Source organism: Salvelinus alpinus, chromosome 26 (genome assembly GCF_045679555.1).
Source record: "Salvelinus alpinus chromosome 26, SLU_Salpinus.1, whole genome shotgun sequence".
Lineage (NCBI taxonomy): Eukaryota > Metazoa > Chordata > Actinopteri > Salmoniformes > Salmonidae > Salvelinus > Salvelinus alpinus.
In genome coordinates, this window is record NC_092111.1 from 14,717,538 (window position 1) to 14,861,716 (window position 144,179).

Below are 144,179 nucleotides of genomic sequence, written 5' to 3' on the forward strand. Positions count from 1 at the left end.
CTTCCAGAGGATGTCCTCCAACCAATCAGAGCTCCTGCAGCATGAACTGACCTGTTGACCATCTAATCAAAGGATCATAGAATGAATATAGTATTGAAATTATAAGCTACAGCTAGCTACCACTGCAGTGCATAAAGTGTGGTGAGTAGTTGACTCAAAGAGAGAGAAAGACAATAGTTGAACAGTTTTTAAATGCATTTCTTCAAAATTAAGGAGAAGCAGAGACAGAGAGAGAGAGAGCGAGCGAGAGAAAGATAGTTATATTTCGTTGTACTTTAGTTTACCTCTCATTTACTTAGCTAGCTAATGCAGCTAATTTGGCCTACTATTTAACAGAGAGGAATGCTATTTATGTTAGCTAGCTGGCTAAGGCTATCCAAAACTGCAACTCTTCCAAGTCAAGGTAAGCTTTAGGTTTTATAAATGTATTGCCACCGGGGCCCACCAGTGTAACTGCTAAACTGCTTGCTGTACTGCGTGATTGTACACATGGATTGGATTTGGGTTTACTAAGTAGTTTTGTTAACTCTGACATTAGCTAATATGATTACAATGATGTAGTCTGTGTAGCAGTTATGGTATAAAGGTTTGGCTTGGAGAGGTCTTTTTGGCCTGGTCACAGACAGCTGTTTTGTAGTGCACTGAACCACACAAGCAAAGGGAAAAGGTGAGAGGTAGAGAGCGCGCAGATACGAGAAGGAATTATACAACAAGCAAAGTGATGCTGCTGTATGAAAGTGAACTGTGTGTGGGGTTATCAGGGGTGGATTCATTCTGCTGATTGTTGCAAAACGCTTCTTTAACAAATGTGGTTTCTACTGGCAACTTAGATATACAAACTATGGCATAAGAGGATGACAAGTGGATACGAGTCAATCTGTGATTTTGATTAAGACATTGATGAGTGAGCTAGGACGGACATAGTCAATATAACAATTTGTTCAGCACTTTTGAAATGTACAGCGACAGAATTCAGAACATGGGCCGTTCTTACAGTGTCCTCCCTGTACACCAAGTCAGAACTGTAGGATAAATAAAGGGGGCAAATTAGCAGACAATGAAAGCTCTTACAATATTCGATGATTATATTTCTATTAAACAGGTTATAGTCTACATGTGCACCACCAAGTCTGAAAAAGTAGGCGAAATTAAGAGGGGAAAATAGACCAAATTATTTAGGTGAGGTACATTGGCTACTAACAGCTTACTACACAACATACACTTAGTATTACTTTCTTAGCTACAGTATACATATCTCCCTTGCTTTTTACATAATTTATGCAGCAGCAAACAAGGACTCACCTTGTTGTGCTGTGCTTACTTGAACAGGAATGTGGCGCGGCGGTCCTTCGTGGCCAAACTTTGTTATCAAACTTTGTCATCAAGGTCTGGCATTCTCTGGATTTATGGCGCTTTCAAGACAAAAAACAAGGTCAAATCATGACGACGTCAGTGATCTCCAGGTCGTAGTTCTAGAAAGAGGGCAGAGTTCCCGACTTACAATTCCGAGTTGGATGACTGTTTAAAACATATTTTCCCAGTCGGAGCTTGTTTTTTCCTGAGTTCCCAGTTGTCTTGAACTCACTGAAGTCAGATTTCCCAGTTCGGAGTTAAGTGGTTTTGAGCGCGGCAGAAATCATGCTGGATTGACAGAATGGCCAATGTTGAATGTTTATAATTTCAAGCTTCAAAAAGAGACCCTTAAACCCAGACTTGGGACCACACAGCCACGCCACTGAATAGCAGGCTAGGGTTAGCTTTGCAATGCTTGCAGTTAGCCATTAATTCCATCCAAACCACTCATTGTTGAATTTGCAATTGCCAACTTGTTGTGTAATGTTTATGTTTAATGGCCGATGAGCACCGATACGTTTCATCTATAATTTCTCTTCATTATTTCTCTTCATATGACAATGATTAAAATGCTAAGATTTTGAAAGTATGTTGTTGACATAATCAGTCCAATCAAAGCTGCTGTAGATATAACATTATTTGACGTAATTTTATCTGTGGCCAATGACCTTGAGCCTTCTTGGATGGGCATTTCTAATGTAACTCTATGGCAGCACCCAAGGGGCTTGAATATTTTAGCTCTACCCTTAGGATTTGGCAGTGACATAGTGTCCCCATGAGTGACAGAACACTGAGCCAATCACAGCGCAACTAGAGAACATTACCCAATCACGGCGCAACAAGAGAACATTACCAACCAATACACTCCGTATTTTCCGCTTGCTGCCCCACCACCACAGAAATCACTGAGCTAGGCTGAAACACCTCCATTTTGGAGCTGCCTTACTCAAGAAGCTGCCTTGCTCCCGAGTGGTGCAGCGGTCTAAGACACTGCATCTCAGTGCAGTCCCTAGTTCGAATCCAGGCTGTATCCCATCCGGTCATGATTGGGAGTCCCATAGGGTGGCGCACAATTGGCCCAGCTTCGTCCGGGTTTGGCCGGGGTAGGTCGTCATTGTAAATAGGAATTTGTTCTTAACTGACTTGACTAGTCAAATAAAAACAATTAAAAAGCAAAAAAAGACCATGTTTGTATGCGGCTTTATTAACTCAATGATTATTATATATATTTTTTACATTGTTTGCAAACTGATATGTGACACGTATTAATGCCAACACGTGTCACTAAGGGCATGAAAACACGAATGATTCATGGGGCCCAAGCCTGGTAGGGGCCCCTAATTGTTGAGAGAATTATTTATTTATCATTTAAAAAATGTTAGACAAAAAAATCTGTGCTGAAAATTAAAATGAATAACCATAATCAGATCAGGCATCTCTACCCAACCATCCTGTTTGTATCCCCCCCCCCCACAATGCACATGGTTTGGTCCATTATCCACAAGTAGCAAAAAAAATACCGCTGATCTGACAGATGCTCCAAAGTCAAGTTCTTGTTTAGTGTTTTACATATCGTAGACTTGTCAACAGAGATGTTAGCATGTTCCAGAGATTTCTGCAAGTATTTAACTGACACTAGGATTCTTCTTAACCTCATTGAGCATTCTGTGCTGTGCTCTTTCAGTCATCTTTGCAGGAAGGCCACCCCTAGGGAGAGTAGCAACAGTGCTGAACTTTCTCCATTTATAGACAATTGGTCTTACTGTGGACTGATGAACATCAAGGCTTTTAGAGGTACTTTTGTAACCCTTTCCAGCTTTATGCAAGTCAAGCATTCTTAAACTTAGGTCTTCTGAGATCTCTTTTGTTCGAGGCATTGTTCACATCAGGCAATGATTCTTGTGAACAGCAAACTCACATTTTGTGAGTGTTTTTTTATAGGGCAAGGCAGCTCTAACCAACATCTCCAATCTCGTCTCATTAATCGGACTCCAGGTTAGCTGACTCCTGACTTCAATTAGCTTTTGGAGTCATTAGCCTAGGGGTTCACATACATTTCCAACCTACACTGTGAATGCTTAAATGATCTATTCAATATAGATAAGAAAATGTAAATAATGTGTGTGTTATTAATTTCAGCACACTGTGTCAATTGTTGTGACTTAGATGAAGATCAGATTTATGGTAATTCCAAAGGGTTCACATATTTTCTTGCCACTGTGCATACATCTGGAATAACTGAATGAAGACATGTGCATAGTGTGAATATCAAATGAAAACATGTATAATTCCACTCACTGGATCATATGTTCATTGTACAATTTATATGACTATGTATAGTTCCCAGAAAAACAACACTTACTGTTGTAAGATTTCTGTGTATGTGAGATATTTTTGTGAGATAAATCCATTAATACTTTATTTAAATGTGACGATAGTCCGAATAAAATAGAAATATGATGGTAATTCAAATAATGTTGAAAATTACTACTATACATATTTAAGGCAGAATCAATGTCATCCTGTCTGGTACCAATTTGAAATCCTATTTCATGTTCATATTTATATACAGTACCAGTCAAAAGTTTGGACACACCTACTCATTCAAGAGTTTTTCTTTACTTTTATTATTTTCTACATTGTAGAATAATAAGGAAGACATCAAAACTATGAAATAATACATGAATTCATGTATAACCAAAAAAGTGTTAAACAAATCAAAATATATTTTATATTTCAGATTCTTCAAAGTAGCCACCCTTTGCCTTGATGACAGCTTTGCACACTCTTGGCATTCTCTCAACCATCTTCATGAGGAATGCTTTTCCAACAGTCTTGAAGGAGTTCCCACATATGCTGAGCACTTGTTGGCTGCTTTTCTTTCACTCTGCGATCCAACTCATCCCAAACCATCTCAGTTGTGTTGAGGTCGGGTGATTCTACAGTTCGGTTGAGGTCGGGTGATTGTGGAGGTGTTTGTTTGGTGTCTAACCATAAACAGTTAGATGCATCCTATTTTGTCATTCAGGCTACGGCCAACCCGATTCTCACAAATAGATATTATAAAATGTAGCACACGACACTGAGACGCGGCTTGGACCCAGACATCCCTCGGCTTGGACCCAAAACATAAGAGACCTTATTCAAAAAGCTCTGTGAAGGTCTGTCTGTTTTGTGAAAGATCTCTTATCCTCCTCATCCTCAATTTGGCAGAACTATTTGAGTCTGACCGGTTAACATTGATCAATGGGAGCCCAGCAGTGTCTCCAATAGTAGGGATTGGTTACCTTTTAACATGTGAAATATACTGTTGGACCTGTACATTAGCAGGAATTGGATAGCCTGCAAGTAGGAATTGGATAGCCTACAGCAGGAATTGGATAGCCTGCAAGTAGGAATTGGATAGCCTACAGCAGGAATTGGATAGCCTGCAAGTAGGAATTGTATAGCCTAAAAGTCAGATTTGTGTAGCCTACAACTAAATAAGTATTATAATATATATAATCGGTTTGAAAACACGAGAGAGAGTTACCAAGTCGTATGTGTGTGTATAATGGGTTACTAGAGATTTGTTGCAATAATACGGGACTTAGAAAGCAATTTTGAAATCATGGGTCATAAACCTACTACGTGTACCGCTGAAGGTACTGATCCAGTGGGGAAAATACAACTTGCACACCCACATGTACAGTACCAGTCAAAAGTTTGGACACACCAACTCATTCCAGGGTTTTTCTTAATTTTTTACTATTTTCTACATTGTATAATAATAGGGAAGACATCAAAACTATGAAATAACACATATGGAATCATGTAGTAACCAAAAAAGTGTTAAACAAATCAAAATATATTTTATATTTGAGATTCTTCAAAGTAGCCACCCTGTGCCTTGATGACAGCTTTGCACACTCTTAGCATTCTCTCAACCAGCTTCATGAGGTAGTCACCTGGAATGCATTTCAGTTAACAGTTGTGCCTTGTTAAAAGTTAATTTGTGGAATTTGTGGAATTTCTTTCCTTCTTAATGCGTTTGAGCCAATCAAATGTGTTGTGACAAGGTAGGGGTGGTATACAGAAAATATGAATTTTTGGTAAAAGACCAAGTCCATATTACTGCAAGAACAACTCAAATATGCAAAGAGAAACGACAGTCCATCATTACTTTAAGTCATGAAGGTTAGTAAATCCGGAAAATTTCAAGAAATTTGAACGTTTCTTCAAGTGCAGTCACAAAAACCATCAAGCACTATGATGAAACTGGCTATCATAAGGACCGCCACAGGAATGGAAGACCCAGAGTTACCTCTGCTGCAGAGGATAAGTTCATTAGAGTAACCAGCCTCAGAAATTGCAGACCAAATAAATGCTTCACAAAGTTCAAGCAACAGATACATCTCAACATCAACTGTTCAGATGAGACTGCGTGAATCAGGCCTTCATGGGCGAATTGCTGCAAAGGAACCACTACTAAAGGACACCAATAAGAAGATACTTGCTTGGGCCAAGAAACACGAGCAATGGACATTAGACAGTTGGAAGTCTGTTCTTTGGTCTGATGAGTCCAAATTTGAGATGTTTGGTTCCAACTGCTGTGTCATTGTGAGACGCAGAGTAGGTGAACGAATGATCTCCGCATGTATGTTTCCCACCGTGAAGCATGGAGGAGGTGGTGTGATAGTGTGGGGGTGGTTTGCTGGTGACACTGTCTGTGATTTATTTAGAATTCAAGGCACACTTAACCAGCATGGCTACAACAACATTCTGCAGCGATACGCCATCCCATCTGGTTTGCGCATCCTATCATTTGTTTTCCAACAGGACAATGACCCAACACACCTCCAGGCTGTGTAAGGACTATTTGACCAAGGAGAGTGATGGAGTGCTGCATCAGATATATTTTGATTTGTTTAACACTTTTTTGGTCACTACATTATTCCTTATGTGTTATTTCATAGTTTTGATGTCTTCACTATTGTTCTACAATGTAGAGAATAGTAAAAATAAAGAAAAACCCTTGAATGAGTAGGTGTGTGCAAACTTTTGACTGGTGCTGTAGCTGTAATGTAGTTCCACTTACTGAGGAAGTAGGTTAAGTATACACATTGTGATTCTTGAGTTGATAACGTATTCCCAACGACATGTTAGTGTGGAATGTTCCATTTCTCAACAGTAAAGGCAGGGTTATGTTATTGTAGACAGAAAGGTTATACTTACATTGACTTTCCCCCAACTGGAGACCGGTTCCATTTGCTATATTACACAAATAACCTGGGGGAGAGTAAGCCATGGTGACGGGTTGCTTGGGCAGAGAAGTGGGATTATTAAAATCAAATCTTCTGATATAAAACACCTTGTCCTCTACCCAATCAAACTCTGTGTCTGTAAGATTTACTGCTTTGGTCCACATCAATATTTCATAAGATCCGAGGGGTATAGCTAGTAATGGCATAGTCTCAGCACTGTCTGGTAACAATCCACAAACCCAACAATCTGATACATTCTGTAGTACAGAGACATTACTAGCTAATTGTAAGAAAGTGTTTGACCCAGGGGAAACCCATAATGTTCATGTCCTCTGCTTTCCACCAGACACTGGGAGGCAAATTCGCCTTTCAGCAGGACAATAACCGAAAATAAAAGGTCAAATATACATTGGAGTTTCTTATAAAGACGACATTCAATGTTCCTGAGTGGCCTAGTTAAATATTCTACTTAAATAGGCTTGAAAATCTATGGCAAGACTTGAAAATGGCTGTCTAGCAATGATAAATAATAAATTTAACAGAGCTTGAAGAATTTAAAAAAAATTGAATGTGCAAATATTGTACAATCCAGGTGTGCAAAGCTCTTAGAGACTTACCCAGAAAGACTCACAGCTGTAATCACTGCCAAAGGTGATTCTAACACGTATTGACTCAGAGGGTTGAATACTTATGTATTTCTTTTAACACATGTTAGAATTAGAAATCCATTTTAATCCCAACGTATAACACAACAAAATGTGGAAAAAGTCAAGGGGTGTGAATACTTTGTGAAAGCACTGCAGAAGCAGCAACTCTACTGTTCAGCTTCATTTACCTTCTCCTGGGACTGACAACCACTGTTGAGGGACATAAACCACTGTGTAGGCGGGTCAAACTAGTCCTCATTTAAGATATAGTTGTTATAATGTGTGGTTTATGATTTTTGTATTCTCAAATGTGATATACAGCAGGCCTACCTTTGGAAACCGCTGACTTCATTTATCTGTGTGTGTGCGCGTGCGCGGTGCGTGTATTTGCATAAAATACATAGCATAGCTGTCCTGCCTCATTGCTCCACATACTTTTAAAACCCCAGTGTTGATCAGTGACCGTTCACTCATTTCAGAGCCACTGACACGCAGCACAATGATGATGTCACTGATTCTACTGTTGGGGACACTGGGGCTCCTTGTTCAGGGTGAGAGACACTTCGACCAACTTTGATTCAGGATTTGGCTGATTTCGCTTCAGAATTAAACTTAATTTGTGAATATTGAAGATAATAATAAAAACAAATCATCTGGTTTTAACTCATCTGGTTTAAATGAATCATCTGGTTTTATCATGTTTCATGATAGAATGTGGAATATTTGCAATGTCTATTTGTTGTGATAACCTTATTAATCATTCCTTCTTCACTTTTGTTTTATCTTTCAGAATCATCAGCAGATATAATTCTGACTCAGTCTCCTAAATCTCAGTCTGTTAGTCCAGGAGAGTCTGTCTCTATCAGCTGTACAGCCAGTTCAAGTACTGGTAATAGTCTCCACTGGTACCTGCAGAAACCTGGAGAAGCTCCTAAACTCCTGGTTTATTCTGGTACAGCCCGTCAGTCTGGGATTCCAGGTCGTTTCAGTGGGAGTGGATCTGGTAGTTCATTAACTCATTACACTCTGACCATCAGTGGAGTCAAGGCTGAAGATGCAGCAGATTACTACTGTCAGCAGGGTGCCAGTTATCCATTCACACAGTGTTAGATCGTCGTACAAAAACCTTAAACTAAAGAGGAACTGCTCTGACTCAACAGCTGCAGAGCTACAGAGTCTCCTGTATTCTAAAGTATTCTAAACACCAATTCTTCACAATATGACTCTACAATACAATAATGTAGCTTATTGGCTAGACTTGTCTATAGACTATGATACTGTCCATACAGTATCTCTCAATATATTCTGAAAAAATCTTTGTAAACATACTGGGACCAGTAATAATACAGAACTGTAGAAAATGCTTTCTTTCAAAGGACATGTTGAACAAAATTCAGAAAAGGTTTATATATATATTTTTTTAATATATATTTTTTCTTATTATAAGGAGCACCCGTTTCAGTACACAACAGAATGAATGTGGAACCTGTCCAAACCCATCTTCCAAAATATTCATGCCCTGCTCAACTTCTATACCCCCCAACTCTGAAAGTGAATACAGTCATATCGATTCCATTCAAGAAGTACCACTTTGATATCATTATTCTACATATATGTCACAAATAAATGTAGTTTACATACTGTATACTGTATACACAGAGGGTTCTAAATGGAACCAAAAAAGGTTATCCAACGGGGACAGTTGAAGATTAATTTTGGAAAACTTTTTTTTAAGTGTAAAGTCTGCTTCCCCAGCCCATGTTCAGTTCTTTAGTCAGACACACAACTGCCACAGTCTTGAAAGTTTTTCCCAGAATAGAGCAGTACCATGGCCAGATGTTCACCTGTTAACAGAGAGTTCCATTGAGTTTTGAGCACATGGCTTCAGTATTGGTAACATCCAGAGCCGTATATTTAGAGAGTTAGCAGAAACCTCAATGTCTAACTCTCTAAATAAATGGCTCTGGTAACATCACAAAGACCAATGATTTTACAGCACATGGCTTCAGTAGTAGTACCATGATAAAGACCAGGGAGTTTAGAGCACATGGCTTCAGTATTAGTACCATGATAAAGACCAGGGAGTTTAGAGCACATGGCTTCAGTATTAGTACCATGATAAAGACCAGGGAGTTTAGAGCACATGGCTTCAGTATTAGTACCATGATAAAGACCAGGGAGTTTAGAGCACATGGCTTCAGTATTAGTACCATGATAAAGACCAGGGAGTTTAGAGCACATGGCTTCATTATTAGTACCATGATAAAGACCAGGGAGTTTAGAGCACATGGCTGTCAGTTATTAGTACCATGATAAAGACCAGGGAGTTTAGAGCACATGGCTTCATTATTAGTACCATGATAAAGACCAGGGAGTTTAGAGCACATGGCTTCATTATTAGTACCATGATAAAGACCAGTGAGTTTAGAGCACATGGCTTCATTATTAGTACCATGATAAAGACCAGTGAGTTTAGAGCACATGGCTTCATTATTAGTACCATGATAAAGACCAGTGAGTTTAGAGCACATGGCTTCATTATTAGTACCATGATAAAGACCAGTGAGTTTAGAGCACATGGCTTCATTATTAGTACCATGATAAAGACCAGGGAGTTTAGAGCACATGGCTTCAGTATTAGTACCATGATAAAGACCAGTGAGTTTAGAGCACATGGCTTCATTATTAGTACCATGATAAAGACCAGGGAGTTTAGAGCACATGGCTTCATTATTAGTACCATGATAAAGACCAGTGAGTTTAGAGCACATGGCTTCATTATTAGTACCATGATAAAGACCAGTGAGTTTAGAGCACATGGCTTCATTATTAGTACCATGATAAAGACCAGTGAGTTTAGAGCACATGGCTTCATTATTAGTACCATGATAAAGACCAGTGAGTTTAGAGCACATGGCTTCATTATTAGTACCATGATAAAGACCAGTGAGTTTAGAGCACATGGCTTCATTATTAGTACCATGATAAAGACCAGTGAGTTTAGAGCACATGGCTTCATTATTAGTACCATGATAAAGACCAGTGAGTTTAGAGCACATGGCTTCATTATTAGTACCATGATAAAGACCAGTGAGTTTAGAGCACATGGCTTCATTATTAGTACCATGATAAAGACCAGGGAGTTTAGAGCACATGGCTTCATTATTAGTACCAGTGATACAAGACCAGTGAGTTTAGAGCACATGGCTTCATTATTCAGTACCATGGATAACAGACCAGTCGCAGTTTAGAGCACATGGCTTCATTATCTAGTACCATGATAAAGACCAGTGCAGTTTAGAGCACATGGCTTCATTATTAGTACCATGATAAAGACCAGTGAGTTTAGAGCACATGGCTTCATTATTAGTCACCATGATAAAGACCAGTGAGTTCTAGAGCACATGGCTTCCATTATTAGTACCATGATAAAGCATCCAGGGAGTTTAGAGCACATGGCTTCATTATTAGTACCATGATAAAGACCAGTGAGTTTAGAGCACATGGCTTCATTATTAGTACCATGATAAAGACCAGTGAGTTTAGAGCACATGGCTTCATTATTAGTACCATGATAAAGACCAGTGAGTTTAGAGCACATCTGGCGTCATTATTAGTACCATGACTAAAGACCAGTGAGTTTAGAGCACATGGCTTCATTACTTAGTACCATGATCAAAGACCAATGAGTTTAGAGCACATGGCTTCATTATTAGTACCATGATAAAGACCAGTGAGTTTAGAGCACATGGCTTCATTATTAGTACCATGATAAAGACCAGTGAGTTTAGAGCACATGGCTTCATTATTAGTACCATGATAAAGACCAGTGAGTTTAGAGCACATGGCTTCATTATTAGTACCATGATAAAGACCAGGGAGTTTAGAGCACATGGCTTCATTATTAGTACCATGATAAAGACCAGTGAGTTTAGAGCACATGGCTTCATTATTAGTACCATGATAAAGACCAGGGAGTTTAGAGCACATGGCTTCATTATTAGTACCATGATAAATGCACCAGTGAGTTGTAGAGTCACATGGCTTCATTATTAGTACCATGATAAATGACCAGTGAGTTTAGAGCACATGGCTTCATTATTAGTACCATGATAAAGACCAGGGAGTTTAGAGCACATGGCTTCATTATTAGTACCATGATAAAGACCAATGAGTGGATAAAAACCGCAGACCCCGGATGCATTTATGCTTTCTGTAACCTAGCTCCAAAACATCTATCACTGACAAAGACATTGGCATTGATGTTCACAATGTTTTTCGGTCAGATCGCAAATCTAAGGGTGTGGTGTTGCTGTATGCATAAAATACATGTTTTTATCAACCATTCTGACTTCTGTTACCGAACCCAAGCAATTTGAATATCTGTCTTTGAATATAAATCTCTGCGCATCCTTGAATCCTGTAATTATAGACCCCCATCTGTTATTGCTGGCTCTCTGGATTGTTTTTTTAAAATTATTATCACAGAATGTCAAATTTGAACTTGTGCTTATGGGTAACCTGAACCTAGATTTGCTGACAACCAACTCTGATCAACTCAATAATCTATGTAATACCTACACTCTTACTCAGATTGTAAACAATGTAATAAGGTTGAATGCAAAGTGTCCTCTAAAATCCTCTTTGATCGATCTTATTTTAACTAACACTCCACATCGTTTTAATGCTTCTGGTGTTTTTGCAAATCATATAAGTGATTACTTGCCAAGTTAAATAAAGGTCAAAAATCAAATAAAACAATTTTTTAAATTACTGCGCTGTGGCCTGTGTAAGGGATGGTAAAATTCCTAAACAACATTATCTCCACGTATCACCATGAAAAGAAAATGGAAGCAGTTTGATACTCAGAGCTTGTTACATTATGTTTTTAACATTGCCTGGAATTGAGTTGAATTCCTCCCTGATGTTGAATTAGCTTTTCTTTACTTCCATAAAGCCTTCCAGGATGTGTGCAACAAGCATGCCCCTTTCAAACAATACAGAATTAAGGGCAGAGACAACTCTTGGTTCTCAAATGAACTAGCTGAAATCATAAGGATTGCTATGTAGGCTAAAGCAAGAAGGTCTGACTCAGTTGATTGTATGGCTTTTAAATGCCTTCAGATTCAGGGTGTGCCTATAACCTGAAAGCAGACCACTACCTCAAATCTACTGCTGATAATCAGAATAATCCTTCAAAAAAGGTTAAGAGTGCCCAAAAAATGCACAGCTCTCTAAACAACGGATGGTTGACTAACAGGTGGTAACTGAGAGAACCTCTATTCTGAACTCTTTTAATCAACATTTTCTTGATGCAGGCAGATTATTTGATAGGGTTAACGATCAACATGAGCCCCTGTGAAATTACCTGACACTCCCAAGCACTGTCTCAGAGGTGCGTAGAACCCTGAAAGCAATTGATTGAAAAAAAAGAAAATCCCCTGGCCCTGATAATCTAGACCCCCTACAATTAGCTGCTCCCCTCATTTAACATGCATCTTGAACCTCACTCTAGAATGTAATGAAATCTCCAGATTGTGAGAAATCATCATTTGTCCTACTTCTTTTGAAATGATGTGATCCCACTTTACTGAATAACTATCGGCCCATATCTAAATTGTCTATTCGGGCAAAGGTATTGGAGTCCCTAGTCAATAAGCAGCTTAAGGCCTATCTCCAGGAAAACAATGTTTTGAGTGGTGTGCAATCAGGTTTCAGGTCTGGCCACAGCACTGTCACAGCACATTTGAAGGTTTTGAATGATGTTCACTGTGCCCTGGATAGGAAGCTGCATTGCGTATTTGTATTCATACACTTGTCAAAGGCGTTTGACACTGTGGACCATACTGTCTTGGTGCAGAGATTTACGTGTGTTGGGATTACTGGTCATGCTCTTGAGTGGTCTGTGCTACCTGTCAAATCAAACCCAGTGTGTTAAGGCAGATGGTTGTAAGTCAGACACTGTAGAGTTGTGCTCGGGTGTGCCTCAAGGATCAATTTGAGGTCCTCTGTTGTTTATTATCTATATCAACAACACTGGGAGACATATTGAGACAGCTGATGTACATTTTTATGTGGATGATGCTGTTCTCTAGTCAAGTGGCAGCAGTTTGACTTTGGCTTTTGAAAAAGATCAAACAGCTTTAAACATCAACAGAATCTGTACAATTTGTTGGCCAGGCACATGTAACCTTTATTGATCTAGGTAAGTCAGTTAAGAACAGATTCTTATTTACAATAATGGCCTACCCCAGGCCAAACCCGGACGCCGCTGGACCAATTGTGCGCCGCCCTATGGGACTCCCAATCATGGCCAGATGTGATATAGCCTGGATTAGAACCAGGGACTGTAGTGATACATCTTGCAATGAGATGCAGTGCCTTAGACCGCTGCGCCACTCGGGAGCTCTTGAGAGAGTCCTTCCCCTGCCGCAGCTCCACACTGGAGGGGGGCAGGACTGTCAGGATTGGGCGAACGTCACCTAGAAGACAGGTTTTTAGATATTCAGCAAATGTATTAAATATTAAAAACAGAAATAGCTTGCTTACATAAGTATTCAGACCGTTTGCTATGAGACTCGAAATTGAGCTCAGGTGCATTCTGTTTCCATTGATCATCCTTGAGATGTTTCTACAACTTGATTGGAGTCCCCCTGTGGTGAATTTAAATGATTGGACATGATTTGGAAAGGTACACACCTGTCTATATAAAGTCTTACAGTTGACAGTTCATGTCAGAGCAAAAACCAAGCCATGAGGTTGAAGGAATTGTCCGTAGAGCTCCGAGACAGGACTGTGTCGAGGCACAGATCTGGGGAAAGGTACCCATAAAATTATGCAGCATTGAAGGTCCCCAAGAACACAGTGGCCTCCATCATTCTTAAATGGACAAAGTTTTGAAACACCAACACTCTTCCTTGAGCTGGCCACCCTGCCAAACTGAGCAATCAGGGGAGAAGGACCTTCCTCAAGGAGGTGACCAAGAACACGATGGTCACTCTGACAGAGCTCCAGAGTTCCTCTGTGGAGATAGGACAACCATCTCCGCAGCACTCCACCAATCAGGCCTTTATGGTAGAGTGGCCAGACGGAAGCCACTCCTCAGTAAAAAGCACATGACATCTAAAGGACTCTCAGACCATGAGAAACAAGATTCTCTGGTCTGATGAAACCAAGATTGAACTCTTTAGCCTGAATGCCAAGCGTCACGTCTGGAAGAAACCTGGCACCATCCCTACGGAGAAGCATGATTGTGGCAGCATCATGCAGTGGGGATCTTTTTCAGTGCCAGGGACTGGAAGACAAGTCAGGATCGAGGGGAAGATGAACGGAACAAAGTACAGAGAGATCCTTGATGAAAACCTGCTCCAGAGCACTCAGGACCTCAGACTGGGGACGAAGGTTCACCTTCCAAGAGGACAACGACCCTAAGCACACAGCCAAGTCAATGCAGGGGTGGCTTCGGGACAAGTGTCTGAATGTCCTTGTGTGACCCAGACAGAGCCCGGACTTGAACCCAATCAAACATCTCTGGAGAGACCTGAAAATAACTGTGCAGCGATGCTCCCCATCCAACCTGACAGCGCTTGAGAGGATCTGCAGAGAAGAATGGGAGAAACTCCCCAAATACAGGTGTGCCAAGCTTGTAGTGACATACCCAAGAAGACTCAAGGCTGTAATCGCTGCCAAAGGTGCTTCAACAAAGTACTGAGTAAAGTGTCTGAATACTTACGTAAATGTGATGTTTTTTTGTGTTTTTTTATACATTTGCAAAAATGTATAAAAACAGTTTTTGCTTTTTCAGTAGTGCGTAGATTGATGATAAAAAAAAAACAATTTAATACATTTTTGAATAAGGCTGTAACACAACAAAATGTGGAAAGAGTCAAGGGGTCTAAATACTTTCCGAATGCACTGTACTTCCAAGATCCAGCCTAGTGCCTCCACCAAAAGTATACCACAGTGATACAATGTCATTCAGCGGCCGTACAAAAACAACCTCTCACTGTAGAGACAGCTCTAGCTCTTTGAAAAGATACATTTAGCCAAACCACTCTGAGTTCAACAATAACCGTGTTTGAAATGAACGCACCGTTTGATATATTACATCTTTAATATACATTTGATTTTTAAGTGTACTATTCTAAAGGTAAATAAAGGCAACACAAATTCTCCAAAAATAAATGGAGCCTACATTTCGACTTTCTATTTGAGGGAGTTGTAATACCGTTAAGAAAATGAATTGTGACGTTGATATCAGAGGTCAAGATCTAGAACTGAATACTTACTGCCAACACTCAGTTTGGTCCCTCCACCGAAAGTCAACCACAGTGATAAAGTCTGATTGACTGGCTGCACAAGAACCTCCAGACAGACACAGAGGGGAATGATAACAGAGACATGGAACTGATACCCCCTACTGGTACACTCTGGAACTCCAGAAGATTGGACACATTCACATTCCCCATTGAACTATCAACAGTATGAAACAGTTAATATAGCAAATCATATTGTGTCATATAATCATACTATTTCATCATGGGGACCATAGCACATATAGTAACATCAGTTAAGACTTGGATAGATCAACTCATCAACTAGAGCTTAATACAGCAATGAGGGAATGTGTTAGCATAAATGCGTTTTTGCAAATAACTTTCAGACAACACATGGAAGTGGATTAAAGAACTTTTCTTAATGACAGTGTCATGCTTTGCCCAGGACAAATATTTCCATAGAGAGACATTTTGCATTGGCAGCACATGCTTTATCGTTCTGGGAGTGTTTACAGCCCTGTGAGCTGTCCATCCTGACCACAGAAACCCACGACAACAACGTCTTTGACCACCATCTTTCATGTGTTGTCTAAAAATCGTAACAAAAAACATATGTATACAGACAAGATGTATCTCTTTATGCAGAAAACGTCATAAGGACGTGGATTCCCTCCTTAAAGTATCACATGTAAGCTCCTGTTGATGATTTGATTTGCTCAAGTGAGTTGGAACTGATATTCATTGAATCGATATCGTTCCAAAATAAAATACAATATGTGACAGATATCAACATAGCACTTTCGTAATGTTGAAAGTTCAACAGCAAACATGAATGTGTCCAGTCTACTGGAGTTTCATACCAGCAGAGGGCATCAGTTGTAAAGCAGCATTCGGTGAGCTGTTATTGTTGAGATCTGACTGGTTTGGCTAAATGTAGCTTTTCAAAGAGCGAGAGTCGTGTCTCTATAGTGTTAGGGGGTTTTACGGCTGCTGAATGAGATTGTATCACTGTGTTACACTTTTGGTGGAGGCACCAGACTGGATTTTGGAAGTAAGATCATCCACATCTTATTTCTAATTGGATCATTTGTTCTGACCATTTTGACACTTTCAACCTTTTGGAATATCGATCATGAAGGTGTTCTTTCTAATTTTCTTGTTGATTGAAAGAGTTTCTGCGTTTGCAGATGCATCTATGATCTCGCAAGACAAGGGAAAAAATGCATTCTATAGTTTTTGGTTATACATGATTTTATATGTGTTATTTCATAGTTTTGATGTCTTCCTTATAATTCTACAATGTAGAAAATATTACAAATAAATAAAAACTCTGGAATGAGTAGGTGTTTCCAAACTTTTGACTGGTACTGTGTATATATATTTATACAGTTGAAGTCGGAAGTTTACATACACCTTAGCCAAATACATTTAATCTCAGGTTTTTTTAATCCTTGTAAAAATTCCCTGTCGTAGGTCAGTTAGTATCACCACTTTGTTTTAAGAATGTGAAATGACAGAATGATAGTAGGGATTGATTTCAGCTTTCATTTCTTTCATCACATTCCCAGTGGGTCAGAAGTTACAATACACTCAATTAGTATTTGGTAGCATTGCCTTTAAATTGTTTAACTTGGGTCAAACGTTTCTGGTAGCCTTCCACAAGCGTCCATAATAAGTTGGGTGAATTTTGGCCCATTCCTCCTGACAGAGCTGGTGTAACTGAGTCAGGTTTGTTGGCCCCCTTGCTCGCAAATGCTTTTTCAGTTCTGCCCACACATTTTCTATAGGATTGAGGTCAGGGCTTTGTGATGGCCACTCCAATACCTTGACTTTGTTGTCCTTAAGCCATTTTGCCACAACTTTGGAAGTATGCTTGGGGTCATTGTCCGTTTGGAAGACCCATTTGCGACCAAGCTTGAACTTCCTGACTGATGTCTTGAGATGTTGCTTCAATATATCCACATAATGTTCCTTCCTCGTGATACGATCTATTTTGTGAACTGCACCAGTCCCTCCTGCAGCAAAGCACCCCCACAACATAATGCTGCCACCCTCGTGCCTCACGGTTGGGATGGTGTTCTTCGGCTTGCAAGCATCCCCCTTTTTCCTCCAAACATAACGATGGTCTTCATGGCCATTATGGCCATTTATGTTTCATCAGATCAGAGAACATTTCTCCAAAAGGTACGAACTTTGTTCCCATGTTCAGTTGCAAACCGTAGTCTGGCTTTTAATGGCAGTTTTGGAGCAGTGGCTTCTTCCTTGCTGAGCAGCCTTTCAGGTTATATCAATATAGGACTTGTTTTACTGTGGATATAGATACTTTTGTACCTGTTTCCTCCAGCATCTTCACAAGGTCCTTTGCTGTTGTTCTGGGATTGATTTGCACTTCTCGCACCAAAGTACGTTCATCTCTAGGACAGAACGCATCTCCTTCCTGAGCAGTATGACGGCTGCATGGTCCCATGGTGTTTATACATGCGTACTATTGTTTGTACAGATGAACGTGGTACTTTCAGGCGTTTGGAAATTGCTCCTAAGGATGAACCAGACTTGTGGAGGTCTACAAAAAAGATATTTGCTCAAAATCTGAAATATTGGCTAATTTCTTTAGATTTTCTCATGATGTCAAGCAAAGAGGCACTGAGTTTGAAGGTAGGCCTTGAAATACATCCACAGGTACACCTCCAATTGACTCAAATGATGTCAATTAGCCTATCTAAACTCATGAAATCATTATCTGGAATTTTTCGAGCTGTTTAAAGGCACAGTCAACTTAGTGTATGTAAACTTCTGACCCACTGGAATTGTGATACAGTGAATTATTTGTGAAATAATCTGTCTGTAAACAATTGTTGGAAAAATTATTTGTGTGATGCACAAAGTAGATGTACTAACCAACTTGCAAAAACTACAGTTTGTTAACAAGACATTTGTGGAGTGGTTGAAAAACTAGTTTTAATGACTCCAACCTAAGTGTATGTAAACTTCCAACTTCAACTGTGTGTGTGTGTGTATATATATATATATATATGAACTCAGCTCAAAAATAAATATCCCTTTTTCAGGACCCTGTCTTTCAAAGATAATTTGTAAAAATCCAAATAACTTCACAGATCTTCATTGTAAAGAGTCTAACACTGTTTCCCATGCTTGTTCAATGAACCATAAACAATTAATGAACATGCACCTATGGAACGGTCGTTAAGACACTAACAGCTTACAGACGGTAGGCAATTAAAGGTCACAGTTATGAAAACTAAGGACACTAAAGAGGCCTTTCAACTGACTCTGAAAAACACCAAAAGAAAGATGCCCAGGGTCCCTGCTCATCTGCATGAACATGCCTTAGGCATGCTGCAAGGAGGCATGAGGACTGCAGATGTGGCCAGGGCAATAAATTGCAATGCCCGTACTGTGAGACGCCTAAGACAGCGCTACAGCGAGACAGGATGGACAGCTGATTGTCCTCGCAGTGGCAGACCACGTGTAACAACACCTGCACAGGATTGGTACATCCGAACATCACATCTGCGGGATAGGTACAGAATGGCAACAACAACTACCAGAGTTACACCAGGAATGCACAATCCCTCCATCAGCGCTCAGACTGTCCGCAATAGGCTGAGAGAGGCTGGACTGAGGGCTTGTAGGCCTGTTGTAAGGCAGGTCCTCACCAGACATCACCGGCAGCAACGTCACCTATGGGCACAAACCCACCATCACTGGACCAGACAGAACTGGCAAAAATTGCTCTTCACTGACGAGTAGCGGTTTTGTCTCACCAGGGGTGAGGGTCGGATTCGCGTTTATCGTTGAAGGAATAAGCGTTACACCGAGGCCTGTACTATGGAGCGGGATCGATTTGGAGGTGGAGGGTCCGTCATGGTCTGGGGCGGTGTGTCACAGCATCATCAGACTGAGCTTGTTGTCATTGCAGGCAATCTCAATGCTTTGAGTTACAGGGAAGACATCCTCCTCCCTCACGTGTACCCTTCCTGCAGGCTCATCCTGACATGACCCTCCAGCATGACATGCCACCAGCCATGCTGCTCATTCTGTGCGTGATTTCCTGCAAGACAGGAATGTCAGTATTCTGCCATGGTCAGCGAAGAGCCCGGATCTCAATCCCATTGAGCACATCTGGGACCTGTTGGATCGGAGGGTGAGGGTTAGGGCCATTCCCCCCAGAATTGTCCGGGAACTTGCAGGTGCCTCGGTGGAAGAGTGGGGTAACATCTCACAGCAAGAACTGGCAAATCTGGTGCAGTCCATGAGGAGGCCACACCAGATACTGACTGTTACTTTTGATTTTGACCCCCCCCCCCCTGTTCAGGGATACATTATTCAATTTCTGTTAGTCACATGTCTGTGGAACTTGTTCAGTGTGTCTCAGTTGTTGAATCTTGTTATGTTCATACAAATATTTACACATGTTAAGTTTGTTGAAAATAAATGCAGTTAAACCGTGAAGGGACGTTTCTTTTTTGCTGAGTTATATATAACTAATAATTAAACGTTTTAATTCTGAATTAAATCACATTCCAAAAGGGGAGAAATAAAATGTAGTTCAGTTTTGATGACAGTTGAATGTACAGTGCCTTGCAAAAGTATTCACCCCCTTGGCATTTTTCCTATTTTATTTCATTACAACCTGTAATTTAAATGGATTTTTATTTGGATGTCATGTAATGGACATACACAAAATAGTCCAAATTGGTGAAGTGAAATTAAAAACATTACATTAAAAAATATGTATGTGTATTCACCCCCTTTGCTATGAAGCCCCTAAATAAGATCTGGTGCAACCAATTACCTTCAGAAATCACATAATTATTTGAATAAAGTCCACCTGTGTGCAATCTAAGTGTCACATTATCTGTCACATGATCTCAGTGTATATATACACCTGCTCTGAAATGCCCCAGTGTCTGCAACACCACTAAGCAAGGGGCACCACCACTACTCTGGTCAGATAAGACTAAAATTGAGCTTTTTGGCCATCAAGGAAAACGCTATGTCTGGCGCAAACCCAACACCTCTCATTACCCCGAGAACAGCATCCCCACAGTGAAGCATGGTGGTGGCAGCAGCATCATGCTGTGGGGATGTTTTTCATCGGGTGGGACTGGGAAACTGGTCAGAATTGAAGGAATGATGGATGGCGCTAAATACAGGGCAATTCTTGAGGGAAACCTGTTTCAGTCTTCCAGAGATTTGAGACTGGGACGGAGGTTCATCTTCCAGCAGGACAATGATCCTAAGCATACTGCTAAAGTAACACTCGAGTGGTTTAAGGGGAAACATTTAAATGTCTTGGAATGGCCTAGTTAAAGCCCAGACCTCAATCCAATTGAGAATCTGTGGTATGACTAAAAGATTGCTGTACACCAGCAGAACCCATCCAACTTGAAGGATCTGGAGCAGTTTTGCCTTGAAGAACGGGCAAAAATCCCAGTGGCTAGATGTGCCAAGCTTATAGAGACATACCCCAAGAGACTTGCAGCTGTAATTGCTGCAAGAGGTGGCTCTACAAAGTATTGACTTTGGGGGGTGAATAGTTTAGTTTTTTTGTCTTATTTCTTGCTTGTTTCACACCCAAAAATATTTTGCACCTTCAAAGTGGTAGGCATGTTGTGTAAATCAAATGATACAAACCCCCCAAAAATCAAATTTAGTTCCAGGTTGTAAGGCAACAAAATATGAAAAATGCCAGGGGGGTGAATACTTTCGCATGCCACTGTATTTTCAGTCATCTAAAGGTGAAGTATGTCGTTATGCTTCAGTAACTACTCAAAGAGAGGTAAAACTGAAAGACTTCAGGTGAAACAAAGATAAACTGTTTGAGGAACAGAAACTTACTGATGGAATAAACCCTTCATTTACAGTTAAGATGTAAAACTGCTGCATCATTATTGTTGTATCAGTCAACTCCCCTCGCCCTAACTTCCCTTAATTTAGGTGAGATCTGTCCCACCCTGACAGTCCTGTCACCCTACAGTTCAGAGCTGCAGCAGGGGAAGGCCACTCTCATGACCAACATGGGCTTCCCCTCAGAGTGGAGGCTGAGCTGGAAGCTGAATGATAGCATCAGCAGCAGAAGCACCTCATCAGTGTCTCCGGATGATGTCATCAGAAACACTTATCTTCATCTATCTTTTTGAGTAGAAAACATAGAAACCTGTTGGGTTAGTGCTGGAAATGATGAATTTGATGTTGAAAAGGGTGGAATTTACCTTTAACAAGAAACTGAGGCAACAAAGTGCCAATTCTAAATGGAGTTACGGAGAATTTTGAGGTATTCCCCTTCAATATGAAGTCAAAGTGAACTCTAATAGGACCTTTCCCATCCCCCACCCACAGAGCTTTCCATTGTTGTCCAGGTTACAGCTCTTGCAGGGGTGATCAACCAGTTATGGGGCAAGACTTTCTTCTCTACTTGACATTCAAAAGTGATGGATCTGCATTTTGCACTAGGTGTGAGATCTGTATAGAGCCCCACAGTGGAGGTGTTATAATACCCATAAAACCTAGCGGTCAAACAGGGAAATGGTTCTAATCGTTTTTCCACCATTCATTTTTCCCATAGGGAATTTTAGAAACACTTAAAATAAGGGCTGTGTTTCGTGTAGGTTTACCCCGGCGGGACTTTTTGATAACCATGTAAATCTCTCTCAGACAAGGTGACTTTTATCAATATATTCGGCTCTATTCACTTTCAGATTCAAAAATACTAATTGTTAGAACACGATGCACGAAAAATACTAATAAAAGACATTAGCATTTGAAAACAGTGCCATGAAACTAAACCAATGCATGGCTTGCTGTCAATCACATCTTGTCCATAGATTGCTTACAGGGTAAGGACACCAATATGTAATTTTGTATTTTGGGTGAACTCTCTCTTTAAATGGATAGTTCACCCAAATTACAAAATAACATATTGGTTTCCTTACCCCGTAAGCTATGGAGAAGGTATGACATCAATTCATGCTTTGGTTAAGTTTGCCTGGCACTTTCCAAATGTTAAAGTTTTAGAATTTGTGGCAAAAATCCCATTCAAGTCCTGTTACCAATATTAGCATTTTTCATGCATCCATGTTCAAATAATCTATAATGACTTTGTTGAGCTTCACAATCAATTTCAAATACCTTTTGGACATGATGTGCGTAAAAATGCTAATATCAGTACCAGGATGAATGGGATTTTTGCCACAAATGCTAAAACGTCAGCTTTTGAAAACAATGCCAGAGAAATATCACCAAATATTTGTTTCTTTTATTTATTTAACCTTTATAAAGAATGGACTGCTGTCATACCCTGTCCATAGACTGCTTAAAGGATAAGGAAACCAAAGTGTCATTTTGTAATGTGTCATTTCCATTTCAGAATGAATAATGTTAGAACTAAATGACAGAGTATTTAACTCTTGATATGGTTGTTGTCTAAAAAACGAAAGTGAACTGAGAAAATATGACACTCACTTCTTCAGAGTTGTAACTTTGATACTAGCAGAACAGAGATCTGGGTCACAATCACCCAGATGATCCTTGAATAAATAAAGCCAGTGTGTGTCTGTTATAGAGTGACCTCCCTAATACAAGGTTTTTCAAATGTTATGAGCAGTATATAGTTCAACCGGCTGGTGCATGGGTTATAGCCTCTGGTCAACAAACAGCCAACAATCTCAAAGTACTTTATAACACTTTATAAACACTGTAAAAAACATTAGGGACACCTGCTCTTTCCATGACATAGACTGACCAGGTGAATCCAGGTGAAAGCAACGATCCCTTATTGATGTCACTTGTTAAATCCACTTCAATCAGTGTAGATGAAGGGGAGGAGACAGAATAAATAAGGATTTTTAAGCCTTGAGACAAGTATTGTGTATGTGTGCCATTCAGAGGGTGAATGGGCAAGACAAAATATGTAAGTGTCTTTGAACGTGGTATGGTAGTAGGTGCCAGGCACACCGGTTTGAGTGTGTCAAGAACTGAAACGCTGCAGGGTTTTTCAATCTCAACAGTTTCCTGTGTATCAAGAATGGTCCACCACCCAAAGGACATCCAGCCAATTTGACACAACAGTGGGAAGCATTGGAGTCAACATGGGCCAGCTGTCATAACCTCTAGGAGTACTGGGTGGAGGAGTCAGGCGCAGAGAGCAGGTTAGTTCAGAACGTGGATCTTTATTCCTGACGACAGTGAAAACGGTCATGCCCAACACACAGGCGCATGAAAAATACCAGTCCAAACAGACAGGACTAAACTGTCCGGAAAAATAGCATCCACCTAAATTCCAACACCAACGAACAGAAAAACAAGCCCGCACAAAAGCCGGCGGGCCTACTGCCCTTAAATAGCCTACCCACAAAACTAAACTCAAAACAGGTGTACCCAATCAGCCCAAACTAACAGAAACAAAAAGAAGGGAATCGATGGCAGCTAGTAGGCCGGTGACGACGACCGCCGAGCGCCGCCCGAACAGGAAGAGGCACCATCTTCGACGGGATTCGTGACACCAGCATTCCTGTGGAATGCTTTGGACACATTGTAGAGTCCTGTCCCGACAAATTGAGGCTGTTCTGAGGGCAAAAGGGGGTGCAACTCAATATTATGAAGGTGCTCCTAATGTTTTGTACACTCAGTGTATAAACACTGATTTATTAGTAAAAAGTAAGAACAGATGTAGAATCTTAATTTGAGCCAGTTTGCTACAGCAGGAAAAGAATCCTGCAACGACAGGAAATGTGAATTATGTGGATTATAATTAATAGACATTTTTATAGGCAATACTTTTTTCGTTATAACAAATCAAGTCTGAAATGTCAACATGGAAATTAAAAATTTAGAAGCATTTTTGCATTTCCTAGATATCTTAAGATGAATGCACTAACTTTACGTCGCTCTGGATAAGAGTGTGTGCTAAATGACTAAAATGTACAAATGTAAATGTATTGTGACAAGTCCTCAGGCTAGGAAAGTCATAAGAGGAGACAATAAAAAAAACATGAGGACATATTACTCCTTTGAGTGATGATCACTTCACTTCCCCCGGGTCCCTTTTTTCCATTCTTTACAAAGAGATTTGCCAATGAAAGCTTTTCCCTAAAGAACACTGTTCTGCATCCATGCAATCTTTCTTGTTCTCACAAAACTACCTTCCAGGGAAATGCATCTGGTTGGGCGATAAGGGGCTTTTGTTGGAGAGGAGCAACAGATCAAGTTTGGTTGATTACATCTTGTGTCCAGATTCCAGGCATGTGTGTGTCAAGGTTGGGCTCAGTTAAAATTGAATTGAGTGCCTCATACATTTTCATTACATTCATGAATTTGAATTGGAGTAGTAAACAGGATACAGAATTGCATTTCGAATATGAATGAAAGAAAATAGAATTGAATTCAGTGAAATTCAATGAAATTCAAATGCCTCTTCTATTCTAATTTAACCTGAACAAAAATAGAAGTGCAACATGTAAAGTGTTGGTCCCATTTTTCATCAGCTGAAATAAATTATCCCAGAAATGTTCCGTATGCACAAAAAGCTTATTTCTCTTAAATGTTGTGCACAAATTTGTTTACATCCATGTGAGTGAGCATTTCTCCTTTGCCAAGATAATCCATCCACCTGACAGGTGTGGCATATCAAGAAGCTGATTAAACAGCATGATCATTACACATATGCACCTTGTGCTGGGAACAATAAAAGGGCATTCTAAAATGTGCAGTTTTGTCACACAACACAATGCCACAGATCTCTGACGTTTTGAGAGAGTGTGCAATTGGCATGCTGACTGCAGGAATGTCCAACAGAGCTGTTGCCAGATAAATGTACTTATCTGGCAACAGAGAGGGTGCTGAGGAGTATTTCTGTCTGTAATAAAGCTCTTTTGTGGGTAAAAATTCATTCTGATTGGCTGGGCCTGGCTCCCCAGTGGGTGGACATGGCTCCCAAGTGGGTGGGCCTAGTCATATGAAATACATAGATTAGGGCCTAATGCATTCATTTCAGTTGACTGATTTCCTTCTCTTAACTGTAACTCAGTAAAATCATTGAAATTGTTGAATGTTGTGTTCATATTTTTGTTCAGCATAGATATACAAATATACATCTTATACATGAAACAATGGATTTTCAGGGCAAACTCTTAAACGAATTATAAGTTACTATATTTCATTAATCACTTACATTTTGTTCAATATGGGGAAAATACAACTTTTCCCAGAATGCATTAGCTTAACCCTCAAGTTGACCCTTAGTCCTTCAAAAAGAAGTCAAACAAATGATGTGGTTATTGGGAATATAAAGTACAACAATTGGCTATTCTAAGCACTAAGGTTAAAAGAGTATATGAACATTGTTTCCAGAGAAAAGTGATATATTCTTTGGTATATATTCTTTGGAAGTGTGAACTGTCAGATACAGTGAAACTCTCATGTTCTATGACTGAGTGGAATTTATTTGAATTGCACTGAATTCAATTCTACTTACTGTCACTCAAACTCAAATTCTACATCCTGTGGGGTGTGACCAATTCAATTCAACCCAACCCCGCTGTGTGTGTGTGTGTGTGTGTGTGTGTGTGTGTGTGTGTGCGTGCGTGCGTGCGTGCGTGCGTGCGTGCGTGCGTGCGTTGTGTGTGTGTGTGTGTGTGTGTGTGTGTGTGTGTGTGTGTGTGTGTGTGTGTGTGTGTGTGTGAGAGAGAGAGAGAGACAGACAGAGAAAGAAAGAAAGAAAGAGACAGAGATGTGATGGGGGTTGGAGCTACTGCCCCTCCCCCAATGAGGACCAGCTTCCTCCATGCATCTTCAAAAAGCCCTGAACTTCCATGTGGGCATCCGTTGAAAAAAAGTGAGACGTGAAAAAACAAGACCAAATGTATCTAAACGAATATGCAAACTGACATGTTACAAACCATTCAAAGAGTAACTACATTTCCTACATTGCTACTGATTATGTAGGAGTGATATCCAGATCTGTTGGGGAAAAAGTGAGAAAACAAAACTGAAAAATATATGGATACATGCACCTAAACTGATATACATTCATGACATGCTACAAACCATTAGAGTTACAACACTATCTACATACTACTGATATTGTAGTAGATACAGTAATGGACTCTCCATATGAGTCTCAATGTAGTGTCAGATATACAGCTGCAAAACTACGCTCTACAACAGGGACTTAGGGACGGGTGGGCGCGGGCCCACTCAATCAGATTGAGAGAAAAAAAACGGGACATTATTTGGGATATACATTCACCGACCAGTTTATTAGGTAAACTATCCCCTTCACTAAAATGGATCGCTCATGCAGACAGGGAAGCACGTGGCCGTGGCTTGTTATACAAAGCAGGCAGACAGGCATTGAAGCATTACGCTACTGTTCGATTGAACTTTAGAATGGCCAAATGAGTGACCTAAGCGACTTTGACCATGGTATGATCTTCCGTTCCAGGCGCAACGGATCCAGTATCTCAGAAATGGCTGCCCGACCAGGCTTTTTACGCACAACATTGTTTAGGGGTGCGACAAACAAAAAAACATTCAGTCAGTGGCAGTCCTGTGGGCGAAAACAGCTCATTGATGAGAGAGGTTTAAGGAGAATCGTGCAAGCTAACAGGCGGGCCACAAACAGACAAATAACGGCGAAGTACAGTGGTGTGCAGAAAGACATCTAGGAACACACAACTCATTGATCCTTGTCACTGATGGTCTATTGCAGCAGAGGACCACACCACACAGGGTTTCACTCCTATCAGCAATAACAAATTCAGCTTACAGCAGTGAATTAAGTTTACTTGAGTGGCCAGTACAGACCTTAACCCAATAGAGCATCTATGGGATTAAATGGAACAAGCTGTTTGCAGCATTACTATACAGCTGTCCAATCTGCAGCAACCGCGTGATACCATCGCATCAACATGGGCCAACATCCCTGTGGAACGTTTCCGGCACCTTCACATACCCCTAAGAAGTCAGACTGTTCTGGAGGCAAAGGAGGATCTGACCCAGTACTAGATGGGGGTACCTAATAAAGTGTAAATTGACAATAACAATAATCAATTTTATTTGTCAGATGCCTTTCAGGATACTCAAGGACATCTTACATAAAATATGGTGCTGAACATGAAATAAATGTCATTTAGGCCTATGTAATGAATTAGAATTATGCTTGATTATTTACTGGGGAAAAAAACAACAAAAACTAATTATAGCAAATTAACTTACCAATTTCAAAATAATGGGCGGGTTCTGGCATGTGTCCCTTTGCACTGATACCATATGCAGAAAACAGTAGCTATCGCTGTGTAGGCTAGGTTACACTGTGTAGTGCAGTTGCTATAGCTAAGACTCAATAGCCAACTTGGCTAGCAAAAACAAGTAAAATGCCAAAACAAAGCTAAATGTAAACAAAATTCAAGAGACCGTGTATAGAATAGGATGTTGGAGCATTTGCAAAGTAATTTCATAGAAGTGATTTTGCCAAGAAGGGCCTCCAGCCCCCCTCTATATCAATCACTGACTGCTTTTATCTAATTGAGGGCCTTAAATAAAGTTTCAATAGATTCAGAGACAATGATCAGCACTACAAGCACTTTTAGAAATCATGAAACACACTTCTCCACTTCGACTCACATTCTCTCCCTCCATCCGCTGAGACATGACCATCAACCCAGTGAAATGTCAATTTATGCTCCAATGTGCCTCGCAAGTAATAGGCTAAAACAAATGACCTATTACCAGTGTTATCATGTAGCTTAGCTTGAGACTCAAGTTTTGAAATATACTGTGAGATTCTACGTTCTTTATAATAAATCAGACCTGTCTTAATATACAGTGCCTTCAGAAAGTCTTCATACCCGTTGACTTATTACACATTCTGTTGTGTTACAGCCTGAGTTCAAAATGGATTAAATGTATTTTTTCTCTCACCCATCTACACACAATACCCCATAATGACAAAGTGAAAACGTGTTTTTAGACATTTTTGCACATTTATCTAAAATGAAATACATAAATATATAATTTACATAAATATTCACCCCTCGAGTCAATACTTTGTAGAAGCATATTTGGCAGTGATTGCAGGTGGGAGTCTTTCTGGGTAATTCTCTAAGAGCTTTCCACACCTGGATTGTGCAACATTTGCCCACTATTCTTTTCACAATTCTTCAAGCTCTGTCAAGTTGTTTGTTGATAATTCCTAGACAACCATTTTCAGGTCTTGCCATAGATTTTTAAGTAGATTTACAGTACCAGCCAAAAGTTTGGACATACCTACTCATTCCAGGGTTTGTCTTTATTTTTCTATTTTTCTACATTGTAGAATAATAGTGAAGACATCAAACCTATGAAATAACACATATGGAATAATGTTTTTGCAAATTTGTTTACATCCCTGTTAGTGAGCGTTTCTCCTTTGTCAAGATGATCCATCCACCTGACAGTTGTGGCATATCAATAAGCTGACTAACCAGCATGATCATTACACATGTGCACCTTGTGCTGGGGATAATAAAAGGCCACTAAAATGTGCAGTTTTGTCACACAACACAATGCCACAGATGTCTCAAGTTTTTAGGGAGTGTGCAATTGGCATGCTCACCAGAGCTGTAGCCAGATAAGTTCATGTTAATTTCTCTACCATAAGCCTCCTCCAACTTTAATTTAGAGAATTTGGAAGTTCGTTCAACCAGCCTCACAACCCCAGACCACGTGTATTGTCTTGTGGGCGAGCGGTTTGCTGATGTCAAAGTTGTGAACAGAGTGCCCAATGGTGGCGGTGGGGTTATGGTATGGGCTGCCATAAGCTACGAACAACGAACACAATTGCATTTTATCAATGGCAATTTAAATGCACAGAGGTAATGTTACGAGATCCTGAGGGCCATTGTTGTGCTGTTCATCCGCCGCCATCACCTCATGTCACCCATTGAGCATGTTGGTGAGACTCTGTATCGACGTGTACAACAGCATGTTCCAGTTCCCGTTAATATCCAGCAACTTCGCACAGCCTTTGAAGAGGAGTGGAACAACATTCCACAGGCCACAATCAACAACCTGATCAAATATATGCGAAGGAAATGTGTCACGCTGCATGAGGCAAATGATGGTCACACCAGATACTGACTGTTTTTTTAATCCACGCCCTACTTTTTTTTTTAAAGGTATCTGTTACCAACAGATGCATATCTGTATTCCAAGTCATGTGAAATTCATTGATTATGACCTAAATAATTTATTTCAGTTTTCTGATTTCCTTATATGATCTGTAACTGTGTAAGATCTTTGAAATTGTTACATGTTGCCTTTATATTTTTGTTCAGTATAAATAGCCTATAATTTTTACCAATTTAATTGAATTAGAAATATAACTTCTCTGCCCATGCACTATAATTCCTAATTTAATTAATATCATTCAATACATTGTAGGCACACTTGGTCTCTTGCGCCCAACAGAGAATTGCACTCACTTGCATTTTGACTCATGAAGTGATCTCGACTAACATTCTGACCAGACCGCGTGCATCCGTCATCGTGCGCATGTTGATTTTGTCCACCCACACCAGACGTGACAAACAGGTTGAAAAATCTAACCAAACTCTGAACCAACTATATTAATTTGGGGACAGGTCAAAAAGCATTAAACATTTATGGCAATTTAGCTAGCTAGCTTGCTGTTGCTAGCTAATTTGTCTTGGGATATAGACATTGGGTTGTTATTTTACCTGAAATGCGCAAGTTCCCCTACTTGAACAATGAATCCACAGATAACAGGGTAAACCAAGTTTGTTTCTAGTAATCTCTCCTCCTCAGGCTTCTTCTTCTTCTTTGGACTTTATATGGCGGTTAGCAACCAACTTTAAGGTGCATTACCACCACCAACTGGACTGGAGTGTGGACCTCAGTTCATCTTTCAATCACCCATGTGGGTATATGCTCCTAAAAAACTATGAGGAGATGGGAGAGGCAGGACTTGCAGGGCATCAAGCTTCACAAATTGAACCAAGTTCTATTTTAGCACCTGGCTACACAGACGCTCATTGACGCGTGTGAGCATTGTGGGTGCAATGATTGAATAACATGTATGTGTACATTTATTTTGCAACACTCGCGCACGCGACGTGAGTGGTGTGGTCAGCATGCTTCCCCAGGATGATCAGGGGGTTCTTCTCGTCATGTCCAAGTTTTGCTTCTATGTTGCGACCCCACATTCTCAGAAGGCCGTCTTTATCAATGAATGGATCTAAGGCTCTCAGAGAGCTTTCTTTGGGAAATGTTTCCTGGTTCCTGATGCACTCAAACTCTCTTGGATAGGTTTCCTCTTGGACTGTCCGTATGATTATATCCTTTGACTGAGAGAATCCATCTGGTGTGCATGCTGTCTGACAGTAGTGCCAGCCCTTACAGTTGCTGTTTTTTTCGTCACTGTAGTGTTGTTGAAGAGACAAGCGATGTGGACGAGGTGAGTGATGGCACGAGTCAGCGACTTCCACGTGGAGAACCTTGAAAAGCGTAAGGATCCAAGCTGCTTGGGTGAAGTTGTTGTCTTCAGTGTGGACACTAAGCTGGCGAACGTCAGCATCTGAGGAGGGGTTGATGAGCTCAAAAGCATCCCTTTCAAGGATGAATGTCGTCACATGATCTGCAGGGTTCTGATCTGTAGGTACATAGCTCCACTGTTCTGGATGAGTAGATCTCCTTATCCGATGGCCTCGATTGCTGACATAGACGTAGAAACGTCGGGTCTCGTTGTAGATGTAGCCTAACACCACCTTGCTGTCTGTGTGGAAGGTTGTATAATCAAGCTCGATGTCTATTTCTGAGGTGATGAGCTTGGCCAACTCGACTGCCAAGACTGCTGCGCAGAGTTCCAACCTTGGAAACGTGTGTTCTGGGCGTGGCGTCAGTTTTGCTTTACCCATAACAAAGCCCATGTGACTCAATCCTTTGACGTCTGTCACTTTGAGGTAGGCAACTGCAGCTACTGCCTTCGTGGATGCATCCGGGAATATGCATAGTTCTCTTCGTCCTTAGTGAGACCTTAGTGTAGGCCCTAGGGATATGCAGGTTACATAGCTCTTTCAAAGACTCTCCATGGCTCCTCCATTTCTGGAGGCAGGGGGTGTCACATTCTCCGTTGGCCATTGTGATCTCCCTGAGAATAGACTTGCCTTGAATGGTGACAGGGGCCACAAATCCCAATGGGTCATACAGACTGTTCACAGTTGATAGCACTCCTCGGCATGTGAAGGGCTTCTCATCTTCAGCTATCTTGAAGGTGAAAGTGTCAGTGCTGAGGTCCCAGTTGAGACCCAAGCTGTGCTGCATAGGCAGAGTGTCTGACCCTATGTTGAGATCTTTGAGGTCGTTTGCGCGATCTTGAGATGGAAATGCTTCCATTACCTCCTACTTGTTCGAGGCAATCTTGTGTAACCTCAGATTAGAGTTAGTGATAATCTCTTGTGTTCTCTTGAGCAGGGTGACTGCATCTTGGACTGCAGGAAATAACTTTAAGCCATCGTCGACATAGAAGTCACGTTCCACAAACTGTCTGACATCAGGATCGTAGTTTGTTTGTCCTTGTTGAACAGACTGTCTGAGGCCGTAGATGGCCACTGCTGGAGAGGGACTGTTGCCAAAGACATGGACCTTCATGTGGTAGTCGATGGTGTCTTTGGACAAGTTGTTGTCCTGGAACCACAGGAATCTCAGGAAGTTACTGTCTTCTTCCTTCACCAGGAAGCAGAGGAACATTTGTTGGATATCTGCTGTCACAGCGACAGATTCCTTACGGAAATGAGTAAGCACCCCAAGGAGTGTGCTGTTGAGGTCGGGCCCAGTCATGAGAACATCACTGAGGGATACTCCATCGTATTTGACACTAGAGTCAAAAACCACACGGATTGGACCAGGCTTCTTTGGGTGATAGACACCAAATGTAGGTAGGTATCACCGTTCTTCTTCTTCTTTCATGGGCTGAGTCCCTTCAGCATGACCATTCTCGAAAACCTTCTCCATGAAAGAGACAAAGTGGTCTTTCATCTCAGGCTTCCTAAGGAAGCTGCATCTAAGGGAGAAGAAGTGTTTCAGCGGTAGAGGTCTATTGTCGGGGAGACAACGTCTTGATGACTTGAATGGTAATGGTGCCACCCAGCTGTTGCTGTTGTCCTTCCTCATCCCTTCCTTCATTATTTTCAGAAAAGAGCTGTCTTCAACAGAGAAGGCCACTTTATTGTTGCCTCTTGTTTGCTGGAACACATTGCAGCCCAAGTGAACTTCCTCTTTGTCACAAGGAAGACTTTTGTAGCAGCATAATGCAGGTTGATCGGGAGCTTGGGCATTCTGGAATCTTTCTTTCACCAAGAAGAGGTTGAGACAAGGCTCGAAGAGAGTAGGGCGTCATTTCTCCAAAGTGTTTGTGTAAAAGGTACTCACTGAGAGAGGCTTGTGAACGCTCCCCAGGCAGAGCCGAGGTCCATATGCCGAGGTCAAGCTTCTGGGCATATGGTGAGTCATGGGGCCCATTAACTTGCTTGCGCACCTTATGGACATTATCGGAGCATTATGGGAGCCTTGGGTTCGAGTTCTGAGATGAGGTGAGCAAGGGGCTTCAGGTGAGCATGGTAGAGTGTTGCGTCTGGAGTTAGGATCTCAGATCGGTTGTTCGGGATCTCATTACACTCGACGAGAGTTGGCAGCGGAAGACTGACTTGCCCATCCATAGATTCTACCTTGTAGCCGTTGGCTCATCTTCCAACTGTCTCCATCACCCCGACGCAGGTCTTAAGAGTAGGGAGAGCTGGGGCCTTGTACCCTCAAGATATCGAAGAACTCAGAACGGACCAATGATCTGTTGCTTTGCTCGTAGAGGATGGTATAGAATTTCACTGCTCTATCTCGGTAGCCTGTTAGGTAGATTTAGACCAAGCAGATCTTAGAGCAAGACCTGTCGGTGATGTTCCCACCGCAGACTTGCGTACACTGAGACGTTACGTCGAAAGGAGGTGTGAGCTCTTCCTCCCCACCGTGCTCTGTAGAAAGGTCTGCTTTTTTGACCCAGGGGGGTGGTCCTGGATGAAGGGAGGTGTTATGACTCTCGCTCTCACATTCTGCGCAGCTAACGCTTGACTTGCAGTTCTTGGCAATGTGAAAGGAGGATGAACAACATCTAAAGCATATGCCATTCTCTTTCAGCCTTGCGTTGGTCCAGTGGTTTCTCGCAGAAGGCGCGGCACTTCCGTAAGGGGTGAGGCTACTTGTGGATAGGGCACTGCCGTTCGGAATTCTCGGCTTTCTTGATAGGCTTGTCTGATTAAGAGGAGGTAGTGGGGGATACCTCTGTTTTGTGAACTGAGACTTATCTCTGTCTGCTTTGCTTCCAGGGAACTTTGTCTGCTTTAGCAGGAACGTCGGCAACAAGGTTGAAACTGGGGTCATTCCTAATTCTGACTTGCTGGATGACGAAGTCAACAAAGAAGGAGGCAAAAGGAGGGAACGGAACATGATATTGTTGCTTGTAGTTGGAACCAATGGAGATCCATTTCTCTTGTAACCCGAAGGGCCGTTTCTGGACTATAGGGTTAACAACTCAAGCTGTATCGAGAAAAGCTAGACCACGGAGGTCTCCTTCGGCCTTGGCGGACTGAAGCTCCATAAGCAGGTCGCCCAACTCCCTCAGCTTTGGGTAGTCCTTGTTGGAGATCTTGGGGAAACTGTTGATTCGTTTGGTGAGCGCACTTTCTATAACCGTAGCATTCCTCAAGTCTATCCCAAACCATCCTCAGACCTTGTTCTGGATGGTTTACATAAACGGCTCGGATTTGTTTTATATGTTCAGCAGACTCTTTTCCAAGTCACTTAACTAGAAGATCCATTTCTTCACTGTAGGTTAAGTCTAAGCCTCTGATGGCGTTGTGAATGGAGCGCCGCCAAGCCCTGTAGCTCTCCGTTTTTGGGGTATTTTGGTATTTTATTAGGATCCCCATTAGCTATTGCAAAAGCAGCAGCTACTCTTCCTGGGGTCCGCACAAAACATAATACAGAATGACACAATACAGAACATGATTAGACAAGAACAGCTCAAGGACAGAACTACATACATTTTTAAAAAGGCACACGTAGCCTACATATCAATGTTTACACACAAACTATCTAGGTCAAATAGGGGAGAGGCGTTGTGCCGCAAGGTGTTGCTTTATCTGTTTTTTAAAACCAAGTTTGCTGTTTATTTGAGCAATATGAGATGGAAGAAAGTTCCATGCAATAAGGGCTCTATATAATACTGTACGTTTTCTTGAATTTGTTCTGGATTTGGGGACTTTGAAAAGACCTCTGGTGGCATGTCTGGTGGGATAAGTGTGTGTGTCAGAGCTGTGTGTAAGTTGACCATGCAAACAATTTGGGATTTTCAACACATGAATGTTTCTTATAAAAAGAAGAAGTGATGCAGTCAGTCTCTTCTCAACTCTTAGCCAAGAGAGACTGGCATGCATAGTATTTATATCAGCCCTCTGATTACAATTAAGAGCAAAATTTGCCGCTCTGTTCTGGGCCAGCTGCAGCTTAACTAGGTCTTTCCTTGCAGCACTGGACCACACGACTGGACAATAATCAAGGTTAGACAAAACTAGAGCCTGCAGAACTTTTGGAATGTGGTGTCTAAAAAGCAGAGCATCTCTTTATTACGGCTAGACGTCTCACCATCTTTGCAATCATTTAATCTGTATGTTTTGACCATGACAGTTTACAATCTAAGGTAACACCAAGTAATTTAGTCTCCTCAACTTGTTCAACAGCCACACCATTCATTACCAGATTCATGTCTAGCACTTAAGGAATAATTTGTACCAAATACAATGCTCCTAGTTTTAGAGACATTCAGGACCAGTTTATTACTGGCCAATCATTCCAAAACAGACCCCAACTCTTTGTTAAGGGTTTCAGTGACTTCATTAGCTGTGGTTGCCGATGCGTATATGGTTGAATCATCAGCATACATGGACACACATGCTTTGTTTAATGTCACTGGCAGGTCATTGGTAAAAATAGAAAAGAGTAGAGGGCCTAGAGGCCCTAGAGAACTGCCCTGCGGTACACCACACTTTACATGTTTGACATTAGAGAAGCTTCCATTAAAGAAAACCCTATGAGTTCTATTAGATAGATAGTTCTGAATGCACGATATGGCAGAGGTTGAAAAGCCATAGCACTTAATTACGTGTTTTCAACAAAAGGTTATGGTCAATAATATCAAAGGCTGCACTGAAATCTAACAGTACATCTCCCCCAATATTCTTATTATCAATTTCTTTAAACCAATCATCAATCATTTGTGTCAATGTTGAGTGCCCTTTTCTATAAGCATGCTGAAAGTCTGTTGTTAATTTGTTTACAGAGAAATAGCATTGTATTTGGTCAAACACCATTTTTTCCAACAGTTTGCTAAGAGCTGGCAGCAAGGTTGGTCATCAAATTGGAGTAGACCCGTGGTGATGAGCTCACGACGAGCGAAGTACCTCACAAAGTTGGTAATGTTTGGGTTCTCACTTTGGGGATCTTCCCATGTTCGCTTGTAATGTGGAGCGGGTGGATGACTTCCGTCATTGTGCATATCTCTTTGGGTCCAGCTGCTGTTCTGGCCTTCTTGAAGGGAACCGTGTATGCTAGGGGTGAGGTGAAACTTCGGGGCTGGCCTTGACTCCGGATTAGGGAAGCGGCGGTCTACAGCGGCAGTGGTGTCAACAGGAGGAGAACTGATCTCAGGCGTGAGATGTTGTAATAGGGTGTTACGTGCGGTCTCTGGCCTGATATATCCCTGTCTTGTCTCGTCATCTGAGGACGGCTGTACTCCTGTGATTGGCTTGGGAGTGTAGTAGGATTTAGCTTGCTCCATGAGAAACTCCTTAGTTCGCTGTGTGGGGTCGAGTTGGGTGGAGTCGAGCTTGAGTCTGCAGCTACTTTTCTGACTGCCAAAATGGGCCTCTAGAGCCTCAGCTTCAGCCACTGCTGCTGCCGCTTCCTTTTCCTCTTTCAGCACATCCATAGATGCTTCTAATTCTGCTTTTTCTATTTTCATTCTCCTTTCTTTCTCCACAAAGGAGAGGCAAGCTTTTGCAGGTTCTGCTTTGCCCTTGCTATAGCGTCTGTGGCTCCTGTAGGTGAGCTGTTTGAATGGTAGGATGAGGATGAGGCACGAGACCTGGTCTTGAAGGTGCATGCCTGCTCCTCGGCCATAGTGTGTTGGAAGTTGTCTGTACACTGTCATAATTATCGTAGGCCTCTCTTGGCGTTGTGATGGGTTAGCGGTGTCTGTTGCTTGATCCAACTTGTGGTCCTGCCCACTAGAGACCTGTCATTTCATGATAGGCCAATGTTTTATAATGTGTAGGTGTACTGTCCTCCATATGCGTTACTGTGCATATTTTGACAGCAAGATAAACGCCTTCACATCAATAATCCTCAAAGCACGATCTCCATGTTCACAAGATTTATTGAGTTGAAACAGCGTGAAATGACAAAGCTTCCTAGGACATACAATGTAAAGGATGGATGAAGATTGTAAGCGGATAACTAAAACAGAGCACTCTGAGTGTAACAGTATTGCTTCCGTCCCTCTCCTCGCCCCTATCTGGGCTCGAACCAGGGACCCTCTGCACACATCGACAACAGTCACCCTCGAAGCATCGTTACCCATCACTCCACAAAATCCGCGGCCCTTGCAGAGCAAGGGGAACAACTACTTCAAGGTCTCAGAGCGAGTGATGTCACCGATTGAAACGCTATTAGCGCGCACCCCGCTAACTAGCTAGCCATTTCACATCGGTTACATGAGCTCTACATGAGGCAACAATGACCAACTTCCTCCTAACAGGTCACATGACGGGTCATTTTCTAGCTAAAGGAAAATCTCCAGATCAACACTAGAGGGCGCCAAATTCAAGTTAAGTAATATAGGTAAGTATTAGAACTAAAACAGAACAGTAGGTCTATGTGAGTTGCATTTTAAATGTTATGTAGGCCTACAAGTCTATTTGGTCTGCAATGCAAAATCACATGTTAGATGGTTTCTTGTGTGTGATCGATTACAGTAGGGTAGGCTTTTATGTTAATTTAATAATAATTTGAGTCTCCAAATTTTTGCCCACATCTACATTTTTGCTGGCCCTGCCATCAACAGATTTCTGCGTATGTCACTGCCTACCTCTACCAAAACATGGTTACTTGGAAGCATATAAAGACATTTTATGGTATATTTGATGGTACGATAAAGTAATCGAAACCACTATTGATTACTATTGATTATGACCAATGTGTGATTCTTGTTTTGTTTGACCCTCTACATGGGACCATGGGTAACACTCCCAGCTATTTGCCCAGTGATTGGGGGGTGGCTGGTGGGGGAGAGATTATGTTTCTGTGGGGTAATTGGAGATTAGGGGATCGTGTGGCATGTCTTTTCAGACACACACACAAAACTGGAGCATTTGCTTAATGGTAGGGCGAGACAGCGGAGTAGGCTTTGTCCTGTTCAAGCGACAGCTGTTGCCCACATTGGTGAGATGATATACTCAAATCTGTACACTACCAACTGACATGGCAACCTCAGAAGGTTTCATGGACATTCTAGTTGTTGTGGTGTGTTACTTTCATTATTGGATTGTAACTTTGTATGTAACATAATAGCTTCATACTCACATAGACAATTTTATTGTTTCGTAAAATCTAAGTTGGAACCAAATATGTCAATTTTAATGAATACAAGTAATATTGGACCAGATGGGTGAATCTTATTGTCTTCTCCTTGTCCATTTCCACTGTTCAAATTGTCTTCTTTTGTGTTGGATTTTACATGCCAAGTGTTTGCCTCCTTTTACAAATTAATCTTAATAAAATAATATAATTCTACCTTGTGCTTTGTATTTATTTTCTAAACATTGAAATCAATGTTGCATCCGTGTTTGCACTTGTGACAATACAGTAGGTGAGAGAATTGGAGGCATTATTTGAGCAGCTAGTGGCAATAGCAGGGAGCCTACATTACATTTTTTATTTTACATTTTAGTCATTTAGCAGACGCTCTTATCCAGAACAATTTACAATAATGAGTGGATACAGATTAATTTCTTGAGCTGTATTATTGGGAAAGTTATGTCGGTTTATTAAATAATTACATTATATTGACACACTAGTTTGAAAAACATTTGGCTTGTATCGCCAACAATGGAAACCACCGAGTATTCTCCTGTGAAATTCCATTCAACCCACATAGGATTGCTGAGAGCTGTTATTAGGCTGCGTGAGTCAGGGTAGCTAGCCTACTTTATTACACATCCAAAACAGAGATAACGTAACTATCAGGCACTGTGTAGGTGGCGTCACGCAGACATCTTCACTTTGAAGTATGCCATCGATGCACAGTCATCTACTCTGCCCTTAGGTTGTTAATAAGATCAACATCGTACAGGTAAGAAGAGAACGATTATAGGCTAACATTACCTACATTTACAAGCGTTTTATAAATGGTGATGGGTTCGTGGGTTATTTTATATAATTATTTGTTTATTTATTGGCGGTGGATGTCCGTGTAGAGGCAGTGTGGAGGGATTATTTCAACAGCGCATTCCATTGAAGAAATTAGATAAAATCTAGCCTAATTTTGTCATAAAATGTTTTTATACCTAGGCTACAGAAACTACGGTCTGGTGGAAGCTTAGGGCGGAGCTTAGCTCCTACTTTTTTTGTTTTGATGCGTTTTTGTCTTGAAGCCTATTGCTTGTAACTGTTAAGTCTGTCGAGTACTAAGCCGATTCTATTTCAAGGGTAGCGAGTCGAAACGGGACATGGAGACCATGATTAAACGACCCGACTAAAATGTTGCACTTCGGACATATTGAGCGCAGTAAGAAATCACGCCAGGAATTCATCTGGGAGCAGTAGGCTATAAACATATAATTGGAGGATTAACCCCGCTAAAATAATTGGACAACTTTTAACGGATGTAGGCTACTGTCATTGTGTTTTTGTTTTTTATTCTAGTGTGTTAGGCTACTGGAGGACAGAACCAATTCGTTTAGCCCTTGATTATAGTCAGGTAAGGGACTTTTTTAACTTCAAAGATGGAAACAGACTCAAGTGATATTAGGTTATGCAACGAAAGTCCATATGCAAATATTTGCCATTGTTTTCATTATTGTTTTTCATGGTGTCCCCAAAACGGTTGAGCACAAGTGCATTGTTCTGAAGAGGAGGGGATAAACCGTCCTTCAATGGTTAATTAATTCACAGTGCACAACACTTGATGTTCAACAGGCAGTTTGGAAGGTTCTATAATATCTAGATCTATAATGTGTTTTGAAGACGACTTGATTAGAGACAGCGTTTCATGTTTGACTTGACTCCACAAGATAACGAAAACAGGCTAGGCCTACTCTGTCACACAATTGCTTATCCTTTTCACATATATTTCTGCCTCTTTACATTCATAAGGCAGACTATTGGTGCTATCATTGTCAGTGCACATACACAAACTTGTGTTTATGAATGGCCCTAACAAGAGACAAGGCGCCTATTGTACAAGATCAGCAGCAGATTACTAGAATTCCTTTTCTCTCCACTCGCTCAATGGCTTCTCAGTCTACTCCATCTGGACTGCCTAAAAACCCACACTGGCAACTTTAATATTTGAACGTCTTTGTCATTCTTCAACTGTTGCTGCTGTTTAACCTTCTCACCACAGTATGTTGGAGACCTATAACGAAGATATGCACAGTTTGGCTAAAGACAGTTAGACCATCTCCATATTGAGTTGTATTTCTGTATTGCAGCTAGGTATCCACACAGCATGCTGTAGAATGGTCAGCCAGGGCCAGAGACACTAAAACACCACTTTCAAATCGAAGTCGTGTGACTAGGGAGAATTTACAAAATCTTTGGTCACCCAAGTAACAATGGCTTGGATGACTTTCCTCCTGGATAGCCCTGCACTTTGAAAGAAAGCATAACAGTGTAGGCCTGATGCAGTGGACATAAAGCTTGACAAAATAGTATGTGGCATATAGTAATCGAATGATTAGAGGTCTGTAAAAGTAATGATGTGTGTGTATATAGATAGAGAAAGATGCCTGTAGATGGATCTGGATGGTTGAAAGACTGTCTGTCTTGTCTATCTCCAGGCCATCAGACTGTTAAACAGTCACCACAAGCCGGCCTCCGCCCAGTACCCTGCCCTGAACATAGTCACTGTTACTAATTGACTACCACCCTGTACTCTACCCTGCACCTTAGAGACTGATGCACTATGTACATAGTCATTGAACACGGGTCACTTTAGTAATGTTTACATACTGTTTTACCCACTTCATCTGTATATCCTGTATTCTAGTCAAAGCTAATCCTATATTAGTATATATTAATTATATATTAATCCTATATACTACTGCTGTACACACCTTTTCTATTCATATATTGTCCATAATGTCTATATACACCATCATGTATGTATGTGTGTATTTACATTTTTGGGATTTGTGTCTATTGTTAGGTATTGCTGCACTGTTGGAGCTAGAAACAAGTATTTCGCTGCACCTGCAGTATTGGCAAAATATGTGTACGTGACCAATAACATTTCATTTGATTTGACAGACATAAAGACAGACAGATATTTTTTGTACAGACAGATGCAGACAGACAGATATTGTAGGTAGACAGGCAGACGGATACATAGAGATAGATAGATGGAGATGGGTAGATAATTATTTAAATACCCCCCCCCCCATACACACACACCATCCCCCCGCGTGTGGCCAACATGTGGGAAGGTAATCCGCTGCTATTAGGGTAATCTTCTCAGCATGGCGATCAATCGGGAGTATGCTCAGCAACTATCAGGCAGGCAGAGTATTGCCGTCCCCAACAAAATTAGGGGCAAGGAAAAATGATTTAATCATACAGATTAAGTGGGAGAGACATGGCGGCGGGGCGGGGGTTTGGGTGGAGACATGGCGGAGGGAGGTTGTGTGTTGAGATTGTTCAGTGATAGGGTTTATCTTCTAAATGACTTAAATGTAAATGTAAAATCTTGAAAGAGTTGTTTTGAAATCATGTGGATAGGTAGGATCTTGAAATCATTGCAGTCGTGTACTATTACCATGATGGGGGTATTCATGACGCTTAGTGCTGCGGTCAATGTAAGGTACAGGACAACCTGCTTAAAAAAAGATAACCTCATATAATCAATAGCCTAATAGTAATGGTTAACCCCCATCTAAGTCATTGTTATTATGCTGAATAGAAGTAGGATCCAATCTACAGCATTGTAGAAATTTACTGCACTTTACTGTAAGGGCAGTTTTCTGAATAACAGGCACAGGGTACAGTAGTGGCATCATTAGTAGTATGCAAATTCTCTGCTGTGCCACTGTGGACCACTAACTGAAAAACACCATTCATAGTCAAGAATGACAGTGTAGCATAACATCGTTGACATGTTTCAAACTCAAACTGTGAGTGTGCTTTTGCTTAAAGTTCTTTGTGCAATAATGTGTGTAAAGGCTGTTGAGAAAATAAGAGGGGTTTTGGTATGTGTAAGTAGAAGTGTGTTTATTTAAATTTTTTACATGCTAATGACAGTGGGCAGTCAACATATACTGTAGGTGGGTGTGTGTGTGTGTGTGGAGAGAGCTCACTTGCGGCAGCTGTGTTTAGAACACACATGCTGGTGTCTGGTGAAGACCTTGGCTCTGGTCAGTTGGCAATGCCACAACTGAGAGCAATGTGGGCAGGGGACTTTGTTCTGGCATGGTGTGTTTTTTATTTGTTTGTGTGTGCTTGTGCATCCGTTAGTGTGTATGTGCATCAGAGAGATTTTGCTGAAGGTGCATCTTCTCTTTGGATGTTGGTACACAGAAGGATCGACTATCTAACCATAGAGGCTGTTCATGTGACTGTCTTGGCAGCATTCAGGATGCTTACTGTTCCTGTTTTTGGCTTTCTAATTTTGGGATAATTTGAGCATTACCATGCTTCAAATGAAGTCCTGGTACAAAGCTTTCAATCAGGTTAAACAAATAACCAGATGGGTTTGAACAAAATGTATATACAGTACACAATGGCACTTAAGGGCCAATATTAGGCATCTTTAATTTTTTTTAAATCACTAAGGTCTCCCACTTTATACAGATGGGGAACATGTTGCCTGATTAGTGAATGGATATAGGTGCCAACATTTGTTCTTCTACTTGTTATTCTGCGAATTAGGCCTAGTCAGTTAAGATAACTATATTGGGAGGTGTCATGTAGTTTTAAGCAATTTATTATTCACATGGTTTCATGCAAGTGGTTGCATTGTTACTTTTTAAATCTGCAAATTGCCTTGTGCTACTGCTAATACCAGGGGTGGGAAAACTACAGCCTATGGTTTTTTTTGTGGTAAATTATTATTTTGGGTAAAAAAAACACTCCAGGCCACACTTGAACGTCTACAACTAGATAGAAAGCATGTAGAAATTATAATGGAACAATATAGTTCCAAAATAACTGCCCCTTTTCTGCCCCTCATTGATTTTGACAAAAAAATCGGTCCCCCAAAAAATCTGTGCAGCCCTCTGTTTAAATTTCAAAATCCCGATGTGGCCCTCGAGCCAAAAGTTTGCCCACCCCTGACCTATACGGTACATTGTAGAGACTTTTGGGGCTCTATCCAATGTGTATTGCTGAAGCGTTACAGATTGCGCGATAGAAATGAAAGGTCATTTCTGATTGAGCCTCCGCTAACGCTGGAACGTTGCCTTTACATTTCAATCACACTGTAATGCTGCGCTTCTGCAATACACATTGAAAAAAGCCCTTTGTCACGAAGGCCGTTATTGTAGCTACACTTCATACGATGGAGTTAATATCCATATCTCTGACTTAATATAGCATTTAATGTATTATTCATCCATTGCAAATGTGATTACAAACCATTCAGTTGAGTTGGTTATGTTGTTTGGGTTGAAAACTGACATTGCGTTTACACAAACAAACTCCATCACCCCATTGATTCACAGTCTGCTATAAAAGTAGACTTGAATAAAACCGATGTCCTCTGGAGTTACTGAGCAACCCTTTTTTTTTTTGTCCCATTTGAAATCAAGCTTATGTCACCTTTTCATATCTGAGTTCCTGCCTATTCTGTGTCAGTGCTTCATTCTTTTCTGTGTCTGATCATGCTTCCTTATGGTTGACGTTCAAATAGCTGCATTACAGTTATGCGGACTTTCCAGCCATTCAATGATGACATTAATTGATCGATATAATACCAAGGGAAGTCAATAAAGGAGTAAGATCGTGAGTTTACTCATTAAGGCCTGGAGTTGTGCAGCTCCGATCTATAGTGTTTCCCATTTGAGTGGTAATGTTCTCTTGGTCTGTCTGACTGTGGGTAGATACAAACTAACCAAGAATGATCAGCTGGGAAAACTCATACTCCCATGGTTCTCCTCTCTCCTCCCACTATTGCTGTAGTATTGACCCCTTTGATTAATTGTCTTACGACAGGTGGCGTTACTTCTACGCGACGCTCGTCCCTCAACCGACCTGTCTTGTAGGACATGGAACTCATACTAACATTTTTGTATTCCCGAGCATCTGCCATTCAAAAATTATATATTTTTTCCTAATTTGAGATATCACTGCACTCTCGCATGACTCTCCATGAAATAACCAGAATAACTAGCTATATTATTGCAAACGTTGTGACAGTGATTTAATAGTTTACAATTAAATAAAAACAAAGCAGAGCTATCTCCTGCAAAAGTTATGTACAAGGACGTCAGTGGCCAGTGCAGTGACTTACTTGATCAGCGGCTTAGCTATCTATTGTAGCTAGCTTACTGACATATTTACCTAGCTAGCTAGCTCTACATAAAAACCTTGCTTAACGTTTTTAAATTACCATGAAGTTGTAGACATGCAGGCCCAAAATTAAGAGGGACAGTTATCAGAAATCAGTCCGTTTCTCAGCAATCGCTAACGTTACGTTGAGTCAGCTGAGCACAGCAGCTTCATGAAAACTCATAGTGTAAGCATTAGTACCACTACAGTATATTGCTAGCTAGCTTTTTTTGAAAGATTCAATATTGTGTATGGAGCACTAAATAGGTAACTAGTTGGTTAGCAACATTGTTTCAGTGACTGGCTCAGCTAGCAAGCTAATGTTGGACACATTTATGATAGCTTTCATGCCCATAGTCAAAATTCTGAAATACTTCCCATTTGAAGTACAATAATCCTTAGCTACATGTAAAACTGGGCGACTTTCTCCCCCAAAAACATCAACATTATTTACATATTCATTGTTTTAGCTTACATTAACTGTTTTGAGGGAGAAATGGAGATCAGCAGACAATGTTACCTACTGTAAGTAACATTTTCAGATCTTATATAGCACATTGTAGCCAAACTACTTTTGATCTATCCCATTACTCTTTGTGAGATACGAGACATATCACTGCAGGCGGAATCGTTGAGTTATCTGACGTAAGACAATGCCCTTAGATTCTTATTTTCAGAATCACCATCCATTACAGCCAAAATATAACATTTTCAATGAGAAGACTTGAAACCAACTGAAGCCAAATTCTCTGAGGTAGGGGAGGGAAACATATTGAAGGGGGGGGACCCTGCCTTGTCTGTATTTCAATATACAGATGTAAAATTGTAATTTGATCATCCTGTTGCAGGAGAACTTTCCTGCATGTCAGCACATGTAAAACTTGTAGTGTATTTGAGGTTTACAAAGGCTTTTGAAGTTTGTAACTTCCACTTTGAAATTTCAGACATGAATGTCCATGAATTCTAATCCACATAATTCGAATGTCTTATTGCTGCAGAATTATTTTCCTGCTGTAGTAAACTGGCTCAAATTAAGATCTCACATCTGTAGGGAAAACACTGGTAATTTGTCCAGATGGGAGATGAGGAGGCGAGGCAGTCCCAGATCCCTTCTGTTCAGTCCTCTGAGACAGGGAGAAGAAGACAAGATTGGATGGGTGTCCGGTTACCTATACTATAGTCTTCCAATGAGGCGGTGTTGGAAAAGATGCTGCGCCACCTCAGGAAACCTGATCCCGATGCAGCCAGCTGTAATTAAATGCACACAGGAAATGAGGACCTATTGGATACCACTTCATTAGAATGGTCCCCCACAAATGATGTGTAAATGCTCAAACTGTCAACAAACTACATTTTAAGCTCCAATATGAAACTTTTTTGGGAGACCCAACCAAATTCACATAGACAGATCTATAACGCACATTTCTTTCTCATTGAAAGCAGGTCTAAGAAGCTGTAGATCTATTCTATGTGCACTATTCTTATGCTTCGTGTTCTTAAATTTTGCATCTTTTACTTTCGGTTTTATACACTAGCTGAAAATACAGTATTTTTGGTTATTGCACATGTATTTCACAGTGGTTTAGACGGTACAATGATTCTCTACATTGCTTGTTTTGTCACATTAACTGAAATTAGGCTAACTATAATAATTTTAGCAACCAGGAAATGGTGGAGGGTGTTCTGCATATTGCACCTTTAAAAATGCAAGGAGGATCAAGGCACTCTCTGATTAAAATGCGTTTATTTGTATGGCATGTTGAAGGGAACAAGGATTAAAGACTGACACGTTTCGGCAGCATGGCCTTCATCAGGGCAGCATGGCCTTCATCACAGATGTACTTTGCACTCAATGGCCAAAGAGCACCTTCTATTTACAAAAATAACTATTATTGTGTACCCTAGCAGTGATCCCATTCCTTCTTTTTTCTACAAACTATCGGTTTTATTTAGTGACTGCAAATGATTTAATAAGGCTGTTTTTAACACGTAATTAGGCCTAACTATTGACCAAGTACTGTTTGTTGTGAAAGGTGGTGATATATTATATTTTGGAATGGAGGTTTTGTCTGTAAAAATGTTTCAGATACGGCATTTTATCATATTTGAAAAACTCCTGTCCTACATATCGACAATAGGATTGAATGATTTAGTTTATATCAAGTAGAATTCACATTTGTTGACAACTCAATCCAATGCTAAACAAAATTGGTTGTTAATCTGTTGTCTTTGTGGGTAGTTACTTCCTGGATAAAGCTACATAAGAGTGATAGCTCAGATGTAGCCTACACAGCCTTAGGCTATATGTTTTACCGGCTTTAGACTGCATGCCTTTCATTTCATAATTATGTAAGCTTTCTTTACTCTTACCATGGCAGAGATGCATCTGAAAACGTTGTGCTTATTGCCAGGCTATACGATACTAGGATTATCACTATGTTTAGCACCATTTCAGCGTCAATTTCCACCAATTTCACCTACAATTTGATCAATCAGGAAATTGGCACTTATACTCTTATAAGTATACAATTAGCAAATTTACTCTCATTGTAATATCTGTATAGTATTCTACAAAACATTAACCTGCCAGGCTGCCACTAATTAAATGTGAAAGATGTGCTGTCTGCGAAATTTGATGAACTTGGATGAGATGGATCATATGTGTTGGCCATATCACTTTAGATATTCTCATGTTGGTATTCGACCCTTGTAGCATTTCAAATGATTATATTCACTATGTTTGACAGAGAAACAGACAGAGGGTTGGATGGAGAGAGAGGGAGTCTGAGCTGACCTTACCATGATAATCTAATCCCTGTCGAGAGTGCTTTTTTTAGAGAGCAAGTTAATGCCACCAGATTATACTCCAGTGTCTCCCACACCGACCAATCGAGGCTGTAGAGATGGAGAGGTCTGTGCTGCACTGTCAGGCCCACCAGGAAAATACAGGAAACACCGCCTCATATACACAACATTCTGGAATTGCTCAAAATCGGGCTTTAAACTCATCTAGGGGAGCTATACGTGTGTGTGCTTGTGTGTCTTTGTGCATTTGTGTGCATTTTCTTCATTCCCTCAATCTCCATGCCCAAGATCCCTCCCTGGTTTACCTCCAGCACATTTCAGTGGTGTAGCAGGCCTGGGATGTTAAAAGGCAGCTCATTGAGCAGCTCATCACATGCTATCAAGAGTAATCCCTGTGTATTTGTTGTGTAACCGGGTGGCGAGTTGAACACACACACACACACACACACACACACACACACACACACACACACACACACACACACACACACACACACACACACACACACACACACACACACACACACACACACACACACACACACGCGCAGCAGCAGCATAACCACACCAGCTGCTGGTTGCTTTAAGGGCCAGACATGCTGTGTGTTTGTACTAGTGCACATTTTGCACCTCTTATGCCATAATGTTAAAACAAAGAAGGAACATGAGACTTCATCATGTATCTTACTCTTATTTTAACAATTACTTGAACCGTTTTGCTTTTCTGAGGGATATAGACTAGATCTTTTTGGAAAGCGGTGTTTAACTTTAGAATTAGGTTATAGTTGCAATGGCGACAAGACATTCTTCCTCATTTCTGTTTAGCTTATAGAGATACTGTTTATAGATGTCAATCACTCACATTGTGTGGACCACATCTATTAACAGTGTTTCTTACCCAGACATGCAGTTTCTTGTTTTCACACAATATTTGACACGTCTACTCAGTGGGCTGTGTTTCTGACACGTCTATGACACAGTGTTTCTGACACGTCTATGACACAGCGTTTCTGACACGTCTATGACACAGCGTTTCTGACACGTCTATGACACAGCGTTTCTGACACGTCTATAACACAGTGGGCCTCCAGGACGTGGATTAGGCAGACAGTGTAGAGAGTGTTAGTCAGTGTGGCGGACGCTGGAGCTGCCGCGCGGCCCTGTAAACAATGCCTCGTTTAAAGGGCCTCTACACTGTGACCTCACCACGACAGACGGCTGTCATCCTCGTCGCCTCTCACACCTCTGTCTGTCTCTTTTTAGCTGGACATTGGAGCGGACCCTCTGTGGCCAAAATAGGGACACTTTGGGACCGAAGAGCATCCCTTTGTGATCAAAGTGGAGGCGTCCCCCTGCCTATCCCAGTTGCTCAATTTATTATTGTTCTCGTTGTGTTTTATGTTGTCTCTTGTTTTGTATGCTGTCTTATGTCTTTTTAAAAAAATCTTCCACCTCCAAAATAATCAAGGTGAATCACTGGGATATTTTCACCTAATCCCTAATTGACCCATAGTCTTTATGCATCTGAATTAATTGGATAGTTGTAAGCAATATCATAATAGCTGCACCTTGCCCTTTGATAAATTCAATCATTACAGATCTAGGAGGGAGTAGGGGCTAGAGGTTGATTTGGGATTGGGCAAGACACAAATTTGGATCACTGACAGAAGCACACTGTATAGCATAACATTAGCATAAGGACTGTCATGCTAGCACTAGTGGCTATGTTGGCACAGCTTGCAGTTGGTTGAGAGAGCATATGTGGGTGACTTAATCATCACACACAGACAACACACTCACATACTCAGACACAGGTTCACTGGAGCGTGCACGCATAGCCGCACACATGCATTTATTCACATACTGTCTCTCTCTTTCTCTCACGCACCACACACTCTCTCACACAAACACAGGCTCTTAGCTCAGCACCAGAGACCTGGCCATGGGGAGTTTATGCTGAGCTGGTTTGGACGTCAGGCTGAATAAATGTGAGAACAGCTGACTGGACATGGCTATTCATCTGCCAAAGAAAAGAGAGAGGGCCTGTACAGAAAAAGTCAGCTCATAGCAACATGTTTGGCTATCTGCGCCTGTGTGTATCATCCATCGACGTGTCCATCACACTTCCACTATTTTGAAGTCAATGTTACATCTCTGTTTTCATTGACTGTGTTATCTAGCCAAGCTAAAAGCCTATATCAGGGCTCTCCAACCCTGTTCCTGGAGAGCTATCCTCCTGTTGGTTTTCGCTACAACCCCAGTTGTAACTAACCTGATTCAGTTTATCAATCAGCTAATTATTAGAATCAGTTGCGCTAGATTAGGGTTGGAGTGAAAACCGACAGGATGGTAGCTCTCTGGGAACAGGGTTGGAAACCCCTGGCCTATATTATGTATTGCCTTCCTTTATGTAGATCATCTGAGAAAACACTGCCCCTCTCATCTTCAATAGAGCTTACCCTCTTTGTAAGGTTCATCATAGAGCTAATACATCTTTAAAGGCACACTCTTAAATTTGTTTTGAATTGGAAATATTGCAGATTGTAACTTTTTATTTCAAATCGCCTCTTTTTGCTCTTTTGTTTCTATTGCTATGTTGTCTAATGCACAAATCAATGATCATTCAAGATCATGGTCTTCTCTATTAGGCCCATTTCTGTTTAGTTTGGACTTTTGAAGAACACAGAGATTCATACGAACAGAGACATAATAAAGGAACAGCCAGAGGTTAGAGAGGTCGGAACACACAACACACTGTCAGACGCCTTCTCCCTCCACTAAATGACACAGCATGTGTTTAAACCCTCTCATAGAAAGACTCTTTTTGGTTTGTTTTTGTGTGTGTTTTCAATTCAGGAAAGTTTGTTGTCCACGGACAACAGAATTATGTTGAGACTCAGATTTTTAACTTTAAAATGTATGTCAAACAAAAACCAATGATTGCAAATTTCAACAAAACGTACAGCTCTATGCACAAGGGCTACTTGGAAGAATTTCCAGAACATTTTACGAAAACACATTTACTTGAACAGTACAGATGCAAAAGTTTGGTAACAGAATGCCGGCACAAACAGTCATTCTGTTACCAAACTTTGCATCTGCACTGTTCTTCAAGTAAATGTGTTTTTTCAAAATGTTCCGTGGAAATTGTTAAGTCTGACCATGGAATTGCTCATGTCTGTCAAACATTTTGTGAGAGTTAATAAAAAGACGGTGTTGCTGCCTATTAGGATAGTTAAGGTTGCTATATGGCATTTTAAGACCCCAAACCTAACAATGACCTAGTTGGTGCCTAGTTGGAAACACTTCATACCCTCCAAAAAACTTTACCGGGGTGACTCATTTAGTCTGCTTGTAAGACACAGGCCTGATGGCCCTCCACTACCATCTGTTGCCTCCTTTCGCTCTGACATCATCCCACCATCCCCCATTGTGTTAACCCATCATCACCAGGCCCGGCCGTCACCTTAAAACCCCTTAATTTCCACTAACCACCCCCTTCCCTGTCTCCCCCCCATACAGAGCCACTGTGCCACTCGGTCTGTACGCTAATCCCTCAGCGTCTGCCCTCTTAACACCTGCCACCACACTCGTCTAACTCAACTCCCATTCTGGAGCCCATGCCAGTTTCTTGGCTGTTTTGCTGGAAGAGCACACACAGAGAAAAGCCCATAGCAGAACGCACACACAGACATGCTGAGACGCGCGCACACACACACGGCTCAGAGTGGCCTGAGACGGGACAGATAGGTCTCTTTTGTCATCGCCCCCCCCCCCCCCCCCGCCCCGCCACTGCTCTCTCACCCCTAGACATCTTTTGCAGGCCCCATTGCCCAACAATGGCCACTGTAGGACCCCCTGGTAATGGTTGGAGGGCGAGACGTGACGAAATGTGACAGTTCTGGTGCAGCTGACACAATGGTGTTTCTTTCCCGCGGCTGCCTGTACTGCGTTGGCTATAAGAGAGCCCGGGCACTTTGCGCACTGTTCTAGTTTTTGAGAAGGAAGGCACCATCTTCGGCAGTGGTCTGGGAAACCACCCCCCTGCCGCCAATTACTTGGCCATAAAGGATGTGTGTATATCATCCACAAAAATTTAAAACACAACTTGGAACAGATGCCCCTTCACAAAGATAAATCTTTATCTTAGACGTAAATAATACTTTTTAATTTTTTTATTCTGAAGTTGTTTGATATAGGAACAGCTCGCATTTTATTTTACTTTAGGGTATCTATAGTGCTGGAGGAGTATGAAAATATGTATCGTATTTTTCTCTTAACTATACTGATGCCACCTGCCCCATTTTTATAATTATTTTATCTGTGCGTTTCTCAGTGTCTCTTGTATGAGTGAGGTTAACTACTGTTTGTTTATGACATTACATTTCCCTTCATATTCATAACCACTCGATGTGACCTTGGCGTTCACTGTTAGTATTGTGAGTGTGTGTGTCTGTCTGCACGTGTGTGACTGTCTCAGCCTGTTTGTTTGTCTGTGAGATAAATAAATGTAGTTTGTTGATAATGGTGTATTGATGGGGTTTGGAGTGGACTGGCCCTGAGGCCTCATCCTGACTGGTCAGGACTGAATGCACCTCTTCATGCTTCAGTCCACACATGCAATTAAGGCATGGGGAACAGAGGACACTCACACGCACACACATACACACTTTCAGTATAAGCTTCCTTTAAGGACAACCATCAATCATCCTGTTGTGGACAATAGCCATTCAAAAGTAAGTGTGATGCAAATTCTCTCCCTCTCCTCTCTTTCTAACACACGCAATTACATTTATAAAACTTAAATACGCACAGACGTAACACTCTCTTACGTTGTGACAGTGAAACATACCCTTTCAAAAACCGACTATGTGGAAATCATGATTGTTAGTAATAGTAGTCCCATGTAAACTCTTTACACTTGGGCCCAGTGCGAGAAGCTCTTTCAAATGAATGCAAACTTAAGGTGTGGTTGAGATCATTTGAAATATACCAGGGAATGGGATGTGTATTTTCGATTTATTAGCAACCATCATTGTATAGAGGCTTGTCCTTCAGACAAAGTTGTTGATGCTCTTTTTATGGTCATAGCGTTGTTTTGCTGTTGATGACTGCAGCATGATAGCATTTCCCCTCTGTTTGACCTCCTGGTGACTGTCAAATCAAATTTTATTTGTCACATGTGCCGAATACAACCTTACAGTGAAATGCTTACTTACAAGCCCTTAACCAACAATGCGATTTTTAAGAAAAATATGTGTTAAGTAAATAATAGATATGTAAAAATAAAAATGAAATTAAAGTAACAAATAATTAAAGAGCAGCAGGTACCGGTACATAGTCAATGTGTGGGGCCACAGGTTAGTCGGGGTAATTGAGGTAATATGTACATGTAGGTAGAGTTAAAGTGACTATGCATAGATAATTAACAGGGAGTAGTAGTAGCAGCAGCTTAAAAGGGGGGGGGGGGGGGCAATGCAAATAGTCTGGATAGCCATTTGATTAGCTGTTCAGAAGTCTTATGGCTTGGGGGTAGAAGCTGTTTAGAAGCCTTTTGGACTTAGATGCTCTGCTACCACTTGGTAGCAGAGAGAAGAGTCCATGACTGACAATTTTTAGGGCCTTCTTTTGACACCTCCTGGTATAGAGGTCCTGGATGGCAGGAAGCTTGGCCCAAGTGATGTACTGGGCCATACGCACTATGTAGTGCCTTGCAGTCGGAGGCCGAGCAGTTGCCATACCAGGCAGTGATGCAACCAGTCAGAACGCTCTCGATGCAGCTGTAGAAGCTCTGTCCGAGAACTGTGTTCTCTCTGTCCCTGTCTGTGCCTGTCTGCCTCTGTCTGTCTCTGGGTTGAATATATAGCCTACCAGATGTCAGTTATTGTATTAGTTGCGTGGTTATAATAAAACCTATTATTAGATTTATAATATGGCCTAATAGTTTTTTCTTGTTTTTTTAGGTGTTTTTAATGAGAATCTCTCCAGTCTTAATGATTGCTAAAGAAAATCCCTCCAACAACATAAGTAAAGCAACATCTACAGACCTATGCTCATCACAATCACTATGAGAACCTTATGACTTTGGAGCGCACGGGTCAGTTTTCTTCATCAGGGATCAACAGACACTTGAGCTGCCACAGCCCATGGAGGTGGTGTCGAAGCAGGAGCGGGCGGACCAAAGCAAGGCCGACGCTTTCAAGAGTGACCAGGAGGGGGACAATGCGACGGCCTCTGGCCACACCTGCGGTCTCTGCGGACGGAGCTTCCCTCTCCTTAGTTCACTGTCCCAGCACATGCGCAGGCACACTGGAGAGAAGCCGTACAAGTGTCCGTACTGCGAACACAGGGCGGCCCAGAAGGGCAGCCTGAAAGTCCACATCCGCAGCCACAAGCTGGGCCTGTTCAGCCGAAGCCTGGTCAAGAAAGAAGAAGAGGGCAAGAAAAGAGAGGGGGAAGTGGAGGAGGAGGATGTGGAGCAAGGACAAACACAGAGAGAACCCCAGCAACTGGTTAGTCCCGACAACAACCTTGCCAAAGGCACCTCGGCCAAGAAGCACAAAGTCAATGGCAAGACAAAAAAGAAAAGCTCCAAGAAGAAAAATGACGACGCAGTCATCCAGGATGGCGGCAAGGAGGACAAGTCACAAACCACGGCTGAGGGCAACTCATTTCCGGGAGGGACCAACTGGGTGGACGAACGGGACGAGGAGGCCAGTGCTGGCTCCTTCCCCTGCCGGTCTTGCAGCCAAGTCTTCCCCCAGGCCCTGCTCCTCAAGGCCCACATGAAGAAGCATCGCGGCTCCCTAGACCATGGCTGCCGCATCTGCGGCCGGCGCTTCCGCCAGGCCTGGTTCCTCCAGAGCCACATGCGGATTCATCGGGCCAAAAGCCAGCTGCGGGGTGGGGGTGGAGACAGCGGCGAGTCCCCAACCACCCTCAATGGGGTCCCTCGGGAGCCGGCGTCCCTGGTGAACGATGACTGTCTCTACGAGCTGTGTGCCGGCTGCGGCAACTTCTTTTACGACCGCAAGACCCTCCGGCTGCACGAGAGGGTCCACAAGCAGAGCCATACCCCCAACAAGCCGCTGCAGCAAGACCCCGACAACGGCTCGTCATCACCCGCCGCCAAGAGTCGCTTCCTGGAATGCCTTAACCTCAGGGCAGCTGGGGCTGGAGAGGCAGCTATGGAGGGGAGTCTTGGAAGACGGATCCCCGAGCTGGACCCGGTATGCAGTTACCAGGCCTGGCAGTTGGTCACCCGGGGGCATGTGGTTGAGGTGACAGATAAAAGTCTAGGCTGGGAGGAGAGGCTGGCGGATGCCGACGTGGCGTTTGACCAGGAGAAGGGCGAGTTTGTGCCGCTGAAACAGGAGAAGCGGAAGAGGCAGCTGGACTCCTCCCAAAGCAAGAAGAAGAAAGGATCCCAGGATGTTGTCGTTAATGGTGGCTGCGGTGGGATCTCCCACCAGCAGGGTGACAGTAGAAATAGCCGCACCTTGTTGAATGGGCTCAGCCCAGAGACATTTGGAATATTGCAGAAAAAGGTGAAATATGGTCATCAATCCAGCAAGCAAGCCACCAAATCAAACTCTTCCAGTCAGCCCAGCACACCAAGACAAGAAAATTCTCTGTCTGCCTCTTCCATAAAGAGGAATAATATCAGGGACCCAACCTATGAAGGTAAGACAAAACCACACTATCACTTAGATTAGCAGCAATAATTCGATTTTTGTGAAATTACATGACAAAAGGCATCTTGGTTGTATTCACACTTAAAATCCTGATTCTGAAAAAAGTATTCCTCAAAAGGAGCATTTTTCTTGCCAGCAGTCTAAGGCACTGCATCACTCAGTGCTAGAGGCGTCACTACAGACAAGGGGTTTGTTCACAGGTTGTGTCGCAGCCAGCCGTGACCGGGAGACCCATCAGGTGGTGCTCAATTGGCCCAGCATTGTCTGGGTTAGGGGAGGGTTTGGCTGGCCGGGATGTCCTTGTCCCATCGTGCTCTCGCGACTCCTTGTGGCGGGCATGGCGCATGCACGCTGACTTCGGTCGCCAGCTGTAAGGTGTTTCCTCCAACACATTGGTGCATCTGGCTTCCGGGTCAAGAAGCAGTGCGGCTTGGCGGGGTCATGTTTCAGAGGACGCATGACTCTTGACCTTCGCCTCTCCCGAGTCTGTACGGGAGTTGCGGCGATGGGACAATACTGTAACTACCAATTGGATATCACAAAAAAGTGAAAAAAACAGGACAATATCTATTACTCTCACAGCAATAATAATGAAATAATCCCCCCCAAAATGTAGACATTACAATATTTCACTGGTCATCCCCAAAGCCAACACATTTGGCCGCCTTTCCTTCCAGTACTCTGCTGCCAATGACTGGAACGAATTGCAAAAATCACTGAAGCTGGAGACTTATATCTCCCTCTCTAACTTTAAGCATCAGCTGTCAGAGCAGCTTACCGATCACTGTACCTGTACACAGCCAATCTGTAAATAGCACACCCAACTACCTCATCACCATATTGTTATTTATTTTTGCTCTTTTGCACCCCAGTATCTCTACTTGCACATCATCATCTGCACATCTATCACTCCAGTGTTAATGCTAAATTATAATTATTTCGCCTCTATGGCCTATTTATTGCCTTACCACCCTAATCTTATTACATTTGCACACACTGTACATAGACCTTTTCTCTTGTGTTATTGACTGTACGTTTGTTTATCCCATGTGTAACAGTTTTTTTTATCCCATGTGTAATGTGATTTTGTCGCACTGCTATGCTTTATCTTGGCCAGGTCGCAGTTGTAAATGAGAACTTGTTCTCAACTGGCCTACCTGGTTAAATAAAGGTGAAAAAAATCTAATAAACATGCTTACATGGTAAATATGCCCATACCGAGCAACTCACAAGTTTGTAAGTCTTGTAGTGTTTGAAATTACACTCATGTCATTGACAAGCAAAATGTGATGGATATATTTATTATTATGTAGAACTTTTCTGACATTTTGAAGTAGTATGGAAGTGGATGTCTTAGTTCTGTTTTCCAGTTAAAAGCTGGTGTTCAGTTGTCATGGAGCAGTACTCATACAGGTCAAATGGGTGTTCAACAGTTACCTTTAGGGTGCCACTGCAAATGATATGGCTTTATGGCGCCATCGTGTGGCATGGATTGCCCATTCCACCCTTCAGCCTACATAAAGGAATATGAAAGGCCCTTACATCTGGTACTGTGAGGCATAAACCTTTCTGTACCGTTCATATAGCTTGACATTTGTTTGAATGTTTTCTGGAATATACTTAAGGGTTCATGAAGGCTTCATTCAACGGTAAAAGTTAAATTGGACGTGAACGCGGTTGAATTTAGCATGTATTGAAAATAGTTGAGTTGTTAGGGTGAATGACTAAAAAAGGACTGATGAAAAGTAGCATTACAATGTCCTCCTCTCTCATCCACATGTTTCTGAAAGCATGTTACCGCTTATTAAATCTTCACACCTTGCTGAAGCTCATTTTCTTAAAATGTCTGTTTTTCAATGTGAGCTTAGTCTACCTGTACTCTGCTATCCACAGATACCAAGCCATACTTCTGCGAGCACTGTGACTTCCACACCAGCGACCCCTCTTGCCTCACGTTCCACATGCACAAGCTGCACAAGCACATCAGGGATGCACGTCATCACATACTGGAAGCTGTAATGGAAGAACCGAGCCACGGCACTCCCAAAGTCTCAGGTTACATGGAATATCTCCGGCTGAAGAGCACACTGCTCAGCCAGCCCTACGGGAATCCTCCTGGCCAGGAGAGGGCGGCATCGAGCAGACAGTCTGAAAAGTCGAGGAGCCTAAAGGTCAAAGGGCAATCATCTCAGGATGCTATCATCAATGCCAGCCTCCTCAACCTGTCTGCCCCGCCCGAGGGCCAGCAGGAGGATAGTGGTGCGAACCCTGTGGCAACGCTGTCCGAGGGTAAGCTAGTCAGACACCAATGTCCGTTCTGCACCCACACCACTCATTATCTGGAGGTGCTGTGGATCCACCAGCGTGTGGCCCACAGGGTGGATAGTGGCAGCTCCCTGGCTCCCAAGTGGGCCCCCTACGTCACCTGTTTCAAGGGCTCCAAGGCTGCTGGACGACGCACAGGGCCCCCACCTTTCCTGGAAGGAAAAGACTGCCCAGTGCTCCCAGTGCCCCGGTCCCAGCGCACCAAAGCCCCAGGTTCCACTGCCATGCAACCTTCAGGTGGAGGCACCAAGAGGCCAAAGACCCACACAAGCACTACAACTACTACTGCCCAGTCCAACACCAGCCAGGCCATGGTGTCAGGGTCGCGTACCAGGTCACCCCCTGGTGGTGGGAAGTCGCTCCTACCTCAAAAGAAGAAGTCGTCAAGCCTCCCAAACCATACGGGGGTGGTGGCAAATAAGAGCGCCCGATCTAAAACAGAAGCCCACCCTAAAGTTCCTGCCGCCACCGCCACCGCCGCCTCAACCAGCATCCGAGGCTTCTCCCAGCAGTCGACAAGCAGATCCAAATCTGGAAGCCATCATCGGGAGGCTGCTGAGGGAAGCCTGCTTCCGCAAGAGGGCCTCGGCTTTATTCTCGCCAGGAACCATGGCAGGGCCGACCACACATCCCATCTTACCCCAGACAGAACTTACCTACACCCCCAGCCCCGTCCACACCCACACAGCCATCCACAGGATCCCCCTGCAGCCCTGAAAGGTCAAGACCTTTGGTCAGTCACAAACATGTTTGGGGCGCAGGGCAGCAGTGGGTACCTGGCACCCAACACCGTCTTCGGCCACGGGAAGAGGGAGTCAACTGCTGGGGACAGCAGAGACACCCCGATGGACATGGACATCCTGGGTCTGTTGAAGAATTACAACCCCCACGACCTGGCAGCTCTCTACCAGCACTGGGGCTTTGTAGATCCCAGGCTTGACCAACAAGGTAAGGGGGATTGAGTTGGGTAATGTAGTCCTTTTTTCCCCCTTTTTTTCCCTTTATTTAACTAGGCAAGTCAGTTAAGAACAAATTCTTATTTACAATGACAGCACAGTGGGTTAACTGCCTTGTTCAGTGGCAGAACGACAGATTTTTACCTTGTCAGCTTAGGGATTTGATCTAGAAACCTTTCCGTTACTGGCCATACGCTCTAACCACTAGGCTACCTGCGGCCCCAATGCCATTAATGACAATGGCATTGATTTTCTATTTTTTAAATTGTTCACCACAGCCCTACATAATTCAGCATGTAGAGGAAGAGAAAGATACATTCACAAGACTGACCATGTACTCTACACTGTACACTAAGGTCACTTTGAGAGTAGCAGATCTAACCTGCAGCTTGTCGTCGTAGATACCATCATCATCCTCTTCAGCCCTTTGAGTCACATGTAATAACGTGACCTTTTGTAGTATGAGTTTTTCATTTTATTTGTCCTCCGCCTTTTCTGTTTTTCTACGAGTGTTTTGGCATGAATGCTAATAGCTTGGGGGAAACATGTTTACCAAGGCCGACAGAAGGACAGTGCATGTTTCTGCCGGTGATAGTACCAGTCAAGGAATAGGTCTCTCTTTCTGCTGTCGACGTGTGTGTGTGTGTGTGTGTGTGTGTGTGTGTGTCACACACAGTGGACAGGGAGGATGGCTCATAATAATGGCTGGAATGGAGTGAATGGAATGGTATCAAACACATGAATGTGTTTAAAAACATTACATTCACTCCATTCCAGCCATTATTATGAGCCGTCTTCCCCTCAGCAACCTCCGCTGGTGTACCAGTATGTGCATGCATGGATCACAGTGACACAGATGGGCAGTGGGCACCCAGTACTGTGTGACAAGGATAAGGGTGTGTGTGTCTGAGAGAGAGAAAGGGAGAATGAAAGAGATGGCATCGAGACTACACACACACACACACACACACACACACAGTAAATTCCACTCCCAGAACATCAGAGACCTGACACAATTGGGGTGACAGCAGGAGAAAGAGCAGTGAGCAAGTACAGGGAAAGAGAGGGAGAAACAACAAGGAGCGAAAGATTGACCTAGTGAGAGGGATATGCAGACATAGAGAGAGGAAAAGAGCGAGAGGAGTACATCTGACATGTGACACGGCCAAAGGCACATCAGAGGCCGGGCAGTTTAATTTGCAGTAATATATGCGTTACTTCCCAGGCAGCCAGGGGCTGTGTCAGGGCTGTCAGATGTGGTACGAAAGTTGTCATCCACTGCCCTGAATGAAGCCCACCCCTCTCCCATCTTAATGGCACATCGGAAGTACTAATGAGCCCAATACTCTGTGGCTTAGGTGTTCTAGCGGTTAGCGTCACTGCCTGTGTCTGCATGGGTTCAAATCTATCCCACAGCCCTTTGACACTCTCCTATTCTTTACACGCTATCACTCTGACTATATTCTGTTCAATAAAAAATCTGAAAGAAAAACCCAATGAGCTAACTAGCTAGCTACTGTTTCTGCATAATTCGTGCCTGCTGCACAGCGCCGGTGAGTAAAAAGATTGGATAAGTTAAAATTGCGTGAGATCAACAATTTATCAATGGAACAGGTTAGCTACCTATCCAACACTGCAATTAGAGCTAGCTGGCTAGCTAACGTTAGCAAACTTTAGCAGGTCAGCTGCAATGGTAGATAGCTAGCTAGCATATACTCCATGAACAAAGCAATCTAGCTAGAAAAATAGAGGAAAGAGAGTGGTGTTAATGATTTTTTTTTTAACTGTTACAAAACGGAGTATGTTCATTAGATAATCCAGCTGGTCCGGTGGTGGTCGGCATTGTTTCCTATGCATTCTTGTGTTCAGACTTCTGATGGTAACAACTCAGAATTGGATTGGTGCAAGCAGAGGCTGAATGGATTGGTGCAAGCACAGATTTGCACGCACACAAACACATACCCACACACATGAAAAAAACATAAGTGTGTGTTGTGCCTGTGAATGCCAGTCTGCCCGTGTGTGTGCTTTTGTCCTTGGATGGCAGTCCCTCAACTTTGAACAAACACATTTGCTTGTGACACTGACCTGTGAAAATGTTTATACATAATTAATCAGATGTCTGTTATGGGGATGTACAGTAATTGGTGTGTGTGCATGCTAATGAGATGCCTGAGCACCAGCACAGTGACCATTGGTCCTCTGTAGCTCAGTTGGTAGAGCATGGTGATTGCAAAGCCAGGATAGTGGGTTTGATTCCCTGGATTCCCTGGATATGTAAAATGTATGCACTTATAACTGACTAAGTTGCTTTTGATAAAAGTGTCTGCTAAATGGCATATTATTTATATATATATATATATATATATATAGTTATATAGTTATATATATATATATATAGTTATAGTTATAAGTGCATACATTTTACATATGTGTGCTCCAGTTAATCAAACCCATTATCCTGGCTTTGCAAGCACCATGCTCTACCAACTGAGCTACAGAAGAAAATAAAAGAAAATATATATATATACACACGCACACAGTACCAGTCAAAAGTTTGGAAAAACCTACTCATTCAAGGTTTTTTTTAAACTATTTTCTACATTGTAGAATAATAGTGAAGACATCAAAACTATGAAATAACACATATGGAATCATGTAGTAACAAAAAGTGTTTAACAAATTTTAGATTCTTAAAAGTATCCAACAGTCTTGAAGGAGTTCCCACATATGCTGAGCACTTGTTGGCTGCTTTTCCTTCACTCTGAGGTCCAACTCATCCCAAACAATCTCAATTGGTTTGAGGTTGGGTGATTGTGGAGGCCAGGTCATCTGATGCAGCACTCCATCACTCTCATTCTTGGTCAAGTAGCCCTTGCACAGCCTGGTGTGTTGGGTCATTGTCCTGTTGAAACACAAATTATAGTCCCACTAAGCACAAACCAGATGGGATGGCATATCGCTGCAGAATAATATGGTAGCCATGCTGGTTAAGTGTGCCTTGAATTCTACATAAATCACTGATAGTGTCACAAACCAAGCACCCCCACAAAATCACACCTCCTCCTCCATGCTTCACGGTGGGAACCACACATGTGGAGATCATCCGTTCACCTACTCTGCGTCTCAAAAGGACACGGAGGTTACAACCAAAAATCTAAAAGTTGGACTCATCAGACCAAAGGACAGTTTTCCACAGGTCTAATGTCCATTGCTCGATGTTTCTTGGCCAAAGCAAGTCTCTTCTTCTTATTGGTGTGCTTCGGTAGTGGTTTCTTTGCAGCAATACGACCATGAATGCCTGATTCATGCAGTCTCCTCTGAACAGTTGATGTTGAGATGTGTCTGTTACTTGAACTCTATGAAGCATTTATTTGGGCTGCAATCGGAGGTGAAGTTAACTGTAATGAACTTATCCTCTGCAGCAGAGGTAACTGGGTCTTCCTTAAATGTGGCGGTCCTCATGAGAGCCAGTTTTATCATACCGCTTGATGCACTTGAAGAAACTTTCAAAGGTCTTGAAATGTTCTGCATTGACTGACCTTCATGTCTTAAAGTAATGATGGACTGTTGTTTCTCTTTGCTTATTTGAGCTGTTCTTGACATAATTTGAACTTGGTCTTTTACCAAATAGGGCTATCTTCTGTATATCACCCCTACCTTGTCACAACACAACTGATTGGCTCAAACGTATTAATTAACTTTTAACAGGGCACAGCTGTTAATTTAAATCCATTCCAGGTGACTACCTAATGAAGCTGGTTGAGAGAATGCCAAGAGTGTGCAAAGCTGTTGTCAAGGTAGAGGGTGGCTACTTTGAAGAATCTTGTGTTATTTCATAGTTTAGAAAATAGTCCAAGTAAAGAAAAACTCTGGAATGAGTAGGTGTGTCCAAACTTTTGACTGGTTGTGTGTGTGTGTGTGTGATAGATATATCTATATATAAAAAGTTTGGGGTCACTTAGACATTTCCTAGCTTTTTTAAAGAAAAGCAAAATATTTAACATCAAATTTATCTGAAATACAGTGTAGACATTGTTAATGTTGTAAATGACTATTGTAGCTGGAAACGGCTGATTTCTTCATGGAATATCTACATAGGCGTACAGAGGCCCATTATCAGCAACCATCACTCCTGTGTTCCAATGGCACGTTGTGTTAACTAATCCAAGTTTATCATTTTAAAAGGCTAAGTGATCATTAGAAAACCCTTTTGCAATTGTTAGCACAGCTGAAAATTGTTGAGCTGATTTAAAGAAGCATTAAAAACGGCCTTTAGACTAGTTGAGTATCTGGAGCATCAGCATTTGTGGGTTCAATTACAGGTTCAAAATGGCCAGATACAAAGCACTTTCTTCTGAAACTCATGTCTTTTCTTGTTCTGAGAAATGAAGGCTATTCCATGCGAGAAATTGCCAAGAAACTGAAGTTCTGGTACAAAGCGGTGAACTACACCAGTCTCAACGTCAACAGTGAAGAGGCGACAACGGGATGCTGGCCTTCTATGCGTTGGCCCAGTTATCGAAAGGTTGCTAGATCGAATCCCTGAACTGACAAAGTAAAAATCTGTCGTTCTGCCCCTAAACAAGGCAGTTAACCCACTGTTCCTAGGCTGTCATTGTAAATAAGAATTTGTTCTTAACTGACTTGCCTAGTTAAATAAAGGTTAAATAAATAAAATAAAAAAACAGACACTGGACAGAGGAACTCGTTGAGACTGGTGTTTTGCGGGTACTATTTAATGAAGCTGTCAGTTGAGGACTTGAGGCATCTGTTTCTCAAACTAGACACTGTAATGTACTTGTTCTCTTGCTCAGTTGTGCACCGGGGCCTCCCACTCCTCTTTCTATTCTGGTTAGGGCCAGTTTGCGCTGTTCTGTGAAGGGAGTAGTACACAGCGTTGTACCAGAACTTCAGTTTCTTGGCAATTTCTCGCATGGAATAGCCTTCATTTCTCAGAACAAGAATAGACTGACGAGTTTCAGAAGAAAGGTCTTTGTTTCTGTCCATTTTGAGCCTGTAATCGAACCCACAAGTGCTGATGCTCCAGATACTCAACTAGTCTAAAGAAGGATGGTTTTATTGCTTCTTTAATCAGCACAGAAGTTTTCAGCAGTGAAAGGGTTTTCTAATGATCAATTAGCCTTTTTAAAATGATAAACTTGGATATGCTAACACAACGTGCCATTTCAACATAGGAGGGATGGTTGCTGATAATGGGCCTCCGTACGCCTATGTAGATATTCCATACAAAAAATCTGAAATACACTGTATTTCTGATCAATTTGATGTTATTCTAATTGACTGAAAATGAGCTTTTCTTTCAAAAACAAGGCCATTTCTAAGTGACCCCAAACTTTTGAACAGTTGTGTGTGTCTCTGTGTGTGTATTTTATATATATATATATATATATATATATATATATATATATATATATATATATATATCCCACAAATCAATTGAAGACCAAAAACTAGAACAAGCAGAAAAGCCATCGCTTTTTCCCGCTTGTCACGCCAAGGCAATATTACCGTGAAATCTAAACGGAATATTGCCCTAAAAATACAACAGATACCTTAACTTACTGTGATATTATTAGGTCCAGTTTTTTTCTTGTAACTCTTCGTTGTGAAGGTCTTGGGATTCTAAAGTGTTGCTCTGTCTCTTGTTTCTACAGCAATGCTGCAGTACAATGGACATTTTGGAAATGAAGTCCATTCCTCCACGGAGGCCTCCAAACAAGTATGCTACTTTCCATGTTTGGGTTTTGTTTCGCTCGAAATAGAATCCGTCGCCTTACTGTGTGCCCTTCAATGTATATCTCCCTCTGCATTCCCCCTATCCTGTCAATAACAAAATACTAAAGGTATTTAGACCTTTAAAATAATCCCTCGTCACTCCTTTCTGCTCCCAGCTCTGAGAATCCAAAAGAGAAATCAGTGTTTGAAACACTAAAGGCAGTGATACTTGAGCGTCTGTGTCAGACTGCTGTCTCCCTCTTTCTCTGTTTGGTACGAGGAGCTGACAGGGAAACAAAAACTAAAAAAGCCTTGACATCCCCCTTGGGGTAAACAGTCGTGCGTCTCCATATGGCATGTCAACATCCTGCCAATCATGACCACACGCAGGCCCTCCTGGACTCTCTCTACCTACCTGTCTGTTGTTCACCTCTTATTTTCTTCCACTTCTGTTGCCTTTGTAATGTGTGAGACGTGAGGACACACTGACACACACTGAAAGATTAACTCAAACTGACATTAACACAAACTTAAGACAAACTGACATTTTTGCACAATCAGAAACACACTTTCAGACACAGAAGTATACTTGCACACACACAAATACACTCATAGAAAGACAACTGACACTCAGCAACACAAACGTGTCTTGGTAGGATCTGTGATCTGACTCCATTTTGCCCCTTGTCTCTGTCCTCTACAGGTGAGTGGCCGCTCCTCTGCTTCCACAACCTCTCTTAGGAAGGGGACATGAAAACTCTGCATGCCACATGCCCTGAAAACTCGACTTCCCAAAATGCACTGTTGCAAGATGAGAAGCCTGCAGTCCCTCACAGGAACCAAGCCATGACTACAGGAGAACAGTGGCTCTTCACTTGAGGGGCCCAATTGTCTCAAGGGACACTCTTTGTCTACAACTAACTAACCCTCCCGGACTGATAAAGCTACCATTACATGTGGACGTGACAGAGTGGAAATTCTTCCCCAACTGGGGTGTGAACTCACAACCCTGTACACTGTAACTCAACATACTCAAGAAGCACCGTCAATACCTCGGACACAGAAAGGACAAGGCATTTCTGCATCCAGTGGCAGAACTTCTCAGGAATGCAGTAGCGATGCACTTAACCATCTGCTACATCACACACTGGGCGTAGATGTTTATGTGGTGACAGTATACTGACCTGGAGATGGTGTAGTTGTTTAGCTCATGGTGATTGAGTTCAGGCTGGGTTAGTGATAACTGATTCTAAATCAGTTGTTAAAGGGCAGAAAACCAGGATCCCCCAGGGTGTTTTATGTAACCTTTAATGCAAACCCTTTAAATCCATGTCAGAGCAAAAATACAAGCAAAGACTGAAACTTTCATATTATATCCCTCCAGAGAATTGATAGAACATTTTGAAGTAATCGGATTGGTATGTGTGTTTACTGTGAATGTGTGTTAGTGTTTTAGTCATCTGTTTATTTTAGCTTTTGACACTTTTTTTTGTGTTATTTGGAAACTGTTTGGATTGGTCAGGTCAGTCAGCTCACACAAGCAAAGTTACCATCCACCTTGAAAGCTGGAATCTTTAATAGTAAAACGGCCATGTACATTTGTGATATTACAACAAACTAATTACTGCAAACAACAAACACATTTTTTCTCTCGGACATCATCGCGATGGAACAGCAGCATATATTCATTATTCATTCTTGTTTTACCTTGATGCATGACGCTCCCCACTTCTGCTTCGTCCAACAAACAAAATCAATAACAATGGCCATGGGGTGGACAGTGGCATGGTTTAGCCCACTAAGGAGTTTCTCCCATCTTTAAGCAACAATAATGAGGCAGCTGTTTGTGACTTACCATCCATCTCCAGCCATGTTTACATGAACAACAACTATGCTAGTCTCTTCTGACCAGGGATGTTGTGGAGGGTAAACACACAAAATGCTGGCAAGTAGCCTCGAGGTTGGAGCGTTAGGCCAGTAACCGAAAGGAATACGAATACTGGAGCCAACAATGTGTCGGGTGTGCCCTTGAGCAAGGCACTTAACCCTAATTGCTCCAGGGGCACTGTACAACGGCAACCCTGGTCGTGACCCAACTCCCTGCAAGTGACTTGAGGAGTTGCGATATGCAAAAAAAAGAATTCATTATAAACTTGTGTAAGCACCCCCCCCCAAATTATTATTTACGCAGCTTTTAATTTGTGAAATTACTTTTACCAACTTATTATTGCGTTCCCAGCGTAGATCAATGCTCAGAACGCTTATTTTCTTTATATGAGTTCTTCTCGCACCTGCTTTATTTAGCGAACGGCTAATCTCTGCCCTCTCACCTCTCACGAATCGCAGCACAGACCGAGGGCCAGTGAAACAGACTACCCCAGCGGCAAGTGGATTTAAAGGGCTCTGGCTAGTGTTATCCAGCTAGCTAGCTGGATGAGGAAAGAAGCTAATGTTAAATGGCTCTTGACCACAGCAGGGGCAAAATATAGGCTACTAAGTTCTCGTCATAAATTTGCTTTACAGAGAGTACTAGTAAAGATGTTTATAACTAACCCAAGATATACCAGAGCCTGTAGTTTCCAATGGGAGCAAATTCATCATAGTGGGCATAATAAGTAAGGAGGTGGGCAGAGCCAAGCACAAGTTAGTTTGATCCTACTGGCGCGTTCTAGCATTTATTTGCATATGTCCATTAGGGAACACCTACTCTGAAGTACGCGTGTGCAATAACTAAATTTGCCCTTGCCCTCCTACTAAATAACACAACTTTGGGAAAGGGTAAAGTCTACAAAACGCAGTAGACTCTGTTACAGATTCTAGTTTTGGAAACAAAAAACTGTATGGAAATCAAATGTTTAATGAATTATTTATTTTTGTGGATTGTCGGCCAAAATCCATCTCGCTCTATCTTCTTCCACTGCCGGCAACTGGGCTTCCTCTCATCACCATATTTGGTATTTAGTGAGTGTAAATGCCAACCGGATGCTTTACATTGATACATCAGGTGAAATATCTGGCTCATTGTTCTATCTGTGGGACCAGTCAGACAGACAGACAGTGGTGTGGCAGACAGTGGTGAGGCTGCGGCAGGCTGCAAAGCATGCAGGAGGAGGCAGAGGAGACACAGAGAGAGCGGAAGCAAGCAGAGAGCGAGAGGTTAGTACAGTGGTTCCCAAACTTGGGGTCGGGTCACCCTGTGGGGTCCCCTGAGAAAATCTGTACTAATCTTATACAAATTAAGAACGTACAAAATAAGATATTTCAATATCTCCCCATATCCTACCTTCCCTAAAGGCCTACATTAAAATGCAAACAATACAGATGTAAAAATGTAACACGTCTTCCTTTATTTCGTTAGTCTTATCTTGATCGCCCACTGGTCTGTATAATTTACCCACCCTTTGTTTTACCACTATATCACTGGTGCTGACCATGTATGTTCTGTCGCGTTAAGTCTTTATATCCACTCAAGTGGATATCCCAACATTGAAAGACTGGCTTCCATTGCTATGGACCACTGACCATGTGGAACATTTCAAACATTGTGTTTCTCAGACCTCAGAAAGTTTTCTTCTGTTGAGGTAAGTCCACGTCCCAGGCTATCTGATCCAGACGGAATGGAAAATGAACCCAAAACAAATGCATGGAAAAGAAAAGCACTATGTAACTTACAGATTTGCAGTGCTTCATGCGTATAGCTGGATCTACACAACCAATGGTGTTGTGGACTTGAACAGAAGGCCACTTTTGAGGTCTGAGAACAGAAAATGTCCCTTTAGAAGGTAGATGTGCAGTTTGACTCCATGAAAAGGACTACTCTTCAATTAGGAGGATTGTGGGTCAGTCTTGGATTGTCTGTTTCGAAAAACACTGTTCTTTAGTTCCTTTTTGCTGTGTTTTTTGTGTTTTGCTGGATCACTGGATATCTGTCTTAGAAATGGCTTCTGCAGTTTTTTTCAAGTTATTTTAGCTGCGCACAAGGAAAGAAAGCCATCCATGTTAAAAAGTACCAATCTGATGATATTAGTACGTTATTTATTGAATATTATATGATAGTTATCCACCTTGATCGATTGTCGTATGTTAAAAACATTTTTTTTTAAGGTTTTATGAATTGAAGTCAAAATTATATACAGTGGGGAGAACAAGTATTTGATACACTGCCGATTTTGCAGGTTTTCCTACTTACAAAGCATGTAGAGGTCTGTAATTTTTATCATAGGTACACTTCAACTGTGAGAGAAGGAATCTAAAACAAAAATCCAGAAAATCACATTGTATGATTTTTAAGTAATTAATTTGCATTTTATTGCATGACATAAGTATTTGATACATCAGAAAAGCAGAACTGAATATTTGGTACAGAAACCTTAGTTTGCAATTACAGAGATCATACGTTTCCTGTAGTTCTTGACCAGGTTTGCACACACTGCAGCAGGGATTTTGGCCCACTCCTCCATACAGACCTTCTCCAGATCCTTCAGGTTTCGGGGCTGTCGCTGGGCAATACGGACTTTCGGCTCCCTCCAAAGATTTTCTATTGGGTTCAGGTCTGGAGACTGGCTAGGCCACTCCAGGACCTTGAGATGCTTCTTACGGAGCCACTCCTTAGTTGCCCTGGCTGTGTGTTTCGGGTCGTTGTCATGCTGGAAGACCCAGCCACGACCCATCTTCAATGCTCTTACTGAGGGAAGGAGGTTGTTGGTCAAGATCTCGCGATACATGGCCCCATCCATCCTCCCCTCAATACGGTGCAGTCGTCCTGTCCCCTTTGCAGAAAAGCATCCCCAAAGAATGATGTTTCCACCTCCATGCTTCACGGTTGGGATGGTGTTCTTGGGGTTGTACTCATCCTTCTATTCCTCCAAACACGGCGAGTGGAGTTTAGAGCAAAAAGCTCTATTTTTGTCTCATCAGACCACATGACCTTCTCCCATTCCTCCTCTGGATCATCCAGATGGTCATTGGCAAACTTCAGACGGGCCTGGACATGCGCTGGCTTGAGCAGGGGGACCTTGCGTGCGCTGCAGGATTTTAATCCATGACGGCGTAGTGTGTTACTAATGGTTTTCTTTGAGACTGTGGTCCCAGCTCTCTTCAGGTCATTGACCAGGTCCTGCCGTGTAGTTCTGGGCTGATCCCTCACATTCCTCATGATCATTGATGCCCCACGAGGTGAGATCTTGCATGGAGCCCCAGACCGAGGGTGATTGACCGTCATCTTGAACTTCTTCCATTTTCTAATAATTGTGCCAACAGTTGTTGCCTTCTCACCAAGCTGCTTGCCTATTGTCCTGTAGCCCATCCCAGCCTTGTACAGGTCTACAATTTATCCCTGATGTCCTTACACAGCTCTCTGGTCTTGGCCATTGTGGAGAGGTTGGAGTCTGTTTGATTGAGTGTGTGGACAGGTGTCTTTTATACAGGTAACGAGTTCAAACAGGTGCAGTTAATACAGGTAATGAGTGGAGAACAGGAGGGCTTCTTAAAGAAAAACTAACAGGTCTGTGAGAGCCGGAATTCTTACTGGTTGGTAGGTGATCAAATACTTATGTCATGCAATAAAATGCAAATTAATTACTTAAAAATCATACAATGTGATTTTCTGGATTTTTATTTTAGATTCCGTCTCTCACAGTTGAAGTGTACCTATGATATAAATGACAGACCTCTACATGCTTTGTAAGTAGGAAAACCTGCAAAATCGGCAGTGTATCAAATACTTGTTCTCCCCACTGTAGATTGTAACACGATAGACGTTTGTAATAAGAACAAGGTTGGGGCTTAGATGGACATGTGTTAATCAGAACGCGTCATGATGATTTGCAATGTTCACTCAGTGCTCAGATATTCTGTGACTTTTAGGACTTTAGATGATGAGGCTGTATTTTAAAAGTATTTATATTGCATAATACCTGTTAGTACAAATAAAAATTGATATATTTACATGGGCTTGATATTGGTAATTTCCTTATGCCAGAGGCCCTTTCATCAGCCTTTGAGGTGGTATGTTCATGACAATCACACACATCAAAATGTTGTATAAATGGTTGTGATTATGTAACATGAAAAGTTCATACAATTACAGGTATTTGTAATAGGCTTAATTTATCTCTCATAATTGTTCAACAGTGCTTGGTAAAGCTCTTACACCAATTATTGTTGCTCATATAGTTATATTAGAAAGTAAAAAGTGTTACAAAGCAATATGGAAGGAATTTGACATTCATTATCTGAGAGGATGGATATACAACCAGTGTACAAAACATTAGGAACACCTTCCTAATATTGAGTTGCACCCTCGTTTCCCCTCAGAACAGCCTCAATTTGTCAGGCATGGACTTTACAAGGTGTCAAGTGTTCCACAGGGATGCTGGCCCATGTTACAAATCCTTCTTTAACATGTCTCCTCGCCTTCATCTATACTAACTTCAGTGTATATTTGGCCTTGCGTTTTCAGTTATTACCCTGCTGAAAAGTGGATTTGTCTCCCAGTGTCTTTTGGAAAGCAGAATGAACCAAGTTTTCCTCTAGGACTTTACCTGTGCTTCGCTCTGTTCTTTTTATTTGTATCCTAAAAAAACTCCCTAGTCCTTGCCGATTACAAGAATACCCATAACATGATTCAGCCACCATCATGCTTGAAAATATGATGAGTGGTACTCAGTGATGTTTTGTGTTGGATTTGCTCCAAACACTATGCTTTGTATTCAGGAAAAAATCTTTCTTTGCCACATTTTTTTCAGTATTACTTGAGTGCCTTATTGCAAACAGGATGCATGTTTTGGAATATTTGTATTCTGTACAGGCTTCCTTTTTTCCCCCACTGTCATTTCGGTTAGCATTGTGGAGTAACAACAATGCTGTTGAGCCATCCTCAGTTTTCTCCTATTCCAGCCATTTAACTCTGTAATTGGTTTAAAATCACCATGGATGAAATCCCTGGGCGGTTTCCTTCATCTCCTGCAACTGAGTTAGGAAGATCGCCTGTAACTTTGTAGTGACTGGGTGTATTGATACACCATCTAAAGTGTAATTAATACCTTTGCCATGCTCAAAGGGATATTCCATGTCTGCTTTTTTTTATTTTTTACCCATCTACCAATAGATGCCCTTCTTTGCGAAGCATTGGAAAACCTCTGTGCTTGAAATTCACTGCTCGACTGAGGGACACTACGGGTAGTTGTATGTGTGGGGCACAGAGATGGGGTAGTAATTAAAAAGTAATGTGAAACCCCATTATTTCACACGTAGTCCATGCACCTTATTATCTGACTTGTTAAGCACATTTTTACTCTGGAACTTATTTAGGCTTGACATAACAAATACTTATTGAATCAAGACATTTTAGCTTTTATTCATTTTGTAAACATTTCTAAAACCATAATTCCACTTTGATATTATGGGGTATTGTGTGTAGATCAGTGACACAAATCTAAATGTAATACAGCCTGAATTTAAAATGCAACACAACAAAATGTGGAAAAAGTCAAGGGGTGTGAATACTTTCTGAAGGCACTGTATGTTGTTCCAAGATAAACCATGTTCAAATTAAAATGTTAAGTTATAATCATAAACAGGAACATAATTCAAATAATTTGCTCAAAGAATAGAAAAGCATAGGCAATAAAATCTCTATATGGCATTCTGCAAGGAGCTAACCTTTTCCACAGGTCACACCACATTCCCTGCCATTGTGCCCTGGAGGTTGTGCCAACTGACAAGGTCCCTGGCTTGAAGCTGGAGCAAAACATGTATTCATTTTACCTTTATTTAACTAGGCAAGTCAGTTAAGAGCAAATTCTTATTTACAATGACGGCCTACCCCGGCTAAACCCTAACGACGCTGGGCCAATTGTGCACTGCCCTATGGGACTCCCAATCACGGCCAGCTGTGATACAACCTGGAATCTAACCATGGTCTGTAGTGACGCCTCTAGCACTGAGATGCAGTGCCTTAGACCGCTGCGCCACTCGGGAGCATGTATGTATAAGAAAAAAACTGGAATGTCACATTTACATAAGTATTCAGACCCTTTGCTCAGTACTTTGTTGAAGCACCTTTGGTAGTGATTACAGCCTAGAGTCTTCTTGGGTATGACGTTACAAGCTTTGCACACCTGTATTTGGGGAGTTTCTCCTATTCTTCTCTGCAGATCGTCTCAAGCTATGTCAGGTTCGATGGGGAGCGTCGCTGTACAGCTTATTTCAGGTCTCTCCAGAGATGTTCGATCGGGTTCAAGTCCGGGCTCTGGCTGGGCCACTCAAGGACATTCAGAGACTTGTCCCAAAGCCACTCCTGCATTGTCTTGGCTGTGTGCTTAGGGTCGTTGTCCTGTTGGAAGGTGAACCTTCGCCCCCAGTCTGAGTTACATGATCTCTCTGTACTTTGCTCTGTTCATCTTTCCCTTGATTCTAGTCTCCCAGTCCCTGCCGCTGAAAAACATCCCCAGAGCATGTTGCTGCCACCACCATGCTTCACTGGCTTCTGTCTAGCCACTCTACCATATAGGCCTGATTGGTGGAGTGCTGAAGAGATAGTTGTCCCTCTGGAAGGTTCTCCCATCTCCACAGAGGAACTCTATCAGAGTGACCATTGGGTTCTTGGTCACCTCCCTGACCAAGGCCCTTCTCCCCTGATTGCTCAGTTTGGCCCGGCGGCCAGCTCTAGGAAGAGTCTCGTGGTACCAAACTCCTCCATTTAAGAATGATGGAGGCCACTGTGCTCTTGGGGACCATCAATGCTGCAGAAATGTTTTGGTACCCTTCGGCAGATCTGTGCCTTGACACAATCCTGTCTCGGATCTCTATGGACAATTCCTTCGACCTCATGGCTTGGTTTCTTCTCTTACATGCACTGTCAACTGTGGAACCTTACATAGACAGGTGTGTGCTTTTCCAAATCATGTCCAATAAATTGAATTTCCCACAGGTGGACTCCAATCAAGTTGTAGAAACATTTCAAGGATGATCAATGGAAACATTCAAGGGTTTTTCTTTATTTTTGCTATTTTCTACCTTGTAGAATAATAGTGAAGACATACAAACTATGAAATAACACACATGGAATCATGTAGTTATCAAAAAGTGTTAAACAAATTAAAATATATTTTAGATTCTTCAAAGCTGTCATCAAGTCAAATGGTGGCTACTTTGAAGTATTTCAAATATAAAAAGTATTTTGATTTGTTTAACACTTTTTTGGTAACTACATGAGTCCATGTGTGCTATTTCATAGTTTTTATGTCTTCACTATTGAAACACACATTGGAAACCTGTGGTCTGAATGCAAGGTCCATAAGTCCATAAACAGACAGAGGATCTGGAAGGATTATGTATGGAGGAACTTTCTAAGATCCCTCACAATGTATACATACATTTTTGCTCATCTTTATCAAGGTTGTCAATCATTTCAGGCCCCCCTTTTCTCATTGACTCTTGAAGAACTTAACTTATAAATGCCTCATGAGCTTAATGAATTAACCCAACTTTCATGCCACAGCAGAACCCAAAATATAAACTTATTTTACTCAAATGAATGTAAATAAACACTTTATAGCCTCAAAACATGGTTAAAACTATAATGTTGATATCATGGCTGGTCAGTCCTTGCATCCATTGCTTTGTCTATGAATTTGAGATTTCTTACAATTCTCCAGGCCCATCCTTCAGCTTTCACTGAAACAGAGGGCGGTTGGATCCTACCCTAACCTTAACTTTATGTCCACATCTCAGCTCAACCCTAAATTCATATCCATATCCACATCCCAGTTCAACCCTAACCCTAGCCTCAACCCGAACTTCATATACACATCCACATCCCAGTTCGACCCTAAAGCTCTAAACGTAGGCATGGTGTAAGTACAATTTGTATCAGGAGATGGCGCACAATACCAAGGATTGGGTGGAGAAGAGTTCAGCCGCAAAGGATGAAAGGCATAAAATAATATTTCTGTCCATTCAGGATAAACTATGGCTCATTTATAGACAAAAGTTAGAAAACGTCACCACATCACATAATACAAGGAATAAAAATGCCATAGCAACAGTATTAAATATATAGTTAAGTGTGGATTGTCAAAAGACATCAGTAACAACCCCCGGTATAGCCATCCGCTTAAACAATGGGCATAAATTGGGCAGCTAAGCACAGATCCATTATCAGTTTTGCTCTTTTAATCAAAATGATTGGGATTGGGTTTAAGCTGAGGTAAACTGGCCCCACTCAGTTGTGAAAATTCAGGTGAAAAATGTTTGTTTACCAAGCACAAAACATCTTAAATCAACAGTTTCCGTCCATGCCTCTCATCCTTCCATCCTTTCTGTTCCGTGGCATCCGCTGGCAACACCTCGGTGAACTCCTTCCGATGCTTTTTGAACACACACACACACACACAGCAGCGTGCACCTATCACATCCTGTTTGTCAATGGGACCACATCATCTCTAGGCGTGGTGACAGTGTCAGTCATCCGTCTAAAATACACAGATCATGGCTAGAGCCACGAGCAGAGGACCAGTGAGTTTTGTGTTGGCCATAGGGCCCAGAGAGTAGATCATGTCACCAGTCAGGCTGGGAGAGGGAGAAAGAGATGGGTTGGCATATGTTCTTTGACGGGAAACTGCCTCGCTTTAGTTCAGCCCTCTTGCAGGCAAGAGGAGAGACGGACTGGTGGCTGATTGTAGTGACAGGCGTCTCCTGTCTTTTCAGTCCTTGTGAGGAAGATCTCTCTCTCTCTCTCTCTCTCTCTCTCTCTCTCTCTCTCTCTCTCTCTCTCTCTCTCTCTCTCTCTCTCTCTCTCTCTCTCTCTCTCTCTCTCTCTCTCTCTCTCTCTCTCTCTGTCTCTCTGTCTGTCTGTCTGTCTGTCTGTCTGTCTGTCTGTCTGTCTGTCTGTGTGTTGGGGTCATATGCACACAGCTCGATTACTGCAGAGAGAAGCTGTCTATTGTGGGAGGTAATATCACATGTGCGCACACACACACACCCTTAAGGTAGTCCATGGTGTGTATATAGACATTATGGACAGTATATGAATAGAAAAGGTGTGTACTGCAGTAGTTATATAGTATTAGCCTTGAATAGAATACAGTAGATACATATGAAACTCTCTTCAATAGCCGTCCAAAGGAGGATGGGCCTGGATATCTGGATATCCTGGTCAATGATGCAGTCTCCCGAGAGGATACTTCCAAGATATTTAAAGTGTGGTACAATGGCAAGTGAGGAGAGATGGAGAGTGCGGGTATTTCAAGTGGAGAATCAGATGACCACTAACATAGGACCTCTGTTTTTGGGATGTTAACAGACAGCCCCATTCTGCTCTGTGCCCTCACAGCTGCTGTGAAGTTGGCTTGCAGAGCTTCTGGGGTATGGGCCACAAGAGTACAATCATCTGCGTACTGGTACGCGTTCAGATTTGAGCTTTGTGGCAGCTTAGAGCCTCCTAATGTTGAAGAGGTTCCCGGTCAATCTGAAGTCCAGTGTCACCCCACTCTCTGTTTTCATGTCCTTGTGCAGGAATGTTGTGACACTCAGGAGGACGAAATTGAATTAGACCGGCGCTAGCACATACCCTTGCCTCACACCAGTGCCAACTCCAAAGGGTTCAGACTGCTGACTGCCAACTGTAACTCAGGCCACCATCCCCTCATGGAACTGATGCAGGATGTTCACACATTTCCCAGGGTAGCCATACTGCAGGAGGACCTTCCAAAGAAGTTCACGGTGTACTGTGTCGAATGCTTTGGAGAGGTCCACAAAGGCCATGAATAGGTCTTGTTTCTGTTCAAGGCACTTTTCCTGCAGTTGGTGTGCACTGAAGATCATGTCCACTGTGCTTCTGTTCTTTCTGAAGCCGCACTGGGACTCAGTTATCAGGTCCTCAGTGATGGTGTCGATGAGTCTGCGGAGCATGACCTTTGCCAAGACTTTGCCAGCAACTGCAAGGAGGGATATGCCCCTGCTGTTGCCACAGATGTATTGTCCCCCTTGCTTTTGCATATGGTGACAATGTTTGCATCCCTCCATTGATGGGGGATGCTCTCTTGTCTCCATATCTCAGAGATGAACAGGTGAACTGCTCAGGTACAGAGATATCCCCTCTGTTTTAGGATCTGAGCAGGGATGGGGTCAGGTCCAGAAGTTTTGTTGTTCTTCAGTGACCTGATGGTGGCTCAGACCTCAGAAAAGGTGGGTGGGAGATCAAGACTCTGGATGGTGGTCAGAGTTGGGAGCTCATCCAGGACTGAGTAGTCAACTGGGTTTGTCTGGTTAAGAGCGCTTCAAAGTGTTCACCCCACCTCTGACCTATCTTAGTTTGGTCTTTTATGAGAGTGGACACATCGGCATTTCTGAGAGAGCAACTTCTTGGGCTGTGGAGTGGTCTTCAGTGGATCATAAAAGTTGTGCATGTCATATCTGTCCGCACAAGATTGGATTTCTTATGCTTTGGAGATTCACTACTCATTTTGTAGTTGTCGTAGAATACTCTGTGCCTCCTTCCGCTGCTCTTGCCATTGCTTTTTGAGGGCCTCGGAAGCTTGTTGATTTTTCGTCTAACATGCCTGATGTTTCTTGCTGCTGTAGCTGATGGGGTGGGCTGCTGACTCAGTGATGTGCTTAGGGAGGCCCATTTGCCTTCAATCGCACCCTCCGCATTCAGGAGAGTCCTTCTTGTTCTTTCATTTTTCTGCTAGAGAGCGACGTAGGTTGTTCCATGCCTCTGTTTCCTGAAGTCGAGCAGAGTGCAGCCTTTTTTGGTTGACCTGAGGCAGATGGCTGGTCGAACATTCATTCTGACCTTGGTTAAGATCATTCAATGATCCGTCCAGCATTCCGCTCCTCTCATTGCTCGCGTAATGACGACATCCCTGATACCAGAGCCCCTGACAATCATGTAGTCTATAATGTGCCAGTGCTTTGATCGTGGGTGCATCCAGGTTTTGTATTTGTTTTTCATTTGGAACATGGTGCTGGTAATGGTGAGTTCATGTTCAGCACAAAGGCTTAGCAATCTCAATACATTTGCATTGGCATGACAGCCAATGCTGTCTTGAGTTAAAGTCACCCAATAACACTCTGTGGAGGGCCTCATCCAGCATCTCTTAAAAAAGCGGTCTTTTGCATCATCTTCTGATGGTAGAGTTGGTGCATAAGCATGCCGGTTTTCAACGAGGAGAATGCGGAGTGACATTAGCCTTTTGCTTATGCCAGTTGGTGTTTCTGTGAGATTTGGGAGGAGGCAGTTCTTCACGACAATGCCCATACCATGCAGATGCTTCTTTTCTGAGAGGTATCGCTTCCAGAAGAATGTGTAGCCCTCTTCTTCCTCCCTGAGCGACCCTTCACCCAGGAGTCTGGGCTCATTGAGAGCAGCGATGTCAATGTTATATCGCTTTAGCTGCTGCGATGAGTGCAGTCCTTCGTTCGGGCCTGTTGGTGAGACTCCTTATGTTACATGTTGCAAGTCAAAAGAGGACATATTTCTTATTATTTCGTTCTCTATTGCTGAAACGGAAAGTCCTGGTAGGTGCAGTAGCCTATCCAGGAGAGTTAGAGTGGGTCATGTTTAGGTCACCTTTTCTAGGCCTTTCCCCAGCCGGGGTGAACAGTGTGGTTCCTAAATAGGGCTGCTCAGATGTACAGGGTTCTGCCGGGAGCAGCTCCCACTCAAATCCCAGCTGCTGACGACCAATAGCCCTGTGCTTCTACCGTGCAGGGACCTGGCTAGGAGCTTCCAGATCATTCAGCCCTGCCCCCGTTGCCAAGCACCTCGTCGCCAGTAGACTTTAATGATGGAGGAGGAAATCTAGCTGGGACTTGCTGAACCCACACACATACACACACACACACACACACACACACACACACACACACACACACACACACACACACACACACACACACACACACACACACACACACACACACACACACTGATAAATGCACAACTTCTTCAATACAACGACATAACCATCTCCCATGTGATTGACACGGCATGGTGACTGGTAGACACAGTCATTAACGGGAGCTGTATTCATTTCAGGAAACAACGTTTCTCTCAGACCCTGTTTATGAATCATTAGTTAAAACCACTTAACACACAAGGTTAATGATGCTCGTACTGCTACATTACCTGCAGAGCTAGAGCACCGTTGTGTGTGTTATGAACAGCCCATAGTCTATTCTACTATGGATTTGAAAGGTCTGACTGGGGAAACACCAAATATGATCTGCCCACACAGTTGAGGTATTTTTTATTATTTTTTGCAATTCAAGTGCCATTTTATTTTCAACCAGGGCCTTTGAATTTAAGGATATCATGTTTTGTGATGAGCAACAGGATCAGTTACAGTGTCCGTATTGGAACAGACTCAGAGAAAGTGTCAGGCTGCCTCACAGTCTGAGGCTGCCCTAATATGGACATAGAAGTTGTATAGCTTTACTGTACATTATGTGCTTGTTATGCTCTGGCACATGCAGCATGTGTAAATTGTCTGTCCTTTCTCTCAGGAGACCAATGGGGACAGGTGGCCATCTTGACAATAACAGATGCTGAACCAACAACACGTTGATGAAACTGTGTGGAAAGTAAGACAAGGGGTGTGAAAATCAAGTCAGCACTTTTTTTTCGTAGTGGGGGGGGGGGTGGTGCTGCTCCTCAAGGCAGGGTCCTCCATGTTATTAAGCGTGTAAGCAGTTTATTCCGCCGTGACAAAGAACCAAACAACAGCATCCATGTCGTATTATGTATCGGTCGCCTTTTGAAATAGAAACAGGTGACGATGGGTTATAAATCGAACCTAAAGTCCATAGATAATTTACAGAATAATGTGGCTTCGTCGTGTGAACAGTACTGCGTACTCATTGTTCCACAAACAACTATGGAAGTCGAGGAACAATATGCGGAGAACAATGGAACAAAGTGGGCCTTTGTTTGTTTTTGCTGAGGGGTAGAATTGTGTTCTGGCATTATGGCTGTGTACAGTTAGTGTAGCATCCAATTTAGGGTGTAAAAGTCTCCTCGTTCTGGAAAGCTTAGCTTCATTGTGTGTGTGTGTGCGTGCATGTGCTCGTGTGCGACTAGTTTATTTTAGAGTCTGAGAATTCACAACAAATTTTTTCCTATTCCACCCACAATGTGCAGACACACGATAAGAACCCCCAGTTACCTCAACGGACGTAACATGCCTCTATTCAGAGGAGAACCAGTCAGTCCATTCATGCTTTAGAGAGCGTTAGATACACCCTGAATTTGAACGTGAGGCCAGTCAAGGATCAGTTCGACCTCAACTCAAGACCTTTTAGTGGATTGATAAAACATTTAAGAATGATCCACTGTGGTTTCCATCAGGGTTGTTAATTTATGGAACAAATCAAATGTGTTGAATTAACAAAGTGAATCCAGAATGGACCCAAACCTTGATTTTGGCCTCACCTTCCAGCCATTTAATTTAGCTGTTAAACTTGTTATAACACCTTTTGCTACTGTGTGCTCTACTGAACATGGCCCAGGTCTTGGGGCTGCACACCTGTGGGTCTTGAGGACCTGGATTGAAGAGCACTGCACTGTTTCTTTATATATTTTTTGCTCTCTTTAAGGGTCCCATCATTATGCTGTGTAGTTCGTTGTAGAAACTTAGTAAATGTAGCTGCCTCAATTGAGATTCCAAAGCTGCATCATACAAAGAGTATGAATCCTTCTGGCAAATGTCATAAATGTAAAATAGATTTTGCTATCTAACCACTGCAATTTAGTTGGACAGTGTAAAGGAGTACTTTGTATCTTGGCTTGTTTTACATTCATGGAGAAGACCAGTAATGAATGGTTCATGTTACAGTTGTGAAGGCCTTATGACTTACCATTTAACTGAAGTGTAATGTCTCATTTGAAACCCCTTTCAAAATATGGATCACATTTGTTTTCCCTATTTGTGGCCGTTCCTGGACCATTTCAGTACCTAGACACTCGCTTTCTCATTATTTTTCGCCCTCCCTCCCTCCCTCCCTCCCTCCCTCCCTCCCTCCCTCCCACACACACACACACACACACACACACACACACACACACACACACACACACACACACACACACACACACACACACACACACCTCCCCCTCAGGAGTGCAGAGAAGTGATGGATGGACATGTGTCTGCATCACAAAAGCACCTATCCACGCTCCGGTGTCAGCTCGCCTTTATCAAACGGCGGCCTGGGTATATTCTGCTGTGATGCCTCATTACCCAGTGCCACTGGGGCGTCGTGCCTGAAATGTTTGAGCTGCTCCCGTCGCTTCCTCAACACCTTCACCCCTCCTCCCTCCCTCTATCATCACCGCTCCTTATTGTCCTCTCTTTCTCATAGAGATATCTCATATTCTCCTCTCCACTCTTCTTTTCTCCATCTGTGTTCAGTATTTTCTCTTACACTGACCTCACCCTTCCCTCCATTCTCTCCCTGCCTCCCTTTCTTCCTCCCTTTCCATCCTCTCTACCCCCAATGACTGCATCGCCCTGTTCTCTGTCAGGGGACTTTGTCACACCTCTTGAGGTATGGACGACAATCAGTGACAGCCATTACGGGGCACAGCAGCGGCAGTTGCAGCGCTCTCGCTGGGCCGAGTGATGGATCTCACGGCGACTGACGCCGTCTCTCCGGCTCAAGCACTCAGTGATCGCATTGCTAATGAGGGCACCATCACTTTAGCCCCAACCGGGGTGAAGGATGGCCATCGGCGGCCGTTGGTATTGGAAAACGATTGACGGGGACAGGGTGATTAGAGGACCCCTGAAAGCCCCCTTACCCCATGACCCCTCTTTAGAGCAATCTCCCGCCCCCTCACTCACTGTCACCGACCGCTGTTTGACATCCCACGATAGGTAATTGAAGTAGGTTTGGGGACGTGACAGAGAACGATGATTCTAGGTAGAATCACCTGTACACCTAGGCCATGTTCCTTAGTGCATGGAATGTTTGGCAGCATTGTGATCTAATATTTTTATGGCATCTAGTGTCAAGACATTTCAGTTACAACAACTTGTGTGATGTCGAACCATCAATCCCGTCGAAATAGTTGCCATTTCCGAGAAATGGGCTGTGTTCATTTGGCTCAAAACGGGTGACAAAAAAACAAACACACATTTTTTTTGTGTGCCTGACCCTGTTCTATGCTGTGATGCGTTACCCCAGAGCCGAGTGCCATCAATTTTGACCCCCTGTAATTGGTCAGCTTCTCCAACGTTTCCAGGAGAAGGAAATAAAGAGAGCGAAGGAGAGAGGAGGGAAAGAAAATGTAAAAACTCATCTTGTTAGAGAAAAACAAACAGCCTCGGGTCTCCTGGTTAGCAGTGCAGCACTATTACTCTCCTGATAAAGAGCCATCACCACGCGAGGAGAACACTCCATCTTTATAGAGGGAAAAAAAGCTGCTTTTTCAGCCTCTTTCCTCCCTAGTGGGGTCTGCTTACTGTAACTCTTATTCTACTGAAGTCCATATACCAGGAAGCCCAAACAGATATAATATATGACTAAAACATAATCATTTCAAACCTTGCCTACATTTGTATATGGTCTCTCTATTATGCATGGGAATACTTGGGAACAGATTTCTTAAATTAAAATCACTTGGAGCTGATTTCCTAGTGTTTTTACAGTCTTTTATGTTCAACAATAAAAAAATGTTTTTTAAATGATTATTTATTTATTACAATTTTGGGGGGGCCACCCAAAAACCCCCGCGGGCCGCCAGTTTGGGAACCCTGCCATATACTATGACACAGACTGGTTAGCTGACAACGTCAAAAAACAATGCATGCGCTTCAAAGGGGGTGAAGGATGTATGTTGTTACGGTTCTGGATGGCCAGATAGCTAGCAGCATTGACAAGAAGCTGCCATGTGGTGAATCGTAAGTGGCTCATTTCAGCTCATTTGATCTTGTTCTTGATATCATGTCTTGTTTTGAGGTGTTTTGACGGATGTCACGTCTCTGCTAGTATGGCCAAAAAATTGCTGTAACAACTGTAACAATGTATTTGAGAGACAACTGCATTGTGCAACTTCATTTATGTTTTCAATAAACTTGAGACAAAATTTTGTTTACATGTTGTCAACAATCTAAGCCAACCCTGTCTGTTTTGCCCCATAGTTGAGCACGCTTCGGAACAGTAGCTATTACAGTGAAATAATACCATGCTATTGTTTGAGGAGAGTGCACAGTTATGAACTTGTCAATGTATCAATAAACCAATTAGGCACATTTGGGCAGACTTGCTACATCATTTTGAACAGAAATGCAATGGTTCATTGGACCAGTGTATCAACTAAATAACACATACACTGCTGCCATCTAGTGTCCAAAATTGAAATTGTGCACAAACGGGAATAATACATTGTGACCTTTCTCTTGCATTTCAAAGATGATGATTTATAAACACACGTTTTTTTCTTTGTATTATCTTTTACCCGATCACTCCTACAGTTTACTTTTTGCTCTTTTGCACACAAGTATTTCTACTTGCACATCATCATCTGCACATCTATCACTCCAGTGTGAATTTGCTAAATTGTAATTACTTTGCTACTGTGGCCTATTTATTGCCTTACCTCCTTAAGCCATTTGCACACACTGTATATAGACTTTTTCTATTATTTTTTGACTGTACGTTTGTTTATTCCATGTGTAACTGTGTTGTTGTTTGTGTCACACTGCTTTGCTTTATCTTGGCCAGGTCACAGTTGTAAATGAGAACTTGTGAATTGGCCTACCCGGTTAAATAAAGGTGAAATAAATTCAACATTTAAAAACACTGTTCACAGTGTTTCCTTTCAAATAGTATCAATGTCCTTGCTTTAGGTCCTGGGCTACAGGCAGTTAGACTTGGGTATGTCATTTTAGGCAAAACATTTTTTTTAAAAGGGTCCAATCCTTATTGAACCATTAAGGTTTGCATCTACAACAGCAGCCCACTTAACTCTTTGAAACCCAAGAGGTGTGGTTTGGTTTGTGTGTTTAAATTTACCGTGCATGTTTGTTCCATGTATTGTATGATTATGGGTTTGTTACATATAAAAAGCAGGAAGAAGTATCCCACTTGGCAAAAACTGGTTGAATCAATGTTGTTTCCATGTCATTTCAACACACAAATTCAATGTGATGACGTTTAATCAACATGCAACACTGATGGGATTTGAAAAATGTAATCAACATAAGGGAATTTGGCCTTTGTTTCACCAAACGTTTAGCCTAAATCCAGTGCCATGAAGTTTTTAGTTGATTTCACATTGAAATCACGTTAGTTGACAACTCAAACAAACTAGACGTTGAACTGAAGTCTGCCCAGTGGCATGAAATATGATTATATGACGGGTGGCATGTTGTTAGCTGGTTCAACCACATAGCTATTGTTGGCCAAACGAGGGGACCCATATACAAATATAGTATATTCAATGTTAGTGTTTCATCTCATCAGACTCCTATCAAATCAAATGTAGCCACTGACTTCAATCCAAACTCCTCTCTCTCAACATTTGAGTGCCTATTGTCGACCTCTGGGTCGTGTTTATTAGGCACCAAACAGAAGCAAACTGGGTCAAACAGAGAGTTACTACTTGTACTTGTTCATTTAGAAACGTGTTCCATTGCAGAAAGCTGTAAAATGTTTTCCCTTGTGTGCCCTAATGAACACAACCTGGATACATGCAATGGCTTGGGACTAACTGAATCATGCAGAAACGGAGCAGGGAAAAATAATGGATTTGGGGCTGCGGCACTGCTGAACTTGAGATTATAAACAACAGTACGGTAGGGCACTGTGAAAAGCATATCCATTATTGGTTATGATATGCTCTTGATAATAGTAATTGGACTTTGAAAAGGCTAATTACATTTGAGCAAAACAGTTTGTACCAGTAACCATTTGTGTTGAATTTGTTGGAGGTATTAGAGTACCAATATTTGTGTGTGTGTGTGTGTGTGTGTGTGTGTGTGTGTGTGTGTGTGTGTGTGTGTGTGTGTGTGTGTGTGTGTGTGTGTGTGTGTGTGTGTGTGTGTGTGTGTGTGTGTGTGTGTGTGTGTGTGTGTGTGTGTGTGTGTGTGTGTGTGTGTGTGTGTGTTAGAGAGAGAAAGAGACTGAGGGCAGAGTTAGGTAATGGACAGCCATAAATACTGCACAAATGCGATTTGTACTGAGCCATTGTTATGAAACTGTGTTCCCGAGACTAAGAGAGATGGAGAGAGAGACAGAGTGAGCCAGCTAAGAGACACAGAAGAGAAATAAGACATATCAATCAAATTAACACATGGGTGACTTGATTGTTATCTCCCCCAACTCTATTGTAGCCAGCCGCGGTCATGGCCGAGCCCCAGGCCAGGGTGATTTATCAATGCAAAGCTAATAGCATCAATATGAATCTAACTAAAAATCTATATTTCATTACCAAATTGTTAGCGGGAATGAAGAGGGATGAGCAGGAGCTGACTCCATTCTCCCGGGTGGGAGCATCTGGAGTTCACGGAGAAAGCATGAGTGATGGGCGACTTCAGGGTCGTGGGGAAGGACACGGTGAGGACATGAAGCTCGAGGCTTGGCCTGCAGTGGCCTGAACGTGAACACTCCCTTTCTGGTACAACTAAACGCAACACACAGACCATTTTCATCTGATGTAGCCTAGCTTGTAGTTTTTGTCGGATGTCTGATGTAGCTTGTACTGTATGTCCTAACGTAGGTTTGTGGTGACTGACCCTATAACAGCACACAGGCAGGTCCTGAAGTTCACTGAATATTCCCCCATCTGCTCTATTTCAGTTGAACTGTAAGGTACAGGCTGAGTACCTTCCATACCACAGTGGCCTGAACATTCTGTTGTCTCCCACTCTATTTCAGTTGAACTGTAAGGTACAGGCTGAGTACCTTCCATACCAGTGGCCTGAACATTCTGTTGTCTCCCACTCTATTTCAGTTGAACTGTAAGGTACATGCTGAGTACCTTCCATACCACAGTGGCCTGAACATTCTGTTGTCTCCCACTCTATTTCAGCTAAACACAGAAGCACAGGCCGGCATTCACTCTTTTGGCTTCTCTTAGACAGAACACACATTCTGCATTCTCATGTCCATAATACATTCTGTCTTTCTTTGCATTGCTCTGATCCCATCTGCTCTTTGCTCCTCTCCTTTTACCATAGACCCCCTCCAGTTCCGAATATCTCACACACCTTCCACCTTTTTTTGGACTCCATCCCAACCAGAGGTTGATGGCACCTTAATTGGGGAAGACGGGCTTGTGGTAATGGCTGGAGTGGAATGAGTGGAATGGTATCAAATACATCATGCACATGGTTTCCATGTGTTTGATGACATTCCATTCGCTCCGTTAAGCCATTATTTTGAGCCGTCCTCCCCTCAGTAGCCTCCACTGATCCCCACCTGTTACTAGCTTTCGCTCTTCTCTCCTTACCCTCTCATCCTCCTCTTTCCAGGCTTTTCTCTTTTACTGCCTGTGTCGGTTTTGAGTGCAATTTAAACAAACAACGACTTCTGAATCATCTTCATCCAGTATGCACGACTGCACGTCTTTGGTCTTCAAACCAATGGCAAAATATTTTGATTACTCACAATTTAAACTGTTTTATTTTACTTCCCTTGTAAGTGAGCTTTTGATGAGCACAGATCGAAGTCCCCCTATGTTTATAAAGCCCCGGGCAAAAGCTCCGGAGTTACAGTGAAACTAACAGACTTTTCTCTGGATGTCGGGAAACATCATTTGATCTAAGAGAAGCAGCTCCAGTGGTATATGATGATATGATTGCACTGACTGACTTCAGGAAGAAAGCAATAGATTATGAGTCCCTAAGGTGGTCTATGGGAGTGACTTGCCAGTGTGCATCCTTCAGAGTCTGAGATCATTTCTTCCTTTGGTTGGACGGTAATTGGGTGCACATAAGGCCGTCAAGATGTCTTACATAAACATTGCATGGCACACATGTTCACTACGGTTTCCACAGGAAAATAGATACACTTCAACTTTCATTACGAAATACTTTCAGGTTTGTGTTCAGTGGAAATCACCAGGTGTATAAGGTATTTTAAGGTTCGTTTTAAAAAGCAAATATTTCCATCACGACAATCTTAATTTGTATTTCCTTTTATCTTAAGCTAGTTAAGACACACAGTACATTACACAGCATCTACAGTTGAAGTCGGAAGTTTACATACACCTTAGCCAAATACATTTAAACTCAGTTTTTCACAATTCCTGACATTTAATCCTAGTAACAATCCCCTGTTTTAGGTCAGTTAGGATCACCACTTTATTTTAAGAATGTGAAATGTGAGAATAATAGTAGAGAGAATTATTTATTTCAGCTTTTATTTATTTCATCACATTCCCAGTGCGTCAGAAGTTTACATACACTCAATTAGTATTTGGTAGCGTTGCCTTTAAATTGTTTAACCTTGGTCAAACGTTTTGGATAGCCTTCCACAAGCTTCCCACAATAAGTTGGGTGAATTTTGGCCCATTCCTCCTGACAGAGCTGGTGTAACTGAGTCAGGTTGCAGGCCTCCTTGCTCGCACACGCTTTTTCAGTTTTGCCCACAAACTTTCTATAGGATTGAGGTCAGGGCTTTGTGATGGCCACTCCAATACCTTGACTTTGTTGTCCTTAAGCCATTTTGCCATAACTTTGGAAGTATGCTTGGGGTCATTGCCCATTTGGAAGACCCATTTGCGACCAAGCTTTAACTTCCTGACTGATGTCTTGAGATGTTGCTTCAATATATCCACATAATGTTCCTGCCTCATGATGCCATTTATTTTGTGAACTGCACCAGTCCCTCCTGCAGCAAAACACCCCCACAACATGATAATGCCACCCCCGTGCTTCACGGTTGGGATGGTGTTCTTCGGCTTGCAATTCTCCCCCTTTTTCCTCCAAACATAACGATGGTCATTATGGCCAAACAGTTCTATTTTTGTTTCATCAGACCAGAGGACATTTCTCCAAAAAGCACGATATTTGTCCCCATGTGCAGTTGCAAACTATAGTCTGGCTTTTTAATGGTGGTTTGGAGCAGTGGCTTTTTCCTTGCTGAACGGCCTTTCAGGTTAGGTCGATATAGGACTCGTTTTACTGTAGATATTTTTGTACCTGTTTCCTCCAGCATCTTCACAAGGTCCTTTGTTGTTGTGCTGGGATTGATTTGCACTTTTCGCACCAAAGGACGTTAATCTCTAGGAGACAGAACACGTCTCCTTCCTGAGCGGTATGACGGCTACGGCTTTAAACTTGCATTCTATTGTTTGTACGATGAACGTGGTACTTTCAGGCATTTGGAAATTGCTCCCAAGGATGAACCAGACAGAGGTCTACAATTTTTTTTCTGAGGTCTTGGCTGATTTCTTTTGATTTTCCCATGATGTCATGCAAAGAGGCACTGAGTTTGAAGGTAGGCTTTGAAATACATCCACAGGTACACCTCCAATTGACTCAAATGATGTCAATTAGCCTATCAGAAGCTTCAAAAGCCATGACATGATTTTGTGGAATTTTCCAAGCTGTTTAAATGCACAGTCAATTTAGTGTATGTAAACTTCTGACCCACTGGAACTGTGATACAGTGAATTATAAGTGAAATAATCTGTCTGTAAACAATTGTTGGAAAAATTACTTGTGTCATGCACTTGCCAAAACTATAGTTTGTTAACAAGAAATTTGTGGAGTGGTTGAAAAATGAGTTTTAATGACTCCAACCTAGGTGTATGTAAACTTTCGACTTCTGTATGTTAAGTGTCATATTCGACAACATGGCTGATTCTGGAATTGAATCTGGACCCTAAACAATCTACAGAAATTGGCTTTTTCTCAAGTTGTCTTTCTTCAATTCCTCGGGTCCCCTCTCCTTCCCGCTCCTTCCCAGAACACCCAAGGTCTGTGGCCTTGGACCTTCTCCTCCAATGTGTTTGAAGAAGGAGGTGAAGACAGAGGACTTGAGGAAACATGAAAGAAAGAGCCCAACTCTTCTACCGCAGCTCAGGGATTGTGGTTGTTCCAAAAGGTATCGAATCAAACTCGTCCTACCCAGAGACGATCAAAACCCCCCATGCTGGTGAGTATAATTTAGTAGCTCCGAACCAACTCAGCTTGAACACTATTAGAGCGAGATAAGAAGTGCTCCGTTTCTAATTATCAAAGTTGAGGAGAAACAGGTGTTTAAGCTCGCTGAGACTGAAGGAACAGTGGATTTGTGGGGAACCAAGAGAGAGAACCAAGAGAGAACAGCAGTGTTCCAATGGTTTTCAACAATCGTGTACCATCCCTCGTTGACTTTCATTCGTGACCAATGATATAAAAAAAAAAATTAGGTAATGCAATAGTTTCCTTGGCCATCATCCATTTTGTTTTCACCTGCATGTAGTCCCTTAAGACCATTGTTCATAATGACAAGAGATTAGTAAAAGGAATAGCCAAAATGGAGATTGAGACACACATGCAAAACAAAGATAATTTTAACAATGGCGTGTTTAAGAAAACTACATTGACGCTATTTGGATCCAATTTGCAGCTTTTTTCCCCCCAACATCCCTTGACTGTCACGCTTGCTGTGCATGTGATTATAGTGGTGAGGATCTGTTAAGAAGGAACAGTGTGGAGAGAGGTCCCTTGAGTATCCTGGCAGATGTTTGCATTCAGGAGGACGGTATGTGAGGCTTGGGCATTTTACCCCCTGGAGGAAAAGCCTGTTCTGACTACTCAGGTGTTGGAATAGCTGGAACTGAGGCTGTTTTAGTACAATACAAGACACTTTTGTTACTAGCCCCGTAGAGAGTAAAATAAGTCACTATGGGAGACAGGGCAGATTGCTGGGTATGTGGCTGTTGATCTGTCTTTCACTTTACACGCATTTGGTGTCTCCAAAAAGATGGCCAGATTAAATTGACATATTGTTGCCAAGAAAATAAACGATTGGGTTTGTTCCACAAAAAGGTTGTTTGGCTTACTATGCCTATTTAGTTCCTCCTATGACCATCACTTTCCATATTTAAGTGTCTGTTCTTGTTGCCAATACCCAGGTAACATCCATGGTGTATTCATTCCATTGATTCTGTGGAAAAAAAACTTCTTAAGCAAACGGAAAAAAAACGGGGATAAACATAGCTGAATTTGTCGGATAGAAACCCTTGTTTGCAACTGTTGGACTAATGATTACACCCTATATCAGCTAGATGTAGGCAAGAGTGTGCAAGGCAGAATTGAATATCACTGTTTGTCACCTCAAATTTGTCTCTCGACCTGTGCACCTACGTTGCAAACTTTCACTCATAGGCTAGGTTGTAGCAACCTCATGATGGGTATAGGGAAAATTTGAGTATCATGTAGTAACCTAAACCTATCGCTGTTATATTGAACTGGGTGAATGGAATATGAATGAGAGTCATCCAATATGCTGTAATAGTACACTGCTCAAAAAAATAAAGGAAACACTTAAACAACACAATGTAACTCCAAGTCAATCACACTTCTGTGAAATCAAACTGTCCACTTAGGAAGCAACACTGATTGACAATAAATTTCACATGCTGTTGTGCAAATGGAATAGGCAACAGGTGGAAATTATAGGCAATTAGCAAGACACCCCCAATAAAGGAGTGTTTCTGCAGGTGGTGACCACAGACCACTTCTCAGTTCCTATGCTTCCTGGCTGATGTTTTGGTCACTTTTGAATGCTGGCGGTGCTCTCACTCTAGTGGTAGCATGAGACGGAGTCTACAACCCACACAAGTGGCTCATGTAGTGCAGCTCACCCAGGATGGCACATCAATGCGAGCTGTGGCAAGAAGGTTTGCTGTGTCTGTCAGCGTAGTGTCCAGAGCATGGAGGCGCTACCTGGAGACAGGCCAGTACATCAGGAGACGTGGAGGAGGCCGTAGGAGGGCAACAACCCAGCAGCAGGACCGCTACCTCCGCTTTTGAGCAGGAGGAGCACTGCCAGAGCCCTGCAAAATGACCTCCAGCAGGCCACAAATGTGCATGTGTCTGCTCAAACGGTCAGAAACAGACTCCATGAGGGTGGTATGAGGGTCCGACGTCCACAGGTGGGGGTTGTGCTTACAGCCCAACACCGTGCAGGACGTTTGGCATTTGCCAGAGAACACCAAGATTGGCAAAGTCGCCACTGGCGCCCTGTGCTCTTCACAGATGAAAGCAGGTTCACACTGAGCACGTGACAGACGTGACAGAGTCTGGAGACGCCGTGGAGAACGTTCTGCTGCCTGCAACATCCTCCAGCATGACCGGTTTGGTGGTGGGTCAGTCATGGTGTGGGGTGGCATTTCTTTGGGGGGCCGCACAGCCCTCCATGTGCTCGCCAGAGGTAGCCTGACTGCCATTAGGTACCGAGATGAGATCCTCAGACCCTTTGTGAGACCATATGCTGGTGCGGTTGGCCCTGGGTTCCTCCTAATGCAAGACAATGCTAGACCTCATGTGGCTGGAGTGTGTCAGCAGTTCCTGCAAGAGGAAGGCATTGATGCTATGGACTGGCCCGCCCATTCCCCAGACCTGAATCCAATTGAGCACATCTGGGACATCATGTCTCGCTCCATCCATCAACGCCACGTTGCACCACAGACTGTCCAGGAGTTGGCGGATGCTTTAGTCCAGGTCTGGCAGGAGATGCCTCAGGAGACCATCCGCCACCTCATCAGGAGCATGCCCAGGCGTTGTAGGGAGGTCATACAGGCACATGGAGGCCACACACACTACTGAGCCTCATTTTGACTTGTTTTAAGGACATTACATCAAAGTTGGATCAGCCTGTAGTGTGGTTTTCTACTTAAATTTTGAGTGTGACTCCAAATCCAGACCTCCATGGGTTGATAAATTTGATTTCCATTGATAATTTTTGTGTGATTTTGTTGTCAGCACATTCAACTATGTAAAGAAAAAAGTATTTAATAAGAATATTTCATTCATTCAGATCTAGGATGTGTTATTTTAGTGTTCCCTTTATTTTTTTGAGCAGTGTAATAAGGACATGGTCATGAAAAAGAATCGTCCTCCCTCATCTTAAACGGCACTGAACGCCACTGCACTATACTGTGTAAATTATCATGAATTTAAATGTTTTCATAGCGATTTCTTTATTCGCCTAGCATCATCCTATCAAGCCAAACTTATCATTTGGGTCAGGGCAAGGAGTTTGAGTAGAATCTTTGACTGACTCTGTGTCACCACCCCTGTCGTTAGTTACCCTTCCCGGGCATCCCAAGAGAATAAGTCCTCACCCTATCGTGTTACATTCACTTGGTAAATCGTGCACACTCCTGTGCCCACATTCGCAATCTCTAACCTTGGCCCACCTGCTTGTGTGTCACTGCTGTCAAGAGGGGCTGTGAACCTGGCCTAGTGGGGGCGGGTCCTTGACCAAGGGGTGACCGTTTCAATGGCGATACACACACTATCCCCTCAGGGTTACCCCTTCATCCCTGTAGCGAAAGGATATGCACTCTCTCACCTCACCACCTATGTTTTTAATTTCTGTTTTTGATGTGTGTAACAGAGGTTAGGAGCAAATGAACAGTAGGATAAGCACACTGGCTGGCCAGGGACCAGCTATATGGAAACGTTCTACTCTACATCTAACTGTTGAACTCTTAACCCGTACGACCCAACACACACAAACAGACACTCTGAGAAATGATTTGTATTGATGTCATGTCCTCTTGAGAAACTTATTTGAAACGGTTGACATTTGTTATTCTATTTCAGCGTTGTTCTAACAGTACAGAGTCTGCTCTACGTTCAGTGGATGGTTCTACATGTGCACATGTAGTCCCGCTCAATTATTATTTGGTCCCATGCATTAATACACTCTTAGAAAAAAGGGTTCTTTGAGGACAGGTAGGGTTTGGCGTCGGGTTCTATGTAGAACCTTTGTAGAATAAAAAGTGTTTTCCTACAGGGACAAGCCTAAGAACCCTTTCAGGTTATAGAACTAAGAGTGTAGGAGGTAACCACATACATGATGCACAATAGCGTTCAACAAAATGACTTCTCAGAAAAGCGTACAAGTAAGAGGACATAATGAGTGTTTTTCACCTCTGCTGCCAACTCTCACATCACTCCTCTCATGAGGATGGAGAGATGGATAGCACGTCCTCCACTCGTCTGTGGTGAGAGAAGAGGAGAGGAGGTGAGAGCTACATATTGGATCACTGTTTCCAAACACAATCCATCTTTGTTTGAGCAAATGTTTAGCAGATGGCTCGGAGTTTTTGACAAGGGGCCTCCCACGTAGCTCATTGACTCTTTGTCATATCTTTACAATGGATTGTTATGAGTAGAGATCTATTGAGAGAAGACCAAGCTGTGTGCAGTTAAAAAGGAATGGTTACTGTGTTATGGGCATCGTTATTATCTAAAACTTGAGAGTTGCAGTTTGACAACAGCTAGTTATTCACCTGTCAGTCATAGAAATACAATGAATTTTGTGTAAAAACAGTATAAGCATAAAATTGGCATGCTCTATATGACCAGCGTATAAAGCTCATGAGCCACTAAACATTTTTTAATTCACATAGATTTGAGAAGAAATTTAGTGTGGGAGGGACCGAAGGTAAGTCAGAGGAGAGATATAAGATGGCAATCTCTATCAATTCTCTCCATCAGTTATTAACTGTCCTCAGCTGGATATCCTCCAAACTGCTTTGCCACTCAGTCATATGTGGCTCTGAAATCTCCTTATCACCAATGTCCACCTGTCTGGCTCAGCAATCTGTCTTGGGCCCGCTGTCCAACCATTACTGGCACAGTAGGGTCTGTTAAGCAGGTATGAGCGACAGCCGCCTCTACTGCTCTAGCAAAACTTTGAAAAAGACAACAATGGTAACTACCACATACTGTAACTGCCATTTTGGTTCGAGGTAGACTTGGCTCAAGTTGAAAAGGTGGGAAAGCAAACAGTTAAAATCACAGTACAGATATAGCTGAGGCAAATAACACATTGGTATAATGGAGGAATGTCTTGCCTCTTTTGGTCTGACTTTGATGATATTCAGTACCATCTCAGGCATGAATACCTGAAAAAAATTACATTTACAAAATCATCCTACCTAGGTCATTTTTTGTTTAAATAGTCTTACTATAACCCTGCTTTAGTGGTACCAGATTTAATAGAACTATGTAAGCAAATATCACCCAAAATGTGATTTACTTAACCCCCACATTCAATTGTGAGGCCAATATTTACTTGCCCTCTCTGTAAGTGTAACAGCTACTGTTCCCCCCTCAGGACATGGCTGGCATGCAAGTGGCAAACACTGCCACCACCCGTTAAGGCAGCTTCTCACACATCTTCTCGGATTGACTAGGCGAATTAAACTTGTTTACCCGGATTCCTCCTGTCCTCCCTCCAATGTATCCCTCCGAACAGAATGAGGTCAGACGTGCATTAGGAGACATACAGGGGGAGATCAGCAAGATTAGATTAGTTGAAGCGCTTCGCAAGGCCACCGTTTTGACAATGCATATCCCCGAGCCACCCGGTGATGGCTACTCGGTTAGCTGCTCTAGACGTTGCCGAAACAATGTGTTGATTTGAATTTCCTGTTGCTGGACGCTCTGTGTCCATACAGTTTATGGAAATAAACATGTCATTGCGTTGGGGTTAAATTCATTCCAGCCCCCACTATTTTAGATTAAGTCAAAAGAGGGAAAGGCAGAAAAACATGGAGATGACCTCTAAGCGTAGGCCTCTGCAGTTCATGTACGCAGCACCAAGTTCAAGTCACTAATGTGGATGTGGCGGTGTTCATTCTATTGTCGGTTTCACTCTGGAACATTCTGCATTTGGAAAAGGAACACAATGATAGTTTGACCTTGGAGGTGTCTAAAAAATAAGTGCTCTCTTATGTTACCATGAAACATAGCCAAAAGGAATGAACTGTATTGCACTCTAGCACTATGCTTGTGTAACCTTTTAACCCTTTAACATGTGTGATTACAGCAAAGTGATGTGGGGTGTGGGTGTGTGTAGCTATGGGAATGCGTAACCAGATCTCTTCTCCTTTGCACAACCAACTTGGCTTTCCTACCCAGGAAAAGCTTGCTTTGCATCCGTTCTTCCCTTCTTTTGTTGTTTTCCTCTAAAGAGAGATTTGTCTAGGCCTATTGTCTTCCTCTCCCATCTCTTTTGTTCTCTACCCCCTTTTGATTCCTCGGGATCGAGGAGGAAAACCATGATTGTATAGCCTCAGGTAAAGATTTGGTAGGTTTACATATCAAAGCTGCTCATTTTTTTCTCTCCCTGTCTTTCAGTTTCACAGAAGATTGTTTGCCTTACCACATGAGAAGAGCAAATCCGCCGAAACAAAAGGGATTATCCGCGCTCTGACGCCGTTGTCTTATTTATCTGTTTTAACTCCTTGCCAGGGTGACATGTCAGTGTCATGACAACCCTACACGATGCACACAAGGTAAACATGTGAACAAAACAGGGTATTTGTAAATGGCAAAGCAAGTAAATGCTCTCTCAACTGATTGTCTTGTGGGTTCCGTTTGGAGTTCTCTCGGTTTCCCAATATTTCTATTGTGTTGAGTAAGACGCTTGCCTTCAATAAAATAAAATCTCATATTGGAGAAATTATTTGTATTTAAGGCTGCAAACTAATGACATATCCTTAACTTCTGTTATGTGTACCAATTGACAAACAACATTTTGTTTTTTGGGACGAATTAACTTGATATTCTCACAGAAATGATTGATTTTAAATGTTTTCCATTGAGTGCTGTAATGAACATGACCCTGGAGGTTGAATTTGCTCTGGGGGGGCTAAGAGGGGGGCTAAAGCCAGAGACAATGCTACTGGTGGGTGCCATCCGCGAGCACATGTTGCAATCTGGAGCAACATCACTGAGGGGACTAAATGGACATGACAGTTATTGAACACAGTCCTCATGCGCTTCTACCCTGATGCTCTGTAATGCACAGCATCTTTTAGTATTGTTGCCCGTAACTCGGGGAGAGCAGAAGGCTATAGAAGAGGGGATGTGAAAAGGACGAGTCCGACGGTAAGAATGGGGGAGAGAGATAGAGGGTAAGCAAATGTAGCATGATGGGGACAGACGAAAGGAGGATAACCGTTGAATCAGAACTGTATATCTACTGTCCAATGTCTTCAAAATACTATACTGTTATAAATATACATGCTGAACATATACTGTATTTTTATTGATATATTTATGTATACATCAAATACTGTATATTTAAAAGACATGAAACAAAGTTCCTCACCCTTGTGCCATCCTCTTGATCATCAACCTCAGACTTATATATGGACTTTTTCTTGAAATGATCCTCATCAGAAGTTGAAACCCACGCCTACTGTGTCTACACTTGACACTTACATGCGACTTCTGCTATCCGAATATGAAGATCGCATTGAAAAGACAGGTCGGATTGTGTTCAGATCTGGCTGACCACTTCAGGTGGTGGTCAGGGACGTATTGTGTTTGGATTTCTCCTCAATCTGGATGAAATCAGGCTACCGAAAGTGCATACAGTGGGCGACGTTATCAGCACTCTGACCACAAGTCTCCATAAAACGTGTTTTGGGAGCGAGTGGCACCTTTTTTTAATTAAACATTGGAGGAAATATATTCCTAGCGTGTGAGTAAAGTTTTTTCTGTCTTCATAAATGGTAGCGAGCTTATTTAGAAAGAAAGAGTTATGCTAACCTGTTTGCAATCTCCTTAACTAGCTAGCTAGCAAAGCTTTCTCCAGTAGTTGGCTACTGCCCTCAATAGTTGTTGGCTACTGCAATGTTGTTCTGTTATTATCAGATTTAGCCTGTTTCACCGTTTGCAGAATGCATACTGGCATTTGAATATAGTGCTAGAAAAGGGAATCCGGACACAATGTGGACACGGTAGATATTTAAATGTAGGTGTAGACACACGATGTGTCTGGAATTCCATCATCAGAACTCCATGATCAGAATACAAAAGCTGCATGAACTGTCAAGTCTAAACATGGCCATTGAGTATTCCACGGGACTTGTCACCTCTCTTTCCATCAAAACACAGCGACTAGAGAGAGAGAGAGAGAGAGAGAGAGAGAGAGAGCGCACGAGCGACATGGGAGACTTAGAGGGAGCATACTTAAGCTCACACAGGACACAAGATAAGACAGGATAATTACACCAGATAGGACAGCTTGACCTTAGCACCCCTGCACACAGACTATTGTAGCATAGATACTGGAGACTGAGACGGGGGGGGCACAGCCCCCATACCACTAGAGTAATATCAAGAGACCACCAACTTACTACCCTGAGACAAGGCTGAGTATAGCCCACAAAGATCTCCCCCATCGCACAAGCCTGAGGGAGCGACAGTAAGATCACCTCAGTGCCTCAACCCACTCAAGTCGATTATAGCAAAAAAAGCCTAGCATGACCTGACGCACCCCTGCTAGGGACGGCATGGGAGAGCACTAGTAAACCAGTGACTCAACCCCCGTAATAGGGTCAGAGGCAGAGAATCCCAGTGGAGAGAGGGGAGCTGGCCAAGCAGAGACAGCGAGGGTGGTTCGTCACTCCAGTGCCTTGCCATTCACCTTCGCACCCCTGGTCCAGACTACACGCAATCATAGGACCTACTGAAGAGATGAGTCTTCAGTGAAGCCTTAAAGGTTGAGACTGAGTCTGCGTCTTTCCCATGGATAGGCAGACCATTCCATAAAAATTGAGCTCTATAGGAGAAAGCCATATCCCCAGCTGTTGGCTTAAAGATTATAGGGAAACAAAGAAGGCCTGAAGAGTTTTGTATACAGGCAGTCCTTTTTAAAAATGTTGAGAGGAATGAGAGATTCGATATAGGTCAATAGTTGTTTTTATTTTTAAGGTTTGGCTTTTATTTACTTTTGTACACATCTGGAGGATAGGTAGCTGTTTATTATGTTCAACATAGGAAGGTCAAGCACAGGAATTATCTCTTCCAAGGCGAGACCCAAATGCAGATACAGGAGGCAGATGTTTGAGCTCCGATATTTATTATACCATAAGGGGTAGGCAAAAGGCAGGTCGGGGACAGGCGAGAGTTCATAAACCAGGTCCGAGTCCAAACAGTACCAGACGATAGGCAGGCTCGAGGTCAGAACAGACAGAGTGGTCAGGCAGGCGGATACGGCGTCAGGACACGGCGTCAGGACAGGCAAGGGTCAAAACCAGGAGGGCCAGGAAAAAACAGAGACTGGGAAAAATAGAAGGTAGGAGAACCGCTACCTCTACCCTACCTGACACCCTAGACCCACTTCAATTTGCTTACCGCCCCAATAGATCCACAGACGATGCAATTGCCATCACACTGCACACTGCCCTATCCCATCTGGACAAGAGGGATACCTATGTAAGAATGCTGTTCATTGACTATAGCTCAGCCTTCAACACCATAGTACCCTCCAAGCTCATCATTAAGCTTGGGGTCCTGGGTCTGAACCCCGCCCTGTGCAACTCGGTCCTGGACTTGCTGACGGGCCGCCCCCAGGTGGTGAAGGTAGGAAACATCACCTCCACGCCGCTGATCCTCAACACTCCCTGTTCACCCATGACTGCCAACAAGTTTGCAGATTACACAACAGTAGTAGGCCTGATTACTAACAATGACGTGACGAGACAGCCTACAGAGAGGTGGTGAGGGCCTTGGAGTGGTGCCAGGAAAATAACCTCTACCTCAACGTCAACGTCAACAAAACAAAGGACCTGATAGTGAACTTCAGGAAACAGCAGAGGGAGCACGCCACTATCCACATCGACGGGACCTACAGCACCCGATGTCACAGGAAAGCCAAAAAGATCATCAAGGACATCAAACACCCGAGCCACGCCCTGTTCACCCCGCTATCATCCGGAAGGCGAGGTCAGTACAGGTGAATCAAAGCTGGGACCGAGAGACTGAAAAACAGCTTCTTTCTCAAGCGATCAGACTGTTAAATAACCATCACTAGCCGGCTACCACCCGGTTATTTAACCCTCCACCTTAGACATGAAATCACTGGTCACTTTAATAATGGAACACTAGTCACTTTAATAATGTTAACACAATGCTTTTCTCATTTCATATGTATATACTGTATTCTATTCTACTGTATTTTAGTCAATGCCACTCCGAAATTGTTGGTCCTAATATTTATATATTTCACAATTGCATTCTTTTACTTTTGGATTTGTGTGTATTATTGTGAATTGTTAGATACTACTGTACTGTTGGAGCTAGGAACACAAGCATTTCGCTACACCCGAAAATAACATCTGCTAAATACAGTATGTGTATTTGAGTCACATAATTAATGTGACCAATACATTTTGATTTGGATATGGTCACTAGTGTAACCAGGAGGAGAGGCCTCTAACACAGTAAATTCATCAGGCTTGAGCATTGTTTCAGTCAGGCCAATCACATCAAGTTTATGATCAGTGACTAGTTCATTGACTATGACTGCCTTTGGAAGTGAGGGATCTAATATTAAATAGTCCTTTTTTGAGATGTGAGGTATTATCACAATCCCTTTCAATAGGAATGGAGCTCTTATTCCAGTGGAATTGCAAAAGCGAACACAGCCATGTTTACTTTCCCCCTACCTATATTGAGGCACAGACACGTCTCAATGGGGTAAACTGAGCTGACTACACTGACTGTGCTAGGAGCAGACTCCACTAAGCTGGCTGCCTGGCCTGCACCGTGCTGCCTGGCCTGTACCCTATCTCATTGTAAAGTTAGAAGAGTTAGAGCCCTGTCTATGTTGATAGATATGATGAGAGCATCCCTCCAGCTAGGATGGAGTCTGTCACTCCTCAGCAGACCAGGCTTGGTCCGGTTTATGGAGGATTCCTGGAAAGAGGGCTAGTTATCTACAAATTCTATCTTTTGGGAGGGTCAGAAAACAGTTTTCAACCAGCAATTCAGTTGTACGAGTCTGCTGTAGAGCTCACCACTCCCACTAAATGGGAGAGGGCCATAGACAATTACTCGATGTCAACATATCTTTCTAGCTAAGTTACATGCTGAAGTTATATTTCACTTGGTGACCTCTGACTGTTTCATCATAACATTGTTGGTGCCAATGTGGATAACAATATTCCTATACAGTGCATTCAGAAAGTATTCAGACCCCTAGACTTTTTCCATATTTTGTTACGTTACAGCCTTATTCTAAAATTGATTAAATGATGTTATTCCTCGTCAATCTACACACAATACCCCTTCATGATGAAGCGAAAACAGGTTTTGGGATATTTTTGGAAATGTATAAAAAAAAAGAAATACCTTATTTACATACAGTTGAAGTCTGAAGTTTACATACACTTAGGTTGGAGTCAGTAAAACCTGTTTTTTCAACCACTCTACAAATTTCTTGATAAACAAACTATAGTTTTGGCAAGTCGGTTAGGACATCTACTTTGTGCATGACACAAGTCATTTTTCCAACAATTGTTTACAGACAGATTATTTCACAAATAATTCACTGTATCACAATTCCAGTGGGTCAGAAGTTTACATACACTAAATTGACTGTGCCTTTAAACAGCTTGGAAAATTCCACAAAATTATGTCATGGCTTTAGAAGCTTCTGATAGGCTAATTGACATCCTTTGAGTCAATTGGAGGTGTACCTGTGGATGTATTTCAAGGCCTACCTTCAAACTCAGTGCCTCTTTGCTTGACATCATGAGGAAATCAGCCAAGACCTCAGAAAAAGAAATCAGCCAAGACCTCAGAAAAAAAATTGTAGACCTCCACAAGTCTGGTTCATCCTTGGGAGCAATTTCCAAATGCCTGAAAGTACCACGTTCATCGTACAAACAATAGAATGCAAGTTTAAAGCCGTAGCCGTCATACCGCTCAGGAAGGAGACGCGTTCTGTCTCCTAGAGATGAACGTACTTTGGTGTGAAAAGTACAAATAAATCCCAGAACAACAGCAAAGGACCTTGTGAAGATGCTGAAGGAAACAGGTACCAAAGTTTCTATATCCACAGTAAAATGAGTACTATATCGATCTGAAAGGCCGTTCAGCAAGGAAGAAGCCACTGCTCCAAAACCACCATAAAAAAGCCAGACTATGGTTTGCAACTGCACATGGGGACAAAGATTGTACTTTTTGGAGAAATGTCCTCTGGTCTGATGAAACAAAAATAGAACTGTTTGGCTATAATTACCATCGTTATGTTTGAAGGAAAAAGGGGGAGGCTTGCAAGCCGAAGAAAACCATCCCTTCCGTGAAGCACGGGGGTGGCATTATCATGTTGTGAGGGTGTTTTTCTGCAGGAGGGACTGGTGCAGTTCAATAAATAGATGGAATCATGAGGCACGAACATTATGTGGATATATTGAAGCAACATCTCAAGACATCAGTCAGGAAGTTAAAGCTTTGTCGCAAATGGGTCTTCCAAATGGACAATGACCCCTAGCATACTTCTAAAGTTATGGCAAAATGGCTTAAGGACAACAAAGTCAAGGTATTGGAGTGGCCATCACAAAGCCCTGACCTCAATCCTATAGACAAAACTGAAAAAGCGTGTGTGAGCAAGGAGGCCTACAAACCTGACTCAGTTACACCAGCTCTGTCAGGAGGAATGAGCCAAAATTCACCCAACTTATTGTGGGAAGCTTGTGGAAGGCTACCCGAAATGTTTGACCCAAGTTTAACAATGTAAAGGCAATGCTACCAAATACTTATTGAGTGTACATAAACTTCTGAACCACTGGGAATGTGATGAAAGAAATAAAAGCTGAAATAAATCATTCTCTATACTTTTATTCTGACATTTCACATTCTTAAAATATAGTGGTGATCCTAACTGACCTAAGACAGGGAATTTTTACTCGGATTAAATGTCAGGAATTGTGAAAAACTGAGTTTAAATGTATTTGGCTAAGATGTATGTAAACTTCCGACTTCAACTGTAAGTATTCAGATCCTTTGCTGTGAGACTCAAAATGGAGCTCAGGTGCATCCTGTATCCATTGATCATCCTTGAGATGTTTCTACAACTTGATTGGAGTCCACCTGTGGTAAATGCAATTGATTGGACATGATTTGGAAAGGCACACACCTGTCTATATAAGGTCCCACAGTTGACAGTGCATGTCAGAGCAAAAACCAGCCATGTGGTCAGAGGAATTGTTCGTAGAGCTCCGAGACAGGAATGTGTTGAGGCACAGATCTGGGGAAGGGTACGAAAACATTTAGACAGCATTGAAAGTCCCCAGAACACAGTGGCCACCATCTTACTTAAAATGGAAGAAGTCTGGAACCACCAAGACTCTTCCTAGAGCTGGCCGCCACGCAAAACTGGGCAATCGGGGAGAAGGGCCTTGGTCAGAGAGGTGACCAAGAACCCAATGGTAGAACCTTCCTGAAGGACAACCATCTCTGCAGCACTCCACCAATCACTTATTTTTGGTATAGCGGCCAGACGGAAGCCACTCCTCAGTAAAAGGCACATGACAGCCTGCTTGGAATTTGCCAAAAGTCACCTAAAGAACTCTCAGACTATGAGAAACAAGATTTCTCTGGTCTGATGAAACCAGTTTGAATTCTTTGGCCTGAATGCCAAGCGTCACGTCTAGAGGAAACCTGGCACCATTCCTACGGTGAAGCATTATGGTGGCAACATCATGCTGTGGGGATGTTTTTCAGTGGCAGGGACTGGGAAACTAGTCAGGATCGAGGGGAAGATGAATGGAGCAATGTACAGAGAGATCCTTGATGAAAACCTGCTCCAGAGATCTCAGGACCCCCGACTGGGGCAAAGGTTCACCTTCCAACAGGACAACGATCTTAAGCACACAGCCAAGACAACGCATGAGTGGCTTAGGGACAAGTCTCTGAATGTCCTTGAGTGGCCCAGCCAGAGCCCGGACTTTAACCAGATCAAACATCTCTGGAGAGACCTGAAAATAGCCTTGCAGGGACGCTCCCCATCCAACCTGACAGAACTTGAGAGGATCTGCAGAGAAGAATGGGAGAAACACCACAAATACAGGTGTGCCACGCTTCTAGCGTCATACTCAAGAAGACTCGAGGCTGTAATCGCTGCCAAAGGTGCTTCAACAAGTTCAGAGTAGAGGGTCTGAATACTTATGTAAATGTAATATTTAATTAAATAAAATGTATACACATTTGCAAACATTTCAAAAAACCTGTTCATGCTTTGTCATTGTGCTATTGTGTGTGGATTGATGAGGGTACTAATCAATTTAATCCATTTTAGAATAAGGCTGTAACGGAAGAAAATGTTGAAAAAGTCAAGGGGTCTGAATACATTCTGAATGCACTGTACCATTTACACTCGCCAGTTTTAGCCTCAGCCAGCACCCTCTTCAGATAAGCCTTTAGTTCAGTGGCCCCTGGTAAACAATGTATGATCACCTGGATGATTATTTTTATGTCCAAAATTACACTCTCCCTAACGTTGACACAGTGTGAAGGGACATTAGGGGTGGGGAGGAATGAGGGGCCTCCACCGTAGCCAAACCGTAGCCAAACCCATTATAAGGACTTGGGCGATTTTTGCAAATTTCCAGAAACCTTTCCAAAAAAGTCCAGGTTTTCATGAGGGAATAAACAGGTAGGGATTCAGGAAATAGGCTTTAAAACAGCACATTTATCTCTCAACCATGACAAAATTGGAAGAATTGCATGAAATGAGATATAAAATTGCTAAATCTTCTCTCCCATGGAAAATTGTCTAGATTTGCAGAAAACTTTCTTTAAAACTGCAACATTTTCTCTACACTGCATGGCACAATGTGTAGAATTGCAGGCAATTAACTCTAAAATTGTAGGGTGGTCGCTAAAATATTTTGCTCTTAAAACTTCTCTAGGGTAGGGGGCACTATTTTCACCTCCGGATGAAAAGCATGCCCAAAGTAAACTGTGTGCTACTCAGTTCCAGAAGCTAGGATATGCATATAATTGGTAGATTTGGATAGAAAACACTCTAAAGTTTCCAAAACTGTTAAAATAATGTCTGTGAGTATAACAGAACTGATTTGGCAGGCGAAAACCTGAGAAAAATCCATCCAGGAAGTAGGATTGTTTTGTTGTTGTAGTTTTCTATTCAATGCCATTACAGTATCCATTGACTTAGGACTCAAACTGCAGTTCCTTTGCCTTCCATTAGATGTCAACAGTCTTTATAAATTGTTTCAGGCTTGTATTCTGAAAAATGAGGGAGTAAGACCAGTCTGAATGACTGGACCCTAAAGTGTCACAGAGCTTTTTCCTGCGCAATCCCGAGAGCGCGCCTTTTTTGTTTACCTTTTATATTGACGACGTTATTGTCCGGTTTAAATATGATCGATTATTTAGGCTAAAAACAACCCTAGGATTGAATATTAACATCGTTTGACATGTTTCTATGAACTTTACGGATACAATTTGGATTTTTTGTCTGCCTGTTGTGACTGCGTTTGAGCCTGTGAATTACTGAAGAAAACGCGCAAACAAAACGGAGGTTTTTGGATATAAATAGAGACTTTATCGAACAAAAAACATTTGAGTAAATTAATGTCTTCTGAGTGCAACCATATGAAGATCATCAAAGGTAAGTGATTCATTTTTTCTCTATTTCTCAAATAATCGCATGGTATGCTTTCGCCGTAAAGCCTTTTTGAAATCTGACACCGTGGTTGGATTCACAATAAGTTAATCTTTAAACCTATGTATAACACTTGTATGTTTTCTTAATTTTTATAATCAGTATTTCTGTTTTTGAATATGGCGCTCTGCAATTTCACTGGATGTTGGTCAGGTGGAACGCTACCGTCCCACGTACCCTAGAGAGGTTTTAAGGTGGGGGGAAATAAAATGTTGGTTAGGGCCACCAAAAGGCCAGGGCTAAATGTGAGAGTATGGATGTGGGTACGCACACCCGTGAGCTACTGCGGCCCCCCCATGATGAGTTCAGATTTTTTTTGTGCCCCCAACTGCCATCAAAGGTGCCCATCCCTGCTCTAAGCAGTGTTTCTATTTTTGTTATTACGCTTGTGTTTATCTGTTGAGGCATTTGTGTATCTGTTGAGGCATGTGTGTGTGTGGGTTTGCGTTATTTGGGCCAAGCCATCAGATAGCAGTCGGGGGCAGCATGCTTGGATGGTTGGCCCGGTTACCACGACAATCAACCGGGTGACGTTGCTGATGCTCCTATTATCATAGCCCGCGGGTCGTTAGGAAATGGTTCTTCATACTCTCAATAACCAAATTAACCTCATGTTATTATTGTTTGGAGGACATGACAGGTGCTGGGCTTTCTTAATGATGTAAGGCCAGCAGGGATCCACTATAGCACTAGAAAATGATGTGGTTCCTTATTTGATGAGACGCTATTGGATATAATCCAACAATGCTACATTGCGGGACCATTTCGTTGGGTAGAAAATATATTGTATAAATATGTTGCGTGTAGAAGAAGCTAAAAGAGAGAGAGAGAAAATGAGGAGTATAACAGGTGAGGGTGATGAGGACAGATAGTGACAGGGAGGGAAGAAACAAAGAATTAGAGGTAAAGCTAAGATAGAAAAGAGAGAAAAGAGAAAAGGTTTGCAGATTACAAATGGTGTTTATTTGCAAAACCAAATCGAGTCATAAAAGAAATGGTGGAATTCTATTTTGTGTTTCATTGTACTAGAAAACAGAATTGGTCAATACTGGACTCGGAACACAATTCAATGAAGTTTCATATAATTTCCCCCCTTCAAAACCCAAGAGGCCGAATCAAGAATTTGGCATCAGTTGTCAAGGCAATATCAAACTAAGACTTTTTCTCCCTCCAAATTTTCTGTCACGTTTTTCAGAATTTGCAGTTTTCAATGCAACAGACTCCAGATGTTGTATTGGAGCGAGGCAGATGGAATTTGGTGAAATTATGAAAAGAGGGTTTGACAGATTAGCACATGGGAGAGCAGAGATTAGAACTACATTTAAAACTACATTTCCCTGGAAACTTAGAGTCTGTGTCAATTGGGAATCGCATTGATTGGATGCTGCGTTGATTGGATGCTAGCGTAACGAATACAGAATAGCTCATTATTCGGATTGAATGCAGCGAAATATACATTTTTTACGATAAAAGATCTGGAGTTGGGATGCTTTTTTCTCCATGGACATGGGTAGTGTTGAGGAAGCTACTCTGAAAATACAGTTTACCAAGCTACCAATTACTTCACACTGGAAGAAGTTATTCTATACTAAAGTTACCCTTAAGAAAAACATAGTATACTTCACTAAAGTTACTTTAAAAAAGTTGTTCACTACATCCAAACTACATGAAACTCTATCATATTTAAATCTAAAACATCATAGAATACAAATTGGAAGGTCAGATCACTCCTGTTAACAGAAAGTGTAATTTATGCTATTAAACACAAAAACAATGTTTAAAGTGAGAATAAGGCAGGTCTGATGCCAAAAAAGAAAGGAAATTATAGCCTACTTCACACCAGTGGAGGCTCCTCAGAGGAGGAAGGGGAGGACCATCATCAGTGAGTTACAGAAAAATGTAAAGTGAAACATTAATAAAAGTTATCATTTTTAGATAGAAATATACTAAATATATTCACACCACCAAATAATTGATTTAAACATACTGTTCTGCAATGAAGGTCTACAGTAGCCTCAACAACACTCTGTAGGGTAGCACCATGGTGTAGCTGGAAGACAGCTAGTTTCTGTCCTCCTCTGGGTACATTGACTTCAATACAAAACCTAGAAGAGTCTTGGTTCACTAACACAGTAATTATGTGTAAGGTACTGGGTGTCGTGAGTGTGAAGTCAGGCGCAGGAAAACAGAGAGTTCAATATAGTCCTCTTTTAATGCGCACACGGTGAACCACGGCCACCCCACTAAACACTGGGTGCTCGAAACAAACTGCCCCAGACACGGGGAACGAAAACAGTCCAGCACTATACACGAACATAAACCAACACGTTCGTCTGTATCAAACACCAGGCTTACAATAATCAATCCCACACAAAGAAATGGGCGGGCCGGCTGACTAATAAAGCCCAACTAATTACAACAAACTCAAAACAGGTGTAATCAATAAACACATAAGGAGGGGGAGAAAAGAATCAGTGGCAGCTAGTAGGCCGGCGACGACGACCGCCGAGCGCCACCCGAACGGGAAGGGGAGCCGGCTTCGGTCGGAGTCGTGACATTATGTCAACTTCCGGAGAACTTCTTCAAACCTCTCAGAGCTCTTGCAGCATGAACTGACATGTTGTCCACCCAAGGATCAGAGAATTAATCAAGTACTTAAAACAAGTAGTTGACTCAGAGAGTTTGAACAAATTACAGTTTGAACCAATGAATTTCTTCAAAAATGAAGGAGAAGTAAGTAAGACAGTGAGCAAGAGAGCTAGCTATAGAAATTATATACAGTACCATTCAAAAGTTTGGACACTCTTACTCAGGTTTTTCTTTATTTTTACTATTTTCTACATTGTAGAGTAATAGTGAAGACATCAAACTATGAAATAGCACATATGGAATCATGTAGTAACCAAAAAAGTGTGAAACAAATCAAAATATATTTTATATTTGAGCTTCTTCAAAGTAGTCACCCTCTGCCTTGACAGCTTTGCACACGCTTGACATTCTCACAACCAGCTTCACCTGGAATGTTTTACCAACTGTTTTGAAGGAGTTCCCACATATGCGTAGCACTTATTGGCTGCTTTTCCTTCACTCTGCGGTCCAAATCATCCCAAACCAAACCAAACCAAACATACCTGAATTTGTCTAACAGAAACTCTAATTTGCACATGTTGGACTAATAATTACACCCAAGATCAGCTAGATGCAGGCAAGAGTGTGCAAGGTGGTATTAAATGTGTCACTGTCTGTCACCTTGATTACTCACATTTTTCTCTTGACCTGTGCATCTACCGTGTAAACTTACATTCATAGGCTAGGTTGTAGCAGCCTCATGATGGCTATATGGAAAATTTGAGTATCATGTATTTAAAAAAAAATATTTCACCTTTATTTAACCAGGTAGGCTAGTTGAGAACAAGTTCTCATTTACAACTGCGACCTGGCCAAGATAAAGCAAAGCAGTGTGACACAGACAACAACCCAGAGTTACACATGGAATAAACAATAAACAAGCCAATAACACAATAAACAAGTCAATGACACAGTAGAAAAAAAGAAAGTCTATATACAGTGTGTGCAAAAGGCATGAAGAGGTAGGCAATAAATAGGCCATAGGAGCAAATAATTACAATTTAGCAGATTAACACTGGAGTGATAAATGAGCAGATGATGGTGTACAAGTAGAGATACTGGTGTGCAAAAGAGCAGAAAAGTAAATAAAAACAGTATGGGGATGAAGTAGGTAGATTGGGTGGGCTATTTACAGATGGACTATGTACAGCTGATGCGATCGGTTAGCTGCTCAGATAGCTGATGTTTAAAGTTGGTGAGGGAAATAAAAGTCTCCAATTTAAGATTTTTGCAATTCGTTCCAGTCACTGGCAGCAGAGAACTGGAAGGAAAGGCGGCCAAATGAGGTGTTGGCTTTGGGGATGACCAGTGAGATATACCTGCTGGAACGTGTGCTACGGGTGGGTGTTGTTATCGTGACCAGTAACTGAGATAAGGCGGAGCTTTACCTAGCATAGACTTATAGATGTAGTAACCTAAACCTATCGATGTTACATTGACCTGGGTGAATGGAATATGAATGACAGTCATCCAATATGCTGTCATAGAAATAAGGCCCTGCTCATTAAAAATAATCCTCCTCCCTCCTCTTAAACGGCACTGACCGCCACTGCTTCACACACATTATATTTGAGCAAAAAAAGTGGTGTTGTGTTCCAGGAGTGTCAAAAAAGTAACACACTACTAAGATTAGAATTTAGTTCAACTACCACCAAGCTACCGCAAAATGTAGTTGAATTACTAATTGAACTACATGTAGTTCACTACTCCCCAATACTGGACATGGGCATATGCATTTCATTAAATTAAACCATTTGCTGTTGTTTGAGTGTGTCAGTTGGGGTCATTGAGAGAAATAAAGGACCATGATAGCTACAAAGCTTTCGGGAAACGAAACCGAATCTGTTCCATCAATCAGACCATACACATGACTGACATCCTGATGAAAAACACACCCTACTGTGAACAGTAGGAGATGGGAGAGAGGCCGGATGAGTCTCTATAAGTGGGGCTTGGAGTGAGAAAAGGGAAAGGAAAGAGAGAGAGTGAAAGGATTCTGATAAGCCATTTGAGTTATTTGGTGCGAGGGGGATCAGGAAGAGCGGAAGTGACTTTTTAGAAAGAGAAGGGCACAAAAAATAATAATTGGTATGTGGCTTTGGAAGTGAACACTTCATGTGGTGACCTATTATTACCATAGATGTGTTATATTGTTGCTGTGCGTTGATCAATTGGGAGGAGGGAATGACTCACTAGCCACCTTTGAAACAGTGCTGGATAGGCTACAAGCCAACGTGCTAGATGTAGATAGTTACTGTCCAATGTAGACTTTTGTTACAAATCTCCACTGAACACTTTCCCTGGGTCATTCCAGTGATTCAAAGCAAAGGTGCAAAAACACCCCCTCACTCCCAGCATGCATTGCAGAGAACCATCCGACCTCCCCATGTGGATCCGAGTTTCCCACAGTCTCCTACACAGCGGATGAGTGAGCAAGACACTGGCAACTGCCCAGGAAATAGTTAGCTGATGCTGTTTATCCTTCGCACCAGCAAAACTATACAGCCACAGACAGAGATTTTATCCTTTACTATTGGGGGGAGGACAACGAGAGAGGTGGTAGGGGGTGAGTGAGGGAATCAGTGAGGGAATGGGGTGAGAGTTTGTGTGTACGTGAGAGAAAGATGGAGAGACAGAGCAAGAGCAATAGTCTTGTTTCCTTGAGTTGTTATTCTCATTTACAAAACCCAAGCCCCAAATAAGATGTGGCAGCAGGGGAAGAGGGTCCCAAAGGGCTATACTGCATTGCAAACACACACAGAGCGAGAGAGAGAGAAGGCTCAGTAGCCTCATCAACAAACAGTATTCACTGAGTGTATCTGCCAACTACCCCTCTTCATTTGGATGGTGCCTGTCTCTGTTTGCCTTCTGTAGTCATCATCGTTGTGCTAGCCTGAGGGGGAACCCCCCCGGCAAACCCAGTGGTGCCATCCGGCTTCCTTCACCGTTCCATTAGGAAGGTAAGGCCTGTCAATCAGCACCCACACAAGGGGGGGTGGAGGCTGAAACACACTTCTTACACACACTTCTCTGTCTATTAGATGCAGCAGAAGGGAAGGGCAGCTGGAACTGACATTTTTGTAATGGCGAAGAGTCCATGATATTTTTGTGGTGTGTTTACCTGAAAATGTATTCTGACTATCAACGTTTGGAGTGTTTCTTCCTTTTGTTCGGTGCATTTTCTGCATCGACTTAGTTAAGTATCTGCCTCAATTTATAGTTAGGTAGAAATGTATTTGTAAAACATGCTTGATAGGGACAGAAGTTGAGGCACAGATTAATATCTTGATAGCAAAACTTTGCAAAGAAATGGACTTGTTCATGTTTTTCTCTGTAATACATCTTTACCGAGTTTTGACAATTAACTATGAATGAGTGTGTAAACCAAATATATATATATTTTTAAATAAATCCAACCATCACAAAGATCTACCTTGTCAAATATTCAGCTCACACAGACATCCCAAAACAAAGTTTAAATAAAAATTGTGGATCTAATCCAAAAGAAAATGCCCTTTTTATATTGTTATATATGTTTACAGGCCTCCACTCTCTCCACCACCACCACGCCTAAAGGGGGGACTCAATTTAATTGCGTCGGAGCAGAGTACATTACAACATTACAACGGCCAGGCTTTGGGAGTGAGGCCAGATCTCAGCCTGAGAACAATCAGGCACTAACTACACATCACCGTGACAGAGATGCACCTCCTCTCTACCTTTCTGTATTGATTTTCTATCCCATTGTTAATGGTCCCATTAAACACCGTCATCTGGCACTTTACCGTGCCCAGGCCCACTTAGCAATAAAACTCCTCTCCAGCCCCATTTTAAAGGCCGGAGAGGGGGTGGAGTGGAGGAAGGAGAGGAGGGAGGGAAGGAAGGGAGTGAGATAATTCACCTGCAGGCTGGACAACAAGGTCATACGACATGTTTTGGGAGATGTCTGCAGTGTCTTGCTGAGTGCTGACTTGGCTCGTTGGCAGAGAGAGAGATGATTGCTAAGGAAGTCAAGTCTGTGAATGTATTTTTTGCAGACTGTATCTTAACACTGGTTTCGAGATAAATTCTGCATGCATTCTTCCATCTGACACTCCAGGTAGACTCGTGCAAATGCTCAAAGTATTTCAATGACTTCAACCCAGGGGCGTGTTCAATAGGGACAAAACGGAAGAAAACGGGTTTAGGTAGTACCTGAACCTATCTAAGAAAAAAATGCTTGCTTTTGGGTTTCATTCGAACGCTTTCTACTGTAACGTGCCGTTTATAAGGTTCGGAGAGTGGAACTTCAACTATAGGAAAGTTAAGACTAGACAGACTCCGCATAGAGGAGCTATGTAAAAAGTGTATTTATTCTCTAGAAGCAACCATCTTAATTACTTCACATGACTGACATGAATTTATAGACACAGGTCAGGCATTACTAATCAATGATGAATTCACATCCTTACATACGTCCCAATCTCACTAAGAAACGTCCTTGTTTTCCTAACATAAAACACATTAGGTAGGGGCCTACTTGTTTTAGAAGCAAAATAATTGAATAGTCTATGCATATTGCTGAGATAAATATTATAAAACAAAACAAAATATTCCTGTCATGGCTACCTGAGACTGTCATAAATGCAAACAAAACGCAATTGATAGAACATTTCATTCGCACAAAATTGTAAACGCAACAACCATGAAGACCAATAGGATGGTCTCTCAGTACCATGCGCTGTCGGCATGCAAAAAGCAGTCCCATGGTCGTGCAATAGCTGTATCCCCAAGGCCTCTTTCAGTTCCACTTTCATATGGTCAAAGTCTACACAAACAGTAGCTGGGCAAGTTCTCCCACGCAGAGTAGGCAGCTCCATCCCGATCCCAACGTGGTAAACCAAGGAGAGCACAGTCCTTCCACGTGCAAGCGCACCAAGCCACGAATCCTCATCAGTCATGTCCATGTTGCAACAGGCTCGGGCCCAACAGTGACTGGCGGGAGATGCAAAGTTCCCCGACATCCACGAAGCAGGCTACCAGGGTAGGCAATTTCAAATGAAATCAAATGGTATTTGTCATCTGTGCCGAATACAACAGGTGTAGACCTTACAGTGAAATGCTTACTTACAAGCCCTTAACCAACAATGCCGTTTTAAGAATATACCTAAAAAAAGTAAGAGATAATAGTAACAAATAATTAGAGCAACAGTAAAATAACAATAGCGAGGCTATATACAGGGGGTACCAGCACAGAGTCAATGTGCGGGGGCACCGGTGTCGAGTTAATTGAGGTAATATGTACATTTAGATAGAGTTATTACGGTGAAAATGCATAGATAATTACAGAGAGTAGCAGCAATGTAGAAGGGGGGGGCAATGCAAATATTCTGGGTAGCCATTTGATTAGATGTACAGGAATCTTATGGCTTGGTGGTAGAAGCTGTTTGGAAGCCTCTTGGACCAAGACTTGGCGCTCCGTTACCGTTTGCCATGCGGTAGCAGAAAAAACAGTCTATGACTAGGGTGGCTGGAGTCTTTGACAATTTTTAGGGCCTTCCTCTGACACCGCCTGGTATAGAGGTCCTGGATCACAGGAAGCTTGGCACCGGTGATGTACTGGGCCGTACGCACTACCTTCTGTAGTGCCTTGTGGTCGGAGGCCAAGCAGTTGCCAGACCAGGCAGTGATGCAACCCATCAGGATGCTCTCATTGGTGCAGCTGTAAAACCTTTTGTGGATCTGAGGACTCATGCCAAATCTTTTCAGTCTCCTGAGGGGGAAAAAGGTTTTGTCGTGCTCTCTTTACGACTGTCTGGTGTGCTTGGACCATGTTAGTTTGTTGGTAATGAGGACGCCAAGGATCTTGAAGCTCTCAACCTGCTACACTACAGCCCTGTTGATGAGAATGGGGGCATGCTCGGTCCTCCTTTTCCTGTAGTCCACAATCAACTCTTCTGTCTTCACCACATTGAGGGATAGGTTGTTGTCCTTGCACCACATGGTCAGGTCTCTGACCTCTTCCCTATAGGCCCTCTCATCGTTGTTGGTGATCAGGCCTACCAATGTTGTGTCATTGGCAAACTTAATGATGGTGTTGGAGTCGTGCCTGGCCGTGCAGTCATGAGTGAACAGGGAGTACAGGAGGGGACTGAGCACACACCCCTGAGGGGCCCCCATGTTGAGGATCAGCGTGTCGGATGTATTGTTACCTACCCTTACCACCTTTAGTGAGTTTGGTACAGATCCGGAGGATAGGGAGCCATTTATTATGCTCAACATAGTGTTTCCATTGATCTGAGGTCCTGGCTGTTCTGTACACACTCAGGACAACTGAGTCCGTAATTTGCTTTCTAATGATCATAATCTTTTTGTTGATGAAGTTCATGAATTTATCACTGCTGCAGTGAAGGCAATCATCACTTGGGGAATGCTGCTTTTTAGTTTGCGTTAGAATTTTTTTTTCATTGTTTTTATTCTCCTCATCAGGTTGGAAAAGTAGGCTGATCGAGCAGCAGTGAGAGCTTTTTGATATTGTTACGTTTTATTCTAAAATGGAGTAAATACAAAATCTTCAGCAATCTACACACAATACCCCATAATGACAAAGCAAAAACAGTTTTTAGAAATGTTTGCAAATGTATTAAATATAAAAAACAGAAATACGTTATTAACATAAGTACTCAGACCCTTTGCTATGAGACTCGAAATTAAGCTCAGGTGCATCCTGTTTCCATTGATCATTCTTGAGATGTTTCTACAACTTGATTGGAGTCCACCTGTGGTAAATTCAATTGACTGGACATGATTTGGAAAGGCACACACCTGTATATATAAGGTCCCACAGTTGACAGTGCATGTCAGAGCAAAAACCAAGCCATGTGATTGAAGGAATTGTCTGTAGAGCTCCGACACGTGATTGTGTCGAGGCACAGATCTGGGGAAGGGTACCAAAAATTTCTGCAGCATTGTAGAGGCGGCAGGTAGCCTAGTGGTTACAGCATTGGGACAGTAACCAAAATGTTTGCTGGATTGAATCCCTGAGCTGTCAAGGTAAAAATCTGTTGTTCTGCACCTGAACAAGGCAGTTAACCCACTGTTCCCTGGTAGGCTGTCATTGTAAAAAATTATTTGTTCTTAAATGACTTGTCTAGTTAAATAAAGGTTGAATAAAATAAAAAATGTAAAAGGTCCCCAAGAACACAGTGGCCTCCATCATTCTTAAATTAAAGAAGTTTGGAACCCCCAAGACTCATCATGGAGCTGGCTGCCTGGCCAAACTGAGCAATCGGGGAAAAGGGCCAGCATCCCGGTGTCGCCTCTTCACTGTTGATGTTGAGACTGGTGTTTTGTTGGTACTATTTAATGAAGCTGCCAGTTGAGGACTTGTGACGTGTCTGTTTCTCAAACTAGACACCCTAGTGTACTTGTCCTGTTGCTCAGGCCTCCCACTCCTCTTTTTATTCTGATTAGAGCCAGTTTGCGTTGTTCTGTGAAGGGAGTAGGACACAGCGTTTTTCGAGATCTTGAGTTTTTTGAAAATTCACAAGGAATAGCCTTCATTTCTCAGAACAAGAATAGACTGATGAGTTTCAGAAGAAAGGTCTTTGTTTCTGGCCATTTTGAGCCTGTAATCGAACCCACAAATGCTGATGCTCCAGATACTCAACTAGTCTAAAGAAGGCCAGTTTAATCAGGACAACAGTTTTCAGCTGTGCCAACATAATTGCAAAAAGCTTTTCTAATGATCAATTAGCCTTTTAAAATTATAAACTTGGATTAGCTAACACAACGTGCCATTGGAACACAGGAGTGATGGACGTTGATAATGGGCCTCTGTACGCTTATGTAGATAATAACAAATCTGCCGTTTGTTATAACAAATCTGCCGTTTCCAGCTACAATAGTCATTTACAACATTAACAATCTCTACACTGTATTTCTGATCAATTTGATATTATATTAATGGACAAAAAATTAGCTTTTCTTTAAAAAACAAGTACATTTCTATGTGACCCCAAACTTTTGAACGGTAGTGTATAAACTCTATTCTATACTATTATACAGTATAAGCCACTTAATGTTTACATATCTGGCAAAACTCATCTCATATGTATATACAGTTTTCTATACTATTCTATGGTATCTCATTCACTTAATAATGTTTACATATCTTGCATTACTCATTTCATATGTAAACTCGAAACGTCATCAATGTCAACTGCGTTTACTTTCAGCAAACTTAACATGTGTAAATATTTGTATGAACATAACAAGATTCAACAACTGAGACAAAAAACTGAACAAGTTCCACAGACATGTGACTAACAGAAATGGAATAGTGTGTCCCTGAACAAAGGGGGGGGGTCAAAATCAAAAGTAACCATCAGTATCTGGTGTGGCCTCCTCATGGACTGCACCAGATTTGCCAGTTCTTGCTGTGAGATGTTACCCCACTCTTCCACCAAGGCACCTGCAAGTTCCCGGACATTTCTGGGGGGGATTGGCCCTAGCCCTCACCCTCCGATCCAACAGATCCCAGATGTGCTCAATGGGATTGAGATCTGGGCTCTTCGCTGGTCATGGCAGAACACTGACATTCCTGTCTTGCAGGAAATCACGCACAGAACGAGCAGTATGGCTGGTGGCATTGTCATGCTGGAGGGTCATGTCAGGATGAGCCTGCAGGAAGGGTACCACATGAGGGAGGAGGATGTCTTCCCTGTAACTCACAGCATTGAGATTGCCTGCAATGCCATACTGTGTTCGATCTTGTATAGCCATCTTGTCTCAAGAGGACCACAATGGAAATAAGTCCCAGACTTTATTGTGTGTTATCCTCGATGATTTTATTCATGTGCATGTATGGCTTTTAAGTTTTATGTGTGCTTGTTTTTTTTAAATGGTCGAATTAATAAACTAAACTAAACTCAGTCCGATGATGCTGTGACACACCGCCCCAGACCATGACGGACCCTCCACCTCCATATCAATCCCGCTCCAGAGTACAGGCCGACGATAAACGCGAATCTGACCATCACCCCTGGTGAGACAAAACCGCGACTCGTCAGTGAAGAGCACTTTTTGCCAGTCCTGTCTGGTCCAGCGATGGTGGGTTTGTGCCCATAGGCAGCAATCTTGCTGGTGATGTCTGGTGAGGACCTCCCTTACAACAGGCCTACAAGCCCCCAGTCCAGCCTCTCTCAGCCTATTACAGTCTGAGCACTGATGGAGGGATTGTGCGTTCCTGGTGTAACTCGGGCAATTGTTGTTGCCACCATGTACCTGTCCCGCAGGTGTGATGTTCGGATGTACCGATCATGTGCAGGTGTTGTTACACGTGGTCTGCCACTGCGAGGACCATCAGTTGTCCGTCCTGTCTCCCTGTAGCGCTGTCTTAGGCGTCTCACAGTACGGACATTGCAATTTATTGCCCTGGCCACATCTGCAGTCCTCATGCCTCTTTGCAGCATGCCTACGGCATGTTCACGCAGATGAGCAGGGACCCTGGGCATCTTTCTTTTGGTGTTTTTCAGAGTCTGTAGAAAGGCCTCTTTAGTGTCCTTAGTTTTCATAACTGTGACCTTAATTGCCTACCGTCTGTAAGCTGTTAGTGTCTTAACGACTGTTCCACAGGTGCATGTTCATTAATTGTTTATGGTTCATTGAACAAGCATTGGAAACAGTGTTTAAACCTTTTACAATGAAGATCTGTGAAGTTATTTGGATTTTTACAAATTATCTTTGAAAGACAGGGTCCTGAAAAAGGGAGATTTCTTTTTTTGCTGAGTTTATATACTGTATTCTATACTTTTCTACTGTTTCTTAGTCCGTTCCGCTCTTACATCGCTCGTCCATAGGTATATAATCTTAATTTATTCCTTCTTAGATTTGTGTCTATTGGGAATATGTTGTGTAATTTGTTAGATATTACTTGTTAGATATTACTGCACTGTCGGAGCTAGAAGCACAAGCATTTTGCTACACCCGCAATAACATCTGCTAATCACTTGTACTGTATGTGACCAATTTGATTTGATTTGATTTGATTAGAGGCTGCAATCGCTGCCAAAGGTGCTTCAACAAAGTACTGAGTAAAGGGTCTGAGTACTTACGAAAATGTGATATTTCAGTTTTTTTTATTTAATAAATGTGCAAAAATGTCTTAAAAACAGTTTTTGCTCTGTCATTATGGGGTATTGTGTGTAAATTAATACATTTTAGAGCAAGGCTGTAACCTAACAAAATGTGGGAAAAAATCAAGGGGTCTGAATACTTTCTGAAGTCACTGTATGTCTCAAAGGGAGAGTGCAATTGGCATGCTGACTGCAGGATTGTCCAACAGAGCTGTTGCCAGAGAATTTAACGTTCATTTATCTTCCAAAAGCCGCCTCCAACGTCATTTTAGAGAGTTTGGCAGTATGTCCAACTGGCCTCACAACTGCAGACCACGTGTATGGCATCGTGTGGGCGAGTGGTTTGCTTATGTCAACGTTGTGAACAGAGTGCCGCATGGTGATGGTGGGGTTATGGTATGGGCAGCCATAAGCTATGGACAACGAACACAATTGCATTTTATTGATGGCAAGTTTGAATGCACGGAGATAATGTGACGAGATCCTGAGGGCCATTTTTTTAGGGTATCTGTGACCAGCAGATAGACAAATCCATATATTAGGGCCTAATGAATTGATTTCAATTGACTGATTTCCTTACATGAACTGTAACTCAGTAAAATATTTCAAATTGTTGCGTCTACATTTTTGTTCAGTATAGATCCAGGGATGATTGTGGCAATGCGACAGTCAATACTCACTGTTTACCTGTCCACCAGCTAGCAGTGAGAGAGATGATAGCTCAGAGAACATGGTGCACGCTTCTCTTCGTATGCTGGCTCCACGGGGCTAGTAGTAGGCCTAGCATGTAGCCAAGCACAGTCACGTCCCGTAATGACTTCAGAAAACTATTCCAGTCTTTAAAAATGCTCAAAAACACAGCTGCCACCAATGTAGTGTGTCATTTATAGGGTTCGGAGAGTGATTACAGTCAGGGAGCAGCACTTGTGCTTCTTCACAGTTGAGGTTCCGCAGTGTCAAAACAGGTTCTCTCTCTCTCTGCAGATCACGCTTTGAGATGTACAGTATCTGGTTCACCCTGTGTTCTATATGTAAAATATTTCAAACATCGAAATTCAGAAGATAACCGCATTACATGATACTGTATTCAGAAAGTGAACAAATAAGCTGTCCACACATTCGTATGAAAGTGAAATCCTCTTCACGATATCTCCACCAAAGACAAGGCTCACTTGGAAACTGATGACAAGAAACAAAAATGGAATCAGTAGCAGTTTCATAATTTTTTCTTGCCATAGCCATCAACAAATACATTTCACTAGTGTGTTTACCAAGAGAACAACAGCAGTACATATATGGGACTAGATTGGTGAGGAGGAGGGGGATAAAAAGGAGGAACATGTTTTGAAGACAAACAATTGTGTTTGCAGTACATTTATAACAGGGGTCTTCTGGGAGCCGGAGTCTTTAGTAAAGGACTTGTGTTTTATTAGTTGAATGATATAAAACATGACAAAACAGCTACTCAAAGAGGCTCAGAGATTCTCCCCCTTTTCCCACAGGGATTTCTATGTAGGCCAAGAGCTGCTCCCCTCTTCTCTTTGTGTGTGTGTGTGTGTGTGTGTGTGTGTGTGTGTGTGTGTGTGTGTGTGTGTGTGTGTGTGTGTGTGTGTGTGTGTGTGTGTGTGTGTGTGTGTGTGTGTGTGTGTGTGTGTGTGTGTGTGTGTGTGTGTGTGTGTGTGTGTGTGTGTGTGTGTGTGTGTGTGTGTGTGTGTGTGTGTTGGCAAGGAAAGGGGACATTCTAGCACACATAGAGGAGATTGAGAGGCAGGGAAAAGCTAGGCAATCTTATCCGCTGTAGAGATGACAACACTGGAAGCCTGGGAGAGAGAAGTGTGCGGGTAAAATAAACAAGCATCTGCAATCCCATATGCACAAATGTGAATTAGACTCATTAACATTATCAGTCCGATCTAAGCAGACAAGATGCCGTTTATGGACCTGTTCTTGAGAGAATGTTTCTATGGTTCCCTGAAAGTTTTCCTGGGAGGTTTCATTAACGTTCTGAGAACATGTTTCAATAATAATGCTAGTTTAGTTTAACTGTTTTGAACTCCAAGCACAGATAGGACACATGTAAATTCATTTGCTTAGGCATGAATTATGCAAATATGTATTTTTTATTGTGGCATGGCGTCAGTGAGATTCAAACCTATGACCTTCTGCTGTCAATCCATGGAATTAGTCCACCGCGCTACCAGGATAGAGCTGGCATGCCATGTTTGTTTTTACTTATACAAAGCTGTTCATTTTAGTCTGTTCAAACACATCCTTTTTCAAGGGAAACAAGTACTCATTAAGATCAGGTGTGGCCAATTACTCAGATTATTAAGAAAACTTTCCATAAAAACCACAACATTAGCAACGTTCCAAGAATATTATTTAAAAACATATACATTCCATTCTCAGCATCAACACAACTATCCTCTATCTTGTTAAGTGTTTAACAAGATGGAAGACAGTTTTGTTGATGCTGAGAATGGAATGTATATTTCCTTAAACGTAAATGTTTGTATGTCAAGTTTACCTAATGTTCTGAGAACATTACTTTAAATAGAGCCATGAGGAAACATTATGGGAAGGTGGCATGCAAAATAACCATTGGACAACAACGCTCTCACCAAGCTCTAAGAAACATATGGTTCTCAGAACATTATGTGCTAGCTGGGAAAGGTGAGCTAAGGGAACAGATGGCCTTGCTGAACACAACTGAGACGACATCAGATTTTGGCACTGAAGAGAGACGGCAGAGCCGACCTTCCCTGACCTGGAGGCAGTTTATAAAAAAAAAAAAAGGCTTCAAAAATCTTAGGGCCAATGCTATTTGACCTGTTAGAGCTCCTGAATAAAAGAAGAAGGAGATGAGGAAAGGAAGCTACCTAATAAGATGAATGGGACACAGCCAATCAGACACGGTATTTCTAATCTGACAACTGACAATGTCCTGATATGGATGCTGTACATTCAAAATTGGATATTAAAACACAGACCATACTGTACATAGCTAGTGTTACTCAAGTTAACTGACTTGAACTAAAATCAGAATTGGGCTTTTTAGAGCCGAACACAGCTATGAACTGAATTGAGCCTAGATCGGTGTATTATTATCAGAGTGGAGAGTCAGGAGGACTCCATTCCATAATGAGCCCAGCCAAGTGGAACAAGACTGTGTGTGTATGTGTGCGTGTGTGTGTGTGTGTGTGTGTGTGTGTGTGTGTGTGTGTGTACACACATGTGTACAGTGTGCGCAACGCCAGAAGACATGCGTTTGGTTGTGAAAAATCAAACATCATCTTTAGCTAAATTGACAGATTATAATGCCCTTTTCCCCTCTGTCAGATTTTAGACCAAAAGTGCAGCCATAGTGAGAAACACAATAGCAGCATGCTCTTCAAAGTGGTATCAAGCTATTCCCAACCCAAGGGGCACTGATCTAGGCTCAGTACACCATATACAGTAGCATGGTACGTGTCCTAATACCCTATTACACTGATCTAGGATCAGTACATTTCATAGCTGTGTGTGTGTCTGCGAAGAAGTGTGTTTATCTGAGTGTCTGTTTATGAGCGTGCACATGGTGTGTGTGTGTGTGTGCTGGCCTGCTAGTTGGTGGGGTGGAGCCCAGCCTATATCTCCTCACAGACCCTCTTTCCTTCAGTGGACTGGCTTTTCAACAGTGATCTATTGGGCAGTGCTGACAGTAAATTTTCACTGGCAGCAATAAAGGTAGGCTGATTCAAAGAATAATTACAGTATGCAAATGAATAGGATTTCTGGGCCGTCATTTTATGGACGGGCCCTCGCCGCCATTCATCAGGGAAGAGGTGGGTTTAAAGACAGAGAGACAGAAACCGAGAGGGAGGGATGGGTGAAGGACGAGAGAGAGAAATGAGAGGAACACACACACCTCCCCTTGTTATGCTTGTTTACAAGGCTGTCTTGTACCGTGCTCTCTGCCATGTCCATTCCCAGAATAGAGTTGGCTGACGGTATGGCACACTCCCCCAACACCTCTCCGTTTTTGCTTTCCTCTGGCCTTGGGTTAAAAGGCTTAGTGCACGGATGTTGGTGTCAGAGATTAGGACGTTAGATTTCATTCACAGAGCCTAATAAAGATTGACAAATTAAAACCTTCTGGCCTTTTTGGATAAGCAGGAGCCTGGCTCCCTACCCGCTGGACACACACTGGTTGAATCAACGTTGTTGCCACGTCATTTCATTTCAATTATGTTGAACCAACTTTGACAAAACGTTGAATTGACGTCTGTGGTCAATGGGTAGTAAATGGTACATCCCACCTGCTCATTTTAAATTGTGGAGGTCTTTTCCATTGCAGGGTGTAAGGGGTGGTCCAGCCCACCATACACTGAGTGTTACAAAACATTAGGAACACCTGCTCTTTCCATGACAGACTGACCAGGTGAAAGCTATGATCCCTTATTGATGTCTCTTAAATCCACTTCAAATCAGTGTAGATGAAGGGGAGAAGACAAGGTAAAAAATAAATAATAATTAAGCATTGAGACAATTCAGACATGGACTGTGTATGTGTGCCATTCAGAGGGTGAATGGGGAAGAAAAAATATTTAAGTGCCTTTGAACGGGGTATGGTAGTAGGTGCCAGGCACCCCGTAAATGAGTGTGTCAAGAACTGCAACGCAGCTGGGATTTTTCACACTCAACAGTTTCCCGTGTGTATCAAGAATGGTCCACCACGCAAAGGACATCCAGCTAACTTGACACAACTTTGGTAAACATTAGAGTCAACATGGGCCAACTTCCCTGTGGAATGCATTGGACACCTTGTAGAGTCCATGCCATGATGAATTGAGGCTATTTTTAAGGTAAAAGGGGGTGCAGCTCAAAATTAGGAAGATGTTCTTAATGTTTTGTACACTCAGTGTATGCAGGTGTGTTATGGGTAAACTCTTATAGGACCCATACTCACAAATGCTCCAACAAATACAAAGTAACACTACCTTTTATAGGTTGCTTATTACAGTGCACTTGCAAGTATTGCAGTTAACTATAACTCATAGTTAGTGTAATAACATGTAACTGGTAATAATTACGGTCTGTAATGACAGAAGTATAACAACAAATACTTGTTACCATATTTGTTGCAAATGGGCAGGTTTACACTAAATTCACCAACTTATTGTTTCGCTTCTTCTCTGCTGCATCTGATTCATTAACAACTGTGACAAAGGTTTGGATAGCTTGTGGATGCACTGGGTGTCTGAGAGATTATAGCCTATGCTCAAGAGGCTCCAATTACTTAAACATGAATGTGCAATGTTCTCCAGTCAACGTTGTTGCTAGCACTTGCCCCCCAAATACCATCTGGGTTAACTTGTTTGAGTTTACGAAAAATAGATCTAATACGAGTGTCATCCCAGGTGAGGGATAATACACATTTTCAAAGCATCGTACATGTGATGTTTTCAAAGTACAAAGTAATTATTTGTTGTTACACAGGATTTAGCTAGTTAAAAGTGCATCTTGAGTACTTACTTGTAATAAATGTGTACTTATACAGTACATTACCCATCCTGACAACCTGGCCCTCAGTTTAAAGCTTCTGGAAGCACCATCCAAACAAAATTGGGAGAATAAACACACTAGTACACCATTGAGTACAGGTAATATTCACATGAATACAATGTAATTACTAGTTGTTACACAGGATTAAGCTAATCAAATGATCAGGGAATTAATCTACTACTGAACGCATAAACTACAGCTGGCTAGCACTGCAGTGCATAAAATGTGGTGAGTAGTTGACTCAAAGAGAGAGAAAGACAATGGTTGAACAAATGGTTGAACAGTTTTGAACAAATTAATTAATCCCAAAATGAAGTAGAAGCAAGAGAGAGAGTGAGATTTACATTTTTTTTCAGTTTCACTTACTTAGCAAGCAAATGCAGCTAGATAGTTTAGCCTACTGAAACACACTGCTCAAACAGAGGGATGCTATGTGAGCTAGCTGGCTATGACTTTCCAACACAACACTGGAACTCTTCCAAGTCAAGGTAAGCTTTAGGTTTTACTAATTTATTGCCAACGTTGCAAACGGAAGAAAACGGGGATAAACATACCTGATTTGGTCCAATTGAAACTGGTTTGCAACTGTTAGACTAATGATTACACCCCATATCAGCTAGATGCAGGCAAGAGTGTGCAAGGCGGTATTGAATATGTCACTGTCTGTCACCTAATTTTCACCTCTTTACCTGTGTGCACCTACGTTGTAAACTTTCATTCATAGGCTAGGTTGTACCAACCTCATGATGCGTATATAGAAAATGTGGGTATCATGCAGTAGCCGAAACCTATTCCTGTTACATTGACCTGGGTGAATGGAATATGAATGACAGTCATCCTGTAATAGAAATAAGGCCATGCTCATGAAAAAAATAATCATCCTCCCTCATCTTAAATGGCACTGACCGCCACTGATTTTGATGGGTACTTACTTTTAATTATAGTGTACCTACAAAGTACATTACACATCTTGACAATCTAATCTTCAGCTTCTGAAAGCGCCATCCAAGTGGGAAATGAAAACTGTATTACATACAGTAACAGAGTACATGTAATATCTGCATAAATACAATTTAGTTACTAAACTCAGCAAAAAAAGAAACGCCCCTTTTTCAGGACCCTGTCTTTCAAAGATAATTCGCAAAAATCAAAATAACTTCACAGATCTTCATTGTAAAGGGTTGAAACACTCTTTCCCATGCTTGTTTAATGAAACAACCAATTAATGAACATGCACCTGTGGAACGGTCTTTAAGACACTAACAGCTTACAGATGGTAGGCAATTAAGGTCACAGTTATGAAAACTTAGGACACTAAAGAGGCCTTTCTACTGACTCTGAAAAACACAAGAAGAAAGATGCCCAGGGTCCCTGCTCATCTGCGTGAACATGCCTTAGGCATGCTGCAAGGAGGCATGAGGACTGCCGATGTGATCATGTCCGTACTGTGAGACGCCTAAGACAGCGCTACAGGGAGACAGGACGGACAGCTGATGGACCTTGCAGTGGCAGACCACGTGTAACACCTGCACAGGATCGATACATCTGAACATCACACCTGCGGGACAGGTACATGATGGCAACAACAACAGCCCGAGTTACACCAGGAACGCACAATCCCTCCATCAGTGCTCAGACTGTAATAGGCTGAGAGAGGCTGGACTGAGGGCTTGTAGGCCTGTTGTAAGGCAGATCCTCACCAGACAACACTGGCAACAACGTCGCCTATGGGCACAAACCCACCGTCGCTGGACCAGACAGGACTGGCAAAAAGTGCTCTTCACTGATGAGTCGCGGTTTTGTCTCACCGGGAGTGATGGTCGGATTCACATTTATTGTTGAAGGAATGAGTGTTACACCGAGGCCTATACTCTGGAGCGGGATTGATTTGGAGGTGGAGGGTCCGTCATGGTCTGGGGCGGTGTGTCACAGCATCATCGGACTGAGCTTGTTGCAGGCAATCTCAATGCTGTGCATTACAGGGAAGACATCCTCCTCCCTCATGTGGTACCCTTCCTGCAGGCTCATTCTGACATGACCCTCCAGCATGACAATGCCACTAGCCATACTGCTTGTTCTGTACATGATTTCCTGCAAGACAGGAATGTCAGTGTTCTGCCATGGCCGGTGAAGAGCCCGGATCTCAATCCCATTGAGCACGTCTGGGAGCTGTTGGATCGGAGGGTGAGGGCTAGGGCCAATCCCCCCAGAAATGTCCGGGTACTTGCAGGTGCCTTGGTGGAAGAGTGGGGTAGCATCTCACAGCAAGAACTGGCAAATCTGGTGCAGTCCATGAGGAGGAGATGCACTGCAACACGTAATGCAGCTGGTGGCCACACCAGATACTGACTGTTACTTTTGATTTTGACTCCCCCCCCTTTGTTCAGGGACACATTATTCCATTTCTGTTAGTCACATGTCTGTGGAACTTGTTCAGTTTATGTCTCAGTTGTTGAACCTAGTTATGTTCCTACAAATATTTACACATGTTAAGTTTGCTATAAATAAATGCAGTTGCAAGTGAGAGGACGTTTATTTAGTTTTCTTATGTGTTACACAGGATTGAGCCATTTCTATATACTTACTTGGGCCTAATACTCATTAGTGAAGTGAAAATGAAAATTGAAGTGAAAATACCTACAAACAACAGTTGAGCTACTACTTTAGTCAACTTTATTGCAACATCTAAAAATACCTTTCATTTTATACAAAATAATAAGGATTCATAATTTGATTAAACAAAGATAACATAAAAATGACTACTCTAGTGGTGACTCAAATCTATAGCCTATAGGATGGTGATTAGCCTAGATACAGTAGCTAACTTAGAAAAACAAGTAACAATGGAAATCAACAACTGACTCTGTCATCATATGTTTCTTTCTTGTAAGCATTTTCCCATCTTAGAGTCTTAGACCTTGTGGAAACCTGTGGTAGAGAAGAATGTATGACAATTTAGCATTAGAGACACTATGTTAACCAATACCGTACTGAACAAAAATATAAACGCAACATGTAAAGTGTTGGTCCCTCATGTTTCATGAGCTGAAATTAAAGATCCCAGAAATGTTCCACATGCACAAAAAGCTTATTTCTCAAAAATGTGGTGCACAAATTTGTTTACATCCTTCTTAGTGAGCATTTCTCCTTCTCCTCACTCCTAGGCCCACCAATGCTGCTCCCCTGCCCAGTCATGTGAAATCCTTATATTAGGGTCTAATGAATTTATTTTAATTGACTGATTTCCTAATATGAACTGTAACTCTGTAAAATCATTGAACTTGTAGAATGTTGCGTTTATATTTTTATTCAGTATAGTTATCCTTATCATGTTTTTTTATTTTTATATTTTAGGCCTATAGCTAGCTGGTTATTGTGTTATGCAGCTAGCTGTAAGTCCATGCTAACACCTAAGATGTATATAACTAACCCAACATAGAAAACACCCTGTTGTTTCCAATAGGGACTTTTATCATGAAGGCGAACCGTAAATTCCACTGTTGTGGATAATCATTGTGGACTGTGCCGTCTCTGATCCGACTTTGTTGAGGGAAAAATTGGGGGGCGACAATACCTAAAAAGAGGTGTTGTTCCTATTGTCTTCGCGTGGATCTGGCACATTCAAAAGATACCTGGTGTTTGGGAAAGAAGACTGAAACCTCCTGATCCGACTGAGGGGGATGAAGAACAAGGTGCCCTGCCTATGGACTGCGCTGTCTCTGATCCGGTCCAGAGCATGGGCCAAGCCAGTGTAAATGTACACGTGTTTATTTGCTAGCAGCAAAATAATTTGTTTATCTACGACATGTATCAATCATTTGTGTTGTAGTGAATATCAGTTTGTGTGGAGCTTGTATTGGCTTTAATTAGGCAATGAGTAACAGGGGTGGGGGAAAGAAATCAAGTAAACACAGAATAGCCAGAATGCAAGATTGAATACAATGTTGGAGATGTGTAATTGATTAACTGAACTGTTGAACATTTGCTGAAATACATTTTTTTTAACAAATCTATTCTACTGTAGATTTCTTCACAAGAACATCAATACTTATTTTTCATAAAACCACTAAACTTGGCACCCATGCAGGGGATCCATTCAGGTGTGAGAGACACTTCTGCAAGTAGTGGTAAAAATACAAGTGGTCAACCTTCTCTCTTATAGTTTTTGAAACCTGTAGATCTTTATATATCCTTTCAACGAGGATGTCCTCCTGTGCACAGATGACAAAGTCACACCAGCTACAACCTGTGAGAAGGATTTGACCTTGCACCTGCCAGTAGTAAGCATGAGATCTCTTCAACTTCAGCTCTCCATTCTGTATCGTCAGGTAAGGGCAGTCAACATAACTTGGTACATTTGGGCACTTGACCTCTAAGAGTCCAAAGTGTGGTCTTACACTGGGATCAAATATGATGCCGTCTGGAGAGGATCCTAACCACGGAGCATCTGGGTGCACTACGAAGCCACACGGAAAGAAGTTAACATTCTTCAGTGTGCAGTAGTCCTGTACAGCCACTGGCTCCATGGCTAGCCCCCTCTTAATCTCCATGGTCTGCATACCAGATCCCTTGAACATCTGCTCAGCCAGGTGGTCAGCTGAGGTCTCTCCCCGGACATGGCAAACCTCTTGGAAACGAGATTTTCCTGAGCTGATGCCATTCCAGGCTGCTGCTCTGCTCCCTTGTAGCAACCTGGACTTTGTGTGACATCTCATAGGTTGTCTCTAATGCCTTGAGGTGGAACTGCTCCTGATGGCTAAGGACGTAAGCACATTGGGAAGACTGAAGCCTGTAGCCATCTAATGGAAGTATTGGTGGAGAAGGGGCATCGGCAATCTTCACAATTTCACGGGTCTTTGGCTGTGGAAGCTGATAGGACAGAACACTGCCGGCTTGCACTGGCCCAAAGGCGGACTCAACCAGGGGCATGTCAGCTGACATTTCCATTGTTGTCACAAGAGGGGCAGTAAGTGGAGAAAAGTTGGCATATGTTTCTGAGACGCGGAGAAGGTCCATGTCAGGCATGTATCCATAGAGTGCTTTGTAGAGAGAACTTCTGCAAAACATTTTAAAACCTTAACATCAGGTTGGAGAGATTACTATGACAAAGACTCATGTAACTTTTCCAGAAACAGCACAAGCCCAAAAGTTCAAATAAAATGAATTAAAATATACAGATGATATATTTCCCCCCAGTCTTTGTCCCAAACATTTGTCATTACATCGTAAAGACGCCACTGTTTAGGCTTATCATCTGGATACAATCACAAGAAAATGTTTTCTAAAATGTTTCCATTCTAGGAACCTCCAACTTACCTTATTCCATCAGCACACGAGTTAGTAGGTTTACGGAACTCTATCCCATCAACCGGACCAGGTTTCACACCCTAATTAACAAGGATTTACTGTTACATAGGCTGAATACTTTTCAGGTGCATTTTTTTATGGATATTGATAGACTTACAAGTGTTCTTGGCTTGTGCCAACGCTGTTCTGTGTCTGTGCAGCTGTGAACTGGTGGTGCAAGCAGGGATGTTTAGTTGAGAGTAGTGCGCTGTCTGGTAAAGAAGGGCCACCAGATGATTGCACAGAGCACTTCCTGCAATACAGGAGCAGTGGCTTTGGACCACCATCACTGGTACGGAGTGTTTTAACTTCTTATGGCTGAAGGGGCAGTATTGAGTAGCTTGGATGAAAGGTGCACAGAGGTGCCCAGAGTAAACGGCCTGCTCCTATGTCATAGTTGCTAATATATGCATAATATTATTAGTATTGGATAGACAACACTCTGAAGTTTCTAAAACTGTTTGAATTATGTCTGTGAGTATAACATAACTCATATGGTAGGCAAAAACCTGAGAAGTTCCACTTTCTGTTTGGATTTTTTCTGGGGTAGAAAGATTTTCAACCAAGCTCTCATTGAAATTACAGCGAGTTATGGATGAGTTTTCACTTCCTACAGATTCCACTAGATGTCAACAATCAATAGAACTTTGTCTGATGACTCTAATGTGAAGGGGGGCCGAAGGAGACAGGAATGAGTAATCACTGCCATGAGGTGCCCACTCATTGAACTGGCGCGTTCACGTGAGAGGGAGCTCCGTCCATCGGTCAACTGAAGTCAATGTAATTCTCCGGTTGGAACGTTATTCAAGATGTGTGTTAACAACATTCTAAAGATTGATTCAGTACATCGTTTGACATGTTTCTACTGACTGTTACGGAACTTTTGGACATTTCGTCACGTTATAGTGGACGCGCTTTGTGACTTTGGTTAGCGCGTTTGGTAAACAATTCCAAAGTAGCTAATTGGACATAAATAACGGACATTATCGAACAAATCAAGCATTTATTGTGGACCTGGGATTCCTAGGACTGCATTCTGATGAAGTTCATCAAAGGTAAGGAAACATTTATCATGTGTTTTCTGGTTTCTGTTGAGTCCAACATGGCGGCTAATTTGGCTATTCTTCTGAGCTCCGTCTCAGATTATTGTATGGTTTATTTTTCCGTAACGTTTTTTTGAAATCTGACACAGCGGTTGCATTAAGGAGAGGTATATCTATAATTCCATGTGTTTAACTTGTATTATCATCTACATTTATGATTAGTATTTCTGTTGAAACGATGTGGCTATGCAAAATCACTTGATGTTTTTGGAACTAGTGAATGTAACGCGCCAATGTAAACTCAGATTTTTTTATATAAATATAAACTTTATCAAACAAAACATGCATTTATTGTGTAACATGAAGTCCTATGAGTGTCATCTGATGAAGATACTCAAAGGTTAGTGATTAATTTTATCTCTATTTCTGCTTTTTGTGAAAGCTATCTTTCGCTGGAAAAATGGCTGTGCTTATTGTGGTTTTGTGGTGACCTAACATAATCGTTTGTAGTGCTTTCGCTGAAAAGCATATTTGAAATCGGACACATTGGTGGGATTAACAACAAGATTACCTAAAATGATATAAAACACATGAATGTCTGAGGAATTTTAATTATGGGATTTCTGTTGTTTTGAATTTGGCGCCCTGCAGTTTCACTGGCTGTTGACGAGGTGGGACGCTACCATCCCACATACCCTAGAGAAGTTAATGTGAGTCTGGAAGGAGAGTTTACAGTCTAACCAGACACCAAGGTATTTGCAGTTGTCCACATATTCTAAGTCAGAGCCGTCCAGAGTAGTGATGCTAGTCGGGAGGAGTGTTGTATGGCATTGAAGCTCATCTGGAGGTTTGTTAACACAGTGTCCACAGTAGGGCCAGAAGTATACAGAATGGTGTTGTCTGCGTGAAGTTGGATCAGAGAATCACCAGAAGCAAGAGCAACATCAATGATATATACTGAGAAAAGAGTCGGTCCGGGAATTGAACCCTGTGGCACCCCTATAGAGACTGTCCGGATGTGTATCTTACTTTGTAGGTACACTATAATTACAAGTACTGTAACTACCCCTCAAGATAAACTTCATTATAACAAACCAAATCCTGTGTAACACCTAGTAATTACACTGTACCTATGCAAATATTTAATGTACTCTGTGGTGTACAGTGTATTTATCCACCCACTAAATTGATAGCCCGGTTGTCAGGATGGGTAATGTACTGTAACAGCTGTTGGAAGGAGAGGACCAAGGTGCAGCGTGGTACGTGTCCATATTTATTTAATGAACACTAAAATAACTAAAATAACAAAGAGAACGACCGAAACAGTTCTGGCTGGTGCAGACACACAACAGAAAACAACTACCCACAAAACACAGGTGGGATGAGGCTACCTAACTATGGTTCCCAATCAGAGACAACGATAGACAGCTGTCCCTGATTGAGAACCATACCCGGCCAAAACATAGAAACACAAAATCATAGAAGTAAAGGACATAGAATGCCCACCCAACTCACACCCTGACCAAACCAAAAAGAGACATAAAAAAGGCTCTCTAAGGTCAGGGCGTGACAACTGGTACCCCGTGTATATAGCTAAGTTATCGTTATTTATTGTGTATATATTATTACTTTTAATATTATGTGTTTTACTTTTCTATTATTTCTCTCAATTTTCTTTCTCTTGGGAAAGGCCCGTAAGTAAGCATTTCACTGTTAAGTTTACACCTGTTGTTTATGAAGCATGTGATGAATACCATTTGATGTGGTTCTCTCTTTCACTGTCATTCTCTCCCTCTATTGTTTCCTTCTCCACTACCTTAAGCCTTTGTTTCTCTCATTCTGTTTTCTTGCTTCATCTCGCCTTTCTCTTCCCTCCTCCCACTTTTTAACTCTTCTATGTATTTTCCTTTCCCCCCCATCTCTCCCTCTGCAAGTAACTTTAACCTGCTTGAACGAGTCAATTAGGCGTCTAAGCTAAACACAATGTTTGGTACTGTGGATGTTTATGAACGTGTATATTGTGTAGTTAGAGGTATGACTCAGTGACTGTTTATGTAATGACAGGGGAGTGAGACCTGAGGTATTGGTAATGAGTTATGACTCGTAATAGATAATGGCTAGACCATTATGTCTATGGCTTGAAAGGATCAATCTGAACAGTGTATTACGAAATGGATGTGTTCTCCCAGTGGGAACCTGGCAAATGTTTTTATTTTAAATAAAATTCCAAATAGATTCCTATCTCAGTGGGACTCAATTGGCTAAATAAAGGATCAATACAAAAATAATTAATTTACCCAACAATAATCAAACCTACTTTTCCCTTGAGAGGAAACTGTGATAGTGTGTCATAAATACTTTAGTCTGCACTACTACTCCCATAACCAACCCATAAGGCCCTGTGTCAGTCTGTTGAATGCACGCTGTGCAAAAAATAAGATGCTCTTTGAATTCAAGCGTGTTTGTTTTTAAGTTCCGCTCTGTATTAGGCAGTAAAGATTAGGAAAGGCAAAGAGTGGTAGTGGTTTGGGTATTTTGGGCGGGGGTTGCTTTCAAATATTTTTACTGATGTTTCCCTATCCCCCAGTTGCCTCTTTTTGAACACAGACATACGATTTGAGGAATTTAAGAGGTGCGTTAAATGTTCTGCTCGTTGTTTTTGTTTTGAAGTGTGCGTCAGGAAGGCTCTTCCATACTTTGGTCTGACGCTTTGAAGAAAAGTGGGAGAGCGCGAAAGAGAGTCATTTTTTTAAGAGGCAGTTTGGAAAGTGTTGCAAATCTCTGTCTTCATAACCCCCTCCCTTCTCAATGCACAAACACACCTTAGATCAGTGAGGGGCTGCTGAGACTGCATATGCAAATTTGGCAGATTGACAACTGTCCAAGCACAGATACATCAACAACCCATGGGCATGTGTAGAGAGCGAGAGCGAGAGAGCGAGAGAGCGAGAGAGAGAGAGAGAGAGAGAGAGAGAGAGAGAGAGAGAGAGAGAGAGAGAGAGCGAGAGAGCGAGAGAGCGAGAGAGAGAGAGATAGAGAGATAGAGAGATAGAGAGATAGAGAGATAGAGAGATAGAGAGATAGAGAGATAGAGAGATATAGAGATAGAGATAGAGATATAGATATAGAGAGATATAGAGAGAGATCCTTAGCTGGCACTTTGAATCTACATTGACAGGCACTTGTCTGGGAGGCGCTCCACTTCCAAAAAAACATAAATCTGGATAGAGGGGTGGCCAGAAGGGACTTTGACAGAGGCAATAATAAAATGCAAACAGAAATGAAAATTTTAAGAAGCAATTTCAATGAGGAAAAAAGAGAACTGTCAGCATTTCAATAATTGTTTTCTCCAAAGTTAGCTTTTTGTATTATTTAGAGAGAGATTCAAATCTGTCAATCTACGAATACATTTCTCACAAGGTGCTTAAAAGCAACCCAGACCTAAATCTCTAGTTAGAATAAAGCGAAAATCCAATTTGATTGCTTTTGAAACATGTTTCTCCACAGTGCCACTTTGATCGAATTAGGTGGATTAGTTTACAACCTCCGCAGCTAACAACAACCATTCCCACAACTTTAGAGAAGGTTCCCTTAGGAGTCTCATTCGATTTTTAACTAAAGTATTCATAGGAACGTTCCAGTGATGTGCAAGGACTGTTTCCAAGAGACCATTCCCTTATTGTCAAACAGAACTTACCCAGAACGTGGTTACAATGTTCTCTGAATAATCAATATTCATGTTCTAGACACTTTTCATTGCAAGAATAGTCTAGTTTTTTGAGGGTTAGGATAATATTTCATCAACATCACACCAAACAAACACAGAACATGGCTGCCATGTTCTGAGAATAAAATAGATGAATGTTCTAGGCATGTTTCATGGGAATGCTGCAAGAACATTCATGTGTCCAATGGCGTTTAAAACATAGGACATTCTGTCATTGTCCTCTTGAAGATTTTGTCTAGTTCCGAGCTTGTTCCAGGGATGTCCCTAAAGACCCTAAAAATTGTGTTTCTTTACACACCCCTTGTTATTGTTGCCAAGCCAATCAAGGCCCTGATTGGTGAACCACTGATCCATTCACAGCTCTTTGTTTGCAAGGTTAGGTACACCCACACACACAGTGCTGTTAACATACAATGTTTTCAATGTACAAATTTGACATAAATAATTACATTGTACAGTAATTACTGTATTATTCAACATATCCTCATCTGGGATTTGAACTCCCAACCTCATAGTTTACCTCATTCTGATCTTCCTGTTACACCATCATGTCTGTGTCAATGACTGATTTCACCTACAATGCTACACTTTGAACTACTGTATATCTCAGCTCTGTTACAGTTTATCGCTTTGGTGCTATTTTCACAAGTATGTGGTGAATTTCAAAAACTCTTAGTACAAACTTCAAACTGGTAACACTTGTAACACAGCTAGTCTTGCGTTCAAAACCTTCCATTATTAATTATTTTTGCTTGTAGACAAATTGCACCACACAACCAAAATATAAGTTTACAGAGCTGCCAACTCTCACACTGGCCGTGAGACACACCTCTTATATCTCACGCATTGAAAAGGACTGCTTTTAAGTCCATTGTATAGTGGTTAACTTTTCAACTGTGCTCAAAATGGTTTTGAAATTGTAGCATCTGGGACTGCAATTTAACATCACATGCAGAACCTCTATTGTTGTCCCGTCTTGCCACAGCACTATGAACCGCTGCACACTGAAGCATATGATTGGTCTAGTTATGTAAGGGATCAAGGGGATTGTATGCACATTTTAAAGAAACGCCCCTCAAGATTAGAGTGGAGATGAATGGAGAGAGAGAGAGCGTTCTCCGCTAAGTTTATAAAACCGTAAAAAGAACAGCATGGTAGCACTGTTTTGTGTAGAATGTTGTCAACAAAAATAGGTTGCTGTTACTCCTGTCCCTATTGCAGAATGCAGTCTTTTGACAGCATGTACTAAAATCGATTTAATTACCTGAATTAGTCCCCTCTGGTGATTGGCATGTAGCCTGTGACAATGAAAAGGCAGCAGACAGACCTAGTCGGTTTTAGCAGGGAAGTTTGGTAGGGTGACCTGATTTGTAAAGATGAGAATCTATTTTGTCAAGCAGATTGTGAGCCCAAAAGTGTCAATTTGATTCTCGAGGGGGGACAATGAATATAAATTTAAAAAAGATTGATTAGGGTGTAGGAGCAGATTGATGTAATCTTGTCTTTATTTATTCTGTTCAGTTGAACAATTCTCATTCTTAACAAAGGGCTAAAATAAATGTATTCCTCACACTTACAGTATTTTATTATTTCACTTCTTCCCAAGTTTGCCAGTGTCTGATATGCCTACTTGTGACTTTGAAAATGATTTATATGAGGCTATGTATTTTTGCAGCCATTCGTGAACATTTTTGAATAAGTCCTACAGATAAGCATTGAATATTAAATGCTCCAGGCCATTTTAGTATTGCGCACATCAATGTTCCCTCTAAGCTGCGCCCCCCGGGTATGCTGTGCAGAAGAAATATCAGCCCACACAGAGAAGCAGGAGATATAACTTTACTTTATAGAGTTTTCCCCCTTAGTTAATTAACACTATCAATGTTTCCTTTTACTGTGGGAATTGTGATCGAAACAACACAATATTAGCCACTTTCAATGCAGCATACCGAAACAAAACGACTTACTCAAGACTTAGTATGCAAAACGAACTATGCAAGAGAACCCTAGAGAGCTGTCATGGCGGACTGAACACAGCAGTACAGAATGCCTCAAGACAAAAAGGTAATATTCAATATCTGTAAGTTTGACTAAATATGAGCACTTCACTCCACATACTCGTGGGCAATAACCTTTAATCTGGATAACAACGCAAAACAAATGATAAGGCTAGAGAAATTGATCGGCCAATATCACCAATACAATCAACACCCAAACATGTCGGAGAGTAAGCATGGAGTACCAATCCCCAAAAGAAAACGAGACTCCGACGGACACAGGCGATTCATGCTTTTCACCACCAGGAACGGTACGTGTAGAAACCGACTTGCTAAGGTCGATTAATGATAAAGTGGGCATACTTGAACTAGTTAGTAAAGATGTAAAGGAGTTGAAGGCGAGCCTCGGGATGAGTGACGAAAAAGCTGCGACAATATAGAAAGAAACAAACAAGCTTAAAGGTAGCTTAAAAAGGAAAAACAATTCTGAGACAAGCCTTACATGAAATACAGACTTGATCTATGAGAGAAAATCTGGTACTTACTGGTATCAAAAGAAAATGAGGGTGAAGATCCTGGAAGTGTGGTGAAAGAATCATTTCTTGAAGCACTACAGATCCCAAGCGGTACTGTTGACAAAATCAAACTCAAACGTGTACACTGTTTCAGACAGAGAGGACAGAGATATGAGTGCCCAATCGTTGCCAAATGTGCATTCTTTAAAGATAAAATAATGGTTAAAAGCCTGGGTAAAAGACTCGCTAGCACGAAAATAGGCATGAATGATCAGTTCCCGAAGGAAATACCCAATTGTTCCGAGACACCAAGACTACCATGGCTATTCTAAATGTCGTTTTCATAGATGTAACATCAAATACTATCCAAGGTAGGGTTTGTAATAAAAAAAGGAAAACAATCAAATAAAGTAATACATTCAAGATAGGGAATGTTGTCAAATAATTAGTAGTTGACTTTCTGTTTATATCAATCAATCAAATGTATTTATTAAGCCCTTATTACATCAGCTGATGTCACAAAGTGCTGTACAGAAACCCAGCCTAAAACCCCAAACAGCAAGCAATGCAGGTGTAGAAGCACGGTGGCTAGGGAAAAACTCCCTAGAAAGGCCAGAACCTAGGAAGAAACCTAGAGAGGAACCAGGCTATGAGGGGTGGCCAGTCCTCTTCTGGCTGTGCCGGGTGGAGATTATAACAGAACATGGCCAAGATGTTCAAATGTTCATAGATGACCAGCAGGGTCAAATAATAATAATCACAGTGGTTGTCGAGGGTGCAACCTCTCAGCACCTCAGGAGTAAATGTCAGTTGGCTTTTCATAGCCGATCATTCAGAGTATCTCTAACACTCCTGCTGTCTCTAGAGAGTTGAAAACAGAAGGTCTGGGACAGGTAGCACGTCCGGTGAACAGGTCAGGGTTCCATAGCCGCAGGCAGAACAGTTGAAACTGGAGCAGCAGCACGGCCAGGTGGACTGGGGACAGCAAGGAGTCATCAGGCCAGTTAGTCCTGAAGCATGGTGCAAGGGCTCAGGTCCTCCGAGAGAGAGAAAGAAAGAGAGAAAGAGAGAAAGAAAGAGAGAAAAAGAGAGAGATAATTAGAGAGAGCATACTTAAATTCACACAGGACTCCGGATAAGACAGGAGAAATACTCAAGATATAACAGACTGACCCTAGCCCCCCGACACATAAACTACTGCAGCATAAATACTGGAGGCTGAGACAGGAGGGGTTATTGAAAGATAGAATAATTATTGAAATAATAGTTCAAATATAAGGAACTGGAACACAAAAGTACTCAAAAGCCTGAAATTATGTAGGAATCAACCTGGTACGGATAAAAACACAGCAAAAAGAGGACATACTGTAGAAGGCACAGTATGTAGGTATGTGCAGGTGTATTGTGATGGAAGGTGGGGAGTGTGTTTTTGTGTTGGGAAAAGTGTGAAGTTAAGGGAGTGAAAAAGGAAAATGGTTGCCAATGCAATGTGTGTCTGCGAGCAGGAGAAAGCATTCAATTTTGTGCAGTTATGGGATATACATTTTAAAATAAATATAGTTTATAAAAATGTATTGTCCTATCATGATGGAATGGTCCCCAGCCTTATAACCTAGACACCCACCTGAGCAACCCATACACTAAGGAGAAGCCCTTATCTGTTTTATAGGCCTACTGCATGTAGCCTATATGCAGCCAAGACAGAAAGATAAATGTGGTCAGAGAGCCACTAAAGCAGCGCCGCCCCCTAAAGAGCCTGAGCCTGTCTGGCAGGGTTGTTCCTACAAAGCCAAAGCCCCCGGATGGGTGAGCCTAACATACAAGGAATTTCTCAAAGCTGCTAATGAGAACCTTGACGACCTTGTACCTAGCCGGTGGGGATTCCGCTGGGGTGCCCCCACCCAGGTAGTAGCAGTGCTGGCAATACTAGCTGCAGTAACCCATGGGGAGGGGGTCACACTCTGACATTCAGAGAGGGGACAAATTATTGTGGCCATGGTTGTACAAAATAAATCAAAGATCTGACTGCACAAAGATGCTTGGGAAAATGGTCACAACGGGGGACCAGCGTCTGTGTGTTTCAGGGGAAGGGGGTGTATCATAGCTCCATTAGCTAGGACGTAACATTGGTTAATCAAATCACCCCATTCTTGTTAAATGTTGCATGCCTTCTCAAACAGCTGCAACTCTATATGCATTCACACATCAAGTCCTTCTTGAGTTGGGCTCGGGGATGGAACAACTGTTGAACATCTGAGTTTGTGGGAGAAGGGTGGGGAGTATGTGTGTGTGTGTGTGTGTGTGTGTGTGTGTGTGTGTGTGTGTGTGTGTGTGTGTGTGTGTGTGTGTGTGTGTGTGTGTGTGTGTCCCACATCTTTTCTGTAGGGTAATGTTAGGAACAATATAGGATGAATCACGATAATTGTTTCCTAAAATAATAATTGCTTGCCAAAAATGTAATTTTTGTAATGTCAATCCTGGTTATAGGTAACAATCCTTCGCATGAACTGCCTAGATTATTACGCATATTATTTGTTAATTGTGGAAATGAAGATACAAAAGTTTTTATAATATATATATATATATATTTTTTTAAACAACTGTATATAATACAATCGAGGTGAGGGTGTTGGAAATGCTTTTGGCGTTTAATCTGCTTCTGCTCTGTGGGTGGCACTGTGTGCTCTTTTTGAAGGATGGGTCCCAGTCTCTCAGGGGCCCTGGGATCCTGGGGGACGGGGGTGGTCTGCCAGTCACTGGGACAACAACCCAACTTGGGATGGGGGGAGGTTTTAGCGGGTGGAATAGTGGAGGACAATTGGAGGTTTACTTAGTGTAAAAATCATGGTATAGCTACAGTGTATGGGCACTCAATCATTATGGTACTTTTTAATGGTAAGTTTACAAAAATATATTATGATGAATAGAATTGAAACTCATTATGGTAAATGGTGAAATAAGTATAGCCAGTTATAATTGCAATGGCTTAGCAGATGATAAGAAAAGACTATCAGTATTTACCAGGCTAAAAGAGAAGGGAAAAAATGCATGTTGTTTACAGGAAACTCATTCAACAATTTTAAATGAAGTTGTGTGGAAAAAGGACTTAAATATATATACAGTATGTCACGGACGTCAAAAGAAGTGGACCAAGGTGCAGCTTGGTGAGCGTACATTTTCCTTTTATTTTAGAAATGTCGCCAACAAAACAACAAACGAAAGAAACAACCGTAAAGCTTACAGGGCATTAGTGCCACAAACAAAGTTAACTACCCACACTGAAAAGAGGGAAAACGGGCTACCTAAGTATGATTCCCAATCAGAGACAAAGATAGACAGCTGTCCCTGATTGAGAACCAAACATAGAAAACAACCAAAACATAGAAATAAAGAAACATAGAATGCCCACCCCAAATCACACCCTGACCAAACCAAATAGAGACATAAAAAGGCTCTCTAAGGTCTGAGCAAAGGAAAAAGGAAGGAAAAGCAACCAACAAGTGCTCAGCATTTGTGGGAACTCCTTCAAGACTGTTGGAAAAGCATCCCAGGTTAAGCTGATTGAGAGAATGCCAAGAGTGTGCAAAGCTGTCATCAAGGCAAAGAGTGGCTACTTTGAAGAATCTCAAATATAACATATTTTGATTTGTTTAACACTTTTTTGGTTACTACATGATTCCATATGTGTTATTTCATAGTAAAAATAAAGAAAACCCCTTGAATGAGTAGGTGTGTCCAAACTTGTTGATGGTACTGTAGGTCTGGATTGAAGTCATTGCATGCCTCATCCATCGCAGGAGAGGGTGGCCATCTTCCACCTGTATTTGAATCTTGTATTCTATTTTCCAGTATTGTACTTAGGTATTGTAGTGGTCCTGTATGTGGCTCAGTTCATAAGATGCATGGCACAATTTTTTTTAACCTTTATTTTATCAGGGAGTCATACTGATATCAAGCTCTCTTTTACAGATGAGCCCTGAGTTATTCTGATCAAAAATATAAACGCAACATGCAACAATTTCATAGATTTTACTGAGTTACATTTCATATAAGAAAAATCTGTCAATTCAAATAAATGTATTAGGTCCTAAATCTATGGATTTCACATGACTGGGCAGGCCCACCCACTGGGGAGCCAGGCCCAGCCAATCAGAATGAGTTTCCCCCACAAAATGGCTTCATTACTAACAGAAATACTGCTTAGCAGCCCTTCCTGCAGGTGAAGAAGCCGGTCCTTGGCTGGCGTAGTTATACTTGGTCTGTGGTTGTGAGGCCGTTTGGACGTACTTCCAAATTCTCTAAAATGATGTTTGAGGCAGCTTATGGTAGAGAAATTAACATTCAATTATCTGGCAACAGTTCTGGTGGACATGCTCATGCTGTTTAATCAGCTTCTTGATATGCCACACCTGTCAGGTGGATGGATCATCTGTGCAAAAACTTTGAGAGAAATATACTTTTTCTATATATGGAACATTTCTGGGATCTTTTGTTTCAGCTCATGAAACATGCGACCAACACTTTACATGTTGTGTTTATTTTTTGCTCAGTATACATAAGTTACAGAAAATACAGAAAATATAAATACAAAATGCAAGCAGAAAGAAAAACAGTCTTAAAAAACAAACACATTCATCAGTAATAAGGTCCTCAATCAGCTTTCTGAATTCCCCTAGAGGCACCAGAACATCAAATTGAAAGAACATTTTGAGATTGTTTCACAAATAAGGTGCAAGAAAACTTAAAGCTGATTTAACTCAGTAGAGACCAAAGCAATCTCCAGAGTTAGCCATCCCTGAGACCGAGTGTGATAACTCTTATTACTAAAGTGTACTAATGATGTTAGGTACAGTGGGACTTTTTGTAAAATGGCTTTATAATTGAAGACATAGCAATGTACTGTATCAACCTACATGACATCAAAGAGGGCCTACTAACTTTCTGGTAGATAATTTAATGATGAGTACTAAAATAGTAGTTCAGATAGAGCCTGGTCAACCGTGGGGACCACAGCGTACACAACAGTATCATCAACATACAAGTGCAGGTAAACTAATTTTACAGACAAGTTAATATTGTTAATGTAAACAGTAAAAACTAAAGGACCCAGAATCGACCCCTGCGGGACACCTTTTGTAATATCCAGGAAACCGGATTTAACACAAATCGGTAGATTTATATACGTTCTATCTGTCATTTTTTTTTAACCAGTTACATGCAGCCCGGTCTTGGCAAATTGAGGAAAGCCTCTTAATTAGCAGTGAGTGATCAACAGTTTTGAAAGGTCAATGAAGAGGGCAGCACAATGTTGCCGTTTGTCCATACAGTTAACCACATCTATAACTAGGAATGCAGCAGAGAGAGTGCTATGACCTGTTCTAAAACCCGACTGATTTATTTCAAAGATAAGAAAGATCTTCGCTGAGAATTAATCAAGGATTCTAATATTTTAGCTAGGCAAGAAAGTTTAGAAGTAGGCCGATAATTATTAAGGTAACAAGGGTCACCACCTTCGTGAAGGGGGAGTACATGGGCCGCCTTCCAAACCTTGGGGATAGTACCAGATATAATTGTCAGATTAAAAATATGGGTTAATGATTCAGCAATCAGTGGGGCAGAGAGCTGCAGCAAAAATGGATCAACATCAATCTTAAGCAAAGCATCTAGCACATCACAGATAGTACATTGTTGAAATGAAAACAAAGATTCACTGGAAGTTGACGGGTTAACCGTCAAGTCAGCTAGAGGCTGGCAGAGGGAAGAGCAGTCGATTGACTGACCAGGATCAACTACACCACAGTTTCTCTCAAATAAAAAGCCTTCCAAGATCAAATTATTTTTAAATGCATCACTTAACCCATTCTTCTCAGTTATGATGCCAGAATTAGACAGAACTTGCTTAGGCAGGGAAGAAGAGGAATTTGTACTCTTCAGACCTCCCTCAAGTCGCTGGATGCAGGGGTAGGGGCACGAACTGGGAGAACAGTTTTGGCAGAGCTCAGTCCACCCCGATGAAGTTCCCGCTAAAGTAGTGGAGATGCTGCAGGGGACCAGAGTGGCTGCCAATGTTCCATTCTGGGTGTGCACAGGAGGTATTGGTTGTGGCTCCTGTTGTAGGGTTGGGCTGGGGGGCAGGAGTGTCCCAGGCCTGACCTGGGGATGGGAGTAGGGAGGGTAAGCAAAACTAGCCTTGGCGGGAGGTTGTGGGTGGAATTGAGACAGGTGGTGTGGAGCGAGCGTGGCTGGCGAAGCACCAAACTCTCAGCATATGTAGGCTGATTATGTGAATGGTGTGGACTGCATCATGTGGTGCACTACCCTTGACAGTGTTTTGCCAGACCCTAGGGTAGGGGTCGGTGCTGTGTAGAGCTGGGCTGAGTTGGGGTGGGCCTGGTTTGGTAGAGCTGTGCTGTGATGGGCTGGGTCTGGTAGAGCTGTACTGAGGCGGCCGGTTCTGGTTGAGTTGTGCTGTGATGGGCCGGGTCTGGTAGAGATGTGTTGTGATAGATTTGGTCTGATTGAGCTGTGTTGTGATGGGTCAGGTCTGGTTGAGCTGTGCTGTGATGGGTCAGGTCTGGTTGAGCTGTGCTGAGGCGGTCCTGGACTGGTATCATGGGAGGGAGGTTTTATGGGGAATTGAAGAGGGTGGTGTGCAGGGTAGGGTGGCCGGCAATGCTCCAAACTCTGCGTGGGGCCTCTTTTAATGCATACGGCTTGGGCATAGCTCAGTGTATCCACATGGAATTCCCGGTAGAGAAGTGGTGGAGGGTGGTGTGGGGGGAAGTGTTTATGGCTGTTCTCTAGTTTCTGTGAAGCGCCACTGGATGCAGGTATAACGGAGCGTCTCATTTGTCTCAGGGAGTTGATGGCTGGTCTGCTGCTCCTGTGGGGTGAGGTGAGGTGGGATGGCCACCCAGAGCAACATCCTTTAACGTTCTGGCGAAGGTGGGGACTGTCTCTTCGTACAGGTGTACATTGTTGTAAAGACAGTCCAGACTGAGGGTTGGATGGTGTGCTATAGCACACAGTCCCGAGAGAGGCTGGCATTTATCCTCTGGATGGTGGCAGGGTGGAAATGTCTTCTCTGGAGCAGGGTAGATATTACAATCTTCGCAAGAGGAAAGATGGTGGAGGCCTGCTCTATCATTCCCCTTAGGGATGTGGCCACCCTCTCCTGTTGGGCAAGCAGATAATAGGTCCACGTGTGAATGATGATGACTGGGGGAGCCAAGCTGGGCCACAGTCAAGAGCTCCATAGCTCTCTCCTGTGTGGCACAATAACTTTGCCCCCTTTTAATTTGGGTTTAAAAGTTTATTATCTAATATAAACGTTCCATTGGAGTCCATCATTAATATAATGTCTGGTTTCTCGTCAGGTCTATGGAGGATGGCAGGAGTGATGGGAGTAATTAAGTGGTTGTCCTCAACAGTTTCATTGCACATTGCAGCTCCCGGATCTCATTCCTATGCGGACGCACCAGGCTGATCTCCTCCTCTATAAGATGCTGTGGTACTGCAGGTGCATGTGTGAGAGAGGCATGCTCAGGGCTGTGTCTGCTCAGGCGAGGAACACTGGGGACTACATACTGGGAGAGGTTAAGTGGACAGCGGAGGGATTAAGTTCAGCAACAAGAGCTTTTATTTGGTCGAAGTAGTGGACATATTGATCCAGACTGGCCTCCGAACCTTGAACCATCACATTGCTGATATTATAAATATGAATGTTACATTTGGAGGTGGAATCAGTGTACCATTTGCCTCATTGTTTTGTTTTCTGACATTAAGTTGATTGCTGGTCTTGTGGAGAACTGTGTACCAAGCATTAGGATCATCCGTGTAGAACAGAAGGTCTTCTTTTATTTCCTCATTCGCTTTTAGGATTATTAAGTCTGTCCTCGGAGTCTCTGCGGATTCTCTTAGCAACTTATTTTTGAATGTCTTTTTTCCTGACTCACTTGTAACATTTTGAGGATATGTGACGGCAAGATCTCTGAAACATTGCTTAGACAATTCATCCATCTTCATCTCCATGGTGACTTCTTTACAAATATATGAAGATACTCTCATGCTCAGACTGTTCTCACCTCTCCAGGTGCTCTTTTGCTTGTTTGTTTCTTCATCTGTATGCTTGTTTTACTATCAGGGCCTGAAATAGCAACACTAGACTTGGGTATTTATTTGTATTTATTGGGATCCCAATTAGCCACTGCCAAGGCATCGGCTACTTATCCTGGGGTCCAAACAGGAAACTAAACAACAAATAAAATACATATAATATACATAACACTACATAATCTCCTGCCTCACGATTCAGAAAACAGAAGATGACTCCATAATACAATACAATGCAAAATAGAATACAAAATAGATAAAAATGTCTGTCTCTTCACAGTCCCCGTTATGACGTAAGGTATTCATTGATCTTTTTTAAAATTTGTATCTGTTTTTATTGCTTGCTTGAGTTACCTGGGGTGGCAGAGTTCCATGTAGTCATGGCTCCATTTAATACTGTGTGTTTCTTATCCTCTGTTCTGGACCTGGGGACTGTGAACAGACCTCTGATTGCATGTCTTGTGCTGTACCGATGAGTGTCCGAACAGTGTGCCAACTGAACAGATAATTCAGTATAAAAGAAATAGAGCCCTCACACTCATAAGCTCCACCACGTACCTTTACTTATAAACAAACAATGTTTCGATCCTGCAATGATTTCCGTCAGGTCATTTCACAGGAAGTGTACCATACCCATATTAATAGACATAAGACAAGCACAAAAACAATTAGATATACAGTATATGGGCTAAACGCGGCGGACACTGAAGACACGCATATCTGAACATAGAAGTAGCATCAGAAACTAAGACCCCAAAAGTCCAGTCTTTATGCCCTTTATGACTGCCAGACACAATGTTTCTTCATTGAAGTACATGGGTATCGAGCATGTCAAAGACCCGTAGCGAGGAGGGGATATTGATAGATCTTTAATCGCAAAGAGAATCCTACTGGATATTCCGATTGGAAATGATGTCTCCAATGGGACTTAATGAGGATTTTCCCATCAGCCATTTTCTGTGAACGTCATCCGATTCATTCAATTGTTATTATGACTACCACTTTTGGGTTTTGGTGGATATGCTTCGTCTACCTCATATGAATTGGTAAACAATCATAATATTGGAGAAGTATATATACAGTTGAAGTCGGAAGTTTACATACACCTTAGCCAAATACATTTAAACTCAATTCCTGACATTTAATCCGAGTAAAAATTCCCTGTTTTATGTCAGCTAGGATCACCACTTCATTTTAAGAATGTGAAATGTCAGAATAATGTTAGAGAGAATTATTTATTTCATACACTCAATTAGTATTACACTCAATCATACACTCAATTAGTATTTGGTAGCATTGCCTTTAAATTGTTTAACTTGGGCCAAACGTTTCAGGTAGCCTTCCACAAGCTTCCTACAATAAGTTGGGTACATTTTGGCCCATCCCTCCTGACAGCTGGTGTAACTGAGTCAGGTTTGTAGGCCTCCTTGCTCGCACACGCTTTTTCAGTTCTGCCCACACATTTTCTATGGGATTGAGGTCAGGGCTTTGTGATGGCAACTCCAATACCTTGACTGTGTTGTTCTAAAGCCAGTTTGCCACAACTTTGGAAGTATGCTTGGGGTCA

The 144,179-nt window shown here is 42.2% G+C and overlaps 1 protein-coding gene and 1 gene segment (V, D, J or C); both read left to right on the top strand.

The window, feature by feature from the left end:
* Positions 1-7,329: 7,329 nt before the first annotated feature.
* Positions 7,330-21,683, top strand: LOC139554317 (Ig kappa chain V region GOM-like). The segment is given in 4 exon segments: positions 7,330-7,794; positions 8,034-8,337; positions 16,533-16,570; positions 21,481-21,683. Coding segments are annotated over 4 exon segments (597 nt in total).
* A 17,140-nt stretch (positions 21,684-38,823) lies between these two features.
* Positions 38,824-65,666, top strand: LOC139554811 (zinc finger protein 516-like). Of its 2 annotated transcripts, none has more exons than XM_071367963.1 (5): positions 38,824-38,995; positions 53,172-54,891; positions 56,796-58,175; positions 63,862-63,926; positions 64,626-65,666. In XM_071367963.1, the coding sequence occupies exons 2-5, from the start codon at positions 53,355-53,357 to the stop codon at positions 64,674-64,676; spliced, it is 3,033 nt and encodes a 1,010-aa protein (XP_071224064.1). In that variant the 5' UTR covers positions 38,824-38,995; positions 53,172-53,354; the 3' UTR covers positions 64,677-65,666. The 2 variants fall into 2 exon arrangements, with proteins under 2 accessions (XP_071224064.1, XP_071224065.1); XM_071367964.1 differs by lacking the exon at positions 38,824-38,995 and adding an exon at positions 39,257-39,622.
* The last annotated feature ends 78,513 nt before the right edge of the window (positions 65,667-144,179 follow it).

Coding starts and splice junctions, on each gene's coding strand:
- LOC139554811 (XM_071367963.1), top strand. CDS start 53,355: ATGGAGGTGGTGTCGAAGCAGGAGCGGGCGGACCAAAGCAAGGCCGAC. Junction 54,892..56,795: donor CAGGGACCCAACCTATGAAG/GTAAGACAAAAC, acceptor TGCTATCCACAG/ATACCAAGCCATACTTCTGC. Junction 58,176..63,861: donor TCCCAGGCTTGACCAACAAG/GTAAGGGGGATT, acceptor TTGTTTCTACAG/CAATGCTGCAGTACAATGGA.